Source organism: Xenopus laevis, chromosome 4S (assembly GCF_017654675.1).
Source record: "Xenopus laevis strain J_2021 chromosome 4S, Xenopus_laevis_v10.1, whole genome shotgun sequence".
In the NCBI taxonomy this organism is placed as follows: Eukaryota; Metazoa; Chordata; class Amphibia; order Anura; family Pipidae; genus Xenopus; species Xenopus laevis.
The window spans coordinates 4,622,485-4,741,759 of NC_054378.1; the positions used below are offsets into that span (position 1 = coordinate 4,622,485).

General features: G+C 37.1%; 2 protein-coding genes and 1 long non-coding RNA gene across 3 annotated transcripts; 1 reads left to right on the forward strand and 2 right to left on the reverse strand.

Annotated features, from left to right (window-relative positions):
- Positions 1-52,421: 52,421 nt before the first annotated feature.
- Positions 52,422-61,108, forward strand: LOC121393164. The gene is made up of 4 exons (XR_005960782.1): positions 52,422-52,506; positions 57,040-57,301; positions 59,865-60,005; positions 60,872-61,108. It is a non-coding gene; the product is annotated as an uncharacterized LOC121393164 (long non-coding RNA).
- Positions 61,109-66,876: 5,768 nt separating this feature from the next.
- On the reverse strand, positions 66,877-78,834 carry LOC108715185 (probable GPI-anchored adhesin-like protein PGA18). The gene is made up of 9 exons (XM_041561910.1): positions 77,772-78,834; positions 76,873-76,968; positions 75,180-75,220; positions 74,662-74,790; positions 71,916-72,641; positions 71,108-71,236; positions 70,959-71,013; positions 69,951-70,086; positions 66,877-67,376 (listed from the first exon to the last, which is right to left on the reverse strand). The coding sequence occupies exons 1-9, from the start codon at positions 78,832-78,834 to the stop codon at positions 67,205-67,207; spliced, it is 2,547 nt and encodes an 848-aa protein (XP_041417844.1). The 3' UTR covers positions 66,877-67,204.
- On the reverse strand, positions 78,465-118,997 carry LOC108714924 (mucin-5AC-like). Its single transcript, XM_041561911.1, has 39 exons — positions 118,889-118,997; positions 116,907-116,951; positions 116,532-116,793; positions 115,320-115,431; positions 114,217-114,307; positions 113,294-113,400; positions 111,675-111,891; positions 111,402-111,527; positions 110,982-111,099; positions 110,679-110,817; positions 109,965-110,072; positions 109,800-109,869; positions 108,623-108,760; positions 108,259-108,423; positions 107,360-107,454; positions 106,556-106,682; positions 102,618-102,870; positions 101,719-101,771; positions 100,886-100,986; positions 100,151-100,302; positions 98,909-99,047; positions 97,502-97,609; positions 96,920-97,099; positions 95,011-95,250; positions 94,374-94,530; positions 93,770-93,898; positions 93,350-93,500; positions 92,305-92,345; positions 91,234-91,446; positions 89,980-91,049; positions 89,326-89,896; positions 87,528-88,835; positions 86,282-87,256; positions 85,423-86,010; positions 83,809-84,759; positions 82,557-83,537; positions 82,017-82,285; positions 81,344-81,834; positions 78,465-78,854 (listed from the first exon to the last, which is right to left on the reverse strand). Exons 1-39 carry the CDS (start codon positions 118,959-118,961, stop codon positions 78,851-78,853), a joined length of 11,118 nt encoding a protein of 3,705 aa, XP_041417845.1. The 5' UTR covers positions 118,962-118,997; the 3' UTR covers positions 78,465-78,850.
- Positions 118,998-119,275: the final 278 nt, after the last annotated feature.

Here is a 119,275-nt window from a genome sequence, read left to right on the forward strand (position 1 = left end):
GTTTTTTCTGAGAATAACTCTGAATCTGCTGAGTTGTCATGCAAGGCAGAACCTTATGGCACCAAAGAGTCTAACTGGTTTCTTTTCAGTTTTTGGACATGAAAATTGTTTGTCAACCATATAAGTGTGTGTTTTTATTGGAAAAAAGTCATAGGTAAAAGTTAATAAAGTAAAGTGGGATTAGTTAAAATATATTGCTGCAATAGTCATATAGCAATAGTTATGAAACAATTACTTTGCATCATATTCCCTTCTTATATAGTTAGGTGGAGCAATGATGTTTTCTATGTATCAACACTATAAAAATAACGTTGTTGATATTAGGGGGCACATTTACCTAGGGTCGAATATCGAGGGTTAATTAACCCTCGATATTCGACTGCCGAATTGAAATCCTTCGACTTCGAATATCGAAGTCGAAGGATTTAGCGCAATTTGTTCGATCGAAGGAATCAAACGATTAGAAGGATTGTAATCCATCGATCGAAGGATTATCCTTTGATCAGAAAAACCTTAGAAAGCCTATGGGGACCTTCCCCATAGGCTAACATTGGCCTCGGTAGGTTTTAGGTTGCAAACTAGGGGGTCGAATTTTGATTCGATTATCGAATGGTCGAATATTCGAACGATTTTTAGTTTGAATCGTTCGATTCGAAGTCAAAGGTCGTAGTCGATGGTCGAAGTAGCCAATTTGATGGTCAAAGTAGCCAAAAAAACATTCAAAAATCGAACTATTTTTCCTCTATTTTCCTCTATTCCTTCACTCGAGCTTGGTGAATGGGCCCCTAAAAGTTGTGTCCTAGCTAAAAAAAAAACCCCAGGATAACTAAAACAAAAATTCAACAAATCCAAAAACAAGGGCATATATAATGGCGCCTGTTCATGAGTGCACCCAATAATAAGTGGGTGCAAACAAAGTAACATATACATATAAACAGACTGAATATAATGCATATTTTGGCTTTCTATATAGCCGGTAAAACTGGGGCTACTGTCGCCTCTATCTGAATTAAAGAGCCTTGCTAATGTTGCCAATAAAAATTACATCACAATATAAAACCTGTCATTGGTGTAACAACAGGGGTAGAATATCAAACATATGCTAGAGGACTCAGGAGTGAAAAAAAAAAAACATTTTAGAACTTTAATGATGCACAGACATATGTATTGGACGTGGGTATAAATGATTATACACGTCTGCTAATGTTGTTGGCTATGGTAGATGATGACTTAAGAATGTCTTAGTAGAGGTGACTATGACAAATGGCTCATTTTTAGCCAGTAGGGGCATGCTCCATTTCTTTATTCATCACCTGCAAACATTACATTTTATATAATTAAATTGTCAAGTTCTCTAAATGATTGAATCAGGTGGTTTATGAATCCATTTAACCAGTGATCATATGCTTGTGATGATAGTGTCACTGGTCAAATGGATTTACAATTGAACCCTGGAGATATTGCCACCTTTGAGGTGGCAGAAGCTCCAGGATTTACCAGCAACAATAGGCACATTTTTTGCCTGTTTCAGAACAGGATGCAGGACAGGTGCCCTATTGACTCTATAAGGTTGTGCGTCCTCATAATTGATATAATATAAACGAAGAACAAATTAAATCTATTAATCACCAACAATCCTTTATTGAGTATGTACAACCCCCCCCCCCACAATAACCCAAGTTCTAAATACCTAAATAGACTCTCCAATTCAAGCACACTTTCATGTACATCTTGGAAAGAAAATAAGTGGTAGATTTATTAGACACTGGGATTGTGTTCTTCCAATGTATTTGAAAAAAATACCAAATTTACCAAATTGAAGTCAATGGTAAGTGCATTTGTAACATGTAAGATACCAGTTTTTAGAACCTCAATGAAAATGGAAAATTGTGGTTTTCATGTGTGTTACGTTTGTTATTTCTTAAATAAGCTGACGACCATAGAAAAAGAAAAGATTTTGCTACAAATGTTGAAAAGCAATCTCAAAAGGTTGATGAATTAGCTCCCCAGTATATGTCCCCAAGTCTCATGCTATAATGGCCCTCAGACTTGACTTTCAAGCATATCTGAGATATATGGGGGCATTCTCCCCAAACTTGACATTAAGGGGGTTATGTATTAAAGTACAATTTTTTTCTAGTCAAACTTTTAAAAGGCAAACATCATTTTGGAGAATTTTTTATCATTTATTAAAGTCAGATGGTGTTAAAAGTCGGAATAAAAAAGTATGCCAACTCAGACCTGCCGAGATCATGTAGAAGTCAATGTCAGATGTCCTGAAGATATCCTGATTTGCGAATAACCTGAATAAGCTTCAGGGGAGGTCTCTAAATTGCTGTTCTAGATCCCCTAGGTAGATCTGCACCACAGTTTGGGAACCTCAATAATAGATGATACTGAAATTGGGATGCCCATTTATTAAAGTTCAATTTTTATTGGTATTAGAACTTTTTGATTAAACTCTATTTCTGTAAAATATCAGATTATAGAAAGTATGAAAGGAAAAATGTGTTGAACTATCAAAAAAAATTGAAAAGCTTTTTCAGACAATTACAAGAGAAAAAATATCTGAATGATTAAAAAAAAAGATAAAATAGGATCAGTGCAGATTCCATTGACTTCTATGGAACCTCCATTTTGTATGTAAACTTTTCTTGTGGTTTTTACAGTTCATAAATCTTGAATTTTTAGTTTTAGAGGCATTTTGCAAAAAAAAAAAATGTTTAGATTGCAATGAAAAATTGTGAATGATTGAAAAACATATCTAATTATATTAGGCCAATCTTATATCACCATATAAACCATTCAAATAGATAATAGATTGGATTTTCTGCACCCTCGCACGCTAGAACTGATTAAAGTTTTACATGCACAGATTTAGTGTATTTGGGAAATACTTAACACAAATTGGCTGCACCCAAATTCCACTTCAGGTTAAGTAAAAAGGTGCTACATAAGTTTGGCAGTGTAAAGAGAAGTATTACATCTGGGGGCCGATTCACAAAGAGTCGAATATCGAGGGTTAATTAACCCTCGATATTCGACTGGCAAATAGTTTAAGGATTATTCCTTCGATCGAACGATTAAATCCTTCGAATCGTACGATTCGAAGGATTTTAATCCAACGATCGAAGGAATATCCTTCGATCAAAAAAACTTAGGAAAGCCTATGGGGACCTTCCCCATAGGCTAACATTGAGTTCGGTAGCTTTTAGATGGCAAACTAGGGGGTCGAAGTTTTTTCTTAAAGAGACAGTACTTCGACTATCGAATGATAGTCAAACGATTTTTAGTACGAATCCTTCGATTTGAAGTCGTAGTCGAAGGTCGTAGTAGCCCATTCGATGGTCGAAGTAGCCCAAAAAACACTTCGAAATTCACCGTTTTTTTACTTCGAATCCTTCACTCGAAGTTAGTGAATCGGCCCCCTAGAGTTTTGCACACATGGCCTCTCCTAATAGGTTGCCTCTGGTGCTAAGCAGTAAAATGGCACCCCCCAATAAACTTTAAGTAAACTGTAAATGTCATCACACAGATGTGATGCAAAACAGGGTCAAGTCCCTGGTTTTAATGTGTCAAGTTGAACAAATGCAATGTTTTGCGGTGAGCCGCTTCATCAGGTGAACCTGACAAAGGGGCCCGCCCCTAAAACATTGTATTTGTTTGTCTTAACATCAGTAATCACTGGGGCCTGACGCCCTTCTGCATCATATCCGTGTCCTGGCATTTATTGCTTTCTGAAAATGACACTTCTAAACATGGAACTTGCAAGTAGAAAGAATGTTATAGTATTTCAAGTATATTTCACTGGCATGAGTGCTAAACACAGGAAGGGGGTCATTTATAAAAACTAGGCAAATTTGCACCTGGGCAGTAACCCATGGCAACCAATCTAATTATTTTTCTCATTGTTCAACCTGAATAAGCCAGTCACTGCTTGGTTGGTATGGTAACTGCCCATGTGCAAATTAGTCCAGTATTTTTAAATTAGCCCCAGCTTATAATCACTTTTTAAATTGTATCTCTATTGCATTTTTATAATTTTTCCATTACATATTGCTGTTGACTTGTTCACTTGTTTGTGCCACTGACATTGTCAAGGCATTGTCAAGGCACAAAAAGGCTAGGGGTACACCACTTTATTGTTAGAAATTATTATTTAATTAGGATTGTAGAAAACAATGTCAAACAATGAGTGCCAAAATATGCTTATACCCAATACAGTGATTACTCATAGAAATAATTTGAGTGAGGCAGAAATAGAAAAGTGAAAGAGGAAGATCCAATTTTAGTTGGGGGAAAAAAAAACAAGGTAATGAAGCTGACTGTTTGGGTGGGGATTGGAGGGTGTATTTGGAGAGTCTCTTCAGTGGAATATCTTGTAGGTCAATATGTAGTTTAACCAAAAGCAACCAGACTATTTCACTTGACCAGGTATTAATAAAAAGAAGTCAGTAATCCCATTTATGAGAAAATAAGTTGTGTTGGGCCTGCTCTGATTTATGATAGTGATAAGCGTTGATATAACTAATTCCTTGTATGGAGATGTGGACATGTGTGTCATTGAATTTAGGTGGGCATACTAGATCTTAATCCAGTAGGGGTGGCGGGTAGGGCAGAACCAAAAATGTGATACAGGTATAGGACCTGCTATCCAGAATGCTTTGGACCTGGGGTTTTCTGGATAAAGGATTGTTCCATAATTTGGATTCTCATACCTCAAGTCTACTAGAAAATGATTTAAAAATTAAATAAACCAAATTGGCGTCCAATACAGATATAGTATATGTTAAGGTGGCCATAGATGCACCCATATTATGTATGAAAGTAATTTTGTACGATAAATGTTGTGTGTGTGGTGGGAGGCATAATAATGGTAAAAAGCCTTGAATGTTGGTCATCTCGTCGATTGGGCAGGACTAAAAATTATGATTGGGCACCTTTGAATTCTCCAACATAGTAACGTTAATGCTGAATCATCAGAGCTAAAGAATTATTTTTTACCTGCATAGCTGACAATTCAGCTGTTAACTTTAGTAGAGTAGACAAAAGATCTTTCATATGACCAATGGGAAAGACCTTAATTGTAGTACCTTGGATCAAGTACAAGGTACAGTTTTATTATTATAGAGAAAAAGCAAATCATTTTTTTAAAAAATTTTTGGATTATTTGGATAAGATGGAATCTATGGGAGACAGCCTTTTCCGTTATTTGGAACTTTCTGGATACCGGGTTTCCAGTTAATAGATCCTATACCTGCATGCAGTTTATAGACTCCCTGGTTCAGTAAAATAGAAATGCTACATTTCGGAAATTTCATAAAATTATGTGTCACCACAATGTTTTTTACGAAAGTAAAAATGTATAATTGGTAATAATTGGTGAATGTGCCTTTATATTCCAAGCTACTAAAAAGTAATAACAATGCTTATACATTTAATACATTTAATGAACAAAAATGCAGAGACAACAAATTAAAAGCCATTTGCCCCATTATAAATGTTAAACAAGCTCTTTGAAAATGATGTGCTAGCATCACATCTGTATATATCTGTATATATCTGTATATAAAAGAGCTCCATAATAGACACTTTAACACCGAAAATGTATTACTTGAGCAAGCAAGGTTTCTGTTTTAGACAAACAATGAATGTTAAGCTCATAAGCTAGAGGTTGGTGGAGATGATTGGTTGAAGAGCTTTTCAAACAAATTAATGTGTACATAGATATAAGTTCAAAGACGTAAAAAGGGCCACATGAATCATTATTTCTTAAAGATACCAGAATACACAGCTGATGAGATTTATCATACCCCGATGCTGCAAAAAACCCAAATCTGGAAATCAGACATCTCAGACCTCTCAAGGTCCTGTATAAATAAATGTGAGAGGCACCTATCTCAAATTGAAGTCACTGGGGTCTTCGGGGGTTTTTGCTAAAAAATCTGACTTTTTTTAGGTTTTCAGGTAAAAACTTTAACAAAATCAAGCGATTCATGAAAAAAGCCAGAAAAATATCAGCAATTCTCAAAGAAACTCGAAATATTTGAGCAGTTCAGGTTTTTGCTTGATTATATCGAATTTTTCAAAGATCCAATTAAATCAAGTTATTTCATTAATAAATAAGCTAAAATCAGGCATGGGAGTTTGGTTATAGGTTTTTTTTTCATATTTTGTTAAAATATGAGCTAAATTTGAATTTTAGTAAATAACCCCCTGTGTCTTTTCTCCCTATGCTACTATAACTAATATTAGTAGTACTAGTACTACCATTCCATTCACTGTATTGACAACTTCTGCTGCACCTTGTTCATGGAACAAAGCAGTAACTATACTTTATTTTTACATAAAATATGCAAGTCTGAATGTTATTATCAAACCACCATACACACAAGTGACTCAACACTTGAGGGTTATTTATTAAAAGTTTGAATGCCTAAAACTCTAAATTAATCTTTTTTTACTATAACAAAAAGTCAGAATCCAAAAATCTGGCATCTCAGACCTGCAGGTTATATATAACTTAATGTGAGATGTCCCGAAGATATCCTGATCTGTGTTGCGTTTCGTGCAATAATCCGAAGATTTTGTGGTTTACGATTCAAATTTTTCACAAAGTTTTAGAGTTTTTTCTTGCACAGGAAATATTCGGCAAAATGTATTGTTAAATAAGGGGAAATAACCTGTGTGGATTTGATCAGAGTAGATTTCAGAAAATAATGAGATGTTTTCGGATTATGATAAATAACCCTCTTGTTCTTGTTTTATATCGTTAATCTGTGAGCATTAACCAGCTTTTCAAAACAAAGTACCACTAATCTAAATAAACTACTGTTTTACTAGGCTTTTGCCCACTAAAGCATTTTGCACCCCTCCCCCCCATGAATAGTGGTTTCATAATTATACAGAAAATGTAAACATTTTAATGCAAATTCTTGTAAATACAATGCAGCGACTATACTATACTAATTGTTTCTGTTCAAAAAACACAAGAGCAGCACCATTGCTTAAATAAACTCTGCTATTTAAGTAGTAAGTCTTAATTTTATACAGATGACTGTATCAGATATAAGAAGAGTTTTCAGCTCAGTACTAATAAGAACTTAGCTTCATCATACTGTAGCTGTAACAAAGAAATCACTACTTCAACAAGCATTGACTTGTCTTTCAGAAAGGCTAAAGTCATTGATTTGCAGGTAAACAATGAATGTTAAGATCATAAGCTAGTAAAGGTCAAGAGATGCACGTAAAGTTAGTTAATTATAAGGAAAAACAAACAAGCAGGGCTTAAAACTTCAAAAGGTACTAACGTATTAGGGCAGTGACACACGCTAAGAATCGGGAAGATTAGTTGCGCCCAGCGACAAATCTTCTCTTCTTTGGGCGACCAATGTCCCCGAACTGCCTTCTCGTTGGCTAGAAGGTAAATCGCTGGCGGGATGGCACAGATAACACATTTAATTTTAAGATATGATTGAGAGACTGATTACTGTATCAGTATTTTCCCTGTCCTATCAGGCTAAGTAGAACAGAAATCTCAGCCCAACAGGACACCAAAGGAAACAGCCGTCCGGAGACACATAGTAGGCGGAATATAGTCATCCCTTATGTAGCTGGAGTATCAGAGAAACTCAGGAGGATTTTCAACAAACACCACATCCCTGTGTTTTTAAAAACTAGCAACACACTGAGGCACAAACTGGTACACCCTAAGGACCCAACACCAAAAAAAACAAAGCAATGTGGTATACGCAGTCCAGTGTAGCGAGAAATTAACAGATCTGTACATTGGGGAGACAAAGCAACTGCTCACCAACCAAATGGCTCAACATAGGTGAACTCTACAGGGCAAGACTTAGCTATCTTTTTACACCTAAAATACAAGGGACACTCCATTGAAGATACAGTATTTTGGATAAAGAAGACTGCTGGTTTGAATAAGGCATGAAAATGGCGATTCATATCAAGGTGGAGAAACCATCCCTAAACAGAGGTGGGGGCCTTCGACATTCAATGCTGTCCTAACATATGTATCCTGGTGTTGGGCCTATTTATCACATATCAGGGATCATGGATCAGTTTTAATAAATCAAAGTACTTCAAGAGGTCATGTTGCCTTTTGCCAAAGAAAAAATGCTCCTGAAATGGGTGTTTTAACAAGGCAATGACCCTAAACACACCAGTAACTGAGCCACTGATCTTGGTTCCAGAATAACAAGATTGATGCTATGGAGTGGCCAACCCAATCCCTGGTCCTTAATCCAATAGAAAATGTGTAGGGTGACATCAAAAATGCTGTTTCTAAAGCAAAATCAAGAAATGCAGAAGAATTGTGGAATGTACCAGGTGCCAGAAGTTGGTGGACTCCATGCAACACAGATGTGCAGCAGTTCTCACTCAGAAATGCTGCTTATAAAATTAAATATTAGTTCAGTAATTCAAAAGAAAGCAACATTTCGAAACATACAGTGAATGTTTGAATTTGTATAGCACTGCTATTGTTTGGAACAGCCTAATATTCGCCTTTCTTTGCTTTCCGTAAAGAAATAACACACATTTGATCATTTTTTCTTCATGTTTTGATTTGTTATAGAATGTGCAATGCTTTTGCATGCATGGAAATAAAAGCTATTACAGGTATGAGATCCATTATCTGGAAACCGATTATCCAAAAAGCTCTGAATTAAGGAAAGGCCATCTTTTATAGACTCCATTGTATCCAAAAAATCACAATTTAAAAAAAAACTATTTTCTTTTTTTCTGTGATATTAAAACAGAGCCTTGTTTTAAACACACTGCTATTATTCTGGACACAACTGTAGGGAGATACAGTTTAGGCATTACCAGTCAGCTTGATTTTCTTTTCATTCTTATTTTTTATTTAAGTCTAGTATATTCTGTATTTTCCTACATACCATGTACCTGGGCTCCTCCTATATTATTTCAAGTTTGCAAACCACTTCGTTGAATACGTGGGTTGTTTGCTTTTCAGTTGCTTGTGGTTGGATTACGGTCTTCATTTTAATCTCCAACACCTCTGATCTGTGTCCTCTTTAAGCTCAGTGTTGAATTATTTTATGGTTTGTTGAATTGTATTTGTTACTGACTGATTGATTTTTCTAGAGTAGCCCTATGTGTCTAGCATAAGTCAAGTCAATCCATTCTGTTTTAAGAAAGCTTACATTGCATGTTTGGCACTGTGAAGGGATATTTGACTCAATTTAGCCCTTTGCACCCTATACCCCATGGTTTCTTTAACTTGCAGCTACCTAAAACATCAGTACTAGTGATGGGCGAATTTATTTGGCAGCTGCGAATTGTGGCGATTTTGTGGGCATCAACGTTTTTTTTTTTACGTCAATGGGCATGAATTAACGGACACCCATTGACTTTCAGATGTCATCGGCGAATTGACGCTGACGTCAAAACTTGCGTTTCATGAATTTTTCGCCCGTTTTGCAAATTTCCCTCCAAATTTCGTGGTGAGGCAAAATGGGACAAATTCGCCCATCACTAATCAGTAGACCTATCTATGGCTTCTTAATCATTCTAGCTCCTGTGTGGAAATTTTAAAGACACATTTTAAAAAAGGGACACTAACGATCAAAAATCAAATGTTTTTCAGTTATTTATTCAAAAAGATATGGCTTGTGTGTCCTTTGGTTCAACTGATCAATGGTGGGTTTGTTCTACAATTTTAATGTCCAAATATCCCCCCTTCTGGTACATTTGCATTTAGCTTTGGGCATCCCAGATGCTAGTGCCCATGTCCATGAGAATGCTCAGATTAGCTTCAGTGATATTCCTAAACATATCCCTTAGTGTAGCAGTAAAAATAAAGCCTAGATTAGCCATGGCTGTGAGGTTGAATCTGGGAAGATACTAGTAGCATTTTTAGAAATTATGTTCCATAATGTAAATTATAAACTGATGAGTAGACTTTCTATTAGTTTCTTCTGTCCATGGAATTACTGAAGTTGGTGACTTTATTAAAAATAGAGAATATACAACAGAGGCAATAAACTCCCCCAACTTATGATAGAAAGAGAACATACAACAGATCAACACTGGTTTATACAAAACCTTATGGATTAACATTGTGACCCCAGCAACGCTGATCTATTATATTGCTTGTACAGTATCTACAATTTGAATTACTATGACATCAAAACAAACCCATAGCATTTCCTTTTCAGATAAAGTGCGACAACGCCTCATATAACATATGTTTCTATAACATCAAAATATTTTTATTCTTTAAAACTTTTATGACTACAGTTGCATGGGGCTTTTTCCATTAGAAGTGGGGAAAACATCCCTAACAACAAGCAATTCAGAAGAAAATTTAAGACTAAGAACCATCTTATGTGGCTTAATACAGAAGTAAGAAAGTGAATAGGAATAAATAGGAAAGCATTGTAAAACAAAAGTCAGAGGGGACAGAAAATTAATTTAGAGGATTTAAATACAAACAAGAGTAGTATAACAACAATAGAAGACGAAGACTGAAAATGAGGAACTCATATTGGCACAGGCTGTGACTAACACCCAAAATGTTTAAAGTATATTCATTGTAAAAAGATGCAGGTTAGGATTGTAGCTCCAGCAAATAATGGAAATCATTTTTTTCAGTGTATAAAATAGATGAGTTAGATTTGCAAGACCCACTTGTCCGGGGCACAGATAGCTTTGTACACTCAAGTCAATAGCTTACAGGGGATATGGTAATAAAAATAAATCTTTACTCAAATTAATGTGAACAAGACCACATGGTCGAATGGAATATACCCCGTGGTACTTAGAGAACTTAGTTAAAGGGATAATGTCACGGGAAAAAGTTTTTTCAAAATGCTTCCTTTAATAGTGCTGCTCCAGCAGACTTCTGCACTGAGATCCATTTTCAAATAAATGTTTTAATATTTACTTTTGAAATCTGACATTTTGTCAGTTTCCCAGGTGCCCCCAGTTTTGTGACTTGTGTTCTGATAAACTTCAGTCATTCTTTACTGCTGCACTGCAAGTTGGATTGATACCACTTTCCCCCCAGCAGCCTAACAACAGAACAATGGAAAGGTAACGAGATAACAGCTTCCTGACACAAGATAACAGCTCTGTAGTAGATATAGAACTCATGTTCCACTGCAACTCCTTCAGTTACATTGAGTAGGAAAACAATAGCCTGTCGGAAAGCAGTTCCACCATGAAGTGCTTGCTCTTTCTGAAAGCACACAAGAAGAGAAAATGATCTGAGATGGCTGTCTACACACCAATATTAAACTAAAAACAATTACTTGTTGGTTCGGGAATGACATTTTATATGACAGAGTGAATTATTTGCAGTATAATTTAGAAATGAAATCTACAAAATAAAAATAATGAGTTATAGCCAGGCCTCTTTTTCTTATTTTATCAAACTCACTTTTATCTGGTATAGCATCTTTGGACTGGAGGAAAGATGCTATAATATTTAAATAGTAATACTTATAGACCCATACATTTAACATCTGTGGTAGACAAGTTACATAAAGATTTGTTAAGAGATCACATTCAAGATTTTGCTATAGAAAACGGCATGTGTTGTAATCAGCATGGCTTTAGTTGGGTTCTGTATATTTAAATTAGACTCATACTCCCCACTTAGCTGATGGTGGAGTAGGTATTCTGCTCTCACCTCTCTCCTGCTGCTTTCAACTCATCTCTATACCGCTTCTTTCTTCTTTTCTTCTTTTGGTGTAAATATATAGTTCAGCTCTCTGTGCAGGTAGTGATTGTTTATAGAGCTCCTTCTATCACCCTGAATTCAGCTCTGATTTTGAATCCTGGCTCTCCTTTTTCCTAAATTCTAAGCTGACCATTATCTTGGGTGATTTCAATGGTCAATTCACTCTTGGCCATCTCAACTTCTTTACCTAACCTTCTTCTTTGACCTCCAGCAGTAGAGAAATACAATCAGTCATAAGGATGATTACTTACTTGATCTTGTCTTCACAAAAAATCTATCCCTTTCCTCATTTTTTCTATGGACAAAATCCATATAACGACATAGGGTTTCTGCCAATTCAAACTTAATTTTGATTAGCACTGCCCACTGCACACCCAGTTCTTTGGCATTTGGATAGTAACAACTAATAGTGTGTGCAATATATATATCAAAATTCCTCAGATCTGATTAAAAGCATGGCAGTGCCATGGCTTATATAGTAAAATATTCTTATTGTGATTCTGACCAGTTTCAGTTCACCAAAAATTCACGAAATAGTAAAAATTTGCTGAAATGCATGCAAGTCTATGGGCAACAAAAATCATGTTTTATTCTGCAATATTCAAATTTTACAAAAATATTTTGCTAAGGATTCATGTGGATTCACACACAGCCTATTTATTATTATTAAAGCATAAACTCTGAACTCAGTGCCATTCACTTTGCTTATGCAAAACAGCGTGTCTGGAACAGATTTTAATGTTTGTGCAAAGTTTTCCATGTACTTACCAACGGTTTTTGACTACACCATCTTACACAGTTTGTCCTCTTTCCATATATTTTGGGCTGTGCAAAAATCCTCAAGGAACTCACTTCAAGTAAATCATTTGACAAAGGGCTCATTTGTCAATGGCAAGGTTTTGTTTATGTAAAATTAAAACCAGGATATGACTTTAGAATAATCAAATTTGAGTTGCAAATAGCAATGAGTGGATTTATTTGCCAGACATGGATTCGTGGCAAAATTCTTCCATCCCGACATTTTTTAAAAAAGTGCGACAAAAAGTTGCCATAAGAAAAAACACCCCATTGACTTTAATGTATCTGGAGTGAGAAAAAATTGTTGCACGTGCAAAAAATTGTCTTGTGCATAAAAGTATTGTTGCACGTGACAAATTTTTGATGCCCATTGACTTCAATGTGTTTCGCAAATCTTTTGCCTTTTTGCATTTTTTTTGGGAGTTTCACAAATTTTTTGGTGAAGCAAAATGGGACAAATTTGCTCATTACTAGTTGCAAATGATGGAAGAGTATGATATGGCTGGGGTTGCTTAATTTTTTCATCTTAGAAGAACCCAAATTATAACAGAAAATAAAAAAGAAGAGTGAGCTCCATTTCAATTTGTTGCTCTATAGGACTTTATTTAAAGCTGGGCTGATCTATGTTATATTCCATTTCTATCACTTGGATAGGGGGAGTTTAGATATCAGAATTTTTCAGATAGCAAGATAGATAGATATAGATAGATAGATAGATAGATAGATAGATAGATAGATAGATAGATAGATAGATAGATAGATAGATAGAGATAGATAGATAGATAGATAGATAGAGATAGATAGATAGATAGATAGAACATGTTGCTCTCCAACCCATTGGATGTTGAATTCCTGGTTTGGAGGCAGTTGTTCCATAAAAATCAGGTGTACGTTAGAACATAAACTCCACATAAGAGCTACCAAATAGCCAATAACAGCTCTTATCCCCCCCAGGAACTTATTTCATGCTTGTGTTTCTCCCCAACCCTATTTACTATTGAATTTAGCTCACAGATAAAAAATATTGGGGACCCCTGCAGGGGTGTAACTACAGAGGAAGCAGACCCTGCGGCTGCAGGGGGCCCAGGAGGGATAGGGGCCTCATGAGGCCCTAATTCATATACAATCTCAATAAATATTGCTAAAACAGGTCAACCTCTAGACATTTTGGAGGCCTAAAAAATAATTTGCTGTGGAGCCCAGTGATATCTAGTTACACCAGCGGACCCCTGCCCTACACATGTGCAATAACCCTCTATGGAGGGTTCTGAGCTCCAGAAAGATGGAACTGGCATGTACCAAGTTTAAAACATTCTACAAACATGCACAGTTACTTGTCCTACTATATCGTTTTTTTAAAAAAAACACGGTTTGGTTTTTTTTTTCAGTTACTTGTAATTTTTTCTTTTTTGTCCCTGTCTTTGTCTTAAGCAAAATAAACTTTACTTACACTATATAAATTATTTAAATCTTGCTTGCAGTCAGCCTTGCAATTCACATCTCCACCACAACAAGCAGACAGCAGCAATTTTGTGGACACTGTTATTAAGACATTGTGACACCTCAAAATCTTGTTTATGCGCCAGAATGGGTGACCTGATGCCCATACCTTTGCAGACTGCTGCACAATTATAGACTGTAAACAGCAGGAGGCAATGTGGGGAGTGCAGCAACATGTAGGAAAAGCAGAATGGAAAGTGAAAGTAGTTACTTGGCCCCTCCTCTATACCTAAGGCATAGAGGAGGGACAGGCAATATATGATTGACAGCTGGTATCTTTAAATACATTTATAAGAAGTATGGATGTTTTAATGAAAAAAATAATGTGGGTTTCACGTCTAATTTGGAAAGGACTTTTACTATACAGCTTTTTATATCTGGGTGACAGGTCCACTTTCAGCACCGCTACTTGTGTAAAAATATTTCAGAATACTCATTTTACTAAAGGAGTATTGGTGACTACAGTATCTGATAAGAATGTAGTAATAAGCTGTACATTTCTAACAGACAAATGTCACAGAGCTTTCTCTGCAAAATTTCAGTTTTTTTCTTGCTTTTGTTTTTACAGCACTATTTGACTTACCAGTACTTACTATTTTGGCATGAACCCAAACCAAGTGCAGGTGAGCCATGAGGTGGGATCAAATAAACATAACCCTGTGGCTCAAACTTATGATGTTCCAAAAAATCACCCCGTTTCAGAGAGGGGTCTTGGTGCACTCGGGCGGTACCTCAACCTCCCATAAACCAGGTTACTGCTGGATATTCAATGACAGCCAGTGTAAGTGGGGAAATGCATGCAGGTTTAAGCATGAGTACTCAGGGTGCAGGGGGGAGGCACTCAAACATCAGATGCTTCAAAAAGGTAAAACCTGCAGGAAAACAAGGTGAGTCTGCCAAAGGGGAATACATCAGTGAGGGTAGATGTGATGGGGCCCTGGCTAATCCGCTATGGTGGAAGAGGAGATGCAGTGGAGCTGGGTTTTTGGGAGGGTTTTAGAATTCCATTTAAAGACAAGGGGGTCCCCCAGACCCCACATAACCTCAAGTCCACAAAGCAATTTCCAGAGGTAGTCACACAAAATTTGGCTAAGGATGTGGGAATGGACAGAGTGGCAGGCCCCTGCACTAGCCTGCCCCTGGCCAACTTGAGAATTTCCCCACTAGGTGTGGTCCAGAAAAAGGAGCCAGGCAAATTTCACCTGATTCATCAATTGCCGCGCTGCAAGGACCGCGCAAAGGAGTTTATTATAAGGCACGCACTAAAAGGGATCCGAAGGGGCAAAGGGTCGGAGGCCAATATCTTTTGAATTGCTTGACAAGCTCCAAGGGACTCTGAGTCAATGCTGTCATGCAGAATAGGAAGTTAAATTATTTAGAGTGGCATTCGCACTGGCCTCCTTCGGGGCATTTCAAATTGGGGTGTTGCTGAGTAGGAGTAAAATGTCACATATTGGGCTATTGCGCCAGGATGTTAGTGTGACGGGGGACAGGGTTAGGATCCGGTTGAGGACATCCAAAACGGATACCCTGGGGAAAGGCAATGATGTGGTTTAGAGTTGATGGTGGGGTGTCATGCCCGGTGGACTGCGTAGAACAATTTGCAAGGGTATGGGCAGTAATTGGGGAGGTGTTCCTTAGTCATAAGGATGGAATTCCCCTAACATGTTTTCAATTCAACTCCATGCTGAAGAGAAGTCTGGGAACAGAGGGGAGGGGAATCCTATTGCATTGTGCAGTTGCAAACATGGTTGTTGTTTACAAGTAAACAAAAGTATTTATAAAAAAAAAGGAATAAAGATAAATAAAATTAAGTAAAAGTGTCAAGTAAGGTCAGTTATGTTTGAAACAAAGATGTCGTGTGTTTATGTTCACTTTATCTGTTAGCAGGTTGTAAAACCATTGTGTGGTTGTTGGGGCATTTGTTTGTGGTAAGGGCTGGATACCGAGCTGCAGTTAAGAAGCCAGGAATACAGCTGGGCTTTGTGGAGGAGTGTCACTCAAATGGTTTGGTTTTCCAGGCCTGCAATGACCTGGTGTTTGGTCAGCCATAGTCAGGAATGTCAGGTCTGGACAATGGACTGATATATTTAGATTGTATGCAGGCGAGAATGACCAGGGGTGATTGCCAAAGAACTGGTAAGCTTCATGAAGCAGGATTTGGATGGGATCAGGTTGATGATTCCAGACATCATGGTGGTGTGGTCTGAGATGATCCCCAGACGGGTGTGGAGGTATTCCAGGGATATCACAGTCATTGAGAGAAGCTTTGTTAGGAGGTTTGGGGGCATTATGGTCAGACACGGTGGTACTTGAAGAGAAATTGGTGGGTTATTTTAGCAGGGATGGTGTACATCTCTCAGAGGTAGGGTCAGGGCTTTTTAATTTGGTAATCAGTAAGGGGATAGAGAAGGCCTTCGTGCTTTTGGATGGTGGTTCGCACTGCACTGAGGTTTCAGACACATTCGATCATGGTGGGTTGATGGAGTTCGGAACACAACAGCTTAGTTAGGAGTAGAGTTGCATGGGCAATGAGTTACTGTCAGGCCTGGTACCTCAGGGTAAATAAGGGCCCAGGCTAACATGGCAGCTGACAGCGCTAATTGCGTTGTGCAGTTATGAAATTATTATGGCTCATGGTTGTTAAGGGTTTTACCATTTTTTATGGAAACATTCATGTTATATTGAATATTTATGATAATTCGAATTATTGTTTACAGCATGTTTTAAATGGGAAAAACTGTATTGTCATAATAAAGGTTCTGCCTCCTTTTCATTCCCACAACTAGTTGTTTGATGTTTTTGGGGAGTGGTTAAGTGGGGTGACGGGTGGGGTATATGGCAGGGGCTGTGCAGTTCATAACGATGCCTCTGCCATGTAAAGATCCTTGCCCTGATCTAAGGGAACTATCACTAAGCATAGTTGGTTGAAACAAAACACCTTAAAGGAATTCTGTCATAATTTTTCTGATGTTGTTTTTATTTCTAAATTACACAACAAATAATTCACTCTACAATATAACATTTTATTTCTCAACCAGCAAGTGTATTTTTTCTTAGTTGTTATATTGGTGGGTAGACAGACATTTCAGGTCATTTTGCCTGGTCATGTGCTTTCAGAAAGAGCCAGCAATAGGATGCTTTCTGGCAGGCTGTTGTTTCTCCTACTCAATGCAACTGAATGCGTCTCAGTGGGACCTGGATTTTACTATTGAGTGCTATTCTTAGATCTACTTGGGGGCTGTTATCTTGTGTTAGGGAGCTGTTATCTGGTTACCTTCCTATTGTTCTGTTGTTAGGCTGCTGGGGGGAGGGGTAATATTACTCCAACTTCCAGTACAGCAGTAAAGAGTGACTGAAATTTATCAGAACACAAGTGATATGACTGGGGGCAGCTGGGAAACTGATAATATGCCTAGCTCCATCATGTCAGATTTCAAAATTGAATATAAAAAAATCTGTTTGCTCTTTTGAGAAATGGATTTCAGTGCAGAATTCTGCTGGAGCAGCACTATTAACTGATGTTTTTTTTTGTAAAAAAACTTTTTTCCCATGACAGTATCCCTTTAAGTAAACCGAAGTTCCAGATATTGTAAAAATTTTCATATTTTTTAAATTACCAGTTGCAGAGGGAGGGAGTCCACCAGAACAAATACTGGCACTACATCCATCAGAAGATATTGTAAAAACAAGTCAGACCATTTTCTAAAGTATTATACAGTATGTCAATCAACTGTACCTGTTTGTAAAATGTTTTATCGTTGGTCTATTCCAGGCATCAGTATGAACATAAGCAAGAGTTTCAAACCAGAACGACATAAGTACACGGAGACACCATGTGGAAACCTTACAATATTACAAGTAGTCCTCTAAAAGAAAGAGTCTTGGTACAGGTATGGGACCTGTTATACAAAATGCTCAGGACCTGGGGTTTTCAGGATAACGAATCTTTCCGTAATTTGGATCTTCATACCTTAAGCCAACTAGAAAATCACGTCAACATAAAAAAAATACCCAAATAGGCTGATTTTGCTTCCAATAACGATTAATTATGTCTTAGTTGGGGGTCAAGTACAAGGTTCTGTTTTATTATTACGGAGAAAAAGGAAATCATTTTTAAAAATCTGGATTATTTGATTTTAAACGAGTTTATGGGAAAGAAGCTTTCAGGATAACGGGTTTCCGGATAACGGATCCCACACCTGTGGTATATCTAGTGATATATATATATATATATATATATATATATATATATATATATATATACAGGTATAGGATCCCTTATACGGAAACCCGATATCCAGAAAGCTCCGAATTACGGAATGGCTGTCTCCCATAGACTCCATTTTATCCAAATAATCCAAAATTTTTAAAATTATTTCCTTTTTCTCTGTAATAATAAAACAGAACCTTGTACTTGATCCCAACTAAGATATAATTAATCCTTATTGGAAGCAAAACCAGCCTATTGGGTTTATTTAATGTTTAAATGAATTTCTAGTAGACTTAAGGCATGAAGACCCAAATTATGGAAAGATCCATTTTCCGGAAAACCCCAGGTCCCGAGCATTCTGGATAACAGGTCCCATACCTGTATATCCAAATTAATACAGAAATATTATTCTTAGTTTATGGAAGCAACTTATGTTCTCATTTTCTTCTTGTTATTTTTTTTTACACAATATCAACCTCTGATATTTATCTATCATTCAGTTCTAAAATCTGAAGAAATGTCCACAATCCCTGTAGCGTTTGACTCACATGGGCAGTAATGGCCTGTGTTTTTTGTTTGATGACTGATGTTCTTGTGCTTGATTTCAGCTCCGTGTGTACATGGGGATTATATAACATTTAGGAAGAGTGATATTGCTTGACTGTCAACCTGTATGTTTAAGTTTATTTAGATGTGTTAATATTTGAAAACACCTTTAAAACGTCATTACAATTCCCGTACGTAAAATGTAAGGGTTCAAGTGTTCTCTTCTTTCCTTATAAGCACGATATATAAAACATACAATGCTGGAAGCCACATTAGTAAAGAATCAAATCCAAACCCTTATTTGTATATTACTGCATCTTCTTTGAACAAAACTTTCCTATAAGTATTATTTAAGAGTAGTGATGGGCGAATTTGCATCGTTTTGCTTCGCTGAAAAATGCGCGAATTTGCAAAACGGTAAAAAATTCACAGAGCGGCGTCGTTTTTGACGCCGGCGTCTCGTTTTTGATGCCGGAGTCTCGTTTTTTATGCTGGCGCCTGTTTTTTTTATGCCGGCGCCCGTTTCTTTGATGCTGGCGCCCGTTTCTTTGATGCCGGCGCCCGTTTCTTTGATGCCGGCGCCCGTTTTTTTGACGCCGGCAAAATGTTTTTTTTTTATTTTTTTACGCCGGAGAATTTTTGCCAACTAATTTTCGCAGGCGTTTCGCGAATTTATTCGCTGGCGGTGAATCGTGAAAATTTTACCGCGAATTCGCGCCTGCCGAATAAATTCGCCCATCACTATTTAAAAGTGTAACTACAAATGTGTATGTGATATAATGGACACAAGGTTGTGCATATCTTGATATTAGTGATGGTTGAACAGAGTAGCTGCAACCAGGGGTGCTTCGCCAATGAGGCGAGTTGAGGCTGTCACCTCAGGTGACAGCGCCCCACTAGGTACCAGGGGCAGCAAAAATGCCACTCCTGGTACTTTAAGAGCGAATTTCCGGGTGAGGGGGGGCAGCAGCAACTGCTGCTGCCTCAGGCGGTGGAGGGGCCAGGATCGCCCCTGGCTGCAACCTTTAGCATTTTGCCAGCCAGGGTTGCCAGGTCTAATTTTCAAAACTAGCCAAAGTAAGCCATAAAACCAACCCAAAACTAGACAAGATGCACTTTAAAAGTAGCCCAAAAATAGCACAATGTGTGGAGTAAAAAAAAAGTCTAAAAAATAAATTAATATATGTGAAAATGTTCACTGTTTCCCATTTTTTCCATGAAGCAAAATGGGACAGATTCACCCATCACCAGGGGTGTAAATACAGAGGGGGGCCCAGGAGGTATAGGGGCCCCATAATTAAATAAATATTGGTAAAACAGGTTAACCTCTAGATATTATGGTGGCCAGCAGATTTTTGCCGCAAAATTCTCTAAAATTGATAAAAATCAATGGCAAGTGTGAGAATGCTTAAGAGTGACGGGAGACTGGGGTACAGAGCCCAAAATCTGGTAACTCCAAAATTCTACACAACTTAGTCCCATAGCATGATGGGTATTGTAGTCTTACATTCAACTTGTTAATTGTCAACTTGTCACATTGTTAAAAAAAATGACATTACCCAACATGCACTGGGAGAAACAGGCTTGGTACATTAGGGCAAGAAAAAACTTTGGCTGGTTTCCAAAGTACAAAGAAGCCAAAAGCCCAAAAAGAAGCACAAATCCATACCTTGGCTAGTTTGTACTTTCAAACCCCGCCTAGGCTATAAATTAGTAGCCCAATTTGGCTGGAAAACCACCAACCTGGCAACCCGGTCACAAGCAGAAAAAATGTTTGCGATGTGCAACAAAACAAAAAAGATGCATGACAAATGCATACGTTATTTTATCCTTCCTACCACATCAACCAAAGCCATCTATGCCTTAGAAAAAAATCTGGAACAAAAAAGTTTGGATCATTTTTTGCTTTTTCTCTAATTGATACTATTCATTAAAGATGTTTGAGTTCAAACATGCTTCTTGCACACGGAGTGTATCTGTCCTGCTTCTTCTACAAGTGTGCTTATTGACACCTGGATCTAACACCTCCATTGTTATGGTGATAATGTCAAGGTTCCACATGGGGTTATGTAAATAGGTACCACATTGTGGGGCCCAGCAACTGGACCCTAGCTACTGTTGAGGCAGAAACTTCAGTTGACAAGGGATTGTCAGCTGCAGGAAGACAATTGCATGCAAGAGAACAGGCTCAGACCAGGGGGCAGATTTATCAAGGGTCGAATTTCAAAGTTAAAAAACTTTGAAATTCAACCATCGAATTAGCCAAATTCGATAGTCGAAGTTAAATTTTTGAATTTTTTGGCCGTTTTCAGTTGAAGTAAAATCGTTCAATTGAATTCAAAGTCGAATTTGGCCTATTTGATGGTCGAAGTACCCAAAAAAGACTTCAAAAATTCACTTCGGCCCTTAGTAAATGTGCCCCCAGGTGTCTCTTTGTTCTGTCCTGTGTTAGAGATGAACAGATTCTTTAATTATGGTCAAATGCTTACATAATTGGGTTAATGGCTACATTTGAGGTGGTTTGAAGGTTGGACCAATTAGAAACAAACAACATCAGCAAAATTAAGGACAAATAACCGTTCACCTAGTTATGCATAATAAGAGTCCTTGAGCAAAGGCTTGTTCAAATAGTGTTATTTGCTCAACCACAGATAAAATTGATGGTACTTTCAAAAGCTCAGGTTATGTTGACATTTGTTGCAGAGTTGTAACCTTTGGTTGTCATTAGTTTCTCTGTGTAATGTAATGAGACACTGAATTAGTATATATAAATACAGTAGTTATGCTATACAACCTTATCACTACTCTTCCACTACTGTAGCTTTGAATGAAGGAGAGATCTCCAAGAACAGCAAAGTAAAATATAGGGCCAGGGAATCTGAACTGATAAATTCCCTTCTATCCGTATTTGTAGGATTTTTGACTTAAAGGAGAACTAAAGCTTAACTGTAGACTTAGTTGTACATTATGTTTTGGGCTTCTGTACCAGCCTAACTACTGATTAGTAATTAATACCAATAATTACTACATGGCAGCACAGAAACCAGTGCAATTAGCATCAGAATTTAAAGGGATACTGTCATGGGGAAAAACTTTTTTTTCAAAATGAATGGTGCTGCTCCAGCAGAATTCTGCACTGAAGTCCATTTCTCAAAAGAGCAAACTGATTTTTTTATATTCAATTTTGAAATCTGACATAGGGCTAGCCATTTTGTCAATTTCCCAGCTGCCCGAAGTCACGTGACTTGAGCTCTTATAAACTTCAATCACTCTTTACTGCTGTACTGCAAGTTGGAGTGATATCACCACCTCCCTTTTCCCCCCAGCAGCCAAACAAAAGAACAATGGGAAGGTAACCAGATAGCAGCTCCCTAACACAAGATAACAGCTGCCTGGTAGATCTAAGAACAACACTCAATAGTAAAATCCAGGTCCCACTGAGACACATTCAGTTACATTGAGTAGGAGAAACAACAGGCTGCCAGAAAGCAGTTCCATCCTAAAGTGCAGGCACAAGTCACATGGCCTGGGGCAGCTGGGAAATTGACAAAATGTCTAGCCCCATGTCAGATTTCAAAATTGAATATAAAAAAATCTGTTTGCTCTTTTGAGAAATGGATTTCAGCGCAGAAATTTTGCTGGAGCAGCACTATTAACTGGTTCATTTTGCAAAAAAATTTTTTTCCATGACAGTATCCCTTTAATAATTAGCAAACCTGTAGCATCAGCATATATTACAGCCAGGGAAGCTCATTTTCTGCTGGATAATTAGTGACGAGCCCTAAGCTTAGCTTCTCAACAGCCAATCAGAGCCCACTGAGCATGTGAGTGTCACAGACACTTTCCAAGAGGGTGACCCCCTGTGACTTATGCAGGGAGAGTCCGGCATGAAATCGGGATCTGGACTTTGAAACTGAAATACAAAGTCAAGTTTAAAAAAGATTTGAGCCCTCCTGCCAGATTTAAGTTGGGGTACATAAACGCATTACTGTTATTTTGCTGGTATGCCAGTGTTTTGCAGAAAAGGTTGCTCACATGGACATCATGCAGAAGAATGTAAGGTGTGTGGAAACTGTGGTGTTATGTCTCATGAGCTAAAAGACTGTGTTCACCCAAAGCGATGTAGCCTGTGTTTCCAGCTAGGTCATTTATATTCAAAGGGGTAAAGCTGAGAGTCAAACAGAGGGTTCAGCACACCTCTTCTGATAAATTTAGTGTAACCCCCAAGTGAGGAAACCCAACTGAAATTTTCTCCAGTGATGTTTTACAGGACAGTCATAGAAGTCCTTCTGTTAAAAGGAAAAAAGTGGCAAGATGAAGCCTTCAACAGAATTGGAAAGAGTCTTAAGCCGCATGCTGTTATTGGGAGGTTGCATACCCTGGACTGACTAATAACACAATCCAAATATATTGGTTACATATTCATAGTAACACAGTAACATAGTAAGTAAGGTTGAAAAAATACACACGTCCATCAAGTTCAACCTTAACTAACGTAGCTTTTCACATTAAAGGAGAAGGAAACCAACTGGGCGCAAGAATCCCTCCCCTGTGTTGCCCCCCTCCCTCCCCCCCCTGGCCTACCTGTCCCGCTGGGCAAATGCCCCTAACTTGTTACTCACCCCTCTGCGCAGGTCCAGTCCACGGAGTTCACAGGTGCCATCTTCTCCCAAGCCGTCTTCTTCCTGCTTTGACCGGTGTTTTTGGCGCATGCGCAGTAGGAGCATTGGACTGGACCTGCGCAGAGGGGTAAGTAACAAGTTAGGGGCATTTGCCCGGCGGGACAGGAAGGCCAGGGGGGAGGAGGGAGGGGGGGCAACACAGGGGAGGGGGAGGGTTTTTTGCGGCCAAGGAATTTCCTTCTCCTTTAAGGGCTCTGTTTCATGCACTGACTAGGCTTGGGCGAATTTGACCCATTTAGTTTCGCCAAAAATTTGCCGCCAGCGAAATGTCGCTGATGCCTATTAAAGTTAAATTTTGTCACGTGCGGAAAATCCCATTGAGCATTCTGTTTAATATATACTACACCTGTATTGGAAATAATGGTATTTTCATTTTCCAACAGGTCCGGAACTAGGGTTAGGCAGGAGGGGCAGCTCTCTAGGGTACAATGATAGGGGGCATTGGGCAGCTACCTCTGAAATTGTCTTCTGCCTACCCCTAGTCCATGTTTGCACCCCTCAGCCTTATTCCCATTCCTTCCCTCTGTCACAAAATGTAATAACTTACCCCGGTAGGGGTGGTGGGGGCCTAGGGCGCGCAGCCGTGTCTGTCTGCGTCTTAAAGGTGCGCTGACGTATGACATGTATTTAAAGGGACAGTTTTACTTTCATCATTGCCCATGATAGGACTTGTTTTCCTGGTGCCTCTGAGCCTTTTGTGCATCTGTTCCTGTTTGATATTGATCTCCTGTTGTGACCTTGCCTGTTTTGACCATCCTGTTATCCTTACTCCGACCCAACCTGTATCTTGACTACTCCTTCTGCCTGATCCTATTCTGATTGACTACCCGGTTTGACTCTTTGCCTTCCTGACGTTCCTAGTTATCTGCCTGCCTCGACCCAGCCTGCCTGACTACAATTCTGCCTTATCCTGTTGTACCGCGACCTTCGGCCTAACTGACTTTAACTACTGTCTTGCCCCTTTGCCTGCCAGAACTCCTCGCCTTGCTCCTCTCGAAAAGTCCAGGTGGCATCTGAGTACACTGAGGGCTCCTCCCGAAGCCAAAGGCGGTCACACTACTGGTGAAGCCGAGCCGAGACAAGGGAGCTTGGCATTATGTCTGGTTTAGGGTGCCGACCGTGACACAAACCCCTCCCTCCTGTCACCCTCCCCTCCATTAATCACCCTTCCTTCCACTCCGTCATTCCCCCCTCCCTCCCCTCCATCGTTCAACCCTCTCTCCCTCCCCTCCTTCGCTCTCCCTCCTGTCACCATCTCGTCCAGCACTCTCCCATCCCTCTTGTCACCCTCCCCTCCGTTTCTCACCCAGCCCTCCCCTCCGTCATTCACCCCTCCCTCCCATCCATCGCTCACCCATCTCTCCCTCCCCTCTGTTGTTCTCCCCTTCATCGTGGTCGGGCACACGCTTATGTGCAAGTGTGCCAGGGGGTATCCAGTCGGGTTGCCTAGGGCGTCCCATCCAGCCTGACCTGGCCCTTTTCCTTTAATAGAAGACGTTCTTTGCATTGTTATTTGCACAGTTATAATACTAACTATTAATCACTGCCTCTTTGTAGAAGATTCCAAGCTGTGCACTCATTACAGCAAAAAAGTGCAAAAGTGCTTAATGTGCAGGAAAATGGACTTGAACTAACCACAGAGTTTTGTTTAATTTCCATGGCCAGGGAGGGACTTCTTGTAAGAAATAGGTATCTTGTCAAGTTATGATATGAACCAATGCACAGACTTTATTCAGCAGCTTCTCACATGGATGGAAAGAGAAAGACAGGAGCACAGGAGGCCCAACACTCACAAAAATAGCGTTCACTTATCAGATGCCTTCAATCCCCCTGTCATGTAACCTGAAAACCGCAAAATCTTCGGGTTAGTGTATGTAACCCAGCGCAAATCTTAATATCTTCTAATGGCAAACAGGACATCTGTCATTGACTTCTGCTTGAACTCAGCAGGTCGCAGTTGAAGTACTTTTTTATTCAAGCTTTTAACACCATGGGGGTTTAATAAATCACAAAAAAAATGTAGGGTTTTTTTCTACAAAAAATAGTTTTTCCCCTTTAAAATTCCAAACCAGAAAACATTGGTCTTTAATTAATAAAAGTGTCTTTTTTGATTCTATCAGTCTTGCTGTGCTTGAGGTGGCACAATCCTTCCACAGTCTCCAGCAGTGTTTTCATTTGTAATCCACCTATGGAAGAATTGTACTGCCTCCATCCCAGTGCGACTGAAGAAAACATTGTGAAGCCCGCGCCTCTCTTTTCTATAAGGAACTTCAGGTACCGCTGGGCTGAGGGCGGCATGGGGGCATTTTTTTTCACAAAAAAAGGTTGATCCCTAAATTCCCTCAGGAGTACAGTAATACTGATATATTCCTATACATGTGCCAACATTGCTTTATGTGGATATTTCAAAATATAGAGAGGAATTCCTGAGTTACCAGAAGGTGTTAAAGGGTTGTTGACCTTTAAATTAACTTTTAGTATGATGTAGACAGTGATATATCTGCATTTTCTTGAATTATTTAGCTTTTTCTTCAGCAGCTCTCCTGTTTGCAATTTTAGCAAATCGGGTTACTAGGGTCCAAATTACCCTATCGACCATGCATTGATTTATAACAGACTGGAATATGAATAGGAGAGGCCTAAAAAGAAAGACGTGTATTAAAAGTGTAGCTATTACAATAAATGTATAGCCTTACAGAGAACTTGTTTTCTTATTTTCAAGCAGTAAAATAACAGCATGCAAAACCCCAGTTTCACCAGTAGGTGTCACCTCATATAAAATGTATAATATCAAGCTTTGACAAAAAGAATTTACATACACTGTAGGAAAACCTTAGCCACACCCAACATAAAAAACAGTGGAAGCATAACAAAACCCTCTTTACTGGAAAATATATCCACAGGCAGCTTCTATGAAAGTCTCATCGCTGACTCCGAGTTCTAGACTCTCCATAGTGAGCTCCCAAGGATTGAGGGCTCGTACCCCAAGCACTCCAAGGGCCTCACCATCCCTCAGGCCTTTATATCTTTGCTCAAATTCATGCAGTCTGTTCTGTCCTGAAGTCAAAATAGAAAAGAAAGACTGAGCCCTCAGATTTTTATACTTCTTGCACAATAGTCACACCTTCTGGCAAAATCTGGAATTAGCCAGGGCACACTAGGGAAAATGACTCACTTCTCCTCCCTTATCCAAGCCACAACAGAGGATTTACAACCATGTAGAGATTTTAAGACCATAGGGGAAATTAACCCTATGGATCCCTCCATATCCAATGGTGTAGCTAGAAGATACTGAATTAGGCTGGGTAGACATTTATTACAACAAAGAGTGACATGGTAGAGGTCTCTGGATAGAAAGGCAAATTAAAAAAGACCTAGAGTAGTCTAAGGGACAGGTTTATCAAGGGTCGAAGTGAAAATTTAAATTTTCGAATTTGCATTTTGAATTTTCGCGTTTTTTTACGTGGAATTCGACTAGGGAACAGTTAAAATTTGAGTTTTTTTTAAAAAAAATCGATTTTCAAAATGTATCATGAACTGGCCCTTTGAGAATTCAAATTGGACTATTCACCTGCTTAAACCTGCCGAATTACTGTTTTAGCCGATGGGGATTGTCCTGGGATCAATTTTGGAGATGTTTGCAACCTTCCTGATATTCAAGTTTTCGATTGGCCAATCAACCATATACCAGCCAGCAAATAGAGGGAGATTCAAATATGGCATTATTAAAGCGAGAAACCAATTCTAAGCAACTTTTAAATTGGTTTTCATTATTTATTTTTTATATTTTTATAGTTATTTGCCTTTTTCTACAAATGTTTTGTCATTGTTGCTGTTTATTACTGATCCTTCTATTCAGGTCTCTCCTATTCATATTCCAGTCTCTTACTCAAATAAATGCATGGTTGCTAGGGTAATTTGGTCCCTAGTTACCAGATTGCTCAAGGTGCAAATTGAAGAGCGGCTGAATTAAAACTTAAATACCTCAAAAACATTTTTTTTAAAATAATAATTGATGGGCTTAAAAAAGAAGGTTTAACCATGAACATTTGAAGAGAGCTCAACAGTGACACTGTGTGGTAAGAACATTGCATTACTTTTTTTAAAATGCATAGTTTTCATATCTATTGAGGATAAAGTGATGACATTTAGGTGCTCTTTTTAAGAGGAACTTCTTTTATTGTATACTATTTAACTAAACTATTGCGCTCCCAAAATATGTTATTTTTTCTTTTTGCCAAAAAACTACCTTTTGCAGCTTTGACTACACCGAAAATGCATCAATGTTTAAATGAAGTGACACAACTCTAAAGGTTTAGTACTTAAAGAGTAGAGATGGGAGAAGGTGCAATCTTGGCAAGTTCCATTCAGGATAGGTACGGTATGTTGTTCTTCAGCACTGGCCTAAAAGTTGTAGGAGTATTGTAAAATAACATTAGGGCAGTGAGATATGGATCAGAAAGAATAAGTTAAGGCTAAAACATGTGGGCTAAGCCTTTTTCTTCATCTAAGTCACCAAGGTCACTTGTGTTATTTCCACCTGGTGTCCTTGGATAAAACCCGCATGATAATTCTTAAAGTGGACCTGTCACCCATCTGTATAATAAAAGTCCTTTTCAAATTAAACATGAAATCCAATTTATATTTTTTATTAAAGCATTCATAGTGGCTGTAAGCTCATTTAGAAATCTCAGCTGTCAATCAAAATATTGTCTGCCCCTCCTCTATACCTAGAGGCGGGGCAGACGATTACTTTCACTTTCTAGATGTCACTGCTCTCCCCACATTCCCCCGTTCTCTTTATCATTTAATTGTCTAGCCAGGGCATGGGGATGGACATCAGGTCCCCCATTCTGAACAAGATTCTGAGATGATACAAGACTTGTCTTAATAACAGTGTCCACAAAATGGCTCCTGCCTGCTTGTTATAATTATGAATTCCCAGACTGAAGGAAACAAAATTCAAATAATTTATATAGTGTAATTAAAGTTCATTTTGCTTGAGTAATTTAATAGGATTTTGAATAATTTTTCTGGGTGACGGGTCCCCTTTAAGCAGTCTTGCCAAAATTGGGCCAACCTCTTCCCTAGTATTTAGTAGCAGATAGTGATGGGTGAATAAATTAGTGAAACAGACATGGAAATTCGCCGGTGAAAAATCCACCTTGCCGAAAAAATCTGGGCATGCGTCAAAATTATTCTGACGCCCATTGACTTTAATGTATTTGGCAAAAATAGGCGTGCGTATAACAAATGTCGCCGGCGTCAAAATTGAATTGAATTGAGATAATTTTGACACCCTTTGACTTCAAAGCGTTTCGCAAATTTTTAGCTGTTTCGGGACAAATTTGCCCATCAATAGTAGCAGGGAAAAAAAAGTTCAGATTAGTGTTTGGATGTGCTATGGGTCTAGTGGTAGATGTTTATATGGAAATAGGATATTGGGCCTCCTGATGAATATAATGGAAAAGTTTGTGATATATGCAGGGTTGCCTATTTGTACCTTGCGTGTTGCTGTTTGCCATATTTGAGTGTAGGCCTGACTAAACCCACAATTTAAAAGAAATAGAATGTTCGCCTATTTGAGAAAAAATACAAATTTGTCAAGTTTATAGGCTTATGAAACTAGAATTTGTAAGTTTACAAACTCGAATGGCTTTAATCCTGCCTAGGATTACTCCTATTGGCTTCTACATGAACTTGCCAGCTTTGAGATGCTAATTTTTAATAACAGAAATTCGAATTTTTAAAAATATAATTCTAATTTATGAGTTTTTGTGCAAAACAATTTACATTTTGAAAAAAAAAAATCAAATTTGAACCTTGATAAATAACCCCCTAGTAGTGATGGGCGAATTTGCGCCGTTTTGCTTCTCCGAAAAATTCGCAAAACTGTTTTTTTTTTGGGTGAAAATGCATCGGCGTAAAAAAAAAACGGACGCCGACGTCCATTTTTTTTTACGCCAGCGAATTTTCGCGCCGTTTCGCTAATTTATTAGTCAACAGCAAATTTATTTGTCGCCGGTAAATCTCGCAAATTCGCTGTGAATTTGCGTCTGCCGAATAAATTCGCGCATCACTACCCCCTAGATGTCTATGCTGAATTTGGCTGTTTGGCCACTATTTGAATGAGCAGGGTATGAAGACTTATGGGTGGAGCCTTTTGTAATTTGAGCCATGGTCAGCTAAATAGGTTCTAATAGTGTGGTCGTCTTCCTAGGTTTTATTCTAATCTGTACAGTAAATGACTATGCAAATAAAAGAACATCCCTTCAACAAAATGTTTATTCAAAAGCAAATGTTCAGTTCATGCTAAGACATATGTTGAGTAAAACGAGCAAAAACAAGTAAAATAATTAAGTTGTATCCGTAATTTCTTTGCTTAAGTACAAACTGCTAAATTGCAATTTATTTTAACTGAGAGATTTCCATATATATTAATTGTGGCTTTACAATCTTTTCAACAAGAATGATGGGCATAGAAATAAAGAGCAAAGGAAAAATACTATGTTTATTAGTTCTGAGGCTTTTGATTGAGGGATCAAAGAGGAGGGGGAAGCTCTAAAACTTTCCTCCATCAAGAATAAAATGGGATTCTAAAATCACCATCTACCATCGTAACCCTCCCACTATACTTTGTAGTGAGCCATATTAAGTCTTAAGGTGCAGAGCTGTGTTCATGAAATTATACATCAATGGCAAACCATACCACTTGAGTAGTAGATAAATCGGCCACAAAATGACATGGAGTAATCCCACCTGTGCAACATTTTAATCAGCAGACAAGTAGAATATAAAAATTGAATTTCTGCATTTTGTTATGCTTTCAATGCAGTATTTAACTGCAGGGATTAATTTCCCCTATTGTCTGAAAATCCCATATGGTTGGAAATCCTGGCTTGGCCAGCTAAGTGCTGGGCCTAAATTGGATGAAGGGGGGAGAGAATCCTTAATGCAGTGTGCCCTTGCAGACTCATCTTTGTTTGCTCCCCTGCTAGACGTGCAGCGCTGGCCATGTCGTTGGACAGATTCCTGGTTTGGCCAGAAGGTGTCACTGTGAGAAAGATCTACCAGAGAGAGATGCCTGGAGATGGATTCCAGTGAAAGAGGCTTGGGAGTACTCACACTCAGAAGTGGTGTTGGAGTCAGCCTGAAGATTTCTGTGAGAGCTGTGGATGCCTGTACCAGTTCTGTGTGAGCCCTCAGTGAGTTTTGGCCTGAGAACAGGGTATTGCCGGTACCAGCTCTTTGTGAGCCCTTAGTGAGTGATCTGCCTGAGGTAAAGGTATTGGAAGGATCCCAATATGTGTTTCCTGTATGTGGACAGGTTGTGCTTGATAACTTGCTATGTGGGAGCTACTGCCGTTATCCAAAGGAGAGGTACAGGGGGCAGATAGCGTTACCTGGGGTAAAGAGCTCTTGAGATTGTGACTGTGTGTTCACCAAGAGTGGAGTGTGGGACTATGTCCTGGGTAGAGACTGTGCCAGGAGTTGGAAGACCACATGAGTACCCCACTGCAGGATTTGTATTGCATTGTGTAAATGTATTTTACTTTGTATTTCCATTTATATAAAGTTGTATTTGTTTTACTGCAGTGGTGTGTGATCCCACTAGGTGGAGGCACTGCCATGGAGAGAAATACCCAGTACCCTTTCATTTAGCAATGGGGTTTTGCCAAAAAGTCTATGTTGCAATTAATGATGAGCAAACCAGTGGTTGCCCAAAATCAGGTCTCACTTTATCAAAACAACTAGGGTTTCAGCAATGTTAACATATTTAATATGAAAGCTATAGGGAAAAATAGTGAGACTAGGCTGTTAAATTAGTTCCAATATAAAAGGCAAGTAAACTGGTTGTTAATATTTAAAACATTTCAATACAAATTGTGGAAATGTATTATTTTATCCAAATGAAAATGTATGCTTTGTACCTACACTGAATTAAGATAAAATATATAGTTGAATAGTTTTATTTAAAATAGTAATATATACTACTTATGTATTATAAAAATATATAAATATGAACGTTTTTTTAATGCTAACAGTACTAATTACAACAAAACACATACCCAGTGGCATATTTTTTAAGGGTAAAATTTAGAGTTTATGGGAGCTTATGAAAACTCCCATAAACTGCCATAAACTCGATTTTTTTTAAAAAAAAAAAACAGCAACAAGCAAAAACTAAATTTATCTAAAAAAAAAAAAAAAAATTTTTAATTCGCGTGATCACGATCGACCCGCAAACTCAAATTGAAAGTGAATCGAATTCGATTCAAGTTTTAAAAAAAAAATTAACATTTTTTAAATTTTTTTTTCTCAAAAGTCCACCAAAGACTCCTAATTGATTCTAGGAGGACCCCCATAGGCTAAAACACCAACTCAGCAAATTTTAGATGGCAAATAGTCTAATTCGAGTACATGATACATTTCAAAATTCGAATTTCTAAACTCAAATTGAATTTGGACTATTCCCTAGCAAAATTACTTTAAAATAAACTCAAAATTTGAATTTAAAAATTCCAATTTTCAATTTGACCCTTGATAAATCTGCCCCTAGTGTCTGTAGATAGGGAATCACTAGGTGGAAATAAATAGGACTCCATGTTCCCCTGCTTGTCCCCATTTTTCCTGCATTCAGTTACTTGGTACTGAACTGGGGTGTATTCTGTGGAGCTACGCTATTTGTGGTTTGGCTGACCTGTCTCTAACTAACGTTTCAATTATGGATCCGCACACACCAATTTTCTGCAGTTTTTCTTTTATTTATATTCACCACCAATATCAACGTTGGAAACGTTGATATTGGTGGTGAATATAAATAAAAGAAAAACTGCAGAAAATTGGTGTGTGCGGATCCATAATTGAAACTGCTGCCATTGGAAGGCCATGTCAGGCCGAAGGATAACCAGCACCACTAAAGCAGATAAAGTGAGTAAAATTCCAGGTGTGCGGTGTAACCATTTCAATACTATTGACTTTTTAACTAACGTTACCCGGAAGAGGAACAGTAACATTTTGTGTAGGTGTCGTCACACATGCTACTTGCTCAGAACGCATAGTAATCCTTTTAAATCAAGGTCCAGGATGTTTGTGTTCTGGCACATAGAAGAGAGTTATTTTTTCCAGAATGTTGCATGGAGATGATAAGAGGACAGACAATGAACAAACGTAAAGAACATAAAGGAAAAAAAAATGCATATTTTCCTATAGATTTTCAGAATATCTTGAGTTGTCATGCAAGGCAGAACAATGCATGGGACCAAAGAGCTTGACTTATGTCTTATGTCTGAGTAGAAAAGGTCACTATAAAAAAAAATATTCACTGCAGTGATGGTGATGGGTGAATCTGTCCCATTTTGCTTCATGGAAAAATATGGGGAAACTGAACATTTGAAAAAGGCATATTTTCATATAAATTCATTTATTTTTTAGACTTTTTTTACTCCACGTATTGTGCTATTTTATGGGCTACTTTTGAAGTGTCTCTTGTTGACAGTAACTTAAATTCGCAATTAGCGAAACTGTTTCGCGAATATTTTCTCTGCCACCAAAGTTGTGGCGTAATTCAGTTGCAGAGTGTGCACATAAATATTCACAATTTTGCGATTTTTGACATATTTAAAAAACTCTTGTAGACATTCGCATTGTGAAAAAAAATTTGCAATTCTGTTTGCACGCTCTTATTCACATTTATAAATATAACCATGCGCAGGGCTAAATATATTCACTTTGGGAACCAATCTGCCCTGCGCGAACTTTAGAAATGAGCCCCATTGTCTTGAAATGTCCTTGATAATGTGGTGCAGAGGACATCTTTTTCCTTGTAGGATCACACCCTCGCTGCACTCCTACCTAATGGTTTCAAAACTTTCTCTTTTTGCTTAAATGCTTTAACAACATGGGTTAAATTCTCCAGTGCAACAGGCAGCTTACCAAACTCAGAAGAAACATGCACGAGAGCAGAGCAGCACATTTGAGCTGAAGTGTAAAGTTATGATATGTGGCAATGACATGAGTGGAAACCTGCAGCCCATAATGAGAGAAGCTCTGCATTTGTTTCTTCAAGCGCTCCCTCTACTGACTGGTAAATCTGGAGGTAGATACCAAAATTTGAAGTTGATAATAATTTTAGCCATTAAGGTGACTCAGTCGGTAATTGCAGATCTGGGGTCATCCTGTGTTTGATCCTGCGTGGGTTCCATCTGCAAGGCATTTGTATGTTCCCCTCATGTCTGTGTAAATTTCCTCAGGGTGATCCAGTTTCTTCCCACACACAAAACATACAAGCAGGTTAATTGACAGCTGCAAAAACTGACAATTTAATGTGATAGGGACCTTAGTTAGTAAACTCTGCTGGGGTAAGTGAATGATAGGGAATGATAAATAATAAAGTGCTGCTGAGATGTGTTAACTCTATATTAACAACAGATAATAATAATACGCTTTCAGCACCAAGATAGGAAATTTTGTTTGAGGGGGGGTATAGAAAAAAATCTTTATAATATAATAATATATTATAACATGATCTATACCAGAATAAACCATAAACATTCAAAAACATGGTTTCAGAGTTACTTTTTTTTGGTGTTACATTAGCAAACCCCCAGACCTATTAAATACTTACTATACAATACACTATAATACCATATACATTCAGTTTGGTTGTAAAATGAATAAATGCTGACAACAACATTCTGTATGGCTGTCAGGTCAAGTTCAACATGTAGACTGGCTGAACAGAGTAATGTTAACATATTGCCAGTTCCCTAGTCTTTAAAACCATCAGGGCTCCAGATGAGAAATCCAAGTCACTTTAAATCTCACAACCCTGTATTCTGACACCACAGAAGTGTAAAACAGAGAATCTTACCTGAAACTCCTAGATCTTCATTCTGAGCTGCTAATTAAAGGAGTGGGGATGGGGAGGGGGAGGGATCTTCCCAGTAACCTACAGTTAAAGGCTGTGCTCACACATATAGCTTGAGCATTAGCTCTGAGCTAACAGATTAAAGGGTTGTTTTTTCAATAAAACATGTGCCCTATATTCTTCCATTTAAATAAAAAAAAATTATACCCCAGTACTGCTAGAGATGTCTGCTAACTCCACACCATGATAACAATCCATCCCAACTGAAACCTATAAAACCCATGGGTCAACAATAGCTTACTGCCACTTTTCTCTCATGAAGAATATAGGGACATATACAGTATACAGTAGTAGGGATGTAGCGAACCGCCGATAATGTGTTCGCGAACGCCGTTCGCGAACACCGGCAAAAAATGCGAACAGTTCGCGAACTTCGAACATCCGAAAATCGTTCGATTCGAACGATCGAAGGATTTTAATCGTTCGATCGAACGATTTTCGTTCGAATCGAACGATCGAAGCCATTCGATCGAATGATTTCATTCAATCCAATGGCTTCGATCGTTCGATTCGAACGAAAATCCTTCGATTTTAGCGATCGAATGGTCGAACGATTTTGACGCGAACGCCTATTGGCGAACGTCCCGCGACGTTCGCGAACTTGCGGCGGACGCGAACAGCCGATGTTCGCGCGAACAAGTTCGCCGGCGAACAGTCCGCGACATCCCTATACAGTAGCACTGCTGTTGGATACTTTGAAGACAGACCTATAAGAAACAACAAATGGGGAACCAGCACCTGAAGGCCTCATGGGAACATGGATCGAGGTTGTACTCAGAATTGGTCAGAAAGATTGATAAAAGGCTGCATGGCCTGAAACGTTGCGGTGATGCTCACAAAAGCACAGATAAAGGCTTTTTAATTGCTTGAAGAGTTGGTGATGCTGTTCAATCTTTTACTACACAGTTTGCCAATGGGGAAGTGGCCATTGTAGAACGTGCACCACCTCCAAAGAATAAAGAGAATCAATGTGCTGACTACTCTTTTCCTACAAACATGGATCAAGGACAAACAAGTGATATCAGCCATAACACCACAGTGATCCAGTAGATGAAGCACATAGGACTCTAAAGAAATTAGATAACGTGCTAAGGGGGGTAATGAATCAAGACCCCAGTCCATAACACACCTTTTTGGCAGGCCTAATACTTTTCCAAGGCTAAAAAGAAAACTTGCTTCTAATGGGAGCAGAAACAGAAGGACAACAAGAAGTGTTAGGGCATAAAGGGACAACCTCTTTAGTGAAGTCGAGGTACACAGTCCATGTGAACGAGGTGAAGCCAGTGTATAGGATAGCCCTTGTAAGAGTACTCCCTAGACACAGTGAGACAGCGAGGCTTAGCTAGTAAGAACAGCTTCAAGCTCCACCAAGGAGGATAGAAGGGAGTAGCTCTCCACCAGGCTCTGCTTTGCCTGTAGTGAAGGGACCACAGTACTGACAAGGGAATCAGGTTATTGTTCTAACTCTGTTCCATGTCTGCTGTATGGGATCCTGTCCATGTGAGGTACTGAAACCCTGGAAGGCGATCCTCTCAACTCCCAGTGCTATTTCTACCATGGTGTCTTTCCCTGCTGTGTCTGCCTTTGAATGTCCCTGGCATGTATCATGACCTCCTCATGTGTGAGTATTATAACCCTGTGGCGCTTTGAACAGTACTTGAATAAAGCCTGTTCTACTGTTCTGCAAAGAACCCCTGACATCCAACTTCTGTTATTGTACACCTTTGGCAGTAGTGAGTTGTAGTTCAACAACATCAGCAAGTGATCTTTCCATTTAGTGAAAGCCCTTCCTGGCGAAAGAGGGTCTGTGTAGCCCATGCTCTACATCACTAGTTGGTATTTGTCTAATTCAGCCAATTAAGGGTTAAAGGTTTATTTCATTTTAAACATTTTTTTTAGTAGACAAAGAAAGGTGATCCAAATTAACAAAAGACCCTTTATCCAGAAAATCATTCCAAATTCATTCTGGCTAACAGGCCCTGTATCTGTAAATAATTACAAATATATGTAATAATAAATAAAACTCATTAAGAGGCAAATGCCACACAGAAGCTTTTGCTGCATATACTGTAAGCAATAAGATTCACCTGAAAATAACCATTTGGATTCAAAGCTATTAAATCTTTGACTAATCTTTTTTTTATAACTTCACTTTATTAGAGGATATCAGTGAAAAACAGAATAACACAGTACACATGTAGTAGACCTTATACACACTCTGAAAAGTAAGGTCACCATAGTAATTAGAAACAATATTCTGTAGATCAAGGTGCAGATACACACATAAGAAGAGACCTCTATTGGCATCAACAACAAAAATAGAAAGAATAATGTAAGAAAAGAAAAAGAAAGTAGATCCAAAATAAAGGCATTCAGATAAAAAAAAGTATAAAATTATACAAATATAATTAGAGCCTAACCCAGACAGCATTCAGTCACAATGTAGCATTGACGGGTCAAGACCAGAAGTGAATATAGATATCATAATACAGAAACAATGTCACAGGGTGGAAGTTTGCCCTTGCCTGTAGGATAGCCATGGTGACCAGATTTCTTCATATTTTGACATTCTGTGTTCATTACGAGCCGCCATGTGTTCCATTGCCGCTCTAACATCAACAGCAGCAATAAGTTGTTCTAATTGGATGGGGCCCCCGACTAATCTTTTTTTGGTTTGTTTTTATGGGTAGTCCTTTTCCTGCTTTGTGTGGAGAACCAGCTATTAGTGAACAAATAAGACCACTATGTTGCTGTCCTCAGCAAAACCATTCACTGTGGATCAATACTCACTCCCTAGAGCAGTGATCCCCAACCAGTAGCTCATGAGTAACATGTTGCTCTCCAACCCCTTGGATGTTGCTCTCAGGGTCCTCAAAGCAGGTGATTATTTTTGAATTCCAAGCTTGAAAGAAAGTTTTAATTGCATAAAAAACTAAGTATAGTGCCAAGTAGAGCCTCTTGTAGGCTGCCAGTCCACATAGGGGCTACCAAATAGCCAATCACAGCCCTTATTTGGCACCCAAGGGACTTTTTCATGCTTGTGTTGCTCCCCAACTCTTTTTACATTTGAATGTGGCTCACAGGTAAAAAAGGTTGGGGACCCCTTGCCCTAGAGAGTACACATGCTAAGACTTTCCTTGCAGGGGTTTGAAGTTATTTTGTAGTACTACCCGACTTTCAAATACTGGAAGGCAGTGTCATAAGTATAGGAAGCAGACCTTCCTTTGCTTCCTCTACAGCCCATAAAAAAACCCTCCTCCGCAGCCTCTCTCTTTTTATTAGGAAGGGGCCGCAGGTTGGAGCGGGATGTGGGCAGAGTCGCTGGGACATTGGTGGGGGCGTGTAGTGGGCGGGACGCGGATGGCAAGTGAGTGGGAGGATGGGGATAGGACTGTGCCGGGCCCCTCTGTAGGTTTTTTGATTTGGTCACCCGCAGTACTGTCATTTTTTGCTGTAGTTTTAAAATGAAGTATCATATTTGCCATCTAGATGCCATATGGGAAAATACTACAACCGATTCAAACCTTCAAGCACATGATAGTTAGATGTAAAAAACATAGATAAATTCATCCGTTCCCACACACTTGCATTGCGTACCCCAGTTTTATGGAACATTCAGTAGTTTTCTAGCAGTTGATTAAATCAACAAACCTGACTTCACCTGTTTGACAGTATATCAAGTCCTTAAGCGCGGACACTTGTTTTGATTGAAGAAGTTTAGACAGCTTATTGTATGTGTAATAATATTCCTTTCTCCCCTGACCTCTGTTGGGTGTCATTTAGAATGTATACATGGTTAGCCTGCTGTCTATAAATGATCTGTAAAGTTCCAAAGCACAGAAGACTCAATGGCTGGGGAAAGGGTGGAGTAGCTGAAATGTTAACTATTGGAAAGGCTTCAATATTCATGTTTTGCAGTACAACATCATCTCCATGGTGCTCCATCTTTGCTAACATGAGAGTGCACATTTTTGTTTCTTTGTCCCATTGCAAAGTTTTGTTTGATAACAAAAATGCTAGTAATAAGATTATTTTATGCATTAACGGTTTATCTAATGAATTGCATAAGGAACAAGCAACGAATGCTTATGTCCTACAAGGGGCAGATTTGTTTGCTCTTTTGAGAAACGGATTTCAGTGCAGAATTCTGCTGGAGCAGCACTATTAACTGATTCATTTTGAAAAAAAAAACACTTTTTCCCATGACAGTATCCCTTTAAGGATTTTAAGTGATTGTGTGCACTCTTTAAACAAAACAGGGATTGTTTGGCCATTTATTGCAATAGATTCAAGCTGGACAACAACATCATCACAAGTTATGGTCAAATTTGTCCCATTTTGCATCACGACGAATTTCGCAAATTTTCCATGAAATTCGCGAAACTGGCAAAAAAATTTGTGAAAAGCAGATTTTGATGCCGGCGTCAAAGTTGGAGCGAATTTGCACCTGGCGAATAAATGAACCCAGCACTAATCATCACTGGTCTGACCAGCAGTGCGCTCAGTTTCTTCTGAGATTTCTACTGCGCAATTATACATTTTGAACAGGGACTAAATTTACCTACAACTTGCTTGCTTTCAAGGTTAAAACTCGCAGCTTATTTATTGGGATCACCTGACTATAGCTGGAAAGGGTGGGAGATACAACATGGAGCTGGACACTTCCCCTGTATAATCTAAGCCAAAAAAAAGAAAAGTTGTGCCCAGCTCATCATTAAAATTTAAGATAGACTGTAAGCTTAGCAGTGGGTGGGAATGCCATGAATAATAAACAATCTCTAAAAAAGTTCAAATTACTATTATTTATTATATTTATTTATTTATTTTATTTATATTTATATAGTTCCAGCAAATTGTAGACAGATTTACAACAATAATATTGTAGACATGATATTTACAATAAATGAACAAACACAAGTTACAGAATAAAACAAAGCATTAAAGGGCCATATTCTTACAAGACCTTACAAAACAAAACGAATTGCATATCATTTTCCATGAATACTGGAAAAAAAACGAAAGAAACATGTAAGAAGCACACCTGCACTGAACTAATAAATATGATTAGCACACACAAACGATTGTTTGGATTAGAATGTTTGCCACAGCTAATGAACCAAATGATCACAGACACAGTCTGACGTAGACAAAGGAGATGTACTGTATATCCATACATTTGTACCACTAGCAATGTTTACATGTTCAATCAGTTTTTTTCCATTTCAAATCTATCATCTTGTTTACTTGGAGTCAACCAAAAATAAAATGTAATCTTCGGGACAAAGTAAATTATTCGATTTTATTTCTTTATTTTGAAGTGAGCATATTACTGTTGCTCAGTGAAGACACAATCCAGACCATTCTGTAGAGCAGTGATCCCCAACCAGTAGCTCGTGAGCAACATGTTGCTCCCCAACCCCTTGGATGTTGCTCTCAGTGGCCTCAAAGCAGGAGTTTATTTTTTAATTCCAGACTTGGAGGCAAGTTTTGGTTGTATAAAAAACAGGTGTACTGCCAAACAGAGTCTCCTGTAGGCTGCCAGTCCACATAGGGGCCACCAATAGCCAATCACGGCCCTTATTTGGCACTCTAGGGACATTTTACATGCTTGTGTTGCTCTCCAATTCTTTTTACATTTGAATGTGGCTCACGGGTAAAAAAGGTTGGGGACCCCTGCTGTAGAGTATAGACTGATGCAGAAGGCTCAGAGTCATGGGTGGCAATCCTAGAGTATCTGGATTTCAGTCTAGGTGTGGTTTTCTGCCTATAACTAGTGCTGGGTGAACAAATTCGCCAGGCACAAATTCGCCTCAAATAAATAATAAATAAATAAATTCACAAACCTACCACGAAAATTCGATGGTGAAAAATCCGCCACATCTAAAACATTTGGGTGCACGTCAGAATAGTCACGCGAATAAACATTGTTGCACGTCAAAATTATTCGGACACCCATTGACTTGGCAAAAATGGCACATATAACAATTGTTGCGGCCGTCGAAATCGTCGCGCGTCAACATTTTTTTTTTGATGGCTTGGTCCTGGCCCTCAGCTACTCAGGTGCTACCAGGTCTTCTGCACGCAAATAGTGATGGGCAAATCTGTGCCATTTCACTTTGCCAAAAAATTTGCAAATTTAACTCAAAATGTGCAAAACGGTGAAAAATTTGCAAAACACATTCAAGTCAATAGGCGTCAAAATTATTTTGACACGAGCAACAATTTTTATACGCGCAACTATTTGGTCCAAATGCATCAAAGTCAATGGGCCTCCGAATAATTTTGACACCCACAAATTTGTTTTTTGATGCAGCGGATTTTTCGCCAACTAATTGTCACTGCAGTTTTGATTAATTTGATTTTGGCAAAACATGGAGATTCACTGCAAATTTGTGTCTGGCGAATTTATTCTCCCATCACTACACACAAATCCAGTAACTTCCACATGGGCAGGCAAGGGAACAAAGTTCTTAAGAATTAAAGGGAACTAATATACTTTAGCAAACTCACCACATCATACAGGTGCACATGCCCCAGATCATCAGATCTTAGAGGACCACAGTACCAATGTTAGATGACAGACTGGCACAAAACTGGATCACAGTTGATTATTGTGGCTGTTTAACTTTTTATCTAACAGAGGTTTCAACACCCCTTTCATTGTACAAGCGCTTACACATTTTGTGCCTACAAGGGGCACTTAATCATATGGCTATAGCATTTTGCTGTTCTAACAAAGCCTGCTAAACCTTATATTTGCAAGATACTAATCCAATTTTAGTGTCAAAACTAGCATTAAGGTGAGTTTTTTTGAATAGCCCAATATATATAAGAATAGACCATATAAAGAGTGTTTTAGACATATAGGAAATCTTCCATGGTTCATGTTCAATTCAGTTAGTGTAAAGCATAATCACACTTGGCAGGAGCAAAGTTTAAGGGGCCGATTCACTAACTTCGAGTGAAGGATTCTAAGAAAAGAAACTTCTAATTTCGACGTTTTTTTGGGGCTACTTCGACCATCGAATGGGCTACTTCGACCTTCGACTACGACTTCGAATTGAAGGATTCAAACTAAAAATCGTTCGACCATTCGACCATTCGATAGTCAAAGTACTGTCTCTTTAAGAAAAAACTTCGACCCCCTATTTGGCCATCTAAAAGCTACCGAACTCAATGTTAGCCTATGGGGAAGGATATTCCTTCGATCGTTGGATTAAAATCCTTCGAATCGTTCGATTCAAAGGATTCAATCGTTCGATCGAAGGAATAATCCTTTGATCGTTCGATCGAACTATTTGCGCAAAAATTTTAATTCCCAGTCGAATATCAAGGGTTAATTAACCCTCGATATTCGACCCTTGGTGAATCGGCCCCTAAGTATACTTTGTCTTATCTGCTTCTATTTTACTTACATATATATTGAGCAGTAGTTAATAATTTGTATGTACATTCTACAAAAATCAGACATTTAAGGGCATATTTATTTGGATTTTTTTTGATAATTTCAATGAAATTTTGTGTTGTTTAAAAAATGTCTTTAAAACTCTCAAAATTCAAGATTTGTTAGTGTAAAAACCAAGAAAAACTTACCCAAATAAATAGGCCAAGGTCCCATGGAAGTCAATCAGAGCTGTGCTGATCATATTGGATGTTTTTTTAACCATTCAGAATTCAGATTTGTCGCTTGTAATTATCTGAAAAACTCACATTTTTAGAGGTTTTAGAGGTATTCAGAACTTTTTTTGAATTGTTGAGCACTATTTTGTGTTGGTACTTTTTATATTCAGATCTTTTGATAACTTTCATGGTATTCGTGGCTTTAGAGAAACAGAGTTAATGGTGGTTTCAAAAAAGCTCTAATACCACTAAAGTTTAACCTTTAATAAGTGGAACTCTATATTTCATCTTGTACTTCTGGACATGATTACATTCATATAATATACTGAAGAAGAGGCCTGATATAAGGGTTTACCAGACTGCTTTCTTTAGATTTTTTTTTTAAATGTGTTGTGTATTGCATGTTCTGTAAGTACTGTGTTTTGCTTACGTGCCCTTCCCCTAAGCTCCTCCTATATTATTCAACGTTCGTAACCACTTCTCTTAATGCGTAAATTGTTTGCTTTTCAGTTATTTGAGATTGGATTAAGTCCTCCATTTTAATCTCCAGTGCCTCTGTTGTGGGAACTCAGTGTTAAGTTTTTTACTGTTTGTAGAATTGTATTTGCTATTGTCTGATTGACTTTGTTAAATAATCTGTGCAGTTGGCTTTCAGAAGTCTTTAATGTTACTATTTGGTTTAGTCTTGGATTGATGATGTGGACAAACAGGTGACAAGATCCCTAGTAAGCAGACACAGTATGTATTTTATGTGCATTAGAATTGCAAAAAAAAAAATAGAATTAGTGCAAATCCATATTAGTAATTTGATGTAAAGGATATTTTACCTTCAAATAAACATTCTGTTATGTTATTGAAGGCTCAATTTTAGCAAATCATTGACTTTCTATCCTAGATATACAGCCTTCCACTAAAAAACATTCTCCTAGTTATCACAAACAAATTGCCATGAGGACTGATGAGGCAGCCAGAACTGTCTGGACTTGTAATAGAAAACTTTATTAGCCCCTTGTAGGCAATGTGGATACAGTGTAGATACAGAGAGCAGGCACTAGGATAGGCATTAAGGTAGGTGCCTTTAATCCAAAGAAAACAACCTCAACCATGACAGTCTACATTCATAGTCTAAAACTTAGGGGCAGATTTATCAAGGGTCGAAGTGAATTTGACAGAATTTTCGAAGTAAAAAAATGCAAAATTCAAAGCAATTTTTTGGATACTTCGACCATCGAATAGGATACTACGACTTCGAATTTACTTCGAATTCGATTCAAAGTAAAAATAGTTTGAATATTCAACCAGTCGATAATCGAAGTACTGTCTCTTTAAAAAAACTTTGACTTCAATACTTCGCCAAATTAAACCTGCCGAAGTGCTATGTTAGCCTATGAGGACCTTCTACATCATTTTTCTAAGTTTTTGAAGTCGAAGTAAAAATCGTTCGATCGTACGATAAAATCGTTCGAAACGTTCGATCGTTCGATTTTACTTTGATCGTTCGATGGCCAAATTTGATGAAAAAAAGTTTGAATTCGATATTCGAATTTGAAGTATTTTAATTCCCTTGATAAATCTGCCCCTTACACTCCCTTTGCCAGTTTAGTTGCACTTAGTCTCTGCACTCTCTCCAGTTCATTTATATCGCTCTTAAGGACCGGAGCCCAAAACTGCCCCCATACTCCAGGTTGGGCCTTACTAGGCACCTTGAGTTTATGCTATTTTTAATGCAAGACTGTATTTTATTTGCGTTAGTAGCCACAGAATGACACTGCTTGTAATTATACAATTTATTATCTACAAAAACCTCCCTATCCTTCCCAATTAAGGAAACCACTTTTAATTTCACTTCAACTTTGGCCAGTAATAAAGCCTTATAAGCCTAATTAATGAATAGCACCCTCAAAGCGGACCAAAAATACAGTGCAGTATATACCAAACATGCCAGCAAAATTTTAATATTAGTTTTATCAATAAAACCCCTGATCAAAATTAGCAATACAGTTTACTAAATAAGCTTTGTGTATGTAGTCTCCAGTCAGATAGTAATACCATAAAACCAGAGATATGTACATTTAAGTATTAAAACCTGCTGTTCCCTCTCTCCAGAGCTTAATATAATGAAATAATAGCAGTGGGGTGGAGGGCAACGAATGCTTGAAGGCTTTTGACTGGAGAAGGGGTCATTTACTACCACCCTTGCAGCAAGTGCAGGAGAACTAAGAGACATTTATTAATTTATTTGGAACCTGTGGCAGAGGAAGTGCATGGTGCAAAGTGCATCTCTATAACAGAAATGATTCAGGCCTTGTTGTCCACAGGTGGTAACAATCTTGGATCCTGTCAGTGACTTTCATGCTCAGTGTGCTCTACCAGCTAAAATTAGAAGCATATCATGAAGCAGTAAATGAGGTTCACCCATCCAGAAGCTTTATTGGCTGATTATTATATTTTGAAGCAAACTGCATTGGCTTCTAAATCCCCATGACTTGCCATACATGTTAGTGTTACTATAATGTGTATAGTGGTGTTTGTATTGATATGAGATTGAATGGAACAATCCAAAAACTGAATTAGGGAAAACGAACCCCATTTGGCAATAAGTATAACATTCTAGGATAACTAACTGCTAGAAAAGTAGACACAGACACCGGCGTCAAAAACGAGACACGGATATTTTGCCATTTCGCAAATTTCTCGGGATATTCTCAAATTTTTCAGAGAAGCAAAACGCCACAAATTCGCCCATCACATTTATTTAAAATGATCCTAACTCTAGTGATGAGTGAATCTGCATAGATTTACTAAGTATGTGTTATATAGGGAGCCTAAAAGAAAATCGTGAATATGTTGGAATTTCAATGTGTAGAAAGAGCCCCTTTTAGTATGAAGAGCCTAGAAATAACATATATTTTTGGAATACACACATTTTGCAAAATCTAAAATGGGTAACCATGTGGCAGTTTCACAAATGTATTCATTGGCTACGAATCGTGGGAATTCGCCACAAATTCGCGCCTGGCGAATAAATTCGCCCATCACTAGTAGTAAGTTCATCATGAGGAAAATGCAGCGTGAAAAACAAAACATGCAATTTGCATGAACAAATACAGAGAAAAATATCCACTGATTTCATAAATTTTTCCCTTGGATTTGTATATTTTTTGTCATATTTTTTGTCATAGTGAAACAGGACATATTAGACATCAAACTATTGTGGGGGGGATTTATTACTTTTTCCCCCCCTCAGTTTTATTTAAAACATTTCCATGACCAAACTCCAAACCACAAATGCCCTTAATTTACTAAAAAATCCAAACTAAGAAAGCATGTGTGGGAAAAGTCGCAACAACTTTTTTGACAATTTGAATCATGTGACTTTTTCAAATTTGTTGCACAAAACCCATCATTAAAATGTTCGAAATCCTCGAAGATCATGAAGTCAAGAAACATTCCATATGTAAAAGGGATGCCTGCCATTGGCTTCTAGATAAATTATACAGCTGGAGTAGCTGGAGTATTTTCAGATTTAAATTTGTTGCAGCCTTGTCACATAATAAATCCCGGAAAATGTGTGCTTTTTTTCCTCAAAATTTTCAGACAAAAAGGCCGACCAGAAAAAGTCAACCTTTACTAAATGTGCCCCCTAAACTTTCACTGATATTCTTATTTATGTATAGTTATGATGTTTAATGTTGGTATCTAAAAATCGGTGGGAGATGAGATGCTGTAAATTGCAAGCTTTGAGATGATTTTTGGAAATTTGGTAGAGAAATTCTGGAAGTAAAAAAAACCTGCAAAATGGATACATATTTGGAAATTAACGAAAATAAAAATAAAGTACCCTGTAATTCCCAACTTGTATTATTTTTTTTTTTAAAGTTAATTACATGTTTGGTTCAGGAGACATAGAATTTTCCGGATCAGTTGAATTTTCTTGTTTAACTATGGGAACCAACTATTGGAACCAAAGTTTATAGTCCATATAAATGTCCTCTTAGAATTAAAGGATGCTTGTGAGTAGTTCTGGTCAGTGTAGTTTCAAAAGCATATGGTCATTCATGGACACAGCCACTTCAACGTAGCAGGTCAAACCACAAAAAAAAAATAAAACAGAAAAAAAAGAAGCACTCCCATAGCATAAAACCAACAATACATTTTATTAAGATAAAAATATATGCACCTCCATGCACTGAAGTATAAAACAGCTCATCAATGATATGGCCCAATGTGTTGGACCACTCTATACCTCAGTGCTGTGTTATCCTCAGGAGCCGCTGAAATTAATTGTTAAAGCGCCTGAGGAAATTGCAAGACTAACGATTTGGTTGTTTAGCATAACTGATAATTAAAAATATGTAAAAGAAAGAGGCTTAGTAGCATAGCTATTGGTATATCTAACCAAATGAAAAAAAAAAACATCTTTGCAAATGTTTACTTTTTTCTTGTTTTCCTCATAACGTCAACTATAGATATTTACCCATCATTAATTTCCGAAATTACAACAATAGGGGATTTCCAAAATCACTGTAGCATTTGAGTCACATGTGAGTAGTTATGACCTATGTGCTATTTACTTGATGACTGATTGCTCAATTGTGCTTGAAATCTGCACTGGGTCTACTTGGGGATTTTATGACATTTTTTAAAAAAATTTTTAATTTAGATTGAATCCATTACTCTGGTATTTCTAACTGTTTATATAAATATAGCATAACAATTAAAGGGGTTGTTCACCTTCCAAACACTATTTGCAGTTTACTTGTTTTCAGATTGTTCACAGGAAACAAAGGGACACATTTCCTAACCTGCAAAAATTCGCCATCGACGAATTTGCAGCCATCACAACACTTCGCCAGGCGTAAATTCGCTTGGACAACGCTAATTCACTAAAGTGTGAAGTTGCGTCCAGGGTGCCGAACACTGGCGAATTTTCGCTATCATTACTTCGGCAATCAAAGTGAAGATACACTAGCGTTGCCTAATTTACATACGTCGGGAAATTATGAAGTTGAATGGACGTATATGTTGTAGCTAATACTTTATATTACACAAGTCCAGGGAACCTTAATAAAGACAATAGAGTTGTTATATTGCCCTACACATGAGCCCACTGTATAGTTTATGTTCCATGTGTTAGAAAATGTATGGGGGAACCCTGTTACCCCCCAAAAAAATGTACAAACTTTTGCAGGCTATCACTCAGAAAAAAGGTAAAGACACCAGCGTTTTTTGGGACTTAGAAAAATTTTGCACTAAAAATTGAGGAAGTCCTATGCGCTCCATTGCACTTCGTCTGGTCTGAGCTGGTGAAGGCAAGTCTGGCGAGCTGAGGTAACGTTAAGTAAAATCCAAATCTTAGTGAATTTATGGAGTTATGTCCATTAGCCAGAGTGAAAATTCGCCTGGCATTAGTGTCTATCTCCATCTCAAGTGAAGTGCCGCCTGCGCCCGTTAGGAAATCAGTGAAGTCCCTGCGGACAGTAACGCTATTTAGGTAATCTGCTCCATAGACTTTTTATGACTGCTTACCATTTTTTATTTCTTACTGTTTTCCCTAAACTTTTTGTAAACCAAAATTTGATTAAGAGGCCACATAACACAGAAACCCTAATATACCCATCATAGTTCCCTGTTTCTTCAAAAAGTATAAATAAATGTCATTTTCTGTGCTAAAATCCAGCAGTTCTTCTCTTTCTGCATCATTTGAAATCCTGGCAGGGAAGGAGGGACTAAACACTGATGTTACAAATTATAACAATTTCTCCACAGCTTACAGACAGCATTCAGGAACTACATAACCCACAATGCATTGCACTGGGATGTTCCATTCCTTATTGAAATCACATGTGCAGGGAATTGTGGGGTTTGGAGGATGCAGGCTGAGGACAGATGGCTGTTGATACAAAGTAACAGTAGTCAGACAGCTCATCAAAGTAGTCAGACAGATCAGCAGGAGAGCAGAGGGCTGGGCTTAGGGAACTGTCAGAAACCATTTAAAATCATGAAAAGTCTGCTTATTTTTTAATTGATGTATATTTCAAAGTTGCTTGAAATTAATGTTCCTGTCTGTTGTTTCAGTCTGGCATCTCACTGATCCAGGGGCAGTTTCTACAATTGATATATTTCTCAGCAACATTTGAGGGGGGAATATTAGCAAATAGTATCAATTACAACAGTCACCTTTAATGTAACTCAGGAATTACGCTCAGCAGGGCAAAAGATAAGAAATGTAGCAACTAATAGATCAGTTTAAAGCAATCTACCGAGTCTGTGACCCCCCCCCCTCCCCCGAGCTGCTTCAGCAAGCCATAAAAAGTTGAAAAATTAAACTTCAATATTAGAAAAAGTCCCAAATAGAAAATAGAAAGTAATTAAAAAAAGTCTTTATTTCTGGTGAACTATCTGAAACCAACTGGACTGAGAAAGTGTTGGAAGGCAAACAACACGTTTAATCACAAATGACCAGACATGTTCACTTTATTAATAGTCATACTTATGGCTACAATCACATAGATCCTAAATAAAGCCACACAGATGCAGTTCCTTTATGTCAGTTGCCTCTGAGGAATTGGCTCAGCGAAACGCGTCAGGCGTAAGTGACGTCACAGCAAGCTGTGGGTAGAACCAAAAAGGGAATAATAAATTCCGGCAAATATTCCTTTCTGGACTCATTTGGAAACCTATGAGTGCAAATGTTTTAAAAAGTTTTCTATTTACAAAATAAAGGGTATTATGGGATTTGTGTATTCTTTTGTTGGAGACAGAGAAAGGGGGATTGTTTTGGAATACTACATGCAATACTTTTAACTACTGTCTTGTAAGTAGGCATTTTGGCCAAATTGGTGAAGGTTTTCAGAATTAGCATCTGTGCACCATTCGGAGAAATGGAAAGTTTTTAAAGGGAACATGCACAGCAGAGTATTTTCCCTAATACAGGGTGCTATCTGAGGAACTTAAACGGACTACACCATATTTTGTTTCTGGTTTCTCTGTTGCCATAGGCGTGATCTGCTTTTAAATTGTGAGACTTCATGTACATCTGAGAGACTGAGAAAAGATCTGCAAGGAAAAACTATTCTTCATCATTATTTTATTTATTGTTTTATTAATAGTCATACTTATGGCTAGTGATGGGCGAATTTGTCTCATTTAGCTTGCCGAAAAATGTGAATTTTGACTCCGGCCTTAATTGACGGGGTTCAAAATAGACGCTGCTGACAATTCTGACGATGGTGACAATTACGATGCCGGCAACAATTTAGTCACTGGGCGTGCTTTAATTGTCGCCGGCATCAAAATTGTCACCAGTACTGTTGGGTGAATTTATTCGCCAGTCGCAAATTCCGACGATTTGCCGCCGGCAAATAAATTCACAAAACCGCAGCGAAAATTTGCCAGCATAATTTGCCGGCGTTTATTTTTTTTTACGCTGGCTCAATTTGCCAAATACTGCGCCGTTTCGAAAAATTTTCACCGTTTCGTGAATTTTGCTGGAAATTCGCACATTTCTCAGCGAGGCAAAATGCCCCAAATTCGCCCATCACTAGTCACCAGTATTGGAATTGTGGCCAATGTCAAAAAAACTTCTGCGGCAATTTCACAAATTTATTCGCCAGCGGCTAAACGTGGAAATTCATTGCAAATTCGCACCTGGTGAATAAATTTGCCCACACAGAGCCAGTTCCTTCAGGTCAGATGCAGTGTCTGAATAAAGATCTATCTGCTTGCTTTGCCCAAATATCAGCTCACATAGGGGTCTGGTGCAGAGCCTTATACAACCCTTATACAAAAATATTGGAGAACATTATTTAAGTGCTGTCACATAAACCCACACATTTTAGTGTAAAAAACATAGTATATCATGAAGAAGGACTAGCAGAGAAAATGGTTCAGGCAAGCTGCTCTAACAACTCTAACAAAGCATCAATACTTGGATGACAGTACCCACTCATTTTTAAGTGTAGGAAAGTGCAAAATTGTTCTTTACACTCGCAATCCAACTCAGGTCCAAGTAGGAGGAGATATAACTGGCTGTGGTAGGGAGCTAAGATGCAAAAACAGGTTTAAAGCCTCATTTCAATTGCCCTACGTCATATGTAAGTGTTCAAGTGTTCTCTTCTTTCATCGAATACACAATATACACTACATGCAGTGCTGGAAGCCACTTACACATGAAGCCAAGCGCAGATGATTTATGTTTCTTCCAAACTTTTCAGTGAAGAACAAATTAGAAGGCAGCAATCAATGTGACAAAAAGTCACTGACAAAATATTAGCTGAGTTTCAAGAAATACAAACTGCAAATTACTGTAATGAAACTCTGTTTGGCCCAATTTATGGTGTATACATTATATAGTGAATAAAGTACCCCCTCTTGTAAAATATAAGGATATTATAAGTTACCGAGGAGTTTCATGACCATATAAAAACACGAGGCCGAAGGCCGAGTGTTTTTATACAGGTCATGGAACTCCGAGGTAACTTATAATATCCTCATATTTTACAACTGGGGGTACTTTATTAATTATAATACACAAATTTTAGTGAGTCATGTGACAGAAATTACATCAGAACTCACCGTTTATAACTGATGACATCAGAACTCACCGTTTATAACTGATGACATCACTACTCACCGTTTATAAGGATATAATTTACAAGATATTCATGGCTTTTGTGTATTATATCTACATACATAACATTTTACATATCAGAAATTAAATATTTATTGAAATTCAGGGATTCGTAGTTATAAAGCAATGATAATAAAATTGATAAACTCCATCCACACCAATTCAAGCTAAACCCCACATGGAAGTCCTGACTATATCTGATCATAGTTTTTATAGGCGTGATTATGTTATGTTATGAAATTTGCTTCATGATCAAGAAATTAGTCTTACAGTCTTTTATTTTGTGCTGTAACTTTTTATCTTGGAGAGTTTTTGAATGGAACTAGTAAAATATTGGTTTACTATACTGATCAATTTTTCAGTATTTTGCAATTTTGACCTTATATTTAGTGATGGGCGAATTTATTTGCCAGGCGCAAATTCATGGCGAATTCCCGTGATTCGCGAAACTGCTGCATAAATCTGCCGGCTTTAAAAAAATGCACGCCAGCGTCGTTTCGCACATTTTTTTGCAGTTTCGCGAATTTCGCAGGAAATTCACAAATTTTTCAGCGAAACGCCCCAAATTCGCCCATCACTACTTATATTTTAAATTAGCCTAACTGTGGATGTTAATATACTGTGTACTATACAGGGATTTTTGATTGCTATTTGGCTGTGAATTGTCTTCAGTGTTGTTTTCCATTTCAGTTTGTCTAATAGTGAGGTTAAATATAATAAAACTTGACCAAACACAATTCAGCAGGGAAAATGTATCTTGTACCTTTAGATTTGATGAAAATTAGTATTCATCTCATTCTAAAATGACAAATTATTGCTAAAGTTTGAGCTTATTAGGTACAGGAATACTGCATCCATTAACAAAATTGTTCTTCATCATATTAAAGCTTTATAAATCTAAGTAATTGCTAGCTGTCAAGTCCACTTCACACCATGGGAAGGTTTTAGAATCTAGAGGGTTATTAAAGGGGAAAAACAAAATTTTTTCATAGGGAATTATTCAAGATTTATTAAACCCCAACGGTGTTGAAAGTTTCATTAAAAAATGACTCCTTCTCAGACCTGTCAAGTTCATGTAGAATTCAATGGCAGATGTCCTGTTGACATCCGAAAAAGTCACCGTTTTCGGTGACAAATCACTTCTTTTCATGATTTTATTGAGTCTTTATTCATGAATATTTATTGACAAATGGGGGCGGGAGTCTGTGCTGATTTGATTGGAGTGGTTTTAAGAAAATAGTTAGAAAATTTTGGATTTTGATAAATAACCCCCCCAGTGTTCAAACTCAGTGAGAACAATTTAATACATGGATTTACATGAATAGGCTTTTTGTATGTGATTATTAAACAGTATCTTTGTCTGCTACAACAATGCCACCATGTAAAGATTCTTTTCAAATATATCACTAGTGATCAATCCTAGTTTTTCATGGAAAAAAAAACACATTCACTGAACTGAATGGTGGATATTTGTGGGTATTGTTCACTTTTCCATTCAGGGTAAGACAGACAATGATTTATTCCATATTTTAACAGAATGTTCCATGTATATTTCCAGTGGAGCAAGATGTTAGTTTTTACAAAAAAATGAAAAGTGTAACTATAATGAATGCTTTTTCCACAGTTCTCTGTCCAATGACTTCTTGTTGGTGAAAAAAACAATGTTTACCTTGCTTGTAAATATTGGAGATTTCCATGTCCCGCCTAAGATGAGGTCAGAAAAGTTCCTGGTGACCTGTATAAAAGGGTTGAGAGAATTTTTTTTTTCTTTGCATGGCCAAGAAGCAAACCATTTGGGCACAAGACAACTGGGATCTGGATATTGTTGGCTTTGACACTCAAGTGCCTATGACATGATTTCAGGTAAAAACTTATTCTGTTTAGCCACTTTATTAGTCTTCCCATGTTTTAACAAAGTCTGAAATTGTAGATTGACAGAGGAAACAAGATATTTATACTTTACTGTGGTTTAATAGTATAAAATCAGAGAGCTAATTAAATAAAATGCATTTGCCTGTATTGCACAAATCTACAATTTTTTAAAATATATTTTACACATGTACATCTGTTGTTGGGTATCTGTGTGTTCAAATGATTTTCATTATTGAAATCTTGGAAAGTTATAAAATGCATTTGAAAGCACAATTCTGACCAAAAATTAAAAATAATGCAATAGTTATGAGTGCTCTATAGGTGATTGTTTAATATCTGCAAGCATCTAAATTTTATTATTTTTAATTTTTAAATTCTGGCGGCAAATGTAATTGTGCATTTGTTCATGAGATTGCCCGAACCATGTAACACAAAAAACAAAAACAGAAAGGAAAAAAATGTTTTTATATATATATATATGTTTTTATATTGTTATTATTTGTATAACAATCCCATGAATTTTTAAAATATTTTTATTTCATTGTCGAAGAATTCTGATTTATATCATCAAATAATATTATGGTCACTATTATCCAGGTGTTCAAGTTCTTGTAAATTTGTGATTTGCTCTGGGTTGATAGAGATCACTATAAAATTGTAATGTATATAGCTGTTTCCATTAGTACTGCTGGCAGTATTACTGTATTTCTACAGTCAATATTTGGATAAGTAAAATATAAAAAATTTTTAGGATTTGCCCTAAAGTTGCAGCCTTTTCTATTTGCAACTGGAACCAAGCCTGTCTGTAGCATTACTTCTACAATTAACTTGCCTGTCCCATTTCCTCAATGAAAGGCTTAACCCATACGGCTTTAGTCCTAACACTCTTTTTTCACAACTTCCTTCTTAATGCTAGGCTTCATGTGTAAACATATACATATACCCCTCCTTTCTTTCTAATTACCCAAATCCATCCAAAATAGCAATCTATATTTAGCACCCAGTTGTGTTACTCATTGTGTTACTCATTGAGCCATGTTTTAGCAAATTACATCAAAAACTCAAAGCTCTCTATCCCAGGCCAGTCTATGAGCCACCCATCTCCTTCAGTACCTTCAACCTTCCTAATTAGCTTTACAAAGTAATTTTTAAGAGTTCCCTGTTCATATCATGACCTACCAAAACTCACCTGCATCTGAATTTTCCCTGCTCCAAAATTGCATACCTGAGACAAAATGCACATTGATTCGCACAACAAACCGACTAACCCACTAAAAAGCACTGTGACCCAGTTAATTCTGTAAATCGCTTTTTTAGTGTCAAGCTCCTTTTGGTTTTTAACGCCTTCTTACCACTTACTCATGCGACACAGATCACATGCAACACTTGATTTGCAACTTCCACACTTGCTTTGCCGTCTATGAACTATTGAGGTTTCAAACCTCAATAAGTATTTAACTATTATTTGCAATATGTTTAGGGAATATTTATAGTGTAGTATATGCTTGGTTATTAGTTTGTTAAGTGTGTTAGTAAACGAAGGTCAATGGGTTCCTGTTCTGCAGTGAAAAAAAACCTGAAGTCTATTTAAGACTTGTAGAAATGTTCTTTCTTGCAGGGTGCAAAAAATTACTGCATTTTGCACTATGCTCTGCACATGGTAAATGTATATTAAAATGTATTCCAGTATTTTATTTCTTATTACTCCTCCCAAAAGCTTTTCTACCAACAATGTCAAACTATTAGGTCTATAGTTTTAAGGCTGGAGATCGCATCATATTAGAAATTTGCCAGTCTCTCTGCACCATGGTTTGGCAGTCACAGAGCTAGACATATGTGACATATGTTAAATGTTTTAGTCTCTTTTCAACTTCCCCTTTAGTCAAGCTGCCATCGTTATTTAAATTGTTAGAACCAGGTCTATTAAAAAAAAAAAGTCTTTATTAAATGCCTACTCGCCTGTTTGAGCACAAAAGTTTTAAATCTCAACTTTTTCCTTGCTCCCATCAACCAATTTACCTCCATCTGATACCAAGGGTGCCACCTCTGCTTGCTTTGTTTTTAAATATTTATATATCCAAAATATATATTTGCTTTCCAATCTATGCTTTAGCTTGTCTATATGTTTCTTGAATTATTTATTGGCCACCCTGTACGCAATAAAAGTTTCAGCTGACCCAGATAGCCTGAATGCATTACAGGCATGCTAAACTAAAATGCTAACCTTTATGTACAGTAAAACCATAATAGTCTTTCCTCAATGTCAAATATACCAGGATGTAGGTCTCTGGTAAAGGAGTTGGTTCTGGAAATAATAGTCTACCTGGTGAATTAATAATGCTTTTAGGGTTTCAGAGCAAGAGATAATATTTACTAGAATGTAAATTGTTAGAAATTATATTCTCTGTCCTGAATAATACCCTGCGTTTCAGCTAAATTTAATCATACCCTCCAATTCTTTAAAAATTTAGTCCCTGGGTCTGATTTCAGTTTGTTATACATACTACAATATATTTAATCTGAAATCTGTAATGTTTTCTTCACATAATCAGTTCTTTTTTGGATAATCACTCCTTCTTCGTTATCTGCATGCCTGATGATTAACAGTAATGCATCAGCGATTTAATTTATCTCTGTTTTGGAAAAATTGTTATCCTAGATTTTGCAAATATCTCATCCATATTATTTTGTATTAATTTATGATACATTCTAATGTGTTGACCTGTGTTTTCTTATGGTTTTTTTTATTACCTGGGAACCTTATCCCAGTACTTGAAGTGTTAATTAAATCATATCCTCTCCCTTTGGTCTCACTGATATCCTTTCACTACTTACTGTAAACTTCTGTAAATCAGTTTATGTCTCAAATGTGTTTGGACTGGAACAAGGATGAAGCAGAGCACACTCTTCAATTCTGTCAAAGAAGCCCCGGTGCACAGCGTAGAGGGTGCGGCAATCCCCAGACGAATACTTCAGGTAAGAATACACTGGCACACGAGGTACAATGCAATGCAGGGTAACCCCTTGCTTATTTATTTGTGCGGACGTGCAACGTTTCGGGGCATGCTTGAGAAAGGGGCTTGCCCCGAAACGTTGCACGTCCGCACAAATAAATAAGCAAGGGGTTACCCTGCATTGCATTGTACCTCGTGTGCCAGTGTATTCTTACCTGAAGTATTCAAATGTGTTTGGTCCATGAGTGGGCACTTGTTAATTAACAAAGAAGCTTTAACAATCAAGAGGAATTTGTCAAATAGGTTAAATATGAAGGACACTCTTATTTTGGCATTCCTCTTCTTTTGAAGCTTCTTGCCCTTTTTCCTCTTATTGATTTGTACCCCTCTTTATACAGATGCAGCCACTTTGGTTTGTCTGTTTGACACAGAATAACTAAACACAGATATCCCATTTATCTCATTTAACACAGAAAACTGTGACACAACATCCCATCTAATTAAAGCATTCACCATTGTGAACAATGGTGCTTTGGTATGCTAATGAAAAGGTTAAATGCATTAAATGAGTTAAGATAACTTTAGATAACACAGTTTCTTCAATTAACTCTGAGTCATGACGCATTTAACTCACAAATCCAAGTGGCTTCAAGATTCGGCCTTTTTCAGCAGGATTCGGATTCGGCCGAATCCTTCTGCCCGGCCGAACCGAATCCTAATTTGCATATGCAAATTAGGGATGGGGAGGGAAATCACGTGACTTTTCGTAACAAAACAAGGAAGTCATTTTTTCCCCCTTCCCACCCCTAATTTGCATATGCAAATTAGGGTTCGGATTCGGTTCGGTATTCGGCCGAATCTTTCACAAAGGATTCGGGGGTTCGCCGAATCCAAAATAGTGGATTCGGTGCATCCCTAGTTCTCAATGTAAGTGAAAATCCCTATATTTATCAATGAGACTCCATTTCCTTACAACCCCAGGGCCTAGTAAAAAATAAAACTAGTGGCTCATTAAGTCAGTGATTCCCAACAAGAGGCTCACAAGCAGCATATTGCTCATCAACCCCTTGGATATTGTTTCCAGTGGCCTCAAAGGATGTGATTATTTTTAATAATGGAGGCAAATATTGGTTGAATAAAAACCAGTTGCACTGTGAGTGCCTCCTGTAAGCTACAAGTCTACCTATGGGCTACCAATTAGCCAATCACTGCCTTTATTTGGTTCCCTCAGGAACATTTAACCTGCTTGTGTTGATCTCCAACTCCTTTTACAGTAAAATGTGGATCATCGGTTTAAAAGGTTGGAGAAACCCTTGTTTAATAAGTGAAATAACTTTGTAAGTATCTTAATGATTATTTAAGGTGCATTTCCTTTTATATAAGCTCTTAGTTTTTTTTGTGTTTTCTTAGATTTTGTGGGGAGTTTCAATTGTTCAGTGCAAGGTCCGACTGGCCCACCAGGATACTGGGCCACGATCCTATTGGGCATTTTTAGGCATTATTGGGCATTGATTCAAATTCCCCATTTTTTATCTTTTAATTATACAAACTTTATTAATATCCTTTTCAGAAAATGACATCTTCAGCTGCCCATCCGCACAGATATACATTACTACACGCCAGCCTACTTGCTGCTCCCTGGCTTCCTGACTTCCTGAAAACCAAAATGTGACAGTGAATTTTCCCATTAGATTGATGTGGGCCCCCAAATGGAATGCATCACAATAAAAGACACAACATGCTCCCCTCTCAGAGTGTTCCTGTTACTGCCAAGGCATGTATCTGAGACCATCTAAGGTTACCACAGAAGAGATGAGGACTGCTAAGTACAGGTAACATTTAAAGACATGGGGGCAGATTTATCAAAATGTCAGATTAGAGCTCACCGCAAAAAAAAAAAACGTATCCACTTGCTATTCATTCCTTTTTTGATTTTTATAATCAAATTTTTTAAAGAGTGAAAACTAGAGTTCACCATTTCATAAATACAATTCTAAAAAACTTGGAGTAAGCTTCTATTATCATCCCTTCACCATGTAGCCTAGAACAATTCCAGCCATCCATACAACAAAAGTTGGACAGCACTGACCAACAGGAATTAACCAGTAGGTCACATTTAATGGTCACTTATTCAAGTTTATTGGGTTACTGCACCTTTTGGGGACTATTTTTCATGCTGTGTGAAACAGTGGAGAAAGACATCACTGGTGATGCTGCCCATAGCAACCAATAAGACCTTTGCTTTAATACGCTATTTTGTAGATGACTGTTGAATCTAACTACTGATTGGTTGCTATAGGCAATATCAATGTTTCTCTATGGCGTGATAAATGGGACCTTTTGGGGGTTATGTAATAAAATACATATTTACAAAGTTTGAACAGCTCAGAATAATTTGTTCAGTGATCATATTTGCCCTGCACATGGTTATATTTATAAAGCTGGATAAGAGTGGTGTATTTAATGTGCAAACCAGGGTCGGACTGGGCCGGTGGCTCTTGTGGGCCCGCCAGCCCAGGTCCGCACCCACATGTGCTATGAATTCCGCGACCCCCTTTATTGGAGGTCGCGGAAGAAAACTGTGCTTGCGCTTGTGCACAAATACCGCTCCGCACGCATGCGTACAGACACGGCGCCACAAGCAGAAACACCAGACGCCAGCACTGCAGGGGGGCCCTGGGGCAGCAGCCCCAGTAGGCCCCGGGCTCCCCAGTCCGACACTGATTTTAACCCATGGCAACTTTATGTAACATAACACTGTGGGGCAAATTCCCTAAGATTCGTAGTTGCGCCAGGCGCAAGTTCGCCGCACTTCGCCACACTTCGCCAGGCGTAGTTTTGCCAGCGCTCCGCAAATTCACTCAAATCTGAAGTTGCGCACAGGGGTAGCGTGAGGTTGTGAAGTTGCGCTAGTGTTGATTCGCTAAGTGAAGCGAAGTTACGCTAGCGATGGTTAATTTGCATACAAATTTCAATGGAGGAATACGTACAATCACCACAAATGCCTGGGAAACCTTCAAAACATCAAATAAAATGTTTATTTTGCCCTACACATGTGCCCACTGTATAGTTAAGTTGCCATGAGTTAGGAAATGTAGGGGGGAAGGAGGGGAGCCCAAAAATTTTTTCGATCTTTTTCAGCCTATCACCCATAATATAGAAAACACGCCAGCGTTTTTTGGGACTTAGAAAAAATTTTAACTTTTTTTGAAGCAATCCCTATCTACTCTATTGCGCTTCGCCTGGTCTGAGGTGGCGAAGTAAGTCTAGCGTAAAAGGTAGCGTTCAGTACACTGCGCGTGTTAGTGAATTTGCATAGTTACGTCCATAGCGAAAATTCACCAGGCGTAAGGGTGCGAAGTAACACTAGCGAATTTAGGCCAGCGTTCGTTAGTGAATTTGCGAAGTAATGAAAATGCCCAACGCTAGTGAATTGACGCTAGCGTTCGGCGCTTCGGCGCTTAGTGAATTTGCCCCTGTATGTTCTATGTATGTAATTCATGTGATTTCTTTCCTATAAACACATTTCTCTAAGGGGCAGATTTATCAAGGGTCAAATTTTGAGTGATAAATACTTCGAAATTCGACCATCGAATGGCTTTACTTCGACTTTGAATATCGAAGTTGAAGTTTTTTTCACCGAATTTGACCGTTTTGCGGTTGATCGACTGAACGATTTTTGTTCGACTTCAAAAAACGTAGTAAACTGCTCTAGAAGGTCCCCATAGGCTTACATAGCACTTCGGCAGGTTTAATTTGTCGAAGTATTGAAGTCGAAGTTTTTATAAAGAGACAGTACTTTGATTATTGAATATTCAAACTATTTTACTTCGATTCAAATTCAAAGTCGAAGTCTCTAGTATCCTATTCGATGGTCGAAGTATCCAAAAAATTACTACAATTTTTTTACTTTGAAAATTCCCTCGAATTCACTTCGACCCTTGATAAATCTGCCACTTAGTAAAAATACATGTTATTAATATAATTATATATTATATATAATTATCTCGCCCTAGTAGAGCAAAATTTCCAGTTTTAAATCTGGAAAGTTACCAGAAGCAGCTATTGGCCCCTCGTAACCTGAAAGACACTAGACACTTCTCACATCTTTTAAAACTAAAGAGCTAGACACCCACAAGTGTACTGTATTAAGACACACACAGTCTTAGAAGAAACTGAGATTTGACAGAAATGCAGCAGTCTCATCAATAGCTGAATGTCATGGGAAATTGAGACTTATGTTTCAGCCACACAGGGAGGGTTAGTAAGACCACATAATGTTTTTACATCTGCTTAAGCTCTAACATAAAAATGTCCTATTTATTCAATTTAATCCATGTCCATTTAATCTTTAAAATTTTAATTAATTTTAATTTTCTTTGTTTAACCTTTCAGAGCCTTTCAAGGATCCTGCAATCCAAGTGGCATATAGAACCCATGAAGTAGGACTTTGCCTAGTAATTTTAGCGGTCAATGATATTTCTTTCACCTGGGACAGGAAAAGATCATTATTCATTAGGGTCATCTTCAAGCAAGGTAAGACAAGATGTATTATTCACTATTCTTGGCCATTCATTACCAAAGTGCAAAATGCTAGTGACACTTGGGAGGAAAGATTGTTATTGTTATGTTTGTAATACGGAATTACTTATTGTTCAGACTCACTTATTTACCGAGTATGTAATTTAAATCACCATATTCATCTCGCTAAATATTCATTCCATGATGAACATGCCTTTTAAAGCAATATCCATATAAAGATACAAAATACAATGTTTCCTAGGTCAAACAATTGACTTTGGTCAAGATACATGAAATTTATATAGGGTGTATGCAGTTTTGTTATTAATGCTGGGGAGGGTGGTGTTATCCTTCTATTGGCTAGAGAACAAATGTAACGATTTCTCAGTCTACAGGAGGATCATGCCAGCCCTAATCTAGTGAGATTGACCGTTATAACTCTCTGTGGTCTGTATATATTCCGATTGGTTTTGAATAATAGGCTCTAAAGGGGTCATTTATAATTCCCCGTCAGAAGCTTAAGGGGGCAAGAGCACACTCCAAAATGGAGCACAAAAATTGTGACATTTTCACAATAATAGAAGGCAGTGTCCAGAAGGTCATAGACAACATTTTAAAGATTTGTTACAGAGGGGTTGTTATAACCAGCAGTACAAGACATAGTATTATGATACAGTATACATGTTATACTTTTCAACATCATACCTTATTCAACATTACTTTTTTTTAAAAAGAAAACACATTTTTTAAAAATTAGAGTCCCATTTATAAAGTCCAAACTGTCAATGGAACTTAAAGGGAGACTAAACCCTACAGTACTGCACTACTTATCCATATTTTGAAGCAATATTGCTCAATAAAGCTTTTTCCCATCTCTACAGGGCACGCAGCTGAATAAAAATGCAACACAGTCCTCCAATGAGAATCCCACCTGATCTGTGCAAATCTGGATCTAGGCTCTTTGTTCCTGCAACTGGTTTTAGCAGCTTTAAACACAGTTATTCTAGTACTGAACAAGTCTGTCGTGTATCCCTATGTCTGGTTACAGTGTAATATAATATATTCAAAATGACTAGGGATAGGCAAATTTTTTCTCCGAAATGACGCCCATAGACTTCTATGGTGGTGCGTGTCAAAAAAAAATATATGCGTCAAATAAAATTGACGCCCATAGACTTTAATGGGTGTCGGCGTCATTTTGCCGGCGGCGAATTTTTGGCGCAACGAAACGGGTCAAATTCGCCCAAGCCTAAAGATGACATAATAATCACGCCATGTAAGATAACAACAAGACGGCTGACATGGTCTCACTGGTGATCAGAAGAATTCTCATTGGTGAATTGTTTTCCCTATGGGATTAAGCTTTTCATACAGATTTACATTTGGGTTTCAGTGTCCCTTTAAAATACATCATGTTCCCAAAATAAATATTGTCTACAAAAATAGAAATTTGTAAACAACAAAATAATTGTAGTCTTAAATTTTATTCTGAAAATAGACATCATTTTTGGTTTCAAAATTATGTTTGTTTGACATATACTGTTTTCCTAAAAATAAAGAAAATAAAAAAAATCTCTAAATGTGTTTTGTGCATGGGTACAAATTTACTAATCTGAACAATGTTGATTTCATGTAAAGCTACAACCCTGCATGATGCTTTGGGCCTCGGTGTAGGACTCTCTGCTGTAATCCTCTAGGCAGGCCACCAATCAAAATGTGTCGCTACTCCCTATACCTTGCAATGAACAAAGTGCTGGATTATTATTTGTGCACATGTTATTCTGAATTCAATAGTAAATTCCATGCATACTCTACAGCAGGGGTCACAAACCTTTTTTAACTGTGAGCCATATTCAAATGTTCAGTTGGGTGCAACAAACTGACAGTCTTCAGGGGGCTCTGTTTGGCCATAAACATTATTTTTATACAACCAAAACTTGCCTCCAAGCCAGCGAAAGTAAGCACCTGCTTTAGGGCCACTGAAAGCAACATCCAAGGGGCTGGTGAGCAACATGATGCCCATGAGCCACTGGTTGAGGACCACTGCTGTACAGGATGAGAAATGTGTAGAATAACAGTCCTTCATAAAAAGAGTAGATGAAGAAATACACCCTATGAAACATTTTCTATGGTTTTGTATTGCAGTATATTGACTTCCTTTCCTACCAAGCAATATTTGGCGGTTAGTTTGTCTAACTTTGCTGTTTGTACTTCTTTCTCCAAACTTTATCTGCATCCAGTTACATAAGGCACAAATCCAGGCAAGGAATGCATTATCATATGTTATACGTAGGTCTTTGTGGGGTAGATAATTATATATAACTAGTGCACACAAAGTAGTCAAGGAATGCTAATATGAATGTCAGGTTTGGGTGCTGATGAATGGAGCCTATATGCTGGATAACCCAGGTGATACACATTTACTGCAGGTTTAACAGCAAAAGCCATGTTATGATAAAGGAGTTTTTAATGGAGATGAATGAAATATCAATAACAGTATAAACTGAAAGATACAACCTGGGTAAAGGCAAAGCAAAGTCCAATAAACAGGCGGAGAAGGTCTGGGCAGGCGGCAGGCAAGCAAGGTCCAAAGAGAAGGCAAGGTCAAAGGCAGGCAGCGTTCAAGCAGGGTCGAGATAACAGGCCGAAGGTCAAACCAGGGAATCCACAGAGAAAGGAATCAGGAACCAGGTGGGAACAGGAATCAGGAATCAGGAGTCAAGGCAGGGAACACAGGAACCAGGCAGGGGACACAGGAGTCAGGAGTCAGGAGTCGCAAGTAAGGGGCTGGATCGGGCTCAGGAGCTCAGATAATCAAGCCAGGATCTTAGGGCAGGGACAGGCTTATAAAGGGTCATTAATTGGGAATGGAAGACACATGTTGATAATGAGGCAGGGGAGAAAGAATATATTTCAAGTCTGTCCAGAGCAGTGTATAACATGAGGACAGAGATCCTCCAGTGGCTCACCCTGGTAATGCAGAACCTCCCAACAACAGGGAACAGGGTTCGATTCCTGGCTGTTCCTGACAATGAATGCATTTTGTTACAACAGCACCACCTGCTGCTCAATTTCCGACCATGACATAGTCAAGGAAATTGTCAGGAGGACTTGTAAGGAGGTTGCTCTGATGTTCTTCTGGTTAGGAAACACATGAGAAACCTCAGATAACTTTTCTCACATCTTTCCTAACCAGCCATATTTCTTTCTCCTGACAACTTCCTTGTCTACTTCAAGGTCTAAAACTGACCAGCAAGTGGATCTGTTATAAATAAATTCTTTCATATGAACAGTAGTTTTCCCTTAATACCTTGGAATTTTAAAAAATAAATGCTCTCGTCATTTTTCATTCACTTATTTTAAAGATTTACTAATATTTTAAATTGCATGGACAGTTTTATTTTAGCAAATACATTCCTGAGTGGAATAATGATTTATTTTCCAGGAAAAATAGTGCCAACTACATTCCTGAATTTCTTATAGTTGAATTATTTTGTATCTCTTGCCAGTTCAGTTGTATGTCTCTTCGCTCTTCCATGCTCTTAAGGGGGATTCTGACATGATTTTCATGGTGTAGGTTTTATTTCTTAAATGACATTGTTTAAACTGCAAATGTTTCACTTTCTCATATAAAATTGTATTGTGACTGACAAGTACATTTTTTATAGTTGTAATATTGGTGAGTAGGCAGCCATCTCAGACCATTGTGCCTGATTCTGTGTTTTCAAAAAGAGACAGAAATTTACTGTGGAACTGTTTTCAGAAAAACAATTGTTTCTCCTACTCAGTGTAACTGGAGTCACAGTGGAACTTGGATTTTTACTACTGAGTGCCATTCTGTACCAAGATGCTGTTATCTTGTTATATTCCCATTGTTCTGCTGATGGGTTGCGAGGTAGTGATGGGGATGATATCACTCCAACGTGCAGCACAGCAGTAAAGAGTGACTGAATTGTATCAAAGCACAAGTCACATGACTGGGGGTACCTGGGAAACTGACAACATATCCAGCCCCATGTCAGATCTCATAATTAAATATAAAAATATCTGTTTGCTCTTTTGAAAAAAAAGTGCAGTGCAAAATTCTGCTGTATGTTTTATCCATGACAGACTACCTTTAATAACCTTCTTTAGCACTGGGGCCTAAAAATACACTCAATACTCATTTAACTGAAAGTACTCATTAAGAGTTGTAGGTTTTAAAATCATGAAAACGAGTTTTCAATTAATCTCAAGTAGGATTATTGGAAGATTTTGTAGCATGTAAGTAGTGATGAGCGAATCTGTCCCAAAAAAAGCATTGATGTCAATAGACATAAAAAAGTTTTTATGCAAGACAAATTCACTCCAAATGCATTAAAGTCAATGGGCATTTTTCTTTTTGTCTTGCCTACTTTTTTTGTCCAAATGTATTATAGTCAATGGGCGTAATTTATTATGGTGACTTTTTTGCCTTTTTTTTTTTTTTTTTTTAACTTTTTTGTCTTGGTGACTTGGCAAAAAATTTTTATTTTATCTAATTATATTTTCAAAAATTGAATGTCTGTTATTTATTAAATAAAAAACCTTAAAAACTCAAATTTAAAAAAATTGGCATTTAAAAGCCAGTGAGTTCATGTAGAAGTCAATAGGAGTCCAAGGCAGAATTTAAGACATTCGAGTTTCTGAATTTGAAAACTCACAAATTCGAGTTTTTATAAGCCTAAAATGTCAAAAAATTTAAAGTACAGTATTTGAGTTTTTAAGTCTATAAACTCGAAAATGTGACATTTTTCATGATTGAAAATTGTGAGTTTATTTGAAGTAGAAAAAAACTCACATATTTAATTTTGATAAATACACCCAATAGGATTATGCTGCCACCAGTATGGATGTATGCAGTGTACACAGTTCTGTTTTAATATTACAAAGAAATAGGATATCATTTATAAGTATTTGTTTACAATTCAACATGGGCACCATATAGGGATTTAAAGAATCCAGGATTCCATTCTGAATTCAACTTTTTCAGCAGGTCAGATTTGCCTGAATCCTAATGCCTGGCCAAACCGAATCTGGATCCTAATTATTTTTGTTACACAAACAAGGAAGTAACATTTCTTCAACCCATACTGGCAATAATTTGAATATGCAAATTCAGTTTTGGGATTCAACTGAATCTTTCATGAAGGATTTGACGGAATCCCAAAATAGAGGATTCAGTGCATTCTTACTGTACTTCCATAATTCAGAGTTTTCTTGATAACACTCTTTATGTTGAGACCAAAAATGCATTCCCTATAAACATGCAGTGATTCTTTAACCATAATGTTGTATTCAAGCTGGCCAACTATGGGAAATCATTCCTGGTTCTAAACGCTCTTATCTGATTCACAAAACAATATTGTAATATATGCATATACCATGAATGCCATTCCAAGGTTGAAAACACCCAAATGGTTGCCCTGTATCTGTATTAGTACTCTATAGCAAAATTGTTATATTTCTAATGCATCTGATTATAGTAATTGCTCAGATCAGGGAAATTTTATATATTTTTGTGCAGATAAACTGTAGATATAGAAGTGATTAATTGTGCTTAGAGCTACTTATGAAAGATCTATACAGTCACTGAAGACATATCATAACAGATTGCAAAATAATCTGCATAGGTGAGAGACTTAAATTATGCTTTTTTAAAGTGATAGGTCTTCTTGGGAACAAATTCTGAGGGCTAAGGCTCAGTGCTTTCTTCTTGTCATCTGTTCCCTCTATAGATGCGCCCTGCTCTATGTTTGTAATTGTAGCTTTCTGACATCGCATGTGAGTACTGGTCGCACAAAAAATATGTTAGGAACTATCCATCAAACAAACCATGGGGATAGTGATGAGTTTGTAAGTGGGCCACAATAAATACTTTGCACACCCGAGACATGCAGCAGGTGCTGGATTTCCAGTCTACTTTGTTCGAGCTCAGTGTTCCCCAACCAGTGGCTCACAAGCAACACGTTGTTCACCAACCCCTTGGATGTTGTTCCCAGTGACTTCAAAGCAGGTGCTTATTTTTTAAATTCAAGTCAAGTTTTGATTGCATAAAAACCAGGTCAACTGCCAAGCAGAGTGTCTTGTAGGCTGCTAGTCCACATAGGGACTACTAACTAGTCAATCAAAGCATTATTCTGCACAAATACTTAATTCATGCTTATGTTGCTCCCCAATTCTTTTTACATTTGAATGTGGCTCATGGGTAAAAAAGGTTGGAGACCCCTAATTTAGGCCATTGCTAGTAATGGGTAAATTTATTCACCAGGTGCGAATTTGCGGCGAATTTGCCCGATTCGCCACCAGCGAATAAATTCGGGAAACAGCCTCGAAAATTCACTGGCGAAAATTTGGCGGCGTAAAAAAATGGACACTGGCGTCCATTTTCTGGATGCTGGCGTCCGTTTTTTGGACGCCGGCACATTTTCAACAAAAAAATGGACGCCGGCATCGTTTTGTGAATTTTTCTCAGTTTCGCGAATTTCGCTAATTTTTCTGCGAAGCGAAATGGCGCAAATTCGCCCATCACTAGCCATTGCTTATCACTAGTGATGGGCGAATTTGGGGCGTTTCGCAAATTTTGTGGGAAATTCCCGGGAAATTCGCAAAAAGGCGAAAAATTCACGAAATGGCACAGTCGTCTAGTTTTTGACACCGGCGTCCATTTTTTGGGCAAAAACTCACGAATTTATTCGCTGGCGACGAATCACAGGAATTTGCCGCAAATTTGCGCCTGGCGAATAAATTCGCCCATCACTAATTATCACTGCAGTAAGTTATACATACAATTCCACACTCATAATGCAGACACTTTCTGTACACTAAACTCCTTCACCCAAAGCTAAAAATAAACGTTGCATCTTCATTTATTTGCAATCTAAACTTTATTTATTTTGACATTTACAAAAGACAATGCATTACATTTTAGCTTAAAAGAGCAGTACAGTCAAGATTCTAAGCAGCAAAGTCTGGTAAGACTATTTTAGAGGGGGGGGGTGCTTTATTACATATCCCCAGAATGATTGGCACTCTCTAACGTTCTAAAATCACAAATAATAAAAAGGTATAGATTATATGGGCTTTACACAATTTATTTCTAAGTTGCAGTCGCTGCTCTTTTTTTGGAGAATCTTAACCTGCAGTGCATAAACTCTGTTGAGGTTTCCACAGATTGGTTATTCGTTTGGTAAGATTTATACTGTGGGAGTACAAAATGCTCCTGCGCAGCCACAACTCAACACATCGGTGTATTCATAGTTCTTGTTTGTCCCGTCAGCACAAATCAGGTCCACTTTCTTTGTTACAAACTCCATCTCTGTACAGCATGAGCATGTATGGTCAAAACTGTTGGATTCCATTGAATACCTGAGGTTAAAAGGAAATCAAGAGATTTACTAAAAAAAAAAAGAACCTTTTTCAGATCAATTACATTTAGGGTGTATCCAGCATAAGATGATGCAGAGCACCTGGTTTAAACTGCACACAAATAAATGTCAGCTTCACTTGTGAATTCATGTCAGGACCAAAGTGTATATATATATATATATATATATATATATATATATATATATATATATATATATATATATATATATATATATATATATATATATATATATATATATATATATATATATATATATATAAATATATACTATAAATATATTTAATTAATACACCAATAAAAAGCGTTAGTTAGTTTTATTTTTCTATGAAATAAATTTCAATTGAAAGCAGTATGTTCTGTTGTCTGCACTTGTTCCTTGTTGTCAACACTTTTAATTAGTGATGGGCGAATTTATTTGCCAGGCGCGAATTCACAGCGAATTTGCGCGATTCGCCGCCAACAAATAAATTCACAAAACACCGGCGTAAAAAAAACGAGACACCAGCTGTTTTTCGCAAATTTTTCGCGGCACAAATTCGCCCATCACTACTTCTAATAGATAAATATTAGAAAGTTGAGTAGAATTACATTTTCTTTTGTAACACACAAACTCTTTTGGATGAAATCATCTATCCTTAAACAAAAAAGATTATCAATGTGCATAGAAGCGCTAGAGCACAATTACAGCTTTGTTGTCAATAATTTATTTTTATTAATACAGTAACATGATGTCCTTAAAGGACACTTGTCACCTTAAAGGAGAACTAAACCCTAAAAATGAATATGGCCAAAAATGCCATGTTTTATAAACTGAACGTATTGCACGAGGCTAAAGTTTCAGCTTGTCAATAGCAGCAATGATCCAGGACTTCAAACTTGTCACAGGGGGTCACCATCTTGGAAAGTGTCTGTGACACTCACATGCTCAGTGGGCTCTGATTGGCTGTTGAGAAGCTAAGCTTAGGGCTCGTCACTAATTATCCAGCAGAAAATGAGCTTCCCTGGCTGCAATATAAACTGATGCTACAGGTTTGCTGATTATTCAATTCTGATGCTAATTGCACTGGTTTCTGTGCTGCCATGTAGTAATTATGTGTATTAATTACTAATCAGCCTTATATTGTGACATTTCTATTCTATGTGTACTGTATATTGTGAGTGGGTCCCTAAGCTCAGTAAGTGACAGCAGCACAGAGCATGTGAATCAGCAGAAAAGAAGATGGGGAGCTACTGGGGCATCTTTGGAGACACAGATCTTTACTGCTAAAGGGCTGTGGTTGCCTTGGGCTGGTACAGAAGCAGAAAACATCATGTACAACATTTCTACCTACTTCTTTAGTTAGGTTTTAGTTCTCCTTTAAATAGTTTCCCCCCACCATAGAGGCTGCATTCTCTATTGATTTCAGAGAAGCAAAAACACTAGGATGCATTCCTTGATAGTATTACATTGGGGGGGGCTGTTATTTTTTTTTTTAATGTCTTTATACTGCAGTATAAACACAGCATTGTGACACGTGTGTTGGCAAGTTTTATCAAATATGTTATGTTAATTGTAGTTATCTGTTTAACAGAAGGTAAACAGAAGGTATGAGGGTTGGATAATGGGTCCCGTGCTTAATATCTACAGTAGCTTATAAATAACATCAGTAACATAACACCTCTGTTATATAATATAGTTAATATAGTTACATAGTTAAATTGGGTTGAAAAAAGACCGAAGTCCATGATGTTCAACCCCTCCAAATGAAGCCCAGTATCCATACAAATACACACACTGACACTAACCTTTCTGTACACTATGGGGCAGATTTATCAAGGGTCGAAGTGAATTCGAGGGAATTTTCGAAGTAAAACAATTCAAAATTCAAAGTAATTTTTTAGATACTTCGACCATTGAATAGGATACTTCGACTTTGAATTTACTTTGAATTCAATGCGAAGTAAAATAGTTCGAATAGTTGAATATCCAATAATCAAAGTACTGTCTCTTAAAAAAAAACTTCGACTTCAATACTTCGCCAAATTAAACCTGCCGAAGTGCTATGTTAGCCTATGGGGACCTTCTACGGCAAGTTTTTTGAAGTCAAAGTGAAATAGTTCGATCGTACGATAAAATCATTTGAACCGTACGATTTGAAGGATTTAATCGTTCGATCGAACGATTTTACTTCAATCACAGAATACTCAAATTTGATGAAAAAAGTTTGAATTCAATATTTGAACACGTAGTATTTCAATTCGATGGTCGAATTCCGAAGTATTTTTTACTTCGAAATTCAACCCTTGATAAATCTGCCCCTATGCTTTTACATGAATTTTCCTAAGCACACGCATTTAATGCTTTATTTGCCACAGCTCCTTAATAGTGAAGAAGAGGTCAAGAGTATTTAACAATATTTAACAATTTAACAACAGTGACATTGAGGTTGATTTGCTAAATATTTTTCAGCTGGTCATCTGCAATGGAAACTAATCGAATGAAGAGATATTACAGTGTAGTTACCACTATAACATTCATAGAAGAATTATTGAGTACTGGATAAGTAACTTACATTGAAGATCCCATGCAGGGTCCTCCACAGTAAGACAGTTCCACCTCGAGCACGCAGTCGCTTTCTTTCAGGACTGTGACATTCTTACGTACACTGCAGTCTTCTATTATCGTTGGGGGTGGTGTTACTATGAATTCTAAAAGAAGAAATACATTTGTGAAGAGAGTTTTTTTTGGTGCATAGATATAACTTATATTTATAAATAACCTACTAAGGTATTAACTTGTCATCTTGATGCTTTCCTGATATAGTAGGATGCAGTATTTAGTCTTATACTACAATTAGTTGAACGTTTTCATGAAACAGATATACTGGCATTTTAATTGAAAGTGTGAAAGATGCTCTAAGGAGCCATACACCATTATACCCAATAGCAATATTCTGGTAAGTATATATACATGGATAACTTTTTTAATAGGGTGCTACTAGAAGAGGAAGCAGTGTACGATTGTATTATGTAGAAATAAATGGTGAAAGTATAAATATACAGTGTTTAAGGAGAAGATTCCTTCCCTGTAGAGATTAACATCTTGAGTAGGTTTTCTAAAGTTTATGGAATATCTTGATTCTGAAAGTCACTGACTTTTTTTTTCACTCTCTAAATTGTCTAAGGGGAAGTTCTGGATGGAAAAATAAAAATGAATAAATAATAAAATACTGCTGAAAAAAAGATCCCTATGGGAAAAGGTTGAGCATTTTCCCTGAATATTAGTAAATATGCTCCATCTAGTGGCGCCATTTTGGTATCATATCATGAATGTTCAATAAGAGGAGTGTGGTCATAACTAGAAAATGATCACTGACTAGAACAATTGAATGTTTATTGATCGGATTTACTGCTTATATAGAACACTCCCTGTTTTAGTAGCACTAGGAATTTCTTTTAGGTTTTTGCTACTTGCTTTTAATAGGATTTCATTATTCATAAAAGTCATAACTGGACATTCAATCATCTAAACTGATGATACGGTGGACAGAGATGACTAATTCCTACTAAATCCTACTTACGTTTTTTAGGTGTGCATATTCTACAGCAATTGTCAGCATCATATGTGAGAGTACTCTGCAAAAAACAAGAAAAACACATTTATTTGCCCTGCTCTTTTATCATGTAATGCATGTGGCATTTATATACATTTATATGAATATCAACATACCATATCACATATGGAGGTATCCAATGGCTGACAAACCTTCTCCACCCGGGTAAGAATAGCCATGCCATTTTCTTCTCTGCACTCATAATAGGCGCAAGTATTATTAGGTATGTGAAATATTTGTCCAATCTATGGAAAGAACAATTTTAAAAAAGTTGGTTCAGCAAGCTATAATAAATGAAATTTTTTGACAGATTTAAGCAGGAATACCTATGTGTTAAATGGTTCATGGGGGCATTTAAGAAAACAATATTTTAGGGCAACTACAGCACCACAAAAATCAAATGTTTGACTTGGACTCTAGTGCTGATATCATCATGCATCCAAGAGGTTCTTGCATGTGTAGTTATGTGCCACTGGGGACTAGGGTATTAAATAAATGCATGAACATGTTTGCTTTTCATTGTAACAAGACTGCACCTACTTGGAACAGAACCTGCTATCAGTAGAATGCTAAAATCATACAGCGCTATACATGTTAATAATAATTATTATTGGACACAGTAAAGGAGATGAAGGGGGATAATGAGATGGTTGACCATGAACTAAGATAGCAGTGAAGAATGTTTACTTGAGCCAGTACTTTACTTGTACCACACTACCTGCCACAATCTCTGTACTCTAGGACTTCAGCAGGTTTCAGTCCTACGGTATAACTCTAGCACCTATGCATAAGGTATGCAGTGTATATTAAACAAATTCGGTTGTCAGGATGCAATATTACATTTGCAGAATATCTGCCATTATCTAACATAACAAAAGAACATTAATTACAATTACATATTTCATACACTGTGCAGCAGTTTACCTCTAAGTCTATTACTGTGTTTCCAGTTCCTCCTGATGTTCCTGTGCCTCCAGAGGTTCCTGATCCTGTGCCTCCTGAGGTTCCTGTGTCTCCTGAGCCTCCAGTCATTCCTGAACTTCCTGAGCCTCCTGTGCTTCCTGTGCCTCCTGAGCCTCCTGTGCTTCCTGCATCTCCTGAGCCTCCTGCACTTCCTGTGTCTTCTGAGCCTCCTGCACTTCCTGTATCTCCTGAGGCACCTGCACTTCCTGTGACTCCTGAGCCTCCTGCACTTCCTGTGTCACCTGAGGCACCTGCACTTCCTGTGACTCCTGAGTTTCCTGCACTTCCTGTGTCTCCTGAGCTGCCAGTTATTCCTGTGCCTTCTGAGGTTCCTGTGCTTTCTGAGCCTCCTGAAGTTCCTGTGCTTCCTGAGCCTCCTGAGGTTCCTGTGCTTTCTGAGCCTCCTGAAGTTCCTGTGCTTCCTGAGTCTCCTGATGTTCCTGTGCTTCCTGAGTCTCCTGAGGTTCCTGTGCTTCCTGAGCCTCCTGTGCCTCCAGTGCTTCCTGAATCTCCAGTGCCTCCTGTACCACCAGTGCTTCCAGAACTACCAGTGCCTCCTGTATTTCCGGTGCCTCCTGTGTATCCTGTGTTTCCATTTGGGTCATAATTGACCATCATGGTACATTTTAACGGGGTACGCACACATTCTCCACAGCATTCGCCTGCCTTCATTTTGTATTCATAACCCTAATGAAAAAATTTAGAAAAGTTTACCAAAATGTGCAATTTATTTTAAAATATTAAAAATTGTGAATCAGGTGTTCTAGGCTGCAATATCCAGTGAGACTTTATATATATAACACATTCTCGAGTAAGGAATTTTCCACTAAGCAATATAGTTCTGGTCATAATTTGTTTAAATATCCCAGATAGCTGACCAAGGAGATATTATACAGTAAATCTCTGTTTCACGTACTGGTTCAACATATATTTTTAGACAGAATGTTTAATAATATTATATTTAGAATAGTATCTTAAATTATCTAAAAATAAATTACAAATACCGAAAATATTTAGATAGCAATTATGACATCTTAGGCAACACTGAAAAGATAACCCTCTAAAACCTTTACATATACTTTGGTCATGTGGAATAAAGTGAAAATACTTTTTAAAAGGTGAAAAAGGATTCATTCAAGTAATTTTAAATAAGTGGGCATATACACAATTAGGGGCAGATTTATCAAGGGTCAAATTGAAAAATCAAATTTTTAAATTCTAATTTTGAGATAATTTTAGTGTACTTCGACTAGGGAATAGTCCAAATTCGATTAGAATTTGAAAAAAATTCAAAAATTGAAGCATTTGACTTTGATTAGTCACCATCTAAAACTTGCCAAATTGCTGTTTTAGCTTATGGGGGACCTCCTATAACCTATTTGGAGTCATTAGTTTTTCTCACTAATAAAAAAAAATTCCACCAAACCCGAATCCTCTTAATTAATCAATAAATCTGAGTTGGTGCAGAAAAAGGTTGTGACAATCGTGCGACAAATCAAATCGCACAACTATTTAGGATGGTGGTCCGGAAAACTCGTCTTCATAGAATTGTCACCTTGGCAACTAGAATTTATTAAATTATCAAACGAAAACCAGTGTCAAACAACCTGATGAAGGCAAAAAACATGTTCCAATTGTTAAAGGGCCACTTGCCATTGACTTCTACATGATTTTGACAGGTTTTAGCTGAGTATTTTCATATTAGTATTTTTAGCAGCTTCAGAGCATAATACATTTTGAAACATTTGAGTTTTGTTCTCTAAAAATTTAGATTTTTTCCCCTTTAATACTTGACCAAAAAAATGTGAGGCTTCATAAATAGACCCCTAAAAGTCATAGTTCTAGAGCAGTGATTACCAACAAGTGGCTCAAGAGCAAAATGTTGCTCACCAACCCATTGAAAGTTGCTCCCAGTTGCCTCAAAGCAGGTGCTTATTTTTGGATTCCAGGCTATGAGGCAAGTTTTGTTTGTATAAAAACAGTTTTACTGCCAAATATAGTCTCCTGTAGGCTGCCAGTCCACATAGGGGCTACCACTTACGGTCCCTTTTGGCATCCCCAGGGACTTTTTTCATGCGTGTGTTGCTCCCCAAATCTTTTTACATTTGAATGTGGCTCACAGGAAAAAAAAGGTTGGGGAACCCTGGACTAGAGTCTTCACAATTAAAGGCTATTTTTTTTTTTCAGATTATGACATTTTGTTTGTATTTTGCTTTTATTCTGATATGCAAATTAGGGTACAGAATCTGTTCAGTAGTTGGGCAAATCATTTATGGAGGATTTAATATACATACAAGTCCAAGGCCGTTATTCATTAAAGTCTGATTTTTTTTGGAGAAAAATAATCTTGAATTTTTCATGATTTATTAAGCCCTGAGGCTACTAAAAGTCCAAATAAAAAAGTACTCGATCTCCAGATTTTGTTGAGTTAATTTATTGATAAATTAGTCAAAAATGTTGATGGTAGTTTGGTCGAAGTGATTAAAAAAAACAACCCCCCAAATATTATGACTTGTGTGTATATTGTGTGTTATGCTTCAGAATTGTGAAGTAAAAGCAATTACAATTTAGTCAAAAAGGATAGCAGTTTCTATTGGTTTATTTATGATATAATTATGTAGAAAAATTGGAGAAATATGAATATTTAGTTAAAGCTGAGCAAAGCTAAATGGAAAGTTACTATGTAAAATTAAGAGCGGGAACTTACTGTACTACAGGTTGTGTCACAAACAGTTGGTTTGCATTTCACTATATAGAATTCTGATCTTGTGTCCATTTCTTGAGAACATTCACATGTTTGACAAGAATCTACAGGTTGTGGGATATCTGATCCAACCTAAAAAAAAAGTACAATATATTTTTTTTAGTACATCTAATGTGCAATATAAAATATCGTGCTCTGTTTTTTCACATATCTACTTTTAATGTATTTTATTGTATACACATTTTATTTCCCAGGTAGAACATTAATTGGCACTGGTGGTGAAACACTCACTAATCCCCTCAACAGAACAGACAATACAATCTTATATTGCATGTAGAGATGAGGATTGCCCACTCATAGTTTTTTTGGAGAATACCATCTACCGGATCCCATTAATTTAAATTTTTGCAGTTGTAGTTCAACAGCAACTGCAGTCTGATCATTACTTTACCATGATAAACAACATAATAAAACAGTGTGACCAAATATGAACAATATCCACAATCAATATATCAACCGACCTGGTATGTTTCAGTTCCATACACACAGACTGCATCAGGCACTGTTGATTAAAAATAATAATAATAAATAAAACTGATAACCAGTTGTAAAAACATTAATGGATTCACTAATTATAGTTATGACTAAAAGACCAAACAGCTATAAAAACAGCTATTTAATTGACTCCTTCAGACAATTAATTTCCGAACGTGTACGCTCTTGTTTCTAATGAGCCTTTTCTGTAGTCTCAGCCTAGGCTAACAGGGCTCACAATAGAAACTAAAGGGGGAATGTAATTAAAATACTCTAAAACCTGTCAAATTCATGTAAAAGTCAATGGCCACTATCCCTTTAACCATTTGAAAATGTTTTTAACCTTCTTGAGTTTTGGGTTGTTTGACACTGGTTTTTGCTCAGAAACTAGATACATTCAAGGTATTCAAGGTTTTTAAGCATATAAAGTTGAAAAATGTGAGGTATTCAAGGATCAAAATTTTGAAAACTTGACATATTCCTAGAAACTCAAATTTTTCAAGTTTTTTTATCCTATTTTTTTTTTGTTTCATTATGAGTAAATTAGCCAAATTTGTGGTTGATAGTTAGGTTGAGTTTGTTTCTGGTAAAAACTAATTTTAGTTAATAACCTCCCTAATGTGATTGTTAAACTGACATATTTAAAAAAAAAACACAGGTCGTGATAAAAACGTCTAAAAAAACTTTTTCAAAAAATTTTTTATCCTATTTTTTTTTTTGAGTTTCATTATGAGTAAATTAGCCAAATTTGTGGTTGATAGTTAGGTCGAGTTCGTTTCTGGTAAAAATGAGTTTTAGTTAATAACCTCCCTAATGTGATTGTTAAACTTGCATATTTAAAAAATATTTTACATTTTTTTTGTTAAGTGTTTCGTAATTGTGACATATTGTGAACTGCTGGGAATTCTTTAGGAGTCTGTACTTTAAATGTTAAATAAATGTGCTTCTTGTTTCTGCCAGAAATTCATTATATTTTTTTCATATTTTAAAATTGCTGCCTACACTTTATTATTATTATTATTATTATTATTATTATACAATACACTTCTGTGCATTGTAACTGTATTGCAATTCACAAGGACTACTTTCAATAGTGAAATAGACCATTGCAGTTTTTGCTACCCAAGGCCTCGCCTAACATATAAACCAAAAAGACAAAAGAAAGAAAGAACGGCAGAAAGAGTGACTTTTTCAGAATGTTTTTTTCAGAATGTTATGCTTACAAACTATTGGGACAATTTACTAACAATCACATTTCTTTTTTTTCACAATTTTTTTTTTCAAACATTCATGTTTTTTCTGTATTTCTTTAAAACTTGAAAAATAAGAGATAAGAAATCTAAAGTGTTAAAACCATGAAAAACTCAGCCAAGTAGGAGCTGTCGAGGTTCTATAGAAGTCAGTGGGACCTGTGCTTATCCTATTTGCTATTTTTAATGAATTCGGACTTTTAGAGGACTTTTTAGTAACTGAAAACTCAATTTTTTAGAGGTTTTCAAGGAATTTGTATTTTTTAGTGCATCATTCAGACATTAATAAATAACCCCCTAATTGTTCCTTACAAATGTCTAAAACTATAAAAATGAACAGGTACAAATATACGTATTATCTGTATTTTAGTTTGTAGCTTAGCATGCATAAATATAATACATATAATATATAGTAGTTCTACACACTTACCACATGTAACATTAGGACAGGAATTAATATGTGATTTCACAGCAGCCACGCGGAAGCCTATTGAGCAGTTTGGCATGAAGCACTGGCATTCATTTGCTTTGGAAGAAAACATGCTTTTTTTACTAAATATTGAAACATGTTGGTACAGCAAATACTACAGTATTTTTTTTATCCTTTTTTTCAAAAGGAAAACCCATTCTTTGAAAAAAAAAAACATTCTCCAAGTTCAGCCAGTAGTCAATAAACAGGCATATCTTTAAATTCAGAGGCAACATCTTTCATTTAGACACACATGAAGGATATCTGAACCTCTACTCTATCTCTTCCCTGCTCAGTTGTTTCTCAGTGTTTAATGTTAAGTTAAAGTTGCACCCATCTGTAGATGGAACGCTTTGTGGTGCTAGATACTGGAACAGCATATGGTCCGTATCTGGGTTCCCCTTTCTTGTATGTCACTCATAGAAAGTGCAGAAAGAGAAAAAAAAAATAGGGGATACAAGGAAGCCCTCTACTTAATGCTCTGCATAAGGAGTGTTAAGCAATACCTTGCACTTGTTATTGCAATGTTTTGCACCTTGCACCTTCATCTGGGCTGTAGAGAGTTTTCCAGCAATTGTATCAGTGCCCAAGGTATATCATCCCTTATCAGTTAATGGTTGCTTATTTGCAACAAATATTCGGTAAGATTTTAATATTTTAATTTTCACTAGCCTTTTAAAGGCCATCCCCCAACATTGTACCCCACCCCCCAAAAAAAACAGGTTCTGGCTGGGCACTGCTAAACTAATAAAACTACACAAGAGTTACTAGGTTTGGGTTTTCTATAGGAACATCCATATTGTAATGAAAAAAATGAACAGTTTTTATTTTCATAACCATTATTGAAGATCTATACTCACGTGTACTCCCAGGTACTGAAATTGATGTAAAAGATGGAGGAGCTGATATGGTAGAGAGACTGTGTCTTGAATCAGGTGTAGAGGGGTGTGTGTCACTTGATCCAGGTGTAGATGATACAGAACTTGATTTGGTACTTGATACATCAGGTGGAGATGACACACTGGTAGATAGATCTTTTCTTGAATCAGGCGTGGAGGATACTGAGCTTGATACTGTTGAGTGTGTGTCACTTGATCCAGGTGTAGATGACACAGAACTTGATTTGGTACTTGATACATCAGGTGGAGATGAAACACTGGTAGATAGATCTTTTCTTGAATCAGGCGTGGAGGATACTGAGCTTGATACTGTTGAGTGTGTGTCACTTGATCCAGGTGTAGATGACACAGAACTTGATTTGGTACTTGATACATCAGGTGGAGATGAAACACTGGTAGATAGATCTTTTCTTGAATCAGGCGTGGAGGATACTGAGCTTGATACTGTTGAGTGTGTATCACTTGATCCAGGTGTAGATGACACAGAACTTGATTTGGTACTTGATACATCAGGTGGAGATGAAACACTGGTAGATAGATCTTTTCTTGAATCAGGCGTGGAGGATACTGAGCTTGATACTGTTGAGTGTGTATCACTTGATCCAGGTGTAGATGATACAAAACTTGATTTGGAGCTTGACACATCAGGTGGGGGTGACACACTGGTAGAGAAATCAGGTGTGGATGATGTTGAAAGTGTTATTTTTGTGGAGTGTATGTCACTACCAGGTGTAGATGATACACCTGTATCTGGTGTGGGACTTGACCCTATTTTAAAATGTGGAGAAGTTGAAGATGATTCTAAATATGATGAAACTGTTGATGATTTTGAGTCTGGTGTAGTGTGTGATTCAGTAGGCATCCACATAAGACAAGTTGTAGTTGGCGTGGGACCTGCAGTTGTTGATGAGGTCTCTGTTGAAGATGTTGTGCTGACAGTTGTAGTAGTACAATTCCCAACATATCTTTGTAGTTGGCAGGTATCATTACATAATGCATAATATTCACAGCCAGCTTTGTCCATAATAGTAAAGAGACGTTCACCTATTTCAGAAAATTTTAAAATAAGTTAAACATGTGTCCATTTTAGTGTTTCCTTTGACACTTGTATGTACAGTATCTTCCATTAAATGTCAATCTGGCAAAGCTAATATAACATCTTTATCCGCTCAATAACTGCCTTTCCAATCTAGAACCTTGTAGAACATGGGTCACACTGGACTCTTTTACTTAGAATAGGCCTTCACTAGGTGCAAGAGAAAGGTTTGCAATTACACCTCTCAAACTGCAGAAAAATAAAGAGAGAGGGTGCCAGAGAGGGGTTATTTAACATCCAAAGGGTTTACTCACACTGCAGTTTCTCTGAGGGAAGTGTTAAAGGCAACATCAAATGTAAAGCATAATACAGGCTGACACTCTCCTGAGGGTAGGAATCTTTCCTGTAACACACCCTAGTCATTTAAATCACTTCCAAGGAAGTCTCTATCTTTTATATCAACTGGGATCCTTACACTGCAGGCATTATCACCATGGAGAGATACATCCAATCTACCACTTCCACATCAGGAGTGACCTTTCTATTTCAACTGATTTACACTCCTAGAGTGTAGTGGTATAGGAGGTACACCTGCCACTATCTAATATCTAATCATGCCACTTTTTAGGCTATACCTATCACCATAGAGGCTATTATGGGCCCCTACACTAATAATATGACAGAGTATAGACAAGCAGATTTATCAAGGGTCGAAGTGAATTTGAGGGAATTTTTGAAGTAAAAAAATTCGAAATTCAAAGTAATTTTTTGGATACTTCGACAATCGAATAGTATACTACGACTTCGAATTTAGTTCGACTTCGATTCGAAGTAAAAATCGTTCGAATATTCGACCATTCGATAATCGAAGTACTGTCTCTTCGACATCAATACTTTGCCAAATTAAACCTGCCGAAGTGCTATGTTAGCCTATGGGGACCTTCTACAACATTTTTCGAGGTCGAAGGAAAATCCCTTCATCGATCGATGAAATCGTTCAATTCGTTTGAATCGTTCGATTCGAACTATTTAATCATACGATCGAACGATTTTACTTCGATTGTTCGATTGCCAAATTCAGTGAAAAATCCTTCGATCGATATTCGAAGTATTTTAATTTGATTGTCGAATTTTGAAATACTTTTTACTTCTAAATTCGAACCTTGATAAATCTGCCCCTAAAAGAACATATTGTATCTATTTATCGTAGCAAAGCAAGTGGAAATGTCATTCTGTTTGTAACATATATAACTGAGCACAGAATTTGAAAAAAGGTAACCAGTGTTATTTTGGCAAATGATGACTTGCCAAACATGCCAGCAGCAGTCATAGGCAGACATGTTTTCGGGCAAGTTCTAATTCTTAGCTTTCTGTTTCTGAGTATCAATATTTAATTTTAAAAGTCATAAAATAACCTGTAAAAGTTGCTTAGTTATCTAAGCTATATTCTACTGTAATGACAGTATGTAATGAGAGTATAACAAATTGCTTATATAATATACATCTTGTCTATTGAGTGGAGTTTCCATTCTGCTTGCCTTGAAAAGGGCATTCCCTATAGGAAATATATGGAGTGTTTCAGTGTGAAGTATGTCTTACTTAAAGTATGTACTAGGGTCCTTCCTCACATTTTGTTAAATGCCTAAATGGCAGAAAAACTAATGAATGCTGATAAAGCCTTCTTATTTTGTGACCCGCTATATATGGCTTTATGACTATTTTTCCTGGTATGGAGAATGTCATTTATGGGACATTATGATCCTATACATTCAGACACTAAGGTACTGTAATTTACATTAAAAATGCAGAATGTAAAGTTTAAAAATGGGCCACTATTGCTCAGTTTGGCATAAGGAGCAGAGTACATCTTTCAATTGGGTACATGTTAGCATCCTAGGAAATAAAAAATTACTCCAAGTGACTCATTAAGACACAGTAAAAATATAGACTGAGCCTGTGTAACCTTCAAAGTATCTCTGGAGAACAAGAAAGCATATATTCATAATTGAAAATTTCCCTTAATAACTGTCGAGGATAAGACTATTCTGGCATTTTTTGTGCATACTATCAGAGTTTTCAAACTATAAAAGCAGCGAAATGCTTTAACATATCAGACAATGCCACATTCTGCAGTTACAGTAGCTTTGCCTACAGATAAGCTGTAGGCCTACTATCCATTAATATTTTATTTTTCCTGTTGTATGTCTCTAAAGGAGGAAAATTAATAATGTTTCCCTTTATAATTTTTTGTGTAGAACATATAGGATCCAAGATTTGCAAACCATCTGTACAATTTGTGTTAATTTGAAACATTATGTGCTGCAATTTGTCTTTCGTAATATTTTAAAATTTAGAAATGTATCTCTAAATTGCACTAGAACAAAATAGTACAAGTTCAACTTGAAGTAGCCATAATAAACAGACTGGTATGCTAATTATAGTTGCAAATAATTATGTAATTAAAATTAAACAGATGCAAATCATATAACAAACTTACCACTGATATATAAGGTTGTTTGTACTTGGCAATAACATCTTGTTGATGTGGTGATTGTTGAAAATGTAGTTGTTGGAGTTAAGGATGTAGTGGGTTCTGATGTTGTGGTCTCTGTACTTGTAGTTGAGATGGTTGTAGATACTGTAGTTGTAGTAGGTGTAGATGATGTGGATGTTGTAGTTGTTGATGTAGTTGGCACTGTAGAAGTAGTTGTCCCAGATGTTGAAGTGATAGTGACATAGGTAGAAGTTGTATGTGTTGTTGATGTAGATGTTGTGGTTGTTGTTGGACTTGTTGTTGTAGTTGTTGGATGGCTTGTGGTTGTTGGAATTGTCGTTGTAGTTGTTGGAGGGCTTGTGGTTGAGGTTGTTGTTGGACTTGTAGTTGTTGTTGGACTTGTAGTTGTTGTATGGGTTGAGGTTGTTGTGGTTGTTGTAGGTGAAGTTGTTGTTGTAGTTGTTGGATGGGTCGTGGTTGAGGTTGTTGTTGGGCTGCTTGTGGTAGCTGTGGTTGTCATTGAACAAGTTGTTGTCTCTACAACTGTTTCTGTTGTTTCTAAAGGTGTTTCTGTTGTTGTTTCCATAGTAGTAGTAGTACCAGTGCAGCAATGAATTTGGATTTCATAGTTGTCACATATTGGGGAGTTCTCGCTGTTCAGGCAAATCAAACCTACATCTTTGTTGCATGTTATGGTTTGTCTTATGTCAGCCAGTGAAGCATCGGGAAAATTTTTTGCTCTGCAATCAACACTCACAATAGTCATGGTCTCATTACAGATGGAGATTCCATTTCTTCTGATATTATCAAAAGATTCATCATCTCCAGTTCCCCCAAATTGTGGATAGCTTACATCAATCCATGGGGTCACAGTACAGACAGGGGTTGATGAGACAAGACGTGGAGGGGTTGATGAGACAAGACGTGGAGAAGGAGTAGTACAAGCTGCAAAAGGAGCAGAGTTAGTTGCCTTTAAAAATATCATGCTATTTTTACAAGGTTATAAAATGTCCTTAATATATACAATATACCAAAACATTCTTTATAAAATAAATCATATCAACTAGGTAGAATGTATCTCTTTGATTACTCATGTTGAAAAAAACATTATATGAGGTGGTCCACATATGCAGTTAGTTATTTACCTTTGTTTCTTAGAACTACATAATAACACAATAAAATACTGTATGCATTAAAAATATTTATCGGATTTTACCATGTGTTCTGGTAGATGTTACTGTAGTTACACTGGTTGTGGTCTCTGTAGTGGATGTTGTTGGAGGGCTTGTGGTTGTTGTTGTTGTTCTTGAAGTGGTTGGATGGGTTGTTGTTGTAGTTGTTGGATGGGTTGTTGTAGTTGTTGGATGGCTAGTTGTTGTTGTTGTTGGAATGCTTGTGGTTGTAGTGGTTGGATGGCTTGTGGTTGTAGTTGTTGGAATGCTTGTGGTTGTAGTGGTTGGATGGCTTGTGGTTGTAGTTGTTGGAATGCTTGTGGTTGTAGTGGTTGGATGGCTTGTAGTTGTAGTGGTTGGAATGCTTGTGGTTGTTGGATGGCTTGTTGTTGTTGTTGTTGGATGGCTTGTTGTTGTAGTTGTTGCTGTTGTTGGACTTGTAGTTGTTGTTGGACTTGTAGTTGTTGTATGGGTTGAGGTTGTTGTGGTTGTTGTAGGTGAAGTTGTTGTTGTAGTTGTTGGATGGGTCGTGGTTGAGGTTGTTGTTGGGCTGCTTGTGGTAGCTGTGGTTGTCATTGAACAAGTTGTTGTCTCTACAACTGTTTCTGTTGTTTCTAAAGGTGTTTCTGTTGTTGTTTCCATAGTAGTAGTAGTACCAGTGCAGCAATGAATTTGGATTTCATAGTTGTCACATATTGGGGAGTTCTCGCTGTTCAGGCAAATCAAACCTACATCTTTGTTGCATGTTATGGTTTGTCTTATGTCAGCCAGTGAAGCATCGGGAAAATTTTTTGCTCTGCAATCAACACTCACAATAGTCATGGTCTCATTACAGATGGAGATTCCATTTCTTCTGATATTATCAAAAGATTCATCATCTCCAGTTCCCCCAAATTGTGGATAGCTTACATCAATCCATGGGGTCACAGTACAGACAGGGGTTGATGAGACAAGACGTGGAGGGGTTGATGAGACAAGACGTGGAGGGGTTGATGAGACAAGACGTGGAGAAGGAGTAGTACAAGCTGCAAAAGGAGCAGAGTTAGTTGCCTTTAAAAATATCATGCTATTTTTACAAGGTTATAAAATGTCCTTAATATATACAATATACCAAAACATTCTTTATAAAATAAATCATATCAACTAGGTAGAATGTATCTCTTTGATTACTCATGTTGAAAAAAACATTATATGAGGTGGTCCACATATGCAGTTAGTTATTTACCTTTGTTTCTTAGAACTACATAATAACACAATAAAATACTGTATGCATTAAAAATATTTATCGGATTTTACCATGTGTTCTGGTAGATGTTACTGTAGTTACACTGGTTGTGGTCTCTGTAGTGGATGTTGTTGGAGGGCTTGTGGTTGTTGTTGTTGTTCTTGAAGTGGTTGGATGGGTTGTTGTTGTTGGATGGGTTGTTGTAGTTGTTGGATGGCTAGTTGTTGTTGTTGTTGGAATGCTTGTGGTTGTAGTGGTTGGATGGCTTGTGGTTGTAGTTGTTGGAATGCTTGTGGTTGTAGTGGTTGGATGGCTTGTGGTTGTAGTTGTTGGAATGCTTGTGGTTGTAGTGGTTGGATGGCTTGTAGTTGTAGTGGTTGGAATGCTTGTGGTTGTTGGATGGCTTGTTGTTGTTGTTGTTGGATGGCTTGTTGTTGTAGTTGTTGTTGTTGTTGGACTTGTAGTTGTTGTTGGACTTGTAGTTGTTGTATGGGTTGAGGTTGTTGTGGTTGTTGTAGGTGAAGTTGTTGTTGTAGTTGTTGGATGGGTCGTGGTTGAGGTTGTTGTTGGGCTGCTTGTGGTAGCTGTGGTTGTCATTGAACAAGTTGTTGTCTCTACAACTGTTTCTGTTGTTTCTAAAGGTGTTTCTGTTGTTGTTTCCATAGTAGTAGTAGTACCAGTGCAGCAATGAATTTGGATTTCATAGTTGTCACATATTGGGGAGTTCTCGCTGTTCAGGCAAATCAAACCTACATCTTTGTTGCATGTTATGGTTTGTCTTATGTCAGCCAGTGAAGCATCGGGAAAATTTTTTGCTCTGCAATCAACACTCACAATAGTCATGGTCTCATTACAGATAGAGATTCCATTTCTTCTGATATTATCAAAAGATTCATCATCTCCAGTTCCCCCAAATTGTGGATAGCTTACATCAATCCATGGGGTCACAGTACAGACAGGGGTTGATGAGACAAGACGTGGAGGGGTTGATGAGACAAGACGTGGAGAAGGAGTAGTACAAGCTGCAAAAGGAGCAGAGTTAGTTGCCTTTAAAAATATCATGCTATTTTTACAAGGTTATAAAATATCCTTAATATATACAATATACCAAAACATTCTTTATAAAATAAATCATATCAACTAGGTAGAATGTATCTCTTTGATTACTCATGTTGAAAAAACATTATATGAGGTGGTCCACATATGCAGTTAGTTATTTACCTTTGTTTCTTAGAACTACATAATAACACAATAAAATACTGTATGCATTAAAAATATTTATCGGATTTTACCATGTGTTCTGGTAGATGTTACTGTAGTTACACTGGTTGTGGTCTCTGTAGTGGATGTTGTTGGAGGGCTTGTGGTTGTTGTTGTTGTTCTTGAAGTGGTTGGATGGGTTGTTGTTGTAGTTGTTGGATGGGTTGTTGTAGTTGTTGGATGGCTAGTTGTTGTTGTTGTTGGAATGCTTGTGGTTGTAGTGGTTGGATGGCTTGTGGTTGTAGTTGTTGGAATGCTTGTGGTTGTAGTGGTTGGATGGCTTGTGGTTGTAGTTGTTGGAATGCTTGTGGTTGTAGTGGTTGGATGGCTTGTAGTTGTAGTGGTTGGAATGCTTGTGGTTGTTGGATGGCTTGTTGTTGTTGTTGTTGGATGGCTTGTTGTTGTAGTTGTTGTTGTTGTTGGACTTGTAGTTGTTGTTGGACTTGTAGTTGTTGTATGGGTTGAGGTTGTTGTGGTTGTTGTAGGTGAAGTTGTTGTTGTAGTTGTTGGATGGGTCGTGGTTGAGGTTGTTGTTGGGCTGCTTGTGGTAGCTGTGGTTGTCATTGAACAAGTTGTTGTCTCTACAACTGTTTCTGTTGTTTCTAAAGGTGTTTCTGTTGTTGTTTCCATAGTAGTAGTAGTACCAGTGCAGCAATGAATTTGGATTTCATAGTTGTCACATATTGGGGAGTTCTCGCTGTTCAGGCAAATCAAACCTACATCTTTGTTGCATGTTATGGTTTGTCTTATGTCAGCCAGTGAAGCATCGGGAAAATTTTTTGCTCTGCAATCAACACTCACAATAGTCATGGTCTCATTACAGATGGAGATTCCATTTCTTCTGATATTATCAAAAGATTCATCATCTCCAGTTCCCCCAAATTGTGGATAGCTTACATCAATCCATGGGGTCACAGTACAGACAGGGGTTGATGAGACAAGACGTGGAGGGGTTGATGAGACAAGACGTGGAGGGGTTGATGAGACAAGACGTGGAGAAGGAGTAGTACAAGCTGCAAAAGGAGCAGAGTTAGTTGCCTTTAAAAATATCATGCTATTTTTACAAGGTTATAAAATGTCCTTAATATATACAATGTACCAAAACATTCTTTATAAAATAAATCATATCAACTAGGTAGAATGTATCTCTTTGATTACTCATGTTGAAAAAAACATTATATGAGGTGGTCCACATATGCAGTTAGTTATTTACCTTTGTTTCTTAGAACTACATAATAACACAATAAAATACTGTATGCATTAAAAATATTTATCGGATTTTACCATGTGTTCTGGTAGATGTTACTGTAGTTACACTGGTTGTGGTCTCTGTAGTGGATGTTGTTGGAGGGCTTGTGGTTGTTGTTGTTGTTCTTGAAGTGGTTGGATGGGTTGTTGTTGTAGTTGTTGGATGGGTTGTTGTAGTTGTTGGATGGCTAGTTGTTGTTGTTGTTGGAATGCTTGTGGTTGTAGTGGTTGGATGGCTTGTGGTTGTAGTTGTTGGAATGCTTGTGGTTGTAGTGGTTGGATGGCTTGTGGTTGTAGTTGTTGGAATGCTTGTGGTTGTAGTGGTTGGATGGCTTGTAGTTGTAGTGGTTGGAATGCTTGTGGTTGTTGGATGGCTTGTTGTTGTTGTTGTTGGATGGCTTGTTGTTGTTGTTGTTGTTGGACTTGTAGTTGTTGTTGGACTTGTAGTTGTTGTATGGGTTGAGGTTGTTGTGGTTGTTGTAGGTGAAGTTGTTGTTGTAGTTGTTGGATGGGTCGTGGTTGAGGTTGTTGTTGGGCTGCTTGTGGTAGCTGTGGTTGTCATTGAACAAGTTGTTGTCTCTACAACTGTTTCTGTTGTTTCTAAAGGTGTTTCTGTTGTTGTTTCCATAGTAGTAGTAGTACCAGTGCAGCAATGAATTTGGATTTCATAGTTGTCACATATTGGGGAGTTCTCGCTGTTCAGGCAAATCAAACCTACATCTTTGTTGCATGTTATGGTTTGTCTTATGTCAGCCAGTGAAGCATCGGGAAAATTTTTTGCTCTGCAATCAACACTCACAATAGTCATGGTCTCATTACAGATGGAGATTCCATTTCTTCTGATATTATCAAAAGATTCATCATCTCCAGTTCCCCCAAATTGTGGATAGCTTACATCAATCCATGGGGTCACAGTACAGACAGGGGTTGATGAGACAAGACGTGGAGGGGTTGATGAGACAAGACGTGGAGGGGTTGAAGAGACAAGACGTGGAGAAGGAGTAGTACAAGCTGCAAAAGGAGCAGAGTTAGTTGCCTTTAAAAATATCATGCTATTTTTACAAGGTTATAAAATGTCCTTAATATATACAATGTACCAAAACATTCTTTATAAAATAAATCATATCAACTAGGTAGAATGTATCTCTTTGATTACTCATGTTGAAAAAAACATTATATGAGGTGGTCCACATATGCAGTTAGTTATTTACCTTTGTTTCTTAGAACTACATAATAACACAATAAAATACTGTATGCATTAAAAATATTTATCGGATTTTACCATGTGTTCTGGTAGATGTTACTGTAGTTACACTGGTTGTGGTCTCTGTAGTGGATGTTGTTGGAGGGCTTGTGGTTGTTGTTGTTGAAGTGGTTGGATGGGTTGTTGTTGTAGTTGTTGGATGGGTTGTTGTAGTTGTTGGATGGCTAGTTGTTGTTGTTGTTGGAATGCTTGTGGTTGTAGTGGTTGGATGGCTTGTGGTTGTAGTTGTTGGAATGCTTGTGGTTGTAGTGGTTGGATGGCTTGTGGTTGTAGTTGTTGGAATGCTTGTGGTTGTAGTGGTTGGATGGCTTGTAGTTGTAGTGGTTGGAATGCTTGTTGTTGTTGGATGGCTTGTTGTTGTTGTTGTTGGATGGCTTGTTGTTGTTGTTGTTGTTGGACTTGTAGTTGTTGTTGGACTTGTAGTTGTTGTATGGGTTGAGGTTGTTGTGGTTGTTGTAGGTGAAGTTGTTGTTGTAGTTGTTGGATGGGTCGTGGTTGAGGTTGTTGTTGGACTACTTGTGGTTGTTGTGGTAGTCATTGAACAAGTTGTTGTCTCTACAACTGTTTCTGTTGTTTCTAAAGGTGTTTCTGTTGTTGTTTCCATAGTAGTAGTAGTACCAGTGCAGCAATGAATTTGGATTTCATAGTTGTCACATATTGGGGAGTTCTCGCTGTTCAGGCAAATCAAACCTACATCTTTGTTGCATGTTATGGTTTGTCCTATGTCAGCCAGTGAAGCATCCGGAAAATTTTTTGCTCTGCAATCAACACTCATAACAGTCATGGTCTCATTACAAATGGAAATTCCATTTCTTCTGATATTGTCAAAAGATTCATCATCTCCAGTTCCCCCAAATTGTGGATAGCTTACATCAATCCATGGGGTCACAGTACAGAATGGAGTTGCCAAGGGAACAGTATCAGGATTTGTGTTGGGAGGAGCATCATTTGAATTAGTAGTTGAAACTATAGGAGTTTTTGGTGTTGGTTCTATAGCTCTATTTGGAGTGCAGCATTGGATTTGGATTTCATAGTTATCACATATTCGGGTGTTCTCGCTGTTCAGGCAAATCAAACCTACATCTTTGTTGCATGTTATGGTTTGTCTTATGTCAGCCAGTGAAGTATCAGGAAAATTTTTTGCTCTGCAATCAACACTCATAATAGTCATGGTCTCATTACAGATGGAGATTCCATTTCTTCTGATATTATCAAAAGATTCATCATCTCCAGTTCCCCCAGATTCTGGATAGCTTACATCAATCCATGGGGTCAATGTACAGACAGGGGGTGATGGGACAAGACGTGGAGAGGGAGTAGTACAAGCTGCAAAAGGAGCAGAGTTAGTTGCCTTTAAAAATATCATGCTATTTTTACATGGTTAGAAAATGTCCTCAATATATACAATTTACCAAAACATTCTTTAAAAAAATAAGTAATATCAGCTTGGTAGAATGTATCTCTTTGTTTGCTCATTTTGAAAAACATGAGCAACCAAGCTGCAAAAGAAGCAGAGTTAGTTGCCTTTAAAATGTCATTGTATTAACATGGTTATGAACATGGTTATAAAATGTCCTTATTATTTACAACAGACAACAAAATATACTGTATATAAGTAAGTCATATCAGCTATGTGCAGTATGTTAGTCATATTATCTAGGTATAATTTATATCTTTGTTTTAAAAACATTATATGATATGTTTCACATATGCATTGGTGTTTTACCTTTATTTCTCAGAAATTCATAATAACACAATTAAAATACACTTTATAATACATTTATAGGTTTTTACCATGTGTTCTTGTAGATGTTACTGTAGTAACACTGGTTGTGGTCTCTATAGTAGATGTAGTTGTTGGAGGGCTTGTGGTAGTTGTTGTTGGAGTTGTAGTAGTTGTATGAGTTGATGTAGTTGTTGGAGGGCTTGTGGTAGTCGTTGTTGTTGTTGGAGTTGTCGTAGTTGTATGAGTTGATGTAGTTGTTGGAGGGCTTGTGGTTGTTGTTGTAGTTTGTGGACTTGTAGTTGTTGGATGGGTTGTTGTTGTAGTTGGTGGATGGCTTGTGGTTGTTGTTGTTGTTGTTGGACTTGTAGTTGTAGTAGTTGTTGGATGAGTTGTAGTTGTGGTTGTTGTTGTAGTTGTTGTTGGATGACTTGTGGTTGTTGTAGTTGTTGGATGACTTGTGGTTGTTGTAGTCGTTGTTGGATGGGTTGTGGTTGTTGGACTGCTTGTGGTGGTTGTTGGAGATTGTGTTGTTGTTGTCGGGCTTGTAGTTGTTGTTGGATGACTTGTGGTTGTTGTTGTAGTTGGACTGCTTGTAGTAGTTGTTGTACGCATTGAACAAGTAGTTGAAACTATAGGAGTTTTTGGTGTTGGTTCTATAGCTCTATTTGGAGTGCAACATTGGATTTGGATTTCATAGTTGTCACATATTGGGGAGTTCTCACTGTTCAGGCAAATCAAACCTACATCTTTGTTGCATGTTATGGTTTGTCCTATGTCAGCCAGTGAAGCATCAGGAAATTTTTTTGCTCTGCAATCAACACTCATAATAGTCATGGTCTCATTACAAATGGAAATTCCATTTCTTCTGATATTGTCAAAAGATTCATCATCTCCAGTTCCCCCAAATTGTGGATAGCTTACATCAATCCATGGGGTCAATGTACAGAATGGAGTTGCCAAGGGAACAGTATCAGGATTTGTGTTGGGAGGAGCATCATTTGAAGTGGTAGTTGAAAGTATAGGAGTTTTTGGTGTTGGTTCTATAGCTCTATTTGGAGTGCAGCATTGGATTTGGATTTCATAGTTGTAACACATTGGGAAGTTCTCACTGTTCAGGCAAATCAAACCTACATCTTTGTTGCATGTTAGGGTTTGTTCTAAGTCAGCCAGTGAAGCATCGGGAAATTTTTTTGCTCTGCAAACAACGCTCATAATAGTCATGGTCTCATTACAAATGGAGATTCCATTTTTTCTGATATTGTCAAAAGATTCATCATCTCCAGTTCCCCCAAATTGTGGGTTGCTTACATCAATCCATGGGGTCAATGTACAGAATGGAGTTGCCAAGGGAACAGTATCAGGATTTGTGTTGGGAGGAGCATCATTTGAAGAAGCAGATGAAACTATAGGAGTTTTTGGTGTTGGTTCTATAGCTCTATTTGGAGTGCAGCATTGGATTTGGATTTCATAGTTGTCACATATTCGGGTGTTCTCGCTGTTCAGGCAAATCAAACCTACATCTTTGTTGCATGTAATGGTTTGTCCTAAGTCTGCCAGTGAAGCATAGGGAAATTTTTTTGCTCTGCAATCAACACTCATAATAGTCATGGTCTCATTACAGATGGAAATTCCATTTCTTCTGATATTGTCAAAAGATTCATCATCTCCAGTTCCCCCAAATTGTGGGTTGCTTACATCAATCCATGGGGTCAATGTACAGAATGGAGTTGCCGAAGGAACAGTATCAGGATTAGTGTAAGGAGGAACAAGGTGACCATCAGGAGTTGTGTCAGGAGTGGGGTAGTAGAAACAATCTGCAAAATGTGCATAAATGAGCTTCCTTTTAAAAATAACATTCTATTTTTTACATGAATATATATTTCCTTTACACATACAGTATATTAACATTAATTTCAGATTAACTAAGTAATATTAATTCAGGTTTGATTTTGCATTACTTTATTACATATATATTGAAAGAGATTGACAGGGTTGTACCTGGTGGTGGGGATGTTACTGTAGTAACACGTGTTGTAGTCCTTGTTGTAGTCACTGGAGTTGATGTTGTCGTTTTTGTGCAAGGTGAATTTGTAGCGTATCTTGTGATTGTTCCATTCTCACATATGGCATGGACACTACCTCCCAGTCCATCAGTAGTACAGTAGATTGGTTGTGATGTTGTATACATTGTAGCATCATACTCGCAACAACCTGTGGAAATGGCATTTTATATATTTTGTCATGTCCAATGATTTGTTTAAATAATTTAATTGGCAGATTATTTACAGCTCATTGACCTTTTCATCTAAGCTTTGCTCTTTTTCTTGGGCTGCACTAATTTCCTGCAAGGCTTCTAATATACAAATATTATAGCATAAGGGGTACATTATTTATAGTTGCACACCAGTTTTAATAATCCATGCAATACCAATTATATTATAGGACATACAGGGGCGATTCACTAACTTCGAGTGAAGGATTCGAAGGTAACTTTGGGCTACTTCGACCATCGAATGGGCTACTTCGACCTTCGACTACGACTTCGAATCGAAGGATTCGTAGTAAAAATCGTTCGACTATTCGACCATTCGATAGTTGAAGTACTGTCTTTTTAAAAAAAAACTTCGACCCCCTAGTTCGCCATCTAAAAGCTACCGAAGTCAATGTTAGCCTATGGGGAAGGTCCCCATAGGCTTTCCTAAGTTTTTTTGATCGAAGGATATTCCTTCGATTGTTGGATTAAAATCCTTCCAATCGTTCGATTCTAAGGATTTTATCGTTCGATCGAAGGAGTTATCCGATCGAACTATCTGCGCTAAATCCTTCGACTTCGATATTCGAAGTCGAAGGATTTTAATTCCTAGTCAAATATCGAGGGTTAATTAACCCTCGATATTCGACCCTTAGTGAATCGGCCCCTTATTATAACAGATTTGGATCTGCAAATGTAATGGGAATATTAATGCTTTGTAGTGGTCTGTATTGTGTAAATGTAAATTTAGTGGCACAAAAATGATGAAGGAATGTAATAGATTATGCTGCAATATATTTAGATTAGCAGTAATATACCTGTATCAGCAAAGCACTGTCTTCCTCCTCTGGTGCAAACACTAAAAGAAAAAGAAATGTATGATTATATTGTACTATGTAGTACTCACAGTCACCACATGGTTCCCTTTCTAAAATAAGAAATCTTTTATTTACTTCTTCATTTATACAAGGACATTGACAGGCTGTGCCACGGGATATGTAGCATTTTCAAAAAATATTATTTCCAATCATCATGCTGCAGTAGAGCCATTTCTTAGAAGGAAATTAATCTTTGGAGGGTAAATGGCTAAAGTAAGTGTCAGAGAATAAACCAAACGGGTCCTACAAAAAAGAATAAAGGGATTTGGGGAAGGGCAGGACAGGAAAGAGAAGAAGGAAATTAAGCAGTAAGGGGAAACATTATGGAGCAGGTGAGGATTTAACAACAGATGGAAAAGATCAAAACAGAAATAAAGTACAAATAGAAATTAAGGGGAGATACAACAGAAAAAAATAAGAAGCAGAGGCAGAAAGGATAGAAAAAGGAAGACCAGTAGACCAACATATAAAGAGAAAATATATAAGGTCCAAAATGATATGATATGAAAGGACACTTGAAGAGTGGAAAATCATAAGAATAACAATGACTGAAGGAATTCTGTGGCAAACTGGAAAAGGAAAGTCAAAAAGCACAGGAAGTAAAAAGAAACGATGAAAGGTATGGTATAATACAAATGTCCTCTTGTTACATGTCTTTTCAACTCACAAGTCCTCAGAACCCTGAGTTTTCTTTCATGACTAAACAAATTACTGCCTATGTTTTGTATATATTTCTTAAATGTAAAAGTAAATGATCTGATTTGTTAACTAATGCTCAATAGTGATGGGCGAATTTGGTGCGTTTTGCAGAAAAATTCGAGAATTTCCAGCGTAATTCACGAAACGCCGAATTTTGGCAGCGGTTTCGCAAATTTATTCGCTGGCGGCGAATCGCGGGAATATTTTCGCCTGGTGAATAAATTTGCCCATCGCTAATGCTCAAAACTTTCTATTTTATATCGCAAAATATAGAAATATGGCTTACCAAATTGTACAGTTAGCATCCTCAGGCTCTCTGGGCATCACTCCACCAAATGGATAATTCCTGCCTCTGCTATCATAACAGCAAGATCTCACACAGGTCATCCTTTCTTCATCAAAGTAAGGTCTGTCAGGTGGACATACTGGGTAGCAACCTATAGAAGTAAAGTAAAGTTGTTGTGACACCAGAAAGATAACCAACACATAGATGATGTTGCCAGCAAAGAGTAAAGGTTAATTCCTAAGTATGTAAATGATATGTTCATTATATTCAGATATTATCATCTGTATTAAAACCTGATATTTTGCAACCTCCATCTACATCTACAAAATAGGTTACAATGCTTCTGTATTGCGTAGGAAACTGAATCTCGAATTCTGTAAAAACATTAGTTGCTTGTTTATCTGAATTTCAAATTGGTACCTTCTAAGCCCACCAGCTTGTAATAGCACAATCCAGTGGGGTTCCTGCAAGTCCTCATGCATGGTGCTCCACAGGCTTGGTAGTGCCATTCACACTGTCCTTCAAGGTTGTAGTAATCACAGAACAAAGCTATTTTGGGGATAAAATCAATGTGTCAATAGGTTTGGTTTAAGCAACAACATTGCATTTTAGTAAACAAAAAACCAACCAGCTATTTTTCTATTGCTTTGCTAAAGCCTACAGTATGTCACAAATAGGCCAACCTGTCACTTTTTGTCACAGCCTACTTTTATTAGATTAGCCATTTTCCAGTATCCTTTTTATTCTGGCAGAGAAAAGATATATGTTATAGGCCTAAGGTAGTCAAGCAGCATTTGCTATTAGCCAAGTGCCAGCTTTTGTTCATTTTAGGGTACAGGCATTTGGGGGAAAATTTTCCTAACTGAGAGCATACATGTATGAATATAAATATATTTTCAATAAAAATGACTATGTATGTATTTTAAACACTTGTTATTATTGTAAAATTTTAAATTGAAATGATGACTATACTTTTTATACGTATAGATCACACAATATATATATAAAATAAACATGTACTTACGACAGAAATCTGGGGTTCTCCAGCTGACGCACGCACCAGCCTCACTACAGGCTTGAGCATATGCAGCAATTGCAGTACAGAGACACTCACAATCCCCACCAGTATCACAAGCACAAGCATCATTAATACATGTGCTGTAATATGGATTTGGGTTCACCTGGTTGGTTGGGGAGGGAAAAAAAAAAGATTTGTAAAATATTCACAATCATTTAAGTCAAATCCATTTTTAATAAAAATGCAGTTCTGAATGATATATTTGTATGTTTGGAGTTGTGTGTATGTGTGTGTGTATATATATATGTGCGTGTGAGAGTTTGATATAAAATAAATGTATTACAGAAGGTTCAGTATCATTAATCTATATTCAGATAAACTGTGTAAAATGTGTCCCTTCGATGAAATTTTTTTTGAAAAGCCGAAAAAATACATTGATGTCTATGGACGACAATTTTTTTCACCCATTACAGATTATGGCCATCATTTTTGCTGTGAAACCTGGCAAAAAATGTTGCTCATCGCTAGATATTAGAAGTCACAATAAATTGGAACAACATACAGCTAAGGGAAGAATGGATATCAGTCTAATTCAACTGAAATTAATTCTGTAGTGTTTTCTTAAATCTGTTACTGAACTTACGACAGCATGGCAAGCGGCAAAGGTGGTACCAATGATAACGCTGCACTTTTTCTCTGCCCATGGCTTCCTGTATGCGTTGGCTGCACAAGAATCGCCAATGGCCAAAGGAGCAGGACAACTTGTGGATTGTTTCCAGCTGTCTCCAAATTCCAATACATCTGAAACAATTGATAGACTTCTGGTGGTGAAGTCATTTACAGAGTTTCCATCATAGTTGCCGCATAAGCCACAAATTTTGCCCTGTTAAATAGTTAAATAGTTAAGTTAGGTTATAAAAAGACACTAGTCATCCAAATGACCCCAGTGCATACACTATATATATATATATATATATATATATATATATATATATATATATATATATATATATATACAGACAGACATATAGTTACACTGACATACAGTACATATAATATATCCATATGTGAAGCTGACTGTAGCCCTGGATGTTATGCTTTTCAAAGAAGCCAAACAACAAAACATCAACAGACAGAGCCCAGATCTCAGACACAATCATTGGGGCCGATTCACTAAATTCGAGTGAAGGATTCGAAGTAAAAAAACTTCGAATTTCGAAGTATTTTTTGGGCTACTTCGACCATCGAATGGGCTACTTCGACCTTCGACTACGACTTCGAATCAAAGGATTCGAAGTAAAAATCGTTCGACTATTCGACCATTCGATAGTCGAAGTACTGTCTCTTTAAAAAAAACTTCGACCCCCTAGTTCGGCAGATAAAAGCTACCGAAGTCAATGTTAGCCTATGGGGAAGGTCCCCATAGGCTTGCCTAAGTTTTTTTGATCGAAGGAAATGCCTTCAATCGTTGGATTTAAATCCTGCGAATCGTTCGATTCGAAGGATTTAATCGTTCGATCGAAGGAATAATCCTTCGATCGTACGATTGCAGAATTTGCGCTAAATCCTTCGACTTCGATATTCGAAGTCGAAGGATTTCAATTCCTAGTCGAATATCGAGGGTTAATTAACCCTCGATATTCGACCCTTGATGAATCGGCCCCAATGTGTCAACAGACACAAACACACTGCCCTCAACAGTAAGGGGCAGAATTACTAAGGTTCAAGTGAATTTTCAAAGTACAAAAAGTTTGAATTTCGAAGTAATTTTTTGAATATTTTGACCATCGAATAGGATACTACGACTTCGAATTTACTTTGATTCGAAGTAAAAATCGTTCGACTATTCGGCCATTCGATAATCGAAGTACTGTCTCTTTAAAAAAACTCGACTTCAATACTTCGCCAACTTAAACCTGCCGAAGTGCTATGTTAGCCTATGGGGACCTTCCAGGGCAATGTTCTAAGTTTTTGGCATTCTAAGGAAAATTGTACGATCGTACGATAAATTAATTTGAATCACACGTTTCGAAGTACTAGTATTACGATCGGAATACGACCGTAGGATGCTAAAAATCCTACAAATTTGAATTTAATTTCGTAGGATTCAATTTGATGGTCGAATTTTTAAGTATTTTACACTTCGAAATTCGACCCTTGATTAATCTGCCCCTATGAACCTCTTGCGTTGTTTCAAGTTAAAGTTCAGTTCCTGAAGGGGTGGTTTCTTGTTCTTTATTCTTTTCTATCTGAAAAAAAGATTCCCCACTATGTGTCTAATGTAGTTAAAAGTATAATCATGTCCCCGTGAAACCTACTTTACTAGCATCTACAAAAAAAATATATATTTCTGCATACTCAAGGCTAGGCTTTACTCAGATGTTATGTTCAAACTCAAGCTTTATTATTTAGTAAGTAGTACTGTATCACATACTGTACTTTAGAAAAACCTCAATAGACTATGTATCAAAATACTTCAATTTATATATCATTAATGTTCGATTAATTCTTCAGTATACATTTAAATATTTAATTATGTTTTTTGAGCTTACCTTAAAATCTGGTTGAAGCTTAATATAAATACTTGTTTTTTTATCCCACACCAGAACGATTCCATTCAGAGTCTCAATCACCAAAAATATACCCATCTGGTGCACTTTGTATGGCACATAAGTTCCAGAACCCGTAACCTGCACTTCAAATTTTTCTTCAGAAAGTATAAGTAAATTATTCTGCCAAAAAATGTAAGAAAAAATAGAGAAAGCAAATTAATAAAACAGTTAATAGTAGCAAAAAAAAGTACAACAATGGGAAGAATATACAAAATGAGAAGGCTTGACCAAGTCATCACTGCCACATAGTAGTCCTCCCCCCTCCGCATGTGTGAGCTACTGTGATGTTGTGTGCACCGGCATGTGCTAGTGCTTATTTTGTGCTTATTAAGAGGTCACATGGACATACCAAATGTGCAAATTTCTTCCTTACTTGACAACAATTTCTCTTTTTGGGAGAATTTTAAATATTTTAAGATATGAAGTTGCCCCCCAATGCATTTAGTTAAATACACCAAGTAATTCCTTCACAAAGACATCAGCTGGTAATATAATGCTAGAATTGTAAGAATTATGACTTACTCCAAGATAGAATCGAATGGACTTAGAACAAGTGGTTCCTGTGCTACCACATGGAATGTTTTCAGTGATGATGCGGAAGGTACCATTATTGGGATCAGCACAATAATCCTAATATGAAAAGAATAACATATAGTAAAATAAAAGGATGAACATCACTGATAAACTCACATTGGTCTAATCATTATTTCTTATGGTATTTTGACTGCCCTGGGAGAATAGGAGGCCAGAAGTATAAGGCCACTATTTAAAAAAAAAAAACAACTATAAATAATAAAAAATGAAGGCCAGTAGAAATGTTGAATACGAAATGTGCCTATTTCTTACCACTCCGTAATGTCTGCTTCCTATTTTTCTTTTCCCCCTTTTTTTGTTCTCTAGCTCTTATACAAAAGTACATTAAAGTGAATTAAGACAAACTCTTTCTAACATTAACTATGAACTCTTTTTCTCTCCAGATATTAATGTTGCCATAGAAATGACAGTAAAATTGAAAACGATGAATGTTTCTACAAAAGGGTAAGACTTAGTGATGGGCAAATTTGCGCTGTTTCGCTTCGCCGAAAAATTTGCGAAATTCGCGAAACGGCGAAAAATTTGCGAAACGGCACTGGCGTCTCGTTTTTGACAAAAAAAAAAATTTTGACGCCGGCGAATTTTTTCCGCGAATTTTCGCGAATTTATTCGCTGGCGGCGAATCGCGCTAATTCGCCGCGAATTCGCGCCTGGCGAATAAATTCGCCCATCACTAGTAAGACTTAATTACTGGCAATACATACTGCGTCTATAAATTAGATATGTATTTTATGGCAATGTTATGTATCACAGATGTAATTTTTTCTGTTGTGAAGCATTTTTGGAGCTCTCCGCAGGCTCTTGGAGCAATGCTGGGGTCATCTATTGCCTTCAGGACTTGAAAGGCTATTGGACATTTACTCACGTTTATCTTTGGACTTTCACAATGAACTGATTGGACTTTTAATCTCTTGGACCCCCAAGGGCTAGGCCCTTAAAATGTACCCCCAGGGCAATGGCTATTTGGGATTCCAAGTGTTCTACTTCACTTTTTTTTTTTTTTTTTTACTACAAAGATGTGGGGATGGGAGATGTTACCTAATTACCACTAATTATCGGTGGAGTTTACCCTTTAAGTAAGTACTGGAGACATACTTTGTTATCACTTGAGAAAGAGCCCAGCTCGAAACATGTCGTGACACAATAAAGCACTTGAGTTTTGCAGTAAAGTTCTGCGCATTGGACCTATTATTAACCACCACCTCTATTGTTTGATTATACAAAAGTACAGTCCCACCAATTATTTTGTGGCACAAGTCAACACCCTTTGTTGCCTTTAAATGTGAGTGTATACATCATAGACTTTTCAACATCTATAACAGAAGTGGGATTTACTTGAGCCAGGACATATTGACAGTCTCCACTGAAACCATATCTGTTGCTGTCGAATGTGTAATAGTGGCCGTCTCCATACACCGCACAGGTTGCCAAACAAGTCTCACCAGTGCAGCTCCACATTCTGTTTCTACAGGTGCTGTATGGAAGGAAAAAACAAGATAATTTTAGTTATCAGAGGTCACTGAATTTGACAACAAGATAGCACTAAACATTTTAGATTGTAAAGGGGAAGAATATAAATATAAACATCCAAACCTCCAAAAAGAATCAACACATTTAAATAAAAAATGCCCCGTCAATATCAACTAAACAAATCTAACCAATACTGCCCCTAAATTTGTTAATCCTTCTGGATTTAACAATTTAAATTAAAGAAATATGTCACTGAATGTCTAATTCAGAAATTAATACATTGTACAAAAAAGTAGACTGTTTTCTTATAAATTACCACATACAGTTTCACAAAGTTTAAAATATGCGCTGGTCAAATTACATCAAGATTAAAGGAGAAAATCTCACCCTTACACTTACTTTAACATGCTAAGTTTATAGGTTTCAGGGTCACTGAAAGTTTCTTTACATACTCGAGTAACTAACTTAAAATTAATTTGTAGCAATGAGACTTAATGGAAGATCATATATTTCATATTTTAGCAATTGTGCTTGACTTTTTGCTGTATATCTAGCATCTGTGATATGACACTGAATATTTCTCACATTTTCTTTATTTTCAGGTATTTACCATTGGTTGCTAAAATGGTATTGAAAATACTCAGCCGTGTTTTTTTCACATTGCTCAAGAACATTTTCAAGTACAGTAAGTTGCAAGATTTCCAGTCAAATAAATACTGATATGCCCATTGGTCTGAATGAATGTTTGCAACTCTGAGCTTCCAAATTGTAATAAAAAAAATGAAATTGGAAAAGTTGAATATTTAAATATCTGCTGTAGAAACCAGATTAAACTACATTAAAAACAAATCAAATATAAACCAGATGCAATCCAGAAACATACAGGCAAGTTAATTGGCTTCTGATAAAACTGACCCTACACTGTAAATATGATATGGAGCCTGGGCTGTAAACTATACTTAGGCACTGATGACTGATGTAAATAATATATCCTTTCTGTAAGGTGCTAAATAAATAACAGATCATAAATTAAAGATTAAAGTTGGAAACACAGTGCTAAATTATTATAATAATATTATATGGTAGTTTCTCATTCATGACAGTTACCATGTTTTGCATGAAACTCTAATCGAAGAACCCTCTGCATAGGCATCATTGTTGTACACGCAGGGGCACTGATCCTCTGTAATACATCCGTCCGTTCCATTTGCTATGAATCCTTCAGGGCACATGCAGCCAGACACGCATTGAGCGCTGTACTGTAAGGAACGTTACAAAACAAACTAAGCAGACTGCTAATAAAAATATACACCCTGCAGTTATATCAGCATAAAAGCAGCTACAGTTAAAAATACATAGTGATTGGCTTGATAAGGCTGAACATGGTTCCCTATATAACACATATTGGATAATTTTGATGTATTGGAATACTGTTGACTTCTGCCAAAAATGTATCAAGTCAATTGATATTCCTACAGCCTTGTTCTTTATTCATCTTTGCCAAGTTCATCCCAGCTTACTCACAAATAGTGATTGGCAAATTTGGGGCTTTTTCGCTGAAAAATTAGTGAATTTCCCACGGAATTTGTGAAACGGCGAAAAATTTGCATCAATTTATTTTGGACGGCAGTTTCGAATTTATTCGCTGGCGGCGAATCACGGGAATTCTCCGCGAATTCACACCTGGTGAATAAATTTGCCTATCACTACCCCCAAATAAAAAAAGCTATGATACCAGGAACATGTGTAATTACAGTAATTGCAGCTTCTACCAAATCGAATTCTTTAAAATGTAAGCCTCTGTAACTTTATCAACACATTTGATTAGATTGTAGAACTTACACAGTTCATATCAAGAGTCTGACAGCTTTTCTCACATTCCACACCAGTGGTGCTAGCACTTTGGTTAGCGCAGTCAAAGTAGACCTTAGGGGACTTACACACTAAAAGAAAAACAATAACATAAACAATCAATATAAAAATTGACATTATTAGTTTCAGCATGGTCAGTGGATGGGGTCTCTTTACTACCAAAGGGGGAAAAAAATAAATAAGAAAAATTAATTTGCATTGTCACAGAAATTCAGAACGCAAATAGCATACTTCAATTCCTTTTCAATTAATTGGTTTAAAAAAACTCAAACAATGAATGATATGTGTTTCTGACCATAATCCTTTCTACATTGGGAGGCCACTGTCCCTTCTGTCTATAAAGTAAAAGAAGTAAAGCGTAGCTCAGTGCCACTTGTTCCAAAACCTTGGGTCTACCCTACTTAGGGGAACTAAAAACAGGGAAATAGAGAAGGTGCAACATAAGGAAACCAAAAAGTAAGGGGTGATCTTGCACTAGCACCAAAGGGCTTTGTACATGACCTACTTGATGTTTTTATCTCATTCTGACAATCTGGTACTGATAAATGTTTCAGTTTGTTATATCTAATATAAGTAATTCTAAAACAATTTGTTAAGAAAAAACCTTTTTTTGACTGTCAGAAAATACTACAATTAATAACAAATATGAAACAGTTTGAATTAAGGATTCTCAGTTCAAATGTAACACATTTAGCTCTATACTCACCTATAGAAAACATAAAAAATGTCAAAGTAGATAAAGAGCAATAAATTCATCACATTCAATATTTCCTTAAATGCTAGTCATAATTGAAATGGTTTACCTTTCGAAAGATTAAGGTGTCCAATGCAGTCCAGTTTTCCCAGAGAGCAGGTACTATAGTAAAAATAAATACAAACTTACTAGACTACATAAAATATAGCAATAATGAAGAATACTACACTGGGAAATGCAAATGTGTATCCTTACTTGAGGGAATTTATTATTGCATTTCCTCATTAGTCCTGTATGTGCTAACATACTGTAGTTGTGTGCTGGTTGACCACAAGCTTGAGTATCACCCACCCCTCAGACTTCCAATGACTTGACATTTGATAGAAATCATGGAAAGAGATGGAGGGCGTGTGGCTAGATGTCAATCTGCAGGAGAATGTTCTAGAGAATGTATGTAGATCATGGGAAGGGATTCGGCAGAATTCATGAACCATTTATTTGTTGACAGGGTCCACTACCCATGAGGCCCAAGTGATAATTTGGGCACCATGGGGGAGGATCCTGTTAACTTAGTAGTACAGGCCATACAATTACTGATGGTGACCCATGTTATAGGTGTGTTATATATTTTATCGTAATAAGAATGTAATGATGATGCAATAGTCCTTTTTCACCTGAATAAAATTGTGTTTGACACGTCTCTAAGATGTACAGTGTAATTCTTGCAGACATTATTGCAGCTTAAACATGGCTTGCGGTAGCACTTGTAAGCATATCTCTTGCCCAGACAGCAAAAGGACAACACTATCAACTAGGAGATATACCGAAGACTACAACAACATGTTTCAATTATACATCAACATTTTTACTATAATTCAGTTATTACAGCCATCATTCAGAAATAAAAATACATCCCCAGTTAAGCAATCAACTAAACAAACTGGATTTTGTTTTTGCTTGTTTGTAAACGTGTGTGGGTTTTTTTGTATTTAAAAAGCATTTACTTACCACAGTGCTCCAAGTTCCTTAATTGTTTCTCCAGATTTCAATAGTTTTCCCCTGAAATAGCAGGGACATTGGTCACGGGGAACACATTTGCCATACTCATTAAGGTAGGTTCCATCTGCACAAATGCAGCCATCAATGGGCACAAAGTCGATATTGCAAGTGACATCAAGCTCACTGAGGGAACGGCAAGTAGGCTGGCAGGCTGTGACATTGTAGCTGTACTTCATGGTGCTTGGGCATTTGGTGGAGACATCTGGTGTAAACATTGGGATGTAGAAATGAGGAATTAGGCATTTTTACTGAATGCAATAATATGTTATACTGATGGTGATAAGATAACAAGTAAAGAAAGCATTGGCCTCCTTACAAACAATTACCCCAAAAGTTGTAGAATTAGTGGGATTTACTTCCATGAGTAGTTTCAAGTTCTGAATGGAAACCACAGGTAAGAGCACAGTTATGCCTCCTGTCTAAACCCTACCCACATAGTGTGCAAAACCAAGCAATGCTGTCATAGCATCATAAGCCAATTTTATGTCTCAAATTCAGTGAATTAAGCTGGTATTCTATATATATAACCCCGCCTAATGGTGTCTTTGGAAGAGATCATGCTAAATTAAGATAAAAGCAGGTTAGTACTGACGATGGACACTGCCTTGATGGGGCACGTCAGCTTATGCATACTTTGTACAAACGTTGTAACTAAAAGTGTCTCTTTTTACTAAATGTTACCTTTAAGTTGTGCAAAAAATTTTTTTCCCTGGGGGCTATATATTGGAGTGCTGGGGTAGTATGTATATCAAGTCACACCTAAGTGCACCCAATAAAAAAAGGGATAAGCTGCATTCTAGTGTGTTTTCTGTATTATGGGGAGTTGGCTCTCTCTTGAATGCTTGCTCTCCCAACCCCCACCTAATGGTGTCTTTGGAAGAGATCATGCTAAATAAAGAGAAAAACAGCTATGGTCTTTCTCCCCCCCAAAGATATTCTCTTTTTCTCATAGTTAGGACTGATGCATGGACACTGCCTTGACGGGGCAAGCCATCTTATGCATAAGCTCTTTTTACTACGTTTTCACTGGGAGATATATATATATAATGCCCAAGTTCTTCTTTGAGAAGAGATATAGACTAAAGAAATAAAATATCAATATTCTAGGACCGTATAAAGACATTCATATGATTTATATAATAGCAGCCAGTACAGCTGTTTCTGTTCTAATAAGGAACAAGAAAAGCGAAGCACCGGGAGAATTCAGTAAAATGTAAAAAAATGAAGTTTTATTCAATAGACATGTAAAAACCAGTTACAGCAGCAACCCGTGGCTGCCCGCTTAACGCGTTTCGTGGCGTCCTGCCACTTCATCAGAAGCTGTCGGCAGCCAACCACCAACTCCTTAAAAACCCCCTGTAGACACACCCACCAAAATGTCATTAACCCCATGTAAACCAAAAGTGCACAGAAAATCTAAAGCAACAAACCATATAAGCAATGAATAACAAAACCAATAGACAATTATACAAAATTAGTTACATAAATTGCAACAATAAGGTTAAACAAACTTAATATTAATACAGAATGTAACCCTGTGCTTGATGAATCCATACATGATCCAAAAAACATTACGAGCAGAAAAAGTATATATAATCGTAAATTAAGTAAAAATAAAACTAGAATTAAATATACATATATATATATATAAATATGAACCCCAAAACTACAAAAATTACTAATATAACGACATAGAGTGAAGGAATCTAAAAGGACATTAGTTAGGCCCAGTATTAATAAAAACATGATAATTCCCATTCCCTATTCATCCCACCATTTACTTCTATGGTTCTCAACTGATGAATCCAGAACGCCTCCCTAACTAGCAGCCTCCTATCAAGATCCCCACCCCTCACATCAGGAAGGGGCTCATCTATAATTTGGAAATGAATATCCATTAGTCCCCCATGTTTCTCTATAATGTGCTTGGCTACGGCAGATTTATTATCTTTTCTTCCCACCGCAGAAACATGTTCCAAAATACGTGTTCCTACCTTTCTCAATGTTTTACCCACATACTGGGACCCAGTATAGTTCGCTTTTACCGCTATATCGATGACTGTATTGGGGTTTGGGATGGGGATGAAGCTTCCTTGCAAGCATTTGTTCAATACTGTAACAACAAGGTGATGGGGTTGGCATTTACTATGGAAACACATGATACATGTATTCCTTTTTTGGATGTACTGCTAATGGTTAGGGAGGGGAAGATTTGTACGGATTTATACAGAAAACCTATCACCCGCAATACTCTGCTACATGCAGAGAGTGCACACCCGGTCGCGTGTGTACGTGGGATTCCCATAGGACAGTTTACACGACTAAGAAGGATTTGTTCTACTTGGGACGATTTTCATACCCAGGCTATGGCACTGTGGGATCGTTTCATTGAAAGGGGGTATGAGATGGAGGTGGTAAGGTCAGCCTATGAGAGGGCCGTGGCATTGGACCGTGAGAGTTTGCTTTCTGACGGTGGTTCTAAATGGAATAAACAGTTGAATACTCAGGGACGCAAGGGAACAGGGATTAGATTTTGTACTACATTTAGCAAAGAAACATGGTCATTACAACGCAGCATAAGAAAGTATTGGGGGGTGCTACTCCAGGACTCGACACTTGCAAAGGTGTTGGATACACAACCGTCCTTTGTATTTAGGAAGAATAGGAATGTGGCGTCGTGGATTTCACGTAGTCTTTACAGTTCTAAAGATCGTGGTAATTCTCACAATTGGTTAAAGTACAAAGGGAATTACAGGTGTGGTAGAACCAGGTGCAAATCCTGTAGACTTCTTCAGGTTTCAAAAGAATTCTTGGCCACAAATACTGGGAAAGTCTTTAAGATTAATAAATATTTCAACTGTACATCGAAGGGGGTTGTATATTTGGTTACATGTGTATGTGGGTCCCAGTATGTGGGTAAAACATTGAGAAAGGTAGGAACACGTATTTTGGAACATGTTTCTGCGGTGGGAAGAAAAGATAATAAATCTGCCGTAGCCAAGCACATTATAGAGAAACATGGGGGACTAATGGATATTCATTTCCAAATTATAGATGAGCCCCTTCCTGATGTGAGGGGTGGGGATCTTGATAGGAGGCTGCTAGTTAGGGAGGCGTTCTGGATTCATCAGTTGAGAACCATAGAAGTAAATGGTGGGATGAATAGGGAATGGGAATTATCATGTTTTTATTAATACTGGGCCTAACTAATGTCCTTTTAGATTCCTTCACTCTATGTCGTTATATTAGTAATTTTTGTAGTTTTGGGGTTCATATTTATATATATATATATGTATATTTAATTCTAGTTTTATTTTTACTTAATTTACGATTATATATACTTTTTCTGCTCGTAATGTTTTTTGGATCATGTATGGATTCATCAAGCACAGGGTTACATTCTGTATTAATATTAAGTTTGTTTAACCTTATTGTTGCAATTTATGTAACTAATTTTGTATAATTGTCTATTGGTTTTGTTATTCATTGCTTATATGGTTTGTTGCTTTAGATTTTCTGTGCACTTTTGGTTTACATGGGGTTAATGACATTTTGGTGGGTGTGTCTACAGGGGGTTTTTAAGGAGTTGGTGGTTGGCTGCCGACAGCTTCTGATGAAGTGGCAGGACGCCACGAAACGCGTTAAGCGGGCAGCCACGGGTTGCTGCTGTAACTGGTTTTTACATGTCTATTGAATAAAACTTCATTTTTTTACATTTTACTGAATTCTCCCGGTGCTTCGCTTTTCTTGTTCCTGAAATTTTGTGACCGTGTGGGATGGCGGCTAGCTGTACAGCACGTCTGAATTCAGTGTCCGGTAAGTGCTCCCACTAAAACATACTTTTTCTGTTCTAATAAGGAATGCTTGGAGACATGTCCACAACTTACCACAGTTAGTATCTCTCCATCCTGTTATTAGAACTCCCATTCTAGCACAGGCATGTACGTAAGATGAGAGAGCTGCACACATGTGGTCTTCACTATTAGCATAGTTGCAAGAGTCATACATACAGTTCTGGAGATAAATGAAAAAAAATCCTTAGTCACGTCTACCTAAGCAGACGTAAGGAGCTAAGCAATACATTCTTTGTTATCCAAAATGTTTGAGACCTAGGTTTTTCCAGATGAGTAATATTTCTTTAATTTGGATCTCCATACCAAGTCTGCTAAACATCATTTATATGTTAAAAAAAAACATAGGATTTTTCGCCTTCAGTGAAGATAAATTATTGCTTAGATGGGATCAAGTACTCTTTTATCATTACAGAGTAAAAAGGAAATCATTTTAAAAATATGAAATACTTGATTAAAATGTAGTCTGTGGGAGATAACCGATCTCATACCTGTACAGGTATGGGACCTGGTATCCAGAATTCTCTAGAGCTGGGGCTTTCCAGATAACAAATCTTTTCATAATTTGGATCTTCAAAACTAAAGTCTATTAAAATAATTTAAACCTTAAATAAACCTAATAGGCTGGTTTTGACTCGAATTCATTGTATCCTAGTGGTTTATAAAAATGTTTATTATGTGGATAAAATGGAGTCTATGGAAGACAAACTTTATGTAATTTTGAGCTTTCTGGATAACAGGTTTCCATTTACCGGATCCCTTACCTGTACCATAATTTTGTTTATGCCCATGAAATATTAGATTTATAAATATCATATGGAATATAACACATTGTCATACCGTTTTGTATAGAAGTGGATCCACTACAGAATGGCATGCTGCAAATGGTCCTGCATGGTCAGTCAACTTTGAGCACCAGAACTGAGCATAATTTGCTGTAAAAATACCAAAGTACTAAATTTAACATTATATTAATATTAAAAAATAAGACTGAATTTACAGAGGGTTGAAATATTCTCCTTTTTTGAAATATTCTACATCTGAATGCAAATGATGAGCTTTTTTATTTTTTCTATATAATTTTCAGTGGAACACTTTCAGATCAGACTAGGATGAATTGTCACTCATAATCTCCTGAATAATGAATTTTCTCATTGCTGTATTGGGTTGTAAGAATTTAAAAAACGGTTGTAAAAATAGTGAGATTCACAATAACTGCAAAATATATATTTTGATGTGATTGTGATTCAGAACACATTTTCTTAAAAGATTATTTGCTTCTAATCTGAATTCACTGATGTTAAAAACAGATGAAAAATTCAATTGTTACGTATTTTCGGCTGTTCTTAAAACATAAATTGTACACATTTATCCAAATTTGGGTCAGATTCAATATATACATTGTTCAAGTATTTTTTTCGGACGTAATTGATTCATGGACTAAAAATTGCTTGGGCCTATGAGGAAGAAAAGTTGGTTTAGGATGGATTAGTCTGTGACTAACCATAGTCAAAAATTTTGATTTAGTAAATGATGGAATGGGGCATATTCCTCATAGGCTACAATGTATAAGAAAGCATTGAACAATTTTAATATGACCATAATGTGGGGAGAGCTAACAAAGTATTTAGAATTTTTTTTTTTAAATTTTCAAATTTTGCCAAATTGCAATATAATTTGCAAGTTTTGCAACACCATTTTTACTGTTCTAGTATTAAAGTATGTAAAACCAAACCTACCATTTTCAACACTGAGTGAGCATGGATCATCAAAGTATGATAAGACATTAGGGCAGCTTGCTTGGGTCTTCCAGGTATTACCGAAAGAGGAGGCCGTCCCTTCAATAACTCCACTAAGTACTTTGAAGTCATCCATTTGAACATTATTGTAATCACCACAGAGTCCTGTCAATGATTAGATAATAAAGGGTTTTTTGCATGAAGAATGGAAATAAACCAATAATTTATTTTGAGTTAACAAAATGCAGTTTAGGTAAGAATTACTATGTGACTATATAATAAGAAGTATTGGAGTGTTTGAAGTTGTAAATATTACTGTGCAGAGTAATTAAAAGTAATTAGACAATATTGTACATTTACTTACCAGACACTTGTGCCCTCCACTTTGGCTCTAGATAAAGGTACACTTGCATTACTGAGCCTAACTGAACCTCCACCTGAAGTCCTACAGCTGTTTGCACAATGATGTAGAAGGTCGAAGGCTGGAAGATGGTTACACTTGCTGTGAAAAAAATTAAAGCACAAAACACAGAATTTGAAACAAATCTGTTGGAAAACCTAGTATGCCTATTAAATGTCTTGGAGCCATTTGTGATATAATTTGTTATTTGGACCAATAATCATCTTAATTTTCTGCATCTTGACAGTTTGTCTTTTACTAACAACTTTTGGTCTCCAAAACTAATTATAATAATTAAAGTGAGGTCTCATAGTGACCTATAAAGTAGCAGCACTTATCGATACTCCAGGACTGATTAGTATACAATGCTAGTTTGAGAACAAAGTTTGAGGTACACTGCATTTCATTTTAGTACTAAGCTTTCAACCTAACAATATTTTCATTGACATATTCAGATGGTTTACACTGTCAGTAAGCCCTGCTCATTGTTTGTAATTTATCAACCAATTCTGCATTATAAGGCGAGTATTGTAGCATGTTAGTTTGTTGTATTATGGAAACAACTAATACCCTCCATATACAACAACAAACATTGCCTCCCTCAAGATAATTTGTGACCAAATTATAAAATATTTTAAAACAATCAAACGGACTTGATTTGGATTTGTTTGATTTGGATCTAAGCTTCATTAAGCATTTCTTACACTGGGAGCAGGGAGAGAGATTAAGCAAATCAATGGAAAGTCACTAGAACTACTGATATTTTAACAATCATTTTTCTTCACCATCTAGTCAATCTAATTCAAGATTATTCACTCTCATACATCAATGGTGTTATTTACTAAAATCTGAACATTTCTCATTATTTTATTAAAACCACTCCGACCAAACTCCCACGCACATTTTTACTTTTTTAATCAATAAATTAATAAAATAATGGAAAAGTCCAAATCATACAATTTTTTTCAGATGTGATGCCCAAGAACTCCAACTTTTTTGAATTATTGCCAAAGATAATAATAGTATATTCAAGAATTGCTGTGTGCTGCCATTTAACCCACTATCAAATGTTATGAAGCCATTTCATAAACCAGATGGTTTTTGTGTGGAATGATTGGTGTATTTGAGCTTTCTGACATACCTGAGGAGATTGGTAGCTGGGAGAAGATACCATTCACATCTACACTGCCAGTGGGCTGAATTTCAATAACCTAACAAATATGCAAAAAGCATTTATGTTTAGAAAATACAATAATTCTGCCACTAACATTTTTTTTTTCAATTTAATTGTCATTGATTGCTTTACCTCATTTCCATACTCTAAAGCGATGATAATACTTTTTAAGCAAGTTGTAGTGTCTTTGATTTCACACTTTCTCAGTTCTCCCACCACACTGAACTGCTTGTCACTTGTCTAAAAGATAATAGAAAATAAACAATTTCACTCAAGTGATGCAAGAGGATAAGCCCAATGCTATAATGTATCTCCTTCATGATATGTGTAAAAAGCGATTACCTTTTATTTATTTTTTAACTTACACGCCCTTCTAAATAGTTGTGCATTTATTATGATATCAAAAATAGTAAAACTAGCTATGCCTCTACTGTTAAAATGTTTTGAAGCCAAGATTTATAAGATTTTCAGTACATGGGCGCTGGTGGATAATTCAGGCCAATTTGTACCATAGATATTGGTCAATACATTGAACAGACAGGTGAAAATTCCATCTGATAATGCACCCTGCCTATACATGGTTCCTCAGCAAATAGTGAAGTGAAATAGAGCTACTCCTCGTGACCCTCTCATACTATTAATACCAATACATATTTGATTGATGCATGTTTGGAAAAACGGAAGTATTTTCAATCTGAAATGGTCACTGAAACCCTAAACAAGAAACAGCTAATATTGTAACACTTGACAGTGAGAGCAATTGAATTATTGGAATGTCACAACAACATAAAATTCAATGTATAATGCAAGAACCCAGTATGAGCAAAGTTTATAGCTTCTTTGTACCTTTGCCAGGACATAGCTGCAATCACCAAAAAAGTTGTAACGATTGAAATCAAAGGTGGTGATGTGAGATCCTCCAATAATTGAACATGATCCAGAACAATCTCGGTCAACACATTTCCATTTTCCTCTATAACATGTGCTAGGGAGAAATATAAAGAATTTGGTTATGCATTTAACATATCTATTTAGTACAGGCATTTTATGTTATGACAATGTTCAATAAAGTCACCCTTCCGGTGCACCAAAACAAAAACGATATTGTCAGTTGCAAACACAGATGAGTATGTACGAAAGATGTCCTACCATGTCTGACACTGTGCAAAATAGGAGCTTCCAGAATTGTATACATTTCCGTTATAAGCACAGGAACACTGGTAGCTGGGAATGCACCCTGAGTTGTTAATGTCATCCCACACAGTTCCTTAAAAATAATAAGAATAAAAAAACAATGTAAACAATTTTACATAAACTATTAATTATAGCAAAGTAGTGTTTATTTTCTTTTCATTTCTGCTTGAATTATGTCTAGTTTGTGTGAACAGGTGCTGCCTATGGAGAATAATTTAACTATGACTGGTAGAGTGTCACGCCCTTTCGAATACCAATGCAGTTAAGTATTAATTCTTTGCATAAAATTAACCACACTTTTGTGAAACTGAATTAAATTTAAGCTTTAATGTAACTTTCTATGCTGCTTATTAAATGCTCTTCTTAAAAATTTACCATCTGGACAAAAGCATCCATCTGTGCAATGTCTGTCACAGGATAATGAGCGGTCAGGATTGCTGCAGGTGTCTGGACAAGCTGTTCCACATTCTCTGTACTCCATATTGTAATTACATTGTAAAGCTAGGAAAATATAAAACATTATGTTATTCATCACATTTAATATAGAAATGGTTTACATGACAATTCCAGGTGTATTTTGCCAAATCCAAAGGTATTTATTGACAGGAGAGGAAGAAAATAAAACACAGATATCCAAACCAAACTCACGGCACAAATCAGAAGTTCTCCAGTTGCTTGGGAAGCCCCCAGCATGAGCACATTGACGGGAATATTCTGTGAATGTATTACAGAGGCAGAATCCAGTTGAACTACTTGCACATCGGCATCGGTCCTGTACACAAGCATTTATGTATGGAGCAGGATCGACAAGAAGGTTGCAGGATGAAAATGATGGACCGGACAAGATCACCTGGCAAATGCTGCTCTGTAAAATGATTTTAAAAGAAAGGTATATTTTATCTTGAAATTTTTTAAAGAAATAACTTAAAGGGATCCTGTCATCGGAAAACATATTTTTTTCAAACAGCATCAGTTAATAGTGCTACTCGAGCAGAATTCTGCACTGAAATCCATTTCTCAAAAGAGCAAACAGATTTTTTATATTCAATTTTGAAATCTGACATGGGGCTAGACATTTTGTCAATTTCCCAGCTGCCCCAAGTCATGTGACTTGTGCCTGCACTTTAGGAGAGAAATGCTTTCTGGCAGGCTGCTGTTTTTCCTTCTCAATGTAACTGAATGTGTCTCAGTGGGACATGGGTTTTTACTATTGAGTGCTGTTCTTAGATCGACCAGGCAGTTGTTATCTTGTGTTAGGGAGCTGTTATCTGGTTACCTTCCCATTGTTCTTTTGTTTGGCTGCTGGGGAGGAAAGGGAGGGGGTGATATCAGTCCAACGTGCAGTACAGCAGTAAAGAGTGATTGAAGTTTATCAGAACACAAGTCACATGACTTGGGGCAGCTGGGAAATGGACAATATGTCTAGCCCCATGTCAGATTTCAAAATTGAATATAAAAAAAATCAGTTTGCTCTTTTGAGAAATGGATTTCAGTGCAGAATTCTGCTGGAGCAGCACTATTAACTGATTCATTTTTAAATATTTTTTTTCCCATGACAGTATCCCTTTAAGGTCATATCTCATTTATCCCTTTATATGTCGTAGCTCATTGTTTGCATTTACACGTAGAGCTGCAGTAGTTCCCTAAAATAAAGTTTTCTCCCTAGACACCAGGGAAAATGCAATGCTTAAAACACCAGCAATATACAATATGTATGGCCTTGTTTTTATTTATTAATGAAACATACAGATAAAGAAAGATTCCTGCACAGAATATACTTTGCTGCATTGCTTATTCTTTCTGAAAAAGTATTTTCGCATCTCATGCTGGCCTCTTAACTGTGTCCAATGCTATACAATTGGTATCTGACAATGCTCCAAAAGCAAGTACTAAGGCTCTAAGGGGGCACCAAAAAAGGTAAGTCTTCGGTTTATTAACCAATGACTTGTGTTTGGGAAATGGTTGTGTTTTGATTCTGTTAGATTAAAAATATTGAGTGCAGTTCAGAGCTCAGGTTTGGCAAGTGTAAAGCAGCAATGACCCATAGGACCCTGTTCCTAGCAATATTCTCTAAATCTATTCTGGAGTGCAACCTGTTGGGGTACATGGGAGAGACAGGATACACAGTATGAAAAACATGGCTGTTTGTGCCTAATTTTTGCACTTTCCTCCATTTGTTGTCATTTGTAATGTAGCCATGGAGTAAAAAGGTTGGGAACACATAGCTAGGACTTTAAATGAACTGAGTTGGACATTTTGGTACTAACCAGATCAGTGCAGTTGTTCTGAGGAACCTCAAGCACATCTGCACATGTTTCAGTTGGACCATTCATCTTCTGCAGATTTCCATACTGATTATCAGTTAATTTGACATCTGTAAGAAGCACATTGATTTTCAGAAACATTTAGGGGCAGATTAACATTGGGATTTTTATTTTTTCCACAAATCATATTTTTTCTCTAAAAATTCATATTCTGTATTTATCTAAAAATTCAGATTTATTAAGGAGCAGATTTATCAGAGGTCGAAGTGAATTTTCCAATGAAAAAAAATATCGAATTTCGAGCTTATTTTTATGTACTTTGACTTAGTCCAAGTTCAATTCAAATTTGAAAAAAAACGAGAAAATTCGAATATTGAAATTTATCATTTGCTGTCTCTTTAAAAATTTGACTTTGACCATTCGCCATCTAAAACCTGCTGATTGCTGTGTTAGCCTATGGGGGACTTCTTAGAACCTATTTGCAGTCAATTGGTGGACTTTGAAAAATCTAAGGTTTTTTTGGGAAAAACTTCGATTCGAATTAGATCAAATGCGTTATTCCTTCGATTCGTACAATTCGAATTCGGCCGAATACAGACCTATTCGATCGAAAAGTGACCCATTCGACTAAAAAAAACTTCAACTTCATTTCGGTTGGTCTGTTTGAATTCAAATTTTGAGGTTTTTTTCAATTCGAAATTCGACCCTTGATAAATATTAGTGTAAAATTCATAAAAATCTGTAATAGGAAACAGAAACAACAAGTAAAAGCAGTCGAGGTCCCATAAAAGTCAAAGGAAGCTGTGGTGATCCTATTGGACCTTTTTTTAACCATTCAGGCTTTTAGAGGTTTTAGGATATATTTTAGCTCCATACAACTTTATATATTAAGCCCCATAATGTGCATTAGCTCATTAATGACTTACTGTTAAACATGAATTCATTATAAACGGAATCTCCATTAAAGTCTCCACAAAGACCACAAGTCTGATTCTGATATTTCTGATCCAGTTCCAACTAAAAAAAAGAAGAAGAGGATTTTGTATTCTAGTTTCATTGACTAATGCATCCTTGTTAGTTGCATATAACGAGAATAATGAGAAAATAATCTTTAGACTAGAGGAAAAGAACTTTCATTTGAAGCAGCGTATGTGGTTCTTCACAGTGAGGACAGTGAGGTTGTGGAATGCCCTCCCATAATATCCAAGGCTACTGTGATACTAACATCTACAATTAGGCCGATTCACTAAATTCGAGTGAAGGATTCGAAGTAAAAAAACTTCGAATTTCGAAGGTTTTTGGGCTACTTCGACCATCGAATGGGCTACTTCGACCTTCGACCACGACTTTGAATGGAAGGATTCGTAGTAAAAATCGTTCGACCATTCGATAGTCGAACTACTGTCTCTTTAAAAAAACTTCAACCCCCTAGTTCGGCAGATAAAAGCTACTGAGGTCAATGTTAGCCTATGGGGAAGGTCCACATAGTCTTGCCTAACTTTTTTTGATCGAAGGATATTCCTTCGATCGTTGGATTTAAATCCTTCGAATCGATCGATTCGAAGGATTTAATCGTTCGATCGAAGGAATAATCCTTCGATCGTACGATCGTAGTATTTGCACTAAATCCTTCGACTTCGATATTCGAAGTCGAAGGATTTCAATTCCCAGTCGAATATCGAGGGTTAATTAACCCTCGATATTCGAACCATAGTGAATCAGCCCCTGTATATAGAAATTGGTATACAGTATATAGTTTGTGAGTGTACGGAGGGGTTGGTGCGAGTGTGTATATGTAAGCGAACTGAATTTTATTTGGAGGGGTTGAACCCCCAACTTGTGTAATCACAAAAATCTAAAATGATTTGCTTAACATGGATTCAGATGAAGACAGATGCCCGTTTTATACTTTTGAGCTTTTATGGATATCAGGTTTCTGGATAAGAGATCCCATACCTTTATAATACAATAAAATTCACTTGTAGTTACATATATGTACTGTATATTGTTAAATGTGTGTAACAATTACCATTGCAGCATCATCTTCATTCCACTTAAATTCCAGGCCCACTTTGATGACTCTGATGTACGCTCCAATTCTATCAATCTGAATTCCTGAGAAACTGTATGGCAGGGTCACCCTGGATCCAAAATGACAAGAAGTTCATTTAATGCTGCTAAACAGTAAAAAAGGATTGTACTAGATATTTAGAAAATATGTACAATGTATTGAAGATTACAGCCCCCCTAGTGTTAGCATACTGTAGGATTAATGAATAAATGTCTTCAAGGGGCATTATGCCCTCTTGTTTAAGTGAATAGAGCTTGTGATGAACATATCATTTGCTTATTGTTTTAATGAAGTAAGTATTTCTTGAGCTCAACAGGACATGCAGGTAAATTGTTATAAGATGCTCCATGTTTGCTCATCTAATCTTGCTTTAAGAGAGGTTTGGATGCCTTCTTGGACCAGCATGATAACCAAGGCTATTGTGAATTAAAGATTTACAGCCATTTAATTTAATATGGGTACAGATATGTGTATATTGTTCTGATGTATGTGCTCTATGGGGCAGATTTACTAAGTTCGGGTGAATTTTCGAAGTTAAAAAAGTTCAAAATTCGAAGTAATTTTTTGAATACTTCGACCATCAAATAGAATACTTTGACTTCGATTCGAAGTAAAAATCGTTCGGATATTCGACCATTCGATAGTCGAAGTACTGTCTCTTCAAAAAAACTTCGACTTTAATGCTTCGCTAACTTAAAGCTGCCAAAGTGCTATGTTAGCCCATGGGGACCTGCCAGAACAAGTTTTTGGGTATCGAAGGAAAATCGCACGGAATACGATCGTACGATGAATAAAATCCTCCGACTTCAAATTCGAATGTCGGAAGATTCTATTCGATGGTCGAATTTTGAAGTATTTTCCACTTCGAAATTCGACCCTTGATAAATCTGCCCCTATGTATGTGGATATATATTCACTGAGGATCATTTGGAGAAGTTGAACTTGATGGACTATTGTATTTTTCGAGTTAAAATCAACATGACAGTGTAACTATGATGTTCAGTTTAGACAATATGGACCCATTGTCACTTCAATGCACAGTTTACATGTATTGTTTCAAGTCAAACTGTGCCATTTGAATTAATCTGCTCATCCTATATTCACAGCGCATAAACTACTATACAGGCAATACGGTACAATATGCAAGACAAGAACAAATGAAGTACTTACACTTGATTACTGAATTTAATGGCATCTTTTGTTAGTTCAATAAATACCCCTTCGATCTTCATGCTAATGTGGCTCACTGTAGGTAGACCATTCACAACAGAACGCCTGATCTGGATGTTAAAGTCTTCAGTGACACTTTTACAGTTTGAGGCAAACAAGTAGTTGCATTGTCCAGGAAAGTAGAAGATATCGCCATCTAAAGCCTTGAAATAGTTATTGCCCCATGTACTGCAGACATATCCATTATGGGCAGAGGAACTGCCTAAAAAAACAAGAAATGCTTAGATTGTGCCTCTTGAATCAATTTGTGTTACAGTGAATGGAGAAAATATCTACATTTATATCATTTTATTACTGCGAAATAATGTCACTTACTTGTGAAAATGGGATTTAAGCTTGGTGAAATAAAGGAATATGTTCCTGAAATATAAGCAAATGCATACTTTAATGTATTGCAAAAACTAAACAAATCAAAATGTTCACAAAAAACGTTTAAAAGCTTTTAAATGTCACTTTGGGGGTTATTTATCAAAGTCCGATTGTATCTCAACATTTTCTGCTACAAACTCTGATCAAATCCACTTGGGTTTTCCCAAAAATTTGCTTGTGATTTTTGCCCGGAAACTCAGAAAAATTTGGGTATTGCACGAAACCCAGCGCACATCAAAAAATCATTGGGACTTCTCCCATTGACTTATATGCAACCTCGACAGGTCTGAGATGCTGGATTTTCTGACTTTTCCATCCTCGGGGTTTAGCAAATTCAGAAAAATTCATGATTTTTTAAAAGTCCGATTTTATAAAAAAAAAATCACTAATTTTTCGGGATTTTTGCATTCAGAGTTTAGTACATAACCCCCTTTGCATTAGTTCAATGGTGCACCTCATATCATGAAGGTATGCATTTTAATGCTGACATACCATTTATTAGTGGTAGAAAAAAAGAGGCATTACAGTTTCTTTGCACTAACCTTCAGACTGAAACCCAGCATTAGTTAGAAAAATCATGTGGGGTTACCTTAAAGATTGTTTTAGCTGAAAGCAAGGTTACTATAAATAGGCAGATGTGTACCCCCCATCAACAAATCAAGGTGCTATAAGAACATAGAGCCAACATTTGAGTACTTGAGTAAGTGGAGATAAATAGGCATTTCGTTCATGGTTTTCCACATTGGATTAAAATGATTTACACCGTAAAGCAGAATTGTGAGTGTCTAGAAAGCTTTCATTTCCACGTGCTAAACAATTATAACATTGGAAGGGGGTGATTTGTCATCTATTGGCAAAATTATGTTCCACATTGGGCTTGATCTTTCAGTTAAAGTGCTCAATAGCTCAGCCAAAATCACACCACCCACCAGTAAAAAAAGCCAGCTGTTTTTAATTTACATTTATAGGAGTTTTTAAAATCATTTTCCTGTCCTTGTGTGTGCCTTCTGCTAAACTGGCTGAATAACTCTAAAATTTTTGGTTGGATCATTGCTTAGCTAAAGCAAAACATTGCTAAAATTGTAATTTTTTTTTTTTATCTTTTTTTTTTTATTTAATAGAAATTTTTCATAGATAAGGTAATTAAGAAATACAAAAAAGATAAAAAAGGTAAAAAGTAGATTAAGAGCAAATAGGACAATTTCAGCAATGTACCATACAAATTAAAGTGTACAATATACAAAAAAATTTTTAATCTTTATTCCAAAACGTATGTCTCTCCTTCTTCAATCATTCTTTAATGACAATTGCACTTGGGTGATTTGTCACCTGGGCTTTGTGTCTTCTGTGTCACTGATCTATGGCAAAACATTTGGTTTTATGGCATCTCCATCTCTGCCGCAGGTGACAAAACACCTGAAAATACCTTTACATTGCAGATCATGTGAATCACTGTGTCCAAAGCAGTTGAAGCATGTAATTGCTTATGTATTTTTGACAATTCACCTGGTTTGGACACAGAAATTTCAGTGATTGGCAGTATGTTTTCAGGCATTGTGTAGCACGAAAAAGGTTTCTTTAACCATAGACTATGAAGAATTCCTAGCTAAAGGTTTGATTAAAAAGACATATATCATATTTTTAAATAGGTAATGCTACTCATGAATAAATACTTTAGAAACATTGTTAGTTTCAATACAATTAATAAAAATCTTAAGGTTAGCATAAAATGAAAGTAAACTGATTTTTAAGATGATGTGTGACACTTCATAAATATTACAATTGTTAAATATTATTTCTGGTTTTAATTACATTAAAATGTTAAATTATGCTTTATTTTATGATGAGTTTAAATTTTAGGCATGCTTTAGAATCATTTTTTCAATACGAATAGAACTTACTACTAAAGAAACTCATTAAATACATACCTTGTGCCTGGAGACAGGGAAGCACTATCAAGAGAGCATAGAAAGAGCTCCATATTCCCCTGCTTTTCCCCATTTTTCCTATGTTCAGTAACTTATTACCGAACTGGGTATTCAGTGGAGGTGCACTTACTGCAGTTAAGCTGACCTTTTATAGTGGAAGATCATGCCTCTAACTGGTGTTGCCCATAAGAGGTGGAGTCAGTTTTGGGTAGATGTTGTCCGACATGCTACATGCTCATAATGCATGCTAATCCTTTTCAATCTACATCCAGGATGTTTGTGTTCTGGGAGTTGGAAGAGATTTCCATTTTCCAGAATGTTGCTTGGAGATGATAAGGGAACTGACAGACCAAAGTAAATGCATATTTTCCTAGAGATACCCTGAAT

What these genes read in the sequence shown, in the direction of transcription:
- LOC108715185 (XM_041561910.1), bottom strand. Translation starts at nt 78,834, where the DNA reads ATGGACAAAGCTGGCTGTGAATATTATGCATTATGTAATGATACCTGC. An exon ending in CTGTCCTAATGTTACATGTG is followed by an intron (nt 75,221 to 76,872) that starts GTAAGTGTGTAG and finishes TTTAATCAACAG; the next exon opens with TGCCTGATGCAGTCTGTGTG. An exon ending in ATGGAACTGAAACATACCAG is followed by an intron (nt 74,791 to 75,179) that starts GTCGGTTGATAT and finishes CTTTTTTTTTAG; the next exon opens with GTTGGATCAGATATCCCACA.
- LOC108714924 (XM_041561911.1), bottom strand. Translation starts at nt 118,961, where the DNA reads ATGGGGAAAAGCAGGGGAATATGGAGCTCTTTCTATGCTCTCTTGATA. An exon ending in TGGATGCTTTTGTCCAGATG is followed by an intron (nt 111,100 to 111,401) that starts GTAAATTTTTAA and finishes ATTATTTTTAAG; the next exon opens with GAACTGTGTGGGATGACATT. An exon ending in CTTTAGAGTATGGAAATGAG is followed by an intron (nt 109,870 to 109,964) that starts GTAAAGCAATCA and finishes CATATTTGTTAG; the next exon opens with GTTATTGAAATTCAGCCCAC.